The sequence below is a fragment of the Pistacia vera genome, unplaced genomic scaffold (assembly GCF_008641045.1).
Source record: "Pistacia vera cultivar Batoury unplaced genomic scaffold, PisVer_v2 Contig40, whole genome shotgun sequence".
NCBI classification, from domain to species: Eukaryota; Viridiplantae; Streptophyta; class Magnoliopsida; order Sapindales; family Anacardiaceae; genus Pistacia; species Pistacia vera.
In genome coordinates this window covers 2667411-2811589 of record NW_022196224.1, presented here as the reverse complement: position 1 = coordinate 2811589, position 144179 = coordinate 2667411, and the positions used below count along the sequence as shown (strand labels likewise).

Genomic DNA, 144179 nt, shown 5'->3' with positions numbered 1-144179 from the left:
TAGTGGACATGCCCACACTTGATCATAAAACTATATCAATCCATGTTCAACAACATAATAGAATATAATAAATCAAATTCATCACAAATTCAAAACTTTGAAGAACAAATAACAACAAAATCATAAAATTTCAACACTCATAATTTCAGCTCAATTAAACTCTAAAACCTTGACTTCAATGTGCAAGTCAAAATCAAGCAAATGGTTTATTGATAGAGACAACAGATGAAGAAAATAGGCGAAATAGTAATAAGGAACAGGGGACTACTGCTCAAAATATTATATTATCTGTAATAGAGTATAAGCATTAATTATAGGGACAAGTAATGGTTACATTGATAATGCTTGTGATATGGAAGACAAGTATCTAGTTAATTGCTTTTTGTTTGGGCTCTACTGCTTTCTCTTGTCAATTATTGCGGTTTCAATCACATGATTCATTATAGGCCCACAAAGCCTGAGGAATTGGGTGCTGCAGAAAGCAAATTACTTAGTGGGTATCAGCAAGGACTTGGTGCGTTAATTATGCATTAATGCTCTTTTTCTTCTTATTTTATGTATTCCCTGATAGAATTTCTTCGACGGCCTCCTATTGACAAAACATCTAAACCGATTGAGAATACTGTTAAAGGCTTAAAGCAGACAGAAACCCAGACAGTTTAACGTGCAACTCAAAATCAAGCAAATAAGTCATATCAAATCACTTCAAAAATCACACAAGGGAACAGAGACAGAAATATATTAAATTAAACAAAAAGCTCTAAACCCTAAATTCCACCATTAAACTAGAAAATTACAAGAACAATTAAGGTATTTACCTTGATGAAGAGAGAGCAGTGAACCCTAAANATTACTTATAGAGACAACAGATGAAGAAAATAGGCGAAATAGTAATAAGGAACAGGGGACTACTACTCTTTCTTGTCAACTATTGCGGCTTTAATCACATGATTCAATGACTGTACCATTATAGGCCCAAAAAGCTTGAGGAATTGGGTGCTGCAGGAAGCAAATTACTTAATGGGTATCAGCAAGGACTTGGTGCGTTCATTATACATTAATACTCTTTTTCTTCTTATTTTATGTATTCCGTGATAGAATTTCTTCGACGACCTCCTATTGACGAAACATCTAAGCTGAGAATACTGTTAAAGGCTTAAAGCTAATGAAACCCATAGAGTTCAACGTCCAACTCAAAATCAAGCAAATAGGTCATATCCAACTCAAAATCAAGCAAATAGGTCATATCAAACCACAGCAAAAATCACACAAGGGAACAAAGACAGCAATATATTAAATTAAACAAAAAGCTCTAAACCCTAAATTCCACCATTAAACTAGAAAATTGCAAGAACAAAATCTCAAATTTAAAAAAAAAAAAAAAATTATTTAACTTGATGAAGAGAGAGCAGTGAACCCTAAACCCTTTGTGGAAGGAGATTTTTGCTTCACAGAATACAAACAGATAGTAATATGACCTATTTCAAATATAAAAACAAGGGTATACTATAGAATTTTAAAATTAAACAAGGATAAGATGGTAATATACTTGGTCAAACTAGCTTATAAGCAGAGTGCTTATAAGCCAAAAAAAAAAAGTACCTCCCCCCCAACTTATTTTTTTTGGCTTATAAGCTCGACTTATAAGCTCAAAAAAGTTATAAACAAACGGGTCAGCTAAAATTTAGAGCTTATAAGCAAGTTTGACCAGCTTATAAGCTTAGACAAACACCCCCTTAATCTACATTTAACTACAAGATTATACAATATTTAATAATCCAAGAAATGCCTTAATTAACTGCAAGCAATTTAGCAAATCTCGGTGAGATTCATTCTGGGACTGGACCACAACAATCAACGTCCATATACAAATTAATGCTCTGCAATTGTATAATAATGAAATTACAGATCCACAAATATAACACAAGTTTAAATTCATCCAAAAATTTATCATTTTTTTTATTGTCTAAGAACAAATTTTCACATAAAACTATCTCTCCTTGTCCATAAATTGCTTGGCCTTCTTATACACTTGTTTAAAATATTCTCCAAATCTAACCAAATCAAAATTGACGTTCTGTTCCTTCAAATATATGTTCATAATATCCTCTGACCAATTCTTCCCTCGAAATGCAACTGGGTCCTTTATCAGTAAATCATTCTTATTATACTTTTCTACCAAGCTACTCTCTTCTGCTTTGATCTTATATTCCATATACTCCAATCTCATAGCCCTAGCTGACTTCGCAAAACACACCTGCGCCACCCAGTCGAGCCCTAGTGGCACCACCTGCACGAACACCGACCCCGGCCGGAGAAACAATGAATGTGTAAGTGCTGCACCATGTACCCCAACCATCGCGTGACTTGAATTTATAATCGCATAAGCTTCGTTCAATGGAGTGCCGGGATTTGGCTCAAACACAATCACATCAAAACCTATTTTTTCCAAGACAAGTTTAGCTTTAGCCTCATTATTTATGACACGTCCAAGGCTATCTCTACGACTCACCAACACGAGCCGTGGTCGAACCAACGGAGAATTGTTCTTGGAGGGATGGATTTGACCATGGGAACCATAGGCTTTTTCTAAGAAAGCACGGAAATGAATGAACGTTCTTGAATTTGGAATTAATGCAGGGTCTATATTCATAAATCCATGTGAAATAAGGCCTAAAGTGGCAGAAGTAAAACAATGAGCGACGGTGTCATTATCAAGATTTATTATAGGGTGCTTACTAAAAGCTTGTAACAACTCTGCATACTTGTTAACCCACCAATGACGAGCTTTGCTGATAACAAGAACAAAATCTTGATCAGGAAAGACTGAACTGACGGTGATAAAGAGGGGAATAAACCCGTCATTGAATTCATGCCAAAAGTTTCCGGTATACCCACCTGCGCTGAATACTAGAGCTGGAACATTGTGTTGAATTTCACATTTTGGCCTTTGTGGGGCTGAGGTTATGGTCAGCTCCTTGATTCCCTTCATTACAAAATTCTCAAATTTCCGAGGGTATGGCCTAATCTTTTCCTTAAACATTGATGGGAAGGTCATGGTAGAGGGACCCTGAAGGAAGAAAGTAGAGGTTGCAGGGTCGAGAACGGTAGGACCGTTGATTGAGCATAAATCATAATATTGATGAGATCGGTCGCAAGTAATTAGCCTTCCTCGCGGGGAGTGTAAAGGTGGTGGAGAATGGTGATCCAACACCCAGTTCTTTGTTGATTTAGATACCAAATCCTTTTTACCTGAAATCACAGGAATATTTTATAAGCGCTCGGTAATATTATACATCAACCTGATAATCATGGTAGGATTTAGAATCTCAAGTAAAATAAACTGTAATATTTTAAATCCAAATAAATTATTTGCCGGTGCAATTAGCCAATTGAATTCAAACACTATATTATAACAATTAATTATTAATCCTGACATGTACACAAATTACTAGAAGCTTTAATAAAATATTATTCCAAAAAGTGTTGAATTGTAGCGATCTACATATTATATTCATCCTTGAAATCGCAGTTGATATTTAAGATTCATCAGATTGATCTCAAACCACTAAAATATTCAGGTAATTCTAAATTCTCAAACACGAAGTAATCACTACAGGGAAGCACGTTTACTAATTAATAAAGCCATGTTCATGTTCAATAAAGAACAAAAGATTTTATAACGTAAGGAGTGAGAAACTGATCAAGTACTTCTTGGGTTGTGAGAAATTAACAACGTGGGGAATGGAGACAGCACATGTAATTCGATAAACACGGAAAAGATAAGTTTGTAACGCATACCTTGATCGATTATCGTTGAGCGTGACACCTTTGAATTCGATACGAGAGAAACGTACTTGCTCTGGAACATGAAGAAGAACACAAAAAAGACGAAGCATATACTCACTGTCGTCAAATTTTGCTTCTTCATCGGATTCTACTGTATAAATTTATAATGATGAATCTTCACTTCACAGGTCATGCGTCTTCCACGAACATGAAATCCAGCGTTTGGCAGACAGTTTCAAACTTTCTTACTGATTAGAGAGTTAATCTTCCTATAAAGAAGAAGAAAATTAAACTGAGATAAAAAAATAAAAATAAAAAATAAAAAAAACAAGTATTCATATATTATAGAAGGGGAGTACCTCTTCTATAATGAAAATTGATAGATGAATAGACAGCCTTTAAAATTTATCGATCTGGGCAAAGCTGTAGATGAATGAAGACATATTGAAAGAGAGAGTTGTGACAAGTGTTGGTCAGCTCTGATGGCTTGCAAGAAGAAATGGAGATGATTGAAACCCTTAACCATTCGGTCAAACATTTACAGCTTTTAAAAACTATCAGAGACACGCCAACTGTTAGTCTCCATGAATGAGGTATTTGCTATTTGTAAACTATATTTTATACGCCCGTTTTGTTAGATCCAAACGCCACTAAATTTTATAAGTGAATTTTGTAATCAACTTTCAAGTTTCAACAATTTTTTTATTATATTTTATATTTAATTAAACAATAAACCATATATTGATGTTGTTTTAAAAATTAAGAAAATATTTTAAAGTAAAAAATCAAACTTTTTTAGATTCTAATAATTAATTTACTAAAAAATAGGAGTTGAAAAGTAGGTTTTTAGGTGTAGATAGCCGGTTCATACAATTTATTGACGGTTTCTAATTATATTATTTATTATATCCTTAATATCTGTCATAACATGTTATATGCCGTAGAACATATGTTATGATTGGAAAATTTGAAAATTTTAATCTTGGAATAAATTATTTTTTGGTTGTATTATAGATAAGATCTACAGCTTTTTTTTTTTTTTTTTTTTTTTTTTTTTGTGTAAGCTTAAAATATAAGATATAAAAAATAGCAACAGTTTCATAATTGTTGATACGAAAATTCATACCAACCAGAAAGATCCGATTAACCTTGGTGAAACCGGAACGGATGTGGACGTGATTACGAATAATCAGCGATGGATGAATGATGAATGCAATAAAGTAAAAGACAATAAAATTTTTAAAGTGGTTCAACAAGGGAACCTCTAATGCCTACGTCCACTGTTCTTGTATTTACTATGAGAGCTTATAATAAGTATTATGTGGAAAATTTCTAACCCTTTTTTCATCATTCGAGAGGGTTTATATATAAGATTTGTATAAAGGAAAAAGCGAAAATAAAGGAATTACAATTGATATGAACTGTAATTCCAATATTCTCGCGATTGGACACTGTGATTGCTTAAAGATTGTTGTTAATATGGTCATTCTTGTAATATCTAGAATCTGAAGTTATTTGGGAATTGATTGAATGATCATTAAGGTTGTTCGCAACTAGCTTATGCTGGGTCGAGCTATATGTCAATGAGCTTATGCTGGGTCAAATAATCGATAGAGGCGGACAGATTCTAGGTCGATCTAATACCTCACAACTCACCAAGCTCGATGGAAAAATCACACAACAATAATATTTTTTGTAGGATAACATTCTTTAATTTTTGTGTAATTTGTAAAATCTCTGTACTCGCATTTTTGGAATCAGAGGAAGTTTCTCAATAATAATAAAATTTTTCATTCAAAACATAAATCTTAACTCTTAACACTCTTTACTGAAAATGTTGTTATAATTAATGCCTTGGCATGTAATTTTGGAAGTCCTCGTGATTCATTAATTCAGAGATAGACCCGCAAGGCCCACAATCAAGGATATTATATTCCCACCCAAGGTTTGCCTTAATGATCTTTTCCACACAAAAAATTTTAAAATACCACTTTCCCACCCAAAATCTATATTCTTTTAATACTGAAAATACACTTCACTTTCTCAGCCGATGTTCTACGAGTTATCAGGAGCCAGGGTAAAAGGGGTTTTTTAGAGTGACGGCCAATAAATCGAATAATGATGACCGATTGAATATTCGCCATTTAAATCAATTGAAAATAAGCTAATAATAGGAAACCATAGTTTTGCGATCGCCAGTAATCGGTAAGAAATTAGGTGTCAAAGTAAGAGTAGTTTTGTAGAAAGGAGACCAATGATTCAAATAGTGATGAGAATGAACATTTTTGCGTTCAGAATTAACTTTGGATAGTAACGGAATATTAACTTTAGGTAAAAAAGTGGTATTTTAAAACTTTTTTGACATAAAAGTATCATTAAGGCCAGCCTTGGGTGAGAAAAAGTCGTTTACTCTAAAAAAAAAGAAATCATAAAGTCTCTCTAAATAATTCACTGGAAAGTGCTTTGACAAATATAATTTGATAGATGAAGTAGAAAAAGATAACAATTACAATATCATTATTACAAGAATCGCTATAATTTTGATTGATTTTTATCCCTCCTTGTCCATGAATCGCTTCGCCTTCTTATACACTTGCTTTAAATATTCCTTAAATCTAAACAATTCAAATTTAACGTTTTGTTCCTTCAAATATATGGTCATAATAGCGTCAGACCAATTCTTCCCTCGAAAAGCAGTTGGATCCCTTATCAACAACTCATTCTTATCATACTTTTCCACCAAGCTACTCTCCTCTGCATTGATCTTATATTCCATGTACTCTAACCCCATAGCCCTAGCCGATTTCCCGAAGCACATCTCCCCCAACCCTTCAAGCCCCAACGGCACCACCTGCACCAACACTGAACCTGGCCGGAGAAATAATGAATGTGTAAGCGCTGCACCGTGTACCCCAACCATTACATGGCTTGAATTTACAACTGCGTAAGCTTCCTGCAATGGGGTTCTCGGAGTTGGCTTAAATACAATTACATCAAACCCTACTTCTTCCGCTACACGTTTTACTTCTGCCTGATTCAAAATAACACGTCCAAGACTACCCTTGCGACTCGCCAACACCAACCGTGGCCGAGCCGCCGGAGATTTGTGCTTGGAGGGGTAGTTTCGTTGGCCGAGGCCATAGGCTTTGTCCAGGAAAGCACGAAAATGGGTGAAAGTTTTTGAAGTTGGCATCAACGCAGGGTTTATGGACATAAATCCATGTGATATTAGGCCCAAAGCGGCAGAAGTAAAACAATGAGTGGCGTTGTCATTATTCAGGTTTATGATACGGTGTTTACTAAACGTTTGTAATAAATCAGCGTACTTGGTAACCCACGTATCACGAGCTTCCGTGATGACAAGAACAAAATCTTGATCTGGAAAGACTGAGTTGACGGTGATAAAGAGAGGAATTAACCCGTCATTGAAATCATGCCAAAAGTTTCCGTTGTACCCACCTGCACTGAATACTAAAGCCGGAACATTATGTTGTACTTCACATCTTGGGGTTTGTGGAGTCGAGGTTATGGTCAACTCCTTGATTTTCTTCATCGTGAAATTCTCCCATTTTCGAGGGTAAGGTCTAATTTTTTCCGCAAAGGAAGGCGGGGATGAGGTGGAGGGATCCACAAGGAAGAAAGTAGAGGTTATGGGGTGGAGAATAGTAGGACCGTTGATTGCGCATAAATCATAGGAGTGATGAGAGCGATCGCAGCTAATTTGTCTCTCTTTGGGGGATTGCAAAGGTGTCCAATTGCTTGTTGATTTAAGTTCCAAATCCTTTTTATCTGCAACCGTAGAAGTTTAATACCATAATAAATATGATGAAAGGTTGCTGAAAAAATGTAACATATGGGACCTTATATTATAGTTCTTGGGTAGATTTAGAAGTTCAATACTCTGTAGATTGATTTAGAATCTCGAAAAATATATAAAGACATGTTAAGATTTTTAATTTAATGGCTATTTAGTGGTCCGGTTAGTCAGATCCTTTAATATATATTAAAAGAGTAGTATTAGATCCACAATCCAATCTCGTAACCTTTCACGAAGTAGTTCGTGATTAATCAGCTTGCAAAATAGTTTCACTCGCTTGTATAGATCATACTTGCCCCTTTGTGAGCTAACCAATGACAACTACTTGAGACTATGAGAGAAAGTTATTAATCTAACATTATTGTATTAAAGACAAAAACGTGGTGCAATGTAGGGATATGTGATCGACATGTTAAATATACCAAATGTGGTGAGATGTAGAAATCTGTGGTCGGTGTGCCAGCTGCATGTCTCAATGCATAGAAACGTGTATACATAAGTAAATCTATAATAAAAGTACTCTTGCATCATACATATATGTTATTAATCCTTGAGAACCAATGGGACACTTAACTACTAAAATATTCAGACATTTCTCGGACACCAAGTAATGCCAACTGGGAAACGAATTTTCCGGCAAGATATGAATATTTGACCTAAATTTTCCGGCATTGACAATTTGTAAATAACTGCATAGCATGATCATATCCAATAAACAAGAACACGCATTAAAACACATACCTTGATCAACTCTGGCTGAATGCAATGCTTTTAAATTTAATATGGTTGAAAGACAACTCTGGTACATGAAGAGGAACGCAAAAAAGACGAGGAATGCAGTCACTTTCGACAAACATTGCTTCTTCATCGATAATACTTATGTACATAAACACTAGCGTTTGACACTCAGTTTGAAGCGTAATTAACCACTTTCTTGCTGATTTGAGGATTTCCTGGAAGAAGAAGGAAAAGAGATATGAGAAACTTTCAAAAACAATATTCATTAATTCTTTTGAAATAATAAGTATAGATCTATGTATGGGAGAAAGAATGTATACCTCTTGTATGAAGGAATATTGAGAGAAGAATTTAAAAGTAACTCCTCAGAGCAGACAGCATTAAATCCCTAAGATTTATTGCAGACAGAGAAAGGTTTGAGTTGGGATTAGCCGAAGTCAGTTCTGACAGCCCTGAAAAGAAAAGGGCATATATATATATATATGTGGATACCGTCAACGATCTGGTGCTAAAGTAGGCAACATTCACAGTTTTTAAATTAAGCTATTCCAGACAACCAATTGTAAGAGTCCATCTGCATAAATTTTTTGTTGACTAATGTGCGCTCCTAATTGGTTATCAATGTATTTTTGTAAATGAGGAATATCACAAACCATTTTGTCTTTTGGGCCAGTATAGTTTTTGTTAGCCCACTGGGTTCTGTATTCTCTTCTTGTTTTTGAGTGTTAGGTAGAAATAATGGAATATGGATAGTTGAAGGAATAAATAGTCTCCAAAAGAATAAATTACAGATGATACTTTGACAGATGGACGGTTGAGATTTGTAAACGAGAAACATGCAGGTAGCATGGACAACCTAGACGAATATGATATATCATTTATCATCTATGGTGATTGTGATTGTGATTGTGATTGATGAACAAGAAGCAGGCATGTGATTTGCTAATCCTCGTTCAAAGTAGTCAAAAGGACATATATATATATATATAATTCCTCCCTTGAACTTCATAGAAATACCACTAGTTCCCAGAGGTATATTGAAAGCAGCAACAACAACCTCTATTGACAATAACAGTGATAAAACAAGTTAGCAGGTCGCTTTTTTATTGTTTTAGTTGGGAAAAAAAAATGGCTTGCAAGTCAACCTAACACGATTTATTTAATGTTAATATTCAAAAGTTGACACAACTTATTTAAATAAGGAGTTAACGACATGTTCCCACCCAAAAAATAGCCCATTAACAAATTCATACCCACCCACATTTTAAATACCATTTCAGTATCCAAACATAATTTTATTAGTAATTTTTGTTGTCAAGAAGGACAAAATGGTCAAAAGTTCATTATTAATAAGGGCAAAAAGGTCACCAAACAGTGGCAGTTGGAGAAGAACGATGCACGTTAGCAGCATCAGAGTTGGCAGGTTTTTGCCATTTTTCGGCCGATCTCGAAAATCAAAATCACTTCTGACAGCACGCACAGAATCTCCATCACCTCCTCTACAAAGCCCAAGCCTCCAATTGTTGTCATCACTCACCATTTCCCACCACCACCTTCATTCGCATGGCCGACTCTTCAAGTCAAAGTTCCAGTCGATTTCTTTGCCAAAAATTCACCTGGACACCACCATCACACTCTCTACAACCCACTCTACAAAACCCTTACCTCCATCACTGTCCATTGCTTACCAATCGCCAATTGCCAACCGTGAACTGCGCGACCTTTCAACTTCCAAGCCGATTTTTGATCGTTTCTGGTGTTGGAAATCGTCCTTGCCACCACCAATCAACTCCCTGAATCTTCCTCTCCAAAAGTCTCAACATTCCCAATCCTGTTTGCTCACCAATCATCGATGATTGAAGCTTCCCCACCTTATGGTTTTTTTAGTTTTAATTTGGTTTGATTCGTACCATTTTTGTGTTTGTTGGGTTGAAATACAATTGAAGAATGTTTGTTTGTTAATTTTCTAGTCGCCGACACTCTCTAATACTGACGGCAATTATAAGCAATGAAAGAGGCTAAGAAGAGAAGAAAGAAAAGAGTGGTTTTTTTAGTAAATCACTTTGTTTCCCACCCAAATCAGAGGATAACCTAATGATTGGACAGTAAAAGGGTGTTTCAAAATTTTGAGGGTGGGAAAATGTTAATTTGTCGTTACCTCTTTAAATAAGGGCAGACAACATCTTTAATAAACAAGTAAGTGGGTAAGAATATTTATAAAAGACTCTTTATATAACTCAAACTCTTTATTATAAATAGTTTATCCATAAAAACAAGAGTCTAATAGACTCCTTATCTTTAAATATAAATTAAAGAGTGAGTTTGACTCTCCATATCTTAAAAATAAATTTCACTCTCTATCCTAATTTTAATTAATAAACTACAAGTTTCTATGCATTTTATTTATTAATTCTCTATTCTATTAAGTTTCTTTCTTAAAAATAAACAGTATCTTCATTAAATTTAAAGAGTCTATTAGATTTAAATAAAAATATTTATTTTTATATTTATAAATTGATGAAGATGCTCTTTATTTATATGAAAGATACTCTTTAAAATTGGAGATGCTTTAACGTCATATCAAATGACACAATATAATCGATTTAACCCATTTAATTTGTCCCACCGACTCAAAACCCATCAATAATTTAACAAATTTACATAATTTTAATCAATTATAGCAATAAATAATTACTAATGTAATTATTTTTAATACATTTTAATTTTACTTATATAAAACAAAAGTAGGATTATATAAGCACTTTTCATTGGTGATACAAAAATTCTTCAAAACGTTTGTTGATAGAACTGGATCCAACTGTTACTTCCCCAAAGAACTGGACCCAAACCAAGGAACAAAAGAATTTTGCCTTCTATTTTTTAATTTTTGTTATCTTCTTTCTTTAAACTCATTAAGACGAATTGAGGGTAGTTCAGTTTTTACTACTAAATATAGGTTTAAGAGCGAAATGGCTACAAAGATATTAATAATAGGGTAAAATGTTAATTAAAAATTCTAATAAATCTTTATGCGCATGCACTTATGTCAAACCAGGGGGAAAATGTCTTTTAACTCGTAAAAGGAAATATTAATTACAATATCATTCCAAGAATCATTTTAACTAATTTCCTTTGTAATGTTTAAGAAGAGAATTCCACATTCACACACACACACACACACACAAATGACAGAACTACCCTTCCCTGTCCATAAATTGTTTGGCCTTCTTATACATTTCCTTCGTATATTCTCTAAACCTAACCAAATCAAAATTAACATTTTGCTCCTTCAAATATATGTTCATAATAGCTTGGGACCAATTATTTCCTCGAAAAGCACCTGGATCCTTTATCAATAACTCATTCCTGTCATACTTTTCCACCAAGCTACTCTCCTCTGCATTGATCTTATATTCCATGTAATTTAACCCCATAACCCTAGCTGATTTCGCGAAACACACCTCCGCCACCCATTCAAGCCCTAACGGCACCACCTGCACGAACACCGATCACGGCCGAAGAAACAATGAATGCGTTAGAGCTGCACCGTGTACCCCAACCATAGCATGACTTGAATTTATAAGAGCATAAGCTTCGCGCAATGAGGTCTTCGCAGTTGGTGAAAATACAATAACATCAAAACCTACGTCCTCCGCAACACGTTTTACTTCATCTTGATTTAAGATAGCACGTCCGAGGCTACCTTTGCGACTCGGCAAAACAAGCCGCGGCCTAGCCACCGGAGAATTGCGCTTTAGTATTGGGTGGATTCGACCATTTCCATAAGCTTTGTCGAGGAAGGCGCGAAAATGGGTGAAGGTTTCTGAATTTGGCATCAAAGCAGGATCTATAGTCATGAATCCATGTGAGATAAGACCCAAAGTGGCAGAAGGAAAACAATGAGTGGTGTTATCATCTTCCAGTTTTACGATAGGATACTTGCTGAATGTTTGTAATAAATCTGCATACTTGTTAACCCACCAATCACGAGCTTTACTGATAACAAGAACAAAATCTTGATCAGGGAAGATTGAGTTGACGGTGATAAAGAGGGGAATGAACCCGTCGTTAAATTCGTGCCAGAAGTTTCCGGTGTACCCGCCTACACTAAATACTAAAGCTGGAACATGGTGCTGCACTTCACATTTTGGACTTTCAGGGCTCGATGTTATGGTGAGTTCTTTGATTCTGTTCATCATAAACTTCTCCCGTTTTCGAGGGTAAGGCCTAATTTTTTCAACAACTGAAGGCGGCGTTGAGGTGGAACAGTCAACAAGGAACAAAGTAGATGTTGTGGAGTCAAGAACTGTAGAACCGGTGATTGCGCATAAATCATAATTATGGTGAGATCTGTCGCAGCTGATTTGTGGGGATTGAGAAGGTGGCCGAGGAAGTTGGTCCAACTTGCTTGTTGATTTCAGTTCTAAGTCCTTTTTGTCTGCAACCATAGAAATACTATATTAATTTCAGTAATTATTCCTGACTCTTGACATCATTTCACATGTTTCAGTTCATTTTTATTTACTTTTCCAATTTTTCGGTTAACTCATTTTTTTAATATTAACTTATAGAGTTCTTATGAGACCTTATATATTTATTGACAAGCAATCGTAACATGTACAAGTTTCAATATAATATTAATTCTGAAGAGTATCATAGGGTAGAAAAATAAAAAAGGTGTTGAAATGTAGCGATCTATATTTGGTAGATATCTTGTCTTGATTTACATATTATAATATGTAAATCAAGAAAAGATATCTAACCGCTAAAATATTATGCATTTCTCACGCACTAAGCAATGCCTACTTGTTCACAGTTAAGTTTACTATGAGAGATGTTGATGAACACTTGAACTTAAGCCTTTATGAATTTTTCTTGGCATTCACAATTTATAAAACTGCATATATAGCCATTTCTGGGGAAAATATTTGAAGTATGAAGATTATACCTCTGGCTGCTGAGTAAATAAAATCAAAATTTTATCTAAATATATAGAGAATTTGAGTGACAAACATAAATGGCGACAAACAACTTGATGACAGGGCATGTCATATTAATAAACAAGTAAAAAAAGATTTTGTAATTCATACCTTGATGAATTCTGGTTGAATGTGATGGGTTTAATTTCGATATGATAGAGAGGTTGCACTGTAACATGAAGAAGAGCACAAAGAAGACCAAACAGGCAGTCACCGACTTTTGTTTCTTCATTGATACTAACTTTATAAATGATATCGTTAATAATTGATCTCCACAGAGAGTATGCACCCAGCAGTTTCAAGCTTCCTTATTCAACATCAATGCGATCCGGGTATCGCCGTATCAGGTTGAAAGTAGAAATTAGAAAGCCACTTTCTTCATGATTTTAGAGTTACAAAATCCTCCTGGAGAAGAAGAAAAACTTAAGACAAAAAACTTTTGAAAATAATCATACATATATATTGGAGAAAGAGAGTACCTCTTCTGGGAATGGAGTAGATTGAGAAATTAGTTAATATCTGAAAGCCATAGATAGAGAAGGGTTTAGTGTCAAGCGGCGATTCCTCAGTGTTGAGACGTTGAAAGAAATTTGGTAACGAGGAGGTTTACTTTTTATGAATAAATGGAATATATGATAGATTAACGTATTAATTGTCAAATCAATATTAGGAATTATATGATATAATAAATCAGTATACATATGGTAAAGACTAAAGAGGGTATAATGTAAAACTTACGGTACTTATATGTAGTAGTAGATCCAGAAATTTCTGTTAGGGTAGACCAAAGTAAAAATTAATTATACATTAATATTTTTGTCCATTAATATTTTTGTTAGAGTGGTCAAAATATATAAATTATACATATTAATATTTAAAAAATAAAAATTAAGGGTGGGCCAAAAGTGGCTGGATCCACCCCTGCTTATATGTAACGTAGATAATTGATTTTTATTAAATATAAATCAGTTTTAAAGATTAATGGTCTACGTTTGTTGCTTCAGTTTTTCAAACATTTTTTGTTTAACCATTGATTAGGATTTATGACAACCATTAAACAATGTCATTAAGAGCTTGATGGAAGCTTGGTTATATATAATATTTTGGTCCCTAAACTCAAGTACTTAATTAAAACAAAATACACCATCAACATTAGAGTGTCTTGATTGAGAGCGATCTTAGCTAATTTGTCTCTCTTTGCGGGATTGCAAAAGTGCCCAATTGCTTGTTGATTTAAGTTCCAAATCCTTTTTATCTGCAGCCATAGAAGTTTAATTCCATAATAAATATGATGAATGGTTGCTGAAAATATGTAACATATGGCACCTTATATTATGGTTCCCGGGTAGATTTAGAATTTTAGTACTCTGTAGACGGATTTAGAATCTCGAAAAATATATAGAGACATATTAAGGCTTTTAATTTAACAATTATTCAGTGGTACAGTTAATCAAACCTTTTAATATAAACTAAAAGAGTAATATTAGATTCGCAATCTAATCTTATAACTTTTTATGTGGCAGTTCGTTATTGATCAATTCGTAAAATGGTTCCACTCTCTTGTATAAATCATGTTTGCCCATTTACTAGCTATCCGATGACAACTACTCGGGGTTGTGAGAGAAAGTTATTAAACTAGTAATATCGGGGTTGTGAGAGAAAGTTATTAAACTAGTATTATCGTACTAAAGACAAAAACGTGTTGCACTGTAGGGGTATGTGATCGACATGTTAAATATACCAAATGTGGTAAGATGTAGAAATCTGTGGTCGGTGTGCCAGCTGTCTCAATGCATAGAAACGTGTATACATAAGTAATTCTATAATAAAAGTACTCTTGCATTATACATATATGTAATTAATCCTTGAGAACCAATGGGACACTTAACTACTAAAATATTCAGACATTTCTCAGACACCAAGTAATGCCAACTGGGAAACGAATTTTCCGGCAAGATATGCATATTTGACCTGAATTTTCCGGCATTGACAATTTGTAAATAACTGCATAGCATGATCATGTCCAATAAACAAGAACACGCTTTAAAACACGTACCTTGATCAACTCTGGCTGAATTCAATGCTTTTAAATTTAATATCGTTGAAAGACTACTCTGGTACATGAAGAGGAACGTAAAAGAGGCGAGGAATGCAGTCACTTTCGACAAACATTGCTTCTTCATCGATAATACTTATATATATATAAATTTAATTAATATGACCTACTGGTTTTCAGCTGTGTTATTTCTGAAAAAGTAGGACTGACGCAGAGCCCTGTCAGCATAAGCGGTCAGAGCTTAGGTAAGTCCTACAACCGTTCAGACGAAGTCACGTCGTACGCTGACGTAAGCGGCATGCTTCTGCCAGTACAGTGGGTGTGCGCTAGGCTGGTGAAAGGCTGGAGACGATTCACATGTCCAATCCCTGCAAACGTCGAGTAAATCACTAGAGTAGGTGAGTAATGAGACGCAAGGAAGAATTTGCACGGTAATATGACCCGCTTCTTGATTTATTAATCACTACCTTAACTTATCCCACTATAAATAGGGGATTCCTCTCCCATTTATGAGATTAGCTAATTTCTCTCTGAAATAGCATATAGACATACTCTCTCTTGTAATCTCTCGTAAGTCAGCTCGCTGAATGCGACCTAACCTCATATGTTAATACGATACTAGTGGACGTATGATTCGCTTACTTAAGCATTCGAACCACTTTAAACACTGTTCTTCATCTTCTATTCAATTCAATACCCTCGTATACGTGTGTCTTCTAAATCAGCTCAATATTTCCCATGTGTGGATAGTTGGTATCAAAATCACACATCAATAAGCTGGTAATGCAGCTTCCACATATATGCATAAACACTAGCGTTTGACACTCAGTTTGAAGCGTAATTAACCACTTTCTTGCTGATTTGAGGATTTCCTGGAAGAAGAAGGAAAAGAGATATGAGAAACTTTCAAAAACAATATTCATTAATTCTTTTGAAATAATAAGTATAGATCTATGTATGGGAGAAAGAATGTATACCTCTTGTACGAAGGAATATTGAGAGAAGAATTTAAAAGTAACTCCTCAGAGCAGACAGCATTAAATCCCTAAGATTTATTGCAGACAGAGAAAGGTTTGAGTTGGGATCAGCCGAAGTCAGTTCTCACAGCCCTGAAAAGAAAAGGGAATATGTGTGGATACCTTCAACGATCTGGTGCTAAAGTAGGCAACATTCACAGTTTTTAAATTAAGCTATTCCAGACAACCAATTGTAAGAGTCCATCTGCATAAATTTTCTGTTGACTAATTGGTAATCAATGTATTTTTGTAATCTTGTAAATGAAAAATATCACAAACCATTTTGTCTTTCTGGGCCAATATAGTTTTTGTTAGCCCACTGGGTTCTGTATTCTCTTCTTGTTTCTGAGTGTTAGTTGAATGGAATACGGATAGTTGAAAGAATAAATAGTCTCCATCTCTTACTTTCAAAAGAATAAATTAAAGATGATACTTTGACAGATGGAGGGTTGGGATTTGTAAAAGAAAAACATGCAGGTAGCGTGGACAACCTAGACGAATATGATATGGTGATTGTGATTGATGAAGAAACAATAACCTCCCCTAGTCTTTTCTAAACTAATAATAACAACCTCTATTGGGTCTTGTCAATTAACAATATCAGTGATAAAACAAGTTAGCAGGTCGTGTTTGTATTAATTGGAAAAGAAAAGGCTTGTAGTCAACCTAACACGATTTATTTAATGTTAATATTCAAAACTTATTTAAATAAACAAGTCAGTGGGTAACGTCATATTAAATGACACAATTTAATCAATTATTTAACAAAGTTACATAACTTTAATCAATTATAGCAATAAATAATTACTAATGTAATTATTTCTAATAATGACTATACAAAAATATAATTTTGTTGAACTTTTTAATACATTTTAATTTTGCTCATATAAAACAAAAGTAGGATTATTTTAACACTTTTCATTGGTGATACAAATTACAAAATTCTTCAAAACGTTTGTTGATAGAACTGGATCCAACTGTTACTTCCCCAAAGAACTGGACCCAACCCAAGGAACAAAAGAATTTTGCCTTCTATTTTTTAATTTTTGTTATCTTCTTTCTTTAAACCCATTAAGACGAATTGAGGGTAGTTCAGTTTTTACTACTAAATATAGGTTTAAGAGCGAAATGGCTACAAAGATATTAATAATAGGGTAAAATGTTAATTAAAAATTCTAATAAATCTTTATGCGCATGCACTTATGTCAAACCAGGGGGAAAATATCTTTTAACTCGTAAAAGGAAATATTAATTACAATATCATTCCAAGAATCATTTTAACTAATTTCCTTTGTAATGTTTAAGAAGAGAATTCCACATTCACACACACACACACACACACAAATGACAGAACTACCCTTCCCTGTCCATAAATTGTTTGGCCTTCTTATACATTTCCTTCGTATATTCTCTAAACCTAACCAAATCAAAATTAACATTTTGCTCCTTCAAATATATGTTCATAATAGCTTGGGACCAATTATTTCCTCGAAGAGCACCTGGATCCTTTATCAATAACTCATTCCTGTCATACTTTTCCACCAAGCTACTCTCCTCTGCATTGATCTTATATTCCATGTAATTTAACCCCATAACCCTAGCTGATTTCGCGAAACACACCTCCGCCACCCATTCAAGCCCTAACGGCACCACCTGCACGAACACCGATCCCGGCCGAAGAAACAATGAATGCGTTAGAGCTGCACCGTGTACCCCAACCATAGCATGACTTGAATTTATAAGAGCATAAGCTTCGCGCAATGAGGTCTTCGCAGTTGGTGAAAATACAATAACATCAAAACCTACGTCCTCCGCAACACGTTTTACTTCATCTTGATTTAAGATAGCACGTCCGAGGCTACCTTTGCGACTCGGCAAAACAAGCCGCGGCCTAGCCACCGGAGAATTGCGCTTTAGTATTGGGTGGATTCGACCATTTCCATAAGCTTTGTCGAGGAAGGCGCGAAAATGGGTGAAGGTTTCTGAATTTGGCATCAATGCAGGGTCTATAGTCATGAATCCATGTGAGATAAGACCCAAAGTGGCAGAAGGAAAACAATGAGTGGTGTTATCATCGTCCAGTTTTACGATAGGATACTTGCTGAATGTTTGTAATAAATCTGCATACTTGTTAACCCACCAATCACGAGCTTTACTGATAACAAGAACAAAATCTTGATCAGGGAAGATTGAGTTGACGGTGATAAAGAGGGGAATGAACCCGTCGTTAAATTCGTGCCAGAAGTTTCCAGTGTACCCGCCTACACTAAATACTAAAGCTGGAACATGGTGCTGCACTTCACATTTTGGACTTTCTGGGCTTGATGTTATGGTGAGTTCTTTGATTCTGTTCATCGTAAACTTCTCCCATTTTCGAGGGTAAGGCCTAATTTTTTCAACAATTGAAGGCGGCGTTGAGGTGGAAGAGTCGACAAGGAACAAAGTAGATGTTGTGGAGTCAAGAACTGTAGGACCGGTGATTGCGCATAAATCATAATCATGGTGAGATCTGTCGCAGCTGATTTGTGGGGATTGAGAAGGTGGCCGAGGAAGTTGGTCCACCTTGCTTGTTGATTTCTGTTCCAAGTCCTTTTTGTCTGCAACCATAGAAATACTATATCAATTTTGGACGAAAGTAACATTTTATTCTTCATATCAGTAATTATTCCTGACTCTTAACATCATTTCACATGTTTCAGTTCATTTTTATTTACTTTTCCAATTTTTCGGTTAACTCATTTTTTTAACAATAACTTATAGAGTTCTTATGAGACCTTATATATTTATTGACAAGCAATCTTAACATGTACAAGTTTCAATATAATATTAATTCTGAAGGGTAGAAAGATACAAAAGGTGTTGAAATGTAACGATCTATATTTGGTAGATATCTTGTCTTGATTTACATATTATAATATATCAATCCCTAAGAATAAGATTGGGCACTAACCGCTAAAATATTATGCATTTCTCGCGCACTAAGTAATGCCTACTTGTTCACAATTAAGTTTACTATGAGAGATGTTGATGAACACTTGAACTTAAGCCTTTATGAATTTTTCTTAGCATTGACAATTTATAAAACTGCATATATAGCCATTTCTGGGGAAAATATTTGAAGAATGAAGATTATACCTCTGGCTGCCGAGTAAATAAAATCAAAATTTTATCTAAATATATATGTCAAGAGAATTTGAGTGACAAACATAAATGGCGACAAACAACTTGGTGACAGCGCATGTCATATTAATAAACAAGTAAAAAAAGATTTTGTAATTCATACCTTGATGAATTCTGGTTGAATATGATAGGTTTAATTTCGATATGATAGAGAGGTTGCACTGGAACATGAAGAAGAACACAAAGAAGACCAAACAGGCAGTCACCGAATTTTGTTTCTTCATCGATACTAACTTTATAAATGATATCGTTAGTAATTGATCTCCACAGAGAGTATGCACCCAGCAGTTTCAAGCTTCCTTATTCAACATCAATGCGATCGCCGTATCAGGTTGAAAGTAGAAATTAGAAAACCACTTTCTTCATGATTTTAGAGTTATAAAAACCTCCTGGAGAAGAAGAAAAACTTAAGACAAAAAACTATTGCATATAATCATAAATATATATTGGAGAAAGAGAGTACCTCTTCTGGGAATGAAGTAGATTGAGAAAATAGTTAATATCTGAGAGCCATAGATAGAGAAGGGTTTAGTGTCAAGCGGCGATTCCTCAGCGTTGAGACGTTGAAAGAAATTTGGTAACGAGGAGGTTACTTTTTATGAATATATATATATATATATACATATATGATATGATTAACTAAAATAGATTAATGTATTAATTGTCAAATCAATACTAGGAATTATATGATATAATAAATCAATATATATATATATATATATATGGTATAAAGAGGGTATAAATCATTCCACTGGCGCAATGCAATTATGGTGATGTATATGATATGATGAACACACCTACCAAATGAAAGAGATGATCAAATGATTGAAGTCAATAGTGGAAGGAAGCAAAAGAAGCTGATTTCAAGGAAACAAAATATGTGTCAGGTCAACAGTGGATTCACATGAAAGAGTGTATCCGAGTTGAATCGTATAAATCCACAGCCAATAGTAAAACACCACACGTAATGTGAGCTTGGTGCCCGTTACAAAGTTAGTTCATAATCGTCACAGTTTTCAATGATGCTGTTGCCGCCTTTATAAATTGTTGAGTTGTCATTTTTCGCATTAACAAACATGCATGCATGTCGCACCTGCACAAATGCCGAATTATGTGTAATTGTATAGTTGGACAAATAATGTTTTTAATTGAGTTAACCATTTATTTCCTTATCATTATTTAATAACTTTTTTTTATATTACGTATTTTTAAAATATTATTTGATTATTTAAATTTATATTTTAACAACAAAAAGAGAATAAATTTAATCCAAATTATTAATACTTTTAAAGAGAAGAGATTGATAAATCTTTTAATAATAAAATATTAGATTTTAGCGATTAAAAACTTGAGAGGAATGATTGTATAAACCTTAATCGTTCGATTGTCAGCGATTGACGAGGACAACAAGAATAGGATTTGAAAGATTTTAGTAAGTGATGATTGAGGAAGAGAATGATAATAATATGGGATTATAACGATATAAAAATCAGAAATGAAATATAAATTTGGATGATAAAATGATATTTTAAAATATGTAAATAGAGTAAAGTTGGGATGTTAAATTGGTGGTCTAAAAGTTGGGATGTTAAATTGATGGTCCAAATGAAAGGGCAAAGTGGTAAAACGTCACCGAGGAGATCTGGTCCATATTGTTATGGTGGGAGCCTGGGAGGGGATGCAGGAGATTTATCTGACAAAAACAACATGAGTGAATAGTAAGCTAAGGGTACATACTAGATTGGGTGGATCCCACTCACACATCATCATACCACCATCATCTAACTTCTGCTGTACTCCTTCCTTTCCCCCTCTTAATTCCTTTTCCAGATTACGTCATAAATAATTTTAACTTCTTTTTCCTTTTTCACATTTTATTTACAATAATATAAACCCAAATCTGATCGCTCTTTTTTAATGACAAGTTATATTTGTTTGAAATATGATTTTTATTAGTAAATTTTTTTTTTTAATCAAAGGTGTCCAAGTAGCTTACGCACATCTCGACTAATCTCTCAAGACTCTCAAGTTAACGATTGGATAAATTTCTAGTGGTCACCTCTATCAGTAATAAAAAAAAATTAAACTTAAAACATTTTGAGTAATACACCCAAAAGCCTTTCTTATCCCATCCAAATTCCAATCATCCAGGAGTGATTATTAGAGAGCGTAGTTAAGAATAAGGTTTAATTGTGAATTTTTTTCTGTTCAACATTTTTTATTAATGGGATTTTAGCTTCCAGTAAAAACTCAAAACGAAAACTTCCAAAGCAGATATTTTTTTAAAATCTGAATTATTTTATGGTATTAAATAACTAAAATCAGATTTTAAAAGATATGTTCAACTTATTTTGGGCCGCCTTGGGCTTTTATGGACGGAAGGTCTGGGCTCATTAAATAAAACGGACAACCCGGGCCAAAACAATCCTCTGTATAACGACTCTGTTCAACGAACAGTCCACACATTAGTTGTTTCAGCCAAATCTTGCCTGTAGTGTTTTGTTAACCGATCATAATCACCACAAGAATAAATGAGGGGCCATCTTGTCCAAGTCTTCCTAAATATTTATTCTTCATAAAAAATATATAATAATGAATTGATAGTATTATATTATAATAAAATGGTGATTTGTTGGTTAAATTAAATGTAGAAATGGGGCCACAAGAAAAGAATATGAAGTATAGAAATGGGATGTGATGATGTGTTAGTTGTAATACCTTAAAATGACCACACAAGAGAATAAAATAGTATACCTTTTTTTTAATGCAAAGTGAAGTGAAGTGAATGATATATCATCAAATTTACATAATTGACATCACCATTCAAACTTTAATGTTATAGTGACCAGCATCACTTGTGGACCCTATTTCACTACACATACATCCTTTTCTTCCTACACCCACCCATTTTATTATTTATCTATTCAAATTATTTAACCATTCACATTTGAAATAACTTAAAAAATGTGAGCTCTTTTCAACCTAACCCTTGTATAAACAGATATAACTTAAAAAATCAATTAAATAATTAGTAAAATATAATTAAATATTTGAAATAATTTAAAAATAAAGCAGTAAAAGGTGACGGGTGAATGAGATTTGAGAAAAGACAAATGACATTGAAAAGACAAAAATTGGTAAAAAAAAATTAAAAGTAAAAGGGGGCAGAAATAGAAATAGAAACAGAAGGGTTTGGGAAGACAGACACACACAGTTACTTTCTCGAGAAAGCCGGGGAAAAAGAACTTTGGGAGTCGTGACTCAGTGACGCAATGTCAAATAAAAAGTGTGGTCTACCTTTCAAGGGGGGGTGATTTCGTCATATAAATTTTAAAGGGCTGTTTCGTTATTTACAGAGAAAACGAAGGGTATCAGTTGTGTGAAGGATGATGTTTAGAAGCCCAAGATTCAAGGACTGTTTAGAAGCCCAAGATTCAAGGACGAAAGATCCACATAGGGATTTGAGTGAGTGAGTGAGTGAATTGCATTTCGTATTTCAGAATTTTCGTAATTTATTTAATAATAAATATATACATGTACGGACAATCTTTGAATCTCTCACTATGACTATGCTTTTTACTTATTTTTAATCCTTGATTTTCTAAACATAGACTATGATTTATATATATATATATATATATATATTTTAAAAGGCCATCTTTATTTTAAAACATTGGTTAATTAATTATATCTGTGTGACTAAATTGTTTCATAGAGACTCTTGAGTGTATTACTCAAGAGGTTCTGAGTTTAAATTTTTCCTCAAGTACTAACAGTAATAGGGGTAATTACTGAAACTCTAAAGTTCTTATTTAGTCATTAGTTTAAGGGTTTCGGATAATTAATTAATATATACGTAAATTAGTCTTGACACTATCATTCAAAAAAAGAAGGAAACCAAAACATTGACTAATTTAATTAAATAGATAGATATATGGTTTCTTATATTGGGAAGTTGGCACTAGATATAAAATAATTATCTCACAAAATTGGTTTTGTAAATTGTTATACCTAATTGATCTTAACTTGAAGAGTTTTAGTATGAACATAATACTAAATATAAACCCTAACAAAAACCAATTTAAAATGTTACCATAATCACTAGGCGAATTGTTGGTGGCATGCAGCATGTGAAGACCACAATGATATCTACTTAAATTAATTAATTGCAATTATTAATATTAATACGCCCACCTGACTTGTGGAATGCGAAACCCCACCTAATTGTTTATTTTTCTATGTATATTATTCCTAAATTATCTATTTATATTAAGAAAAAATTAGGGATCATTTTATTTGTCGGTAAAGGCGTATCATTCTGTTTCACATCTTTTTTCTGCAAAAATCTCACATGATATTGATACCTATCAAAATTATCTAATTAATGTAACAGCTTCCGAATTTTTGTTCTTTTCTCCGAATTCTAAGCGAAAGCAACCAAAACAAATTATTTGCCTAATTTCAAATGAGGAAACTTATTGAATGACCCAGATGCCTATTTATTATACATTTTAACCCATTTTATTTTGAATTTATATTATTTTATAGACTTTATGGGTCAAAGATGCATACAATTGATCGCCATCAAGTATGTATATTATATATATATGATGTTACTATCATACTTTTGTTGTTTGTTGATTTATGTTAAAACACAAATCAACTTCGTAATTTCATCTCTTATTATATTTAACCAGAAACAATGACTTAAAATTTTTAATTGATTTTACTGCTAGTTTGACTAATTAATTACAAAATGGATAATACTACATCTACAATCCAATATCGCAATCTTAATGTGACAGTTCGTAATAGATCACGCCGGTTTAACAACGGATCCCACCTGGGTAGACGCAAGGTATTTAACTTTTCTAATTTACATCACTGGATAGCTATTTTCTCTTATCTGTAAAGTAACGATATATTATTTATCTTCCTTTATAGTCAAATCACTATTTGATATTCCTCTTCCATGTATATTCAAATTTCAAATATATATAAACTTAAATAATCAACTTATAAAAGCCCATTTATTCATTCTAAATATTAATTCAGCAAATGTAATTTTTTTTTTTTTTTTTTTTTTTTTTTTTGACCAGTTATATCATAAGTATTAATAGACTGTAATGTGCATTTGTAATAGGCCTTGTTGTTTTCACATCTCTTTCAGAGAGAAGGGTGACATGACAATAAGACAATTGAACCCATAGATGGCACTTTCCAGGACAAGACAGTGAAAAAAAAAAAAAAAAAATGAAACGGTTTCTTGTTTGGAAAATTTACAGTAAAATTAAATTAGTTTTTATAAAACTCTAATTTAGAAATCATATGACGATTTGATACTTCTAGTTTAAATGGGGATTTAACAACTTACAGGGGGTTAACGTTCCGTTAAGGTAACATCATTCTTGAAGGTTTGTAACGGTTAAGTTGTATTGGATAATTGAGATCCATAATAATTAGGTCTTTATCATTGCAGCTATATATAGTTGCTTTATGACAAGATTTTCTTTTCTCTTCGATTAATGACATGCCAAACTTTTTTATCACCCCAACTCATCACTCCAGTTAATGGTTGCCACGTAACCTCAAATTTACCCATACTAATAAGTGACTGGCCCCACCTTTTTAAGTCAACCAAAATTTGGATGTATTGGTTTCCGCTCCGCTTATTGCTTTCCATTCATTATAATAATAAAAATTAATGATCGAATCGTATATCTTACAACCATCTTAATATAATGATTTAAAGATTTTAATTTAGAGAATTGCTACCTTACAAGAACAAATCACAATGGATTACACAGATAATTATCACCCTTGATCTTCATTATTTCTTTTTTTTTTTTTTCTTTGTTTTTTTCTCTCTCACCCTACTTTTAACCCTCTTTTGTATAGATTTTTTAAGGATAATATTTTTTCTTTAATTTATGGGCAGATTGTTAGATTTTGGAGGAAAATGAGATCATATAATCATGATTACCAATTTCAGATGTGTTTTAGAAAGAAAAAAAAGGAATAAATGTGATAGAGAAAAAGGGAAATGTAACCTTAAAATAACCTAGAGTAAAGAATGTTTGCTTCGTTTATTGAATTCTTTGGTTTAAAGTTTAAACTACTTTATGGCACTTATCATATTTGTGGTTTACCTAAAACATTAAGCTTGTGAGGTATTTTAAGTCTCAAGGATTAGTTAGGTACGCACAAGATTACAAAACACTTTGGTTTAAAAAAAAAAAAAAAAAAGTGAATGATTATAACCACGACTGAGTGGCCAAATAATCAATTATGATTTTTAAATATTACTGAAGAGGTTTTGAGTTTGATTTACTTCAACCCCTAATATGGATGGCCACTAGAGACTTATTCGATTGTTAAATTCAATGATCCGAAAGATAATTAACGTGTGTACAAATGAGCTCATACCTTGGTCAACCAAAAAAATATATAAAATGAAATGATTGTAATATAAGCAAGCAAAGAATGAAACCATAACAAGACTTTCAAGTCAATGAATATTAATTTTGTATGAGTTGGTGGGACATGGGGGAGGGGACCCTTTGCATCTACTTACCCAAATCTTCCACTAGTTGGAACTTGATAAAAGTAAAAACATTCACACATTTTCCATGACAACGACCATTTCTATTTTAATTTAATTAATTAAGTTTCACAAATCAAAACATCTTATCTTAATATTCTCATTATTCAATTTTTAAATAATAAAAAAAAACTTAATTATGTGATGATGACATAGGCCACATTTTATCATATACTCCCTGTTGTTAAATAAATGGACGGACCATTCAATCCATTTTTCTTTTTATTTTTTTGTCAGGATTGGGCTGCCTTTCATTCCTTCATCTTGTGGTCCGGATCGATTTGAGTTGCCCATTAGTCATATTTTGTTTGTTTATTTATTACTATATAGTAATAATAAATAAAAAAACAATACCAAATGGAATGCATTATTTGTGACAGTCAGGTATAAGTACATGTAAATCTGATAATAAATTCTCATGTACCAAAATCTGCCCTCCTAGTCTTAACACCTATTCAACTGCCCACTCCTTTTGTTGTTTTATAAACTTTAAATCAACCATAAAATTATTAATTTTAAAATCTGGACACCCTTTTTTTTGTTTCAATAAATTGTGGAGCAGCTAGCATTTAAGTCAAATAGTTATCCAATAATCAATTAAAAGGGGGAAACGTTTTCCTATGCCATAGAATTTTCTCTCTAATTAAACATTAATAGCGGATTATAATAACCTTATGATTAATCCATAATGACAATAATTCCCATATTTTAAGTAAACTTTAGTTACTTTTATCACTAAATATTGTACACTTTCTTAGAAATTTATGTATAAATATAACTTAAACTTAACCCCAAAAAGATAAAAAAAAAAAAATATATAATATAAAATTAAAAATATAAAATTAAAAATTAAAAATAAAAATAAAATAGTAATAAAAATAAATATAAAAATTTAAAAAAAAAAAAAAAAAAAAAAAAAATAAAAAAAAGTAAAAATAAAAAAAAAAAGAAAAAAAAAAACCAAAAAAAAAAAAAAAAAAAAAAAATACTTAAACTTGAAGGGAGTTTTTTGTAATTAACTTAGAGTAGATATAGTATATTAGCCCTTTAATTTGTGACAACTCAGACATGTCAAATTTTTATTATGAGTGACAGGACTACCCAGATTTTATGCACCGCTCTGAACAAACTTCATTAAATTATTATTCCAAATATATATGGATTTATGTTTGTAATAAAGTATTCTTATATTAATTTAAATAAGTTTAATTAAAAAAATGAAAAAGAAAAGATTTTTCATGTAATAATTATATTTGAAATTAGGAAATGAAGTACTTAAACATTCTAATTGACGTGTGGGGTAGTGTAAGAGTAACGGTAACAGTAAGATTAGGGGGATCTGGATATGCAGCAAAAAGAAGCCACGTGTTGGTCACATAATAATGATATTTTATTAAGGAAAAAACGTACAGTCCTAACAATTAGACTTTTATTTTTTCTGTGTGTTTAAGAACACAGAGGATCAGCCAATCAAAATCAACCAGAAGTATCAATTCCTAATCTCGTAAATATCTCCAACTTTTGATGTCATTTATTATCTCCTTAACCTCATCCTTTCCACAGTTTCATTTGGGTCCCACTGTTGTCTGCTCTGTTGGATTAACCAATTAATCACTACTTGATTAGGAATTTCTACAATCTTTTTTTAACACTAAATTAATTACTCTTCATTAACACTAACAAACTCCTTTTACATTTTTTCTAATTTCGAATAAAATATATTTATATTTCTAGATATTCGAATATTTAATTTTAGTAGATTAATAATATCTATACCAAAAGCAAGAAAGGTGGAGAGAATCAAGAAATTCCCATTTCTAAATAAAATCTCAAAAACCAAGAAAAAAAATATGTATATATAAATGGAAAAAAAGAGAAGAGAGAAGTGAAGAAAAAGCAGAGAATAAAAAGAGACCGGATGTTGACAAATTTCATGTCACTGTTCTTAGAAGGTCGTTTGTTTGTGTGAAGATTTCTTATCTGGGATCTCTCTCTTTCTCTCTAAAAAACAAACACAGAACTCACTCTCTCTCTACAAATTTTAATTAAAAATAATTTTAACTCTTTTTGTGTTAAGAGAGAAAGAGAGAGAGAGAGAGAGAGTGGCCCAGCAGATCAAAATCTCCTCCTAGATGACGATCTAAGCTTTTTCAATGGTGTTGAGAAAATACCCACTTTCTTGTTTATTGTATAATTATTGTTTTTTCAGCTTTATCTTGGGTTGATAGTGTTCACTTTGGACTCAATTTGTTTTACATCATGTTGAGTTTCTCCTCAATTCATTGAATCTATGGTGGATTCTTCAAGGAGGGGTGATTAGAGGATGTGGGTCTGAGGTAAATTTTATTTTTATTTTTATTTTTTATTCTTATTTTACTTTATACTTCAATTAATTTAACACTATATATAACTTACTATTTATTATTATTTTTTTTTTCTGATGATTTGGGTTTATGCATTTATCTATCACTGCAGCTTAATACACTTACCTTATTGTTATTTTAATCTTATATAATTGGTTAATTCTATTATTTTTGGTTTCTGGATTGGTTTGATGATAATTCGATTTGATGGGTGATTTTAGTTTTTAGTAAGGTAAAGTTTGGTTGTTTATATTTGCTATCATGTCATTGGTTTAGATTGCAGTTGCATAGGATCCGTTCTATTAACATTTGTTAACAATTTAACATCTTTTTTTTGTTTTTTTTTTTTGTTTTGTCTTGATAGAGTCGTTTTTTTGGGGTAATTGTCTTGATATAGTCGTTGATAAAGTAGAATTGATCTTTTTGATAATTGGGTTTCTTAATTTTCCAGTTTGTTTGCAATTCTGTGAAATACAGTCTCTAATGTGGATTTCTAGACATGTAAAGATATATGCGGATATAATGGTGTTCTAGGTTATAGTTTACAAGTAGTTCCCAATTGTATGTGTGTGATTCTGATAGCAGTGGTCAAGATGTTCCTACACCAATTCTTGTGTTCATTTTAGCTTCAAAGGAAGTGAAGAGATTGCTGATGTGTGAATTCCTTGGTCTAATAGCGATATATAATAGAATATAATTTGGTCTTGTTGGGCACACTTGCTGGCCATACCCTTCTAAGCAAATGAAAGTTATATTATGGTTTTTCTGACTCCTTTTATATGATTTGATTTATGTCTTGTCATCAAACCATACACCCAACAACATAAGGTTCTTGAAATCATTGTGCCTGTCGTGCCACTTCAGAATAGTTGCTTGGATTGCTGGTGACTTCCCTGGTCAACAGGAAAATGAATGCTAGTTCTCTGACTTGCATTTCATTGAATTTGTTTTTAATGAAGTTATAATAATTTTTCCATGTCAGCTAAATTATATCATTTCATATTTAATAAGTATAATTTTTCATACTTTCAAGGGTGCCGAGCAGATCTAGTTGTGTTCCTGATGAACTAGATGAAATGAAAGTAAGCCTTGCCATTCATGGCCTGATTGAGTTTTTAATGGTGGGGAATTCATAAGTGTGGGCCATTAGTTAATGCAAGTATCTAACATTATCTTACAACAGACTAGGTATGTTGGATGTGTGTGTGCACACAATGCATGATTAGGAATAACTAAAATCCTTTAAGGAAACTTGCTATTTCCCACAAGTTCTTGATTATTCTCCATAAAACAAGTCACGTGGAGATTAGAATGAGCAGTTTTACTAATTAAATTCTTTTGGAGAAGCTAATTATTTTATAGCCTACTAATTTTAAGCACTTCTTTTATTGATTTGTGTTATATTTGACATGTTAATACTTCTTAACTGATTGCAGGAATGGGAACAAAAGTCCAGTGTAAAAGCTATTTGCCAGGATATTACCCAATGAGGGATCTTAATCAGGAATCTAACAGTTGTAGCTGGCCATCTTATTATGGAGATAAAACGTTGACAAATGGGCAGTATTACAGTGGTTTCTTGCCTAGGGCTGCTGCAGAGGCATATTCTGGGTATGAAAAAAATTTAGTTAGGCAGACAATGCTTCAGCACGAGGCCGTTTTCAAGAAACAGGTATGTCTATTCCCACTATTTTTCCCTGATCATATGATTTTTATTACGACTATAGGATGCATGGTGTGATTTTAATGTATAATGGTCTTGCCCTGATAGGGTTTAATCAAAGTCAGTTTGACCCTTTTTCTGATTATGTATTTGCTTTACTTTCTTGACATATGCATGTATTTGAATTCTCTGTCATCATCCAGGTGTTTGAACTTCATCGGTTATACCAAATACAAAGGGACTTGATGGATGAAGTAAAAAGGAAAGAACAACATAAGCATCGGATACCTGTCGAGACATCATATTCGGCGAGCCCCTTGACCTCGCAAATTACATCTGAAGATGCTCGGAAATGGCATATCCCCAGCTTCCCTTTAGCGAACTCTGTTGTTGCAAGACCATCAATTTCAGGTGTTGAAGACATTCATTCTCCTTTAAGTTCCATGAAAGGAAGCTGTACACAAGCTGTTCCCTTACCTTTCCAAAATGGTGGTAGTTCAAAGGATGTTGAGCTTCTGGAGTCCAGACCCACGAAGGTCAGGAGAAAGATGATTGATCTTCAACTTCCAGCTGATGAATACATCGACACTGAAGATGGGGAACAGTTCAGGGATGAAACAATATCTGGCTCTTCGAGTTATCTTCCCAATGGAAATCATAAAATCACATCTAATAGTGGTGTCAAGCTGTTTGCTGGTGATGGGGAGAAGTCTGGTTGCCAGCAAAATGCTTCAAGATCTGATTCATATTTAAGAAGCACAAACAGTTTAGCTGACTTAAATGAGCCTATTCCAGTTGAAGAGACAAATACTTCTGCTTATTTTGATCTTCTGAGCCATGCCTCCTGTAATGGGGAAATTAAAGGTCATGAACTGTCTACTAAAACAATGCCACAGCTTCAAGGTTTGCCTAAGGATTTTTCTCTGAACTCCCATCATGTAAGCAATAATGGGACCCCAAACAACAGATATATAGAGATTGAAAATGGTAGAAGCTGGTTTTCTAATGTGATAGAAACAGGTACCCCCCCCCCCCTCTTTTTTCCTTGAAGTTCCAACAATTTTTTTGGTCATCATTCAGATTTAGCATCATCCCAACTTTTTTTTTGCTTTGGACATAAAATGCATACCCAGATTGCTATTTGATATTTTGTTCCATGGGAGTGGAAGACAATCATATATAAATTTATAGTTGGCAAAAAGAAAAAAAAATTCTGTTTTGTTCTTTTCTTTCGCTTACAGACAAGCTCATATGCGCTGTCATGCCATGTAATAAGTGCATTAGAAGGCTGTCGTGGCTTTCATTTATCTGGAAAAATATCTACTGAGATCTTTGTCTGTCTTGAGTTTTCTGCATTTATATCCTTTAAGATTGTTCAGTTTAGTTCTGATGTCTTTATGTGGTTGCTGTTCTCAGGGCCCACTAAAAGTAACCTGATGTCTGTTTCTCAAGGTCTTCAATATGAGAAGTCATCTATATCTTCCCAGTCAACACAGGGTCTACTTAACAAAGCTCATGAACCTCCTGTTTTTTTGCTAACTGATCAAACCAAGGTGGATCCATGGAGAGAGAGGACAATTCGTGGTTTTGAAATTTCTGAAAGAAACCATTCCAACAATAACCATCCCGAATCTGGTGTAGCTTCTAATATACCCAGTTCCTATTCAGTTGCTTCATCTTCTGATTTGTTCAACTCTTGGCCTCACTCAGTTTCAGCTTGGGAAAAGCCTTGTGGTAGCTTAAACCAGAAGTCAATGTCAGTCCAGACACACCCATATTTGAATTCATCTGGTACCTTGAGTAGGAGTCCTCAGACTGCTGCTCAGACATATGGGATTTTTGGAGACAGGTGGAATCTTAACAGCAATCCAAGACCAAACTCAAGTGTTGAAGGTGAATTGCCTAACCGGAATGGTTTTTACTATGGGTCCTCATCAGGATCCAAGGAACATATGGTTCTAGCCCCTTCAGTCAGTTATAATCATCTGAACTATGGCCATGAAAATAATGTTGCCTCTGAGCGTGTCATCAACCATGGTTCTGCAAAGTTCTACAAAGGTTCAAGTAGCGTGGATATGAAGTCTGCACAAGATGGTAACTTGAATGTGGTGCTTTCTAACAGCTCACAAGAGGCAGTTCCCCGCCAAAGCCTTGAATTGAAAGATGGAGGAAGGAAGAATGAGGACTATCTTGCCGTGCTGCCTTGGTTAAGAGCTAAGTCCTCTTGTAAGCATGAGGCGACCGGTTCTGAGAGGGATTTGAATGTTGGGGACTTGAGTTTTTTGCGGCCTTCTTTGAATCAGTCAGTGAATAAAAATGAACCTGGAAATAACCAAATATTTACTCAGAATTTGAAGTCAGGTTCAGATTCCAATAATATTGAGGCCAGTAGGGTTGAAAGAAGTGAATTCTTGAGTGATAGGAAAATTCTTGGGTTTCCCCTTTTTGAAAAGTCTCATACTTCTAAGAATGATTCTTCATCTCTCACCTCCCCTTCTGTGTGCATCCCTCCTCCATCTGTAGTTGAAGTGGAAAATAATAGGAAAAATAGAGTGCTTGATATTAACTTGCCTTGTGATACTGCTGTTGCTGACTTGAGCCAAGAGATTGCTGATGATGAACTGGTCATAGAGAAGAAACCAGAAGCGAAGGTTGCCAGTTTCAGACATCACATTGATCTGAACTCATGTGTGAGTGAGGATGAAGCTTCATTGATGCCAACTGTTCTGAGCACTGCTGTGAAGACTGGAGGGATTGATTTGGAAGCCCCAATAGATCTTGAGACTGAGGACGATGTCATGCATGGAGCAGAAAATCCACAAAAGTCACAGGAAGCACCTGTAGAATTTCTGCAACCAAAAACTGAACTGTTGCAGGATGAACTTGTCAGAGGAGCGGCTGAGGCAATAGTTTCCATCTCATCATCTGGTCCTTATGATCATTTGGATGATGCCACTTGTAATTCATCTGAAGCTTCTGTGAAGGACCCTCTTAATTGGTTTGTGGAGATACTTGAGATAGTTTCATCTTGTGTAGATGATCTTGAAAGCAAGTTGGATGCTGTTTGGAGAGGCAGAGATGGCGAGACTAATGAGGAATCGTTATCGGAAGAAATTGATTACTTTGAGTCCATGACATTGAAATTGACAGAGACAAAGGAAGAAGATTACATGCCCAAGCCCCTGGTTCCAGAAGACTTCAAAGTGGAAGAAGCAGGAACCACCTTATTACCAAATCGGACTCGAAAGGGCCAGGCAAGAAGAGGGAGGCAGCGGAGGGACTTCCAAAGGGACATCCTTCCAGGCCTTGCTTCTTTATCAAGGCATGAGGTGACAGAAGACCTTCAGACATTTGGAGGACTGATGAGAGCAACTGGTCACACGTGGCACTCAGGATTGACAAGAAGGAACTCCACTAGAAGTGGGTGTGCAAGGGGGAGGCGGCGGTCTGTAGTAAGTCCCTCTCCTGTTGTGATAGCTGGCACTTGCACTCCATTGATGCCACAACTTACTAATATTGAAGTGGGACTGGACGATAGAAGCCTAACAGGGTGGGGGAAAACAACTAGACGACCTCGCCGGCAAAGATGCCCTGCAGGTAATCTGCCTCTCCCGATGGCGTAATATGGGAAGTTGGCTTTTGTTTTAGTAGTTGAGCATTTTATAGAGGGAAGTAGGGAGTTGTTTCTATGGGTTTTGGGGAGTGAGGTTATTGTGAGGCATGGGGATTGTCTTTGTACATTTCATAGCCCATAATTTGGGTTCCCTTAATTATCTTGTCTTTGGATGGTTACCAACTTTGTATTATTCATAAATAATGTTGCATGATTTCTTCAGGGATATATACCAACTTTGTTTTTTTAGGAATGATCTCTGATTTAGAAGTAATTTGTTCATAGTATTAGCTGTTTCTGGTCGACCACTTGGTCCAAGGCCAAGGGGACCCTGTTAATATATAAAAGACAGAGATTGAGTACCAATTTGAATGTATAATAGCACCATACCTCTAACGTTAATTAATGTGAAGGAGGTGAAATTTGAAGCTTATGGAAACATTAATCTTCTTCTTCTTCAAAATATGCAATTGATGTGAACGTTCTCCAATCCAAACAAAGTAGCATATATTAACAGATGTTATCCAATCTTTTGATTACTAATAAATTCAAATGTTAGATTTACCAGGGATGAATGACAAAGTACTACTGCAGATGATTTTCCTAGTAATAAATGATCAAGCGGCTGAAACCTGAAAACCTATAATTTGCGTGGGTCCAAGTGTGTACATAACACAGGCAAAAGAGGGCACATGTAATGTAAGCATAATTATGTTGTTTGTTCGTTTTAGTGTTAAGAAATATGGCAAACTCTTTGTCCCACCTGTCCTTTCCTTTCTTTAATTACACTGACAATCCTAATATTCACTTTCAATGAAAAGTTGAAACAATAAAAACAAGGAATCTGAAAGGCACTCTAATAATGAGAAAAAAAATAAAATAAAAGAATTATAAATCAGATTTAGCTTTCATTTAACTTGCTTTAATAAAGTATAACATTTGAATTTTAAAAAGAAGCATATATTGAGATTATAGTACTGTATCATGAATTAATATCACATTTTCAGATAATAATTTTAAATAAACTGATATAATTTTACTTTATATATATATATATATAATACTTGTTGAAATTTCTTACTAATTTTACTAGTATGAGATAATGTGACATAGTGAGAGAGAAAAATAAGAAGGGAAGTGGAACACGCGCAGGAAGGAGCGTGGGTGGGAACAGAAAAAGAAGAAGAAGATCTAAGTTTTGTAATTTAGAGAAGCAGAAGTGTGTCGGTGAATGAAGGTCTGGTCCTACTCATTACCAAATAGATTCAGATACTGATTCAACTACCCAATCAAATTTTAAACAAAATACCCTTCTTGTCCTTTTTTTCTTTATTTCCACTTTTCTCCCTCCCTCCCTCCCTCCTTTATTTATGCATATCTACTTTCCACTTAAAATATTATACACCTTTTTATTTTTATTTTTTCTTTATTCTTCTGGGAACCATTTCCAAATGGATGCTGATACCACCACCACTCTATTACTAATCAACCAATTAACTACATTTTTCAAATAATTTAATTAATCTCTTCATCTAATTACTTAGACTGTATTTTAATTATCACACACTATCATTTATTTAATATTTACTAAAATTATATTTGTTGAATACTATAAATTATTATAACATTTTTAATTAGAGTAGATGCAGTGCAAATGTTGGGTGATATCTTTTCTTTATTATTATGGTTGTGTTTGTTTTATTATTTATATCTTATCGTATTCAAAATATATGTTTGTTTCATTACTTTCAAAATCTAATTCAATTCTATTCAACTTAGAATATTTAGATTTTTTTAACCCCTTAAGTTTGTTAACTTAACTAAACACCCCAAACAATGAAAGTTTATAAATTGATAAAAATAACCCTACCTATCCACATATTCCCGACAGCTAGTGGTCGACTGCCAGCAATTAATGGGTGGGTGGAGATGTTTTTGTTAATTTTAAAACTTTTATTGTAGAGGGTGTTTAACTAAATTAACAAATATAGGGGATTAAAAAATAATTTTTCCAAACACATTTTCAAATTCAAATCTTATTCTCGTAATAACAACACAACTCAATTTCTTTCAAAAATATTACTCAAAATAATAAAACAATACTATCTTGAATTTGATTAGTACATGACTAGTGGAAACTTGTTAACATTTATAATTATAACCTTTAATTTATCTTCTCTCATCAATTCTTAGAGAAAACGTAAAAGAAAATAAAACTAATGTAGTAATCAAAATAAACATCTCATAACCCCAAGGCTTGACTTAGCGGTCAATAAAGTTTGCTTCCTTTATTGAGTTCTTGGGTTCAAACTTTGGGGCCACCCATCACATTGTGATTGGGCTTATGAGGTGTTCAATGGATCTCGATAATTAGTTGAGGTACGCGCAAATTGGCCTAAATAACCCGGTTACCAAAATAAATAAATAAATAAATAAACAACTTAGTGAACATGGATATATATATCAAATTGAAGGTAACATGACATCTTCATGTCATGGTCCAACTGGTTTTATTCAACTTGGACCTATACTATTCTCCATGCCATGATTCTTATAAATTCATAAAATTTATACTCCATAATACAGATTTATGAAAATTGCTTAGTTGGTATTGAAAATTAACTAACTCTGTTGATGCTTGATTTTTACACCAACTATTCACACGTGCAAAGTGCTAAGCTGACTTAGAAATTACATGTGAATAAAAAATGCAATGAAGTAAATGGAAGATTATTTTTAAAGTGGTTCAGATGCTTAAAGAGAATCTACATCCACTGTTATTTTATTATTCTCTGACTTTTTTTCTGATATTGCTTGTAAAGCATACAAAAATAGAGAAAATGCTTTGTTTACAGAGAAAAAAATAATAAAGCTCAAATGTTTGCCTAGCTCTCATATACCCAACCAACCCATTTTTTCATGAAGAGAAGTGCACATTTATACATCTTTGAGGTCAATGTAATGAGTGCTTTTGCAAGTTGTTATAATACGTGGGGACCACTCCTTAATCCTTGTCTTAAAATGGGATAGGGTTGATATAAAAATATATCTTGGAGGCGGTTTGGGATGATGATAGCTAACACCACCTTATCTTTAAGTGCTTGTTGAACTCTGATTGGTGGTGCTAACATCAGTGTGTATTTTTGGCGCAACAGAACTCCCCAAGTTTTATTATGTACTCCAAAAACTCATGTCTTAGATCTAAATGGCTGTGGCATTATAGGCTACAATCTTGAACTGAAGAGCTCGAACTATGCCTGGCATAATCGGGTGCTGAGAGCTAGGACTGCGATCTGAGCGCCTGGGGCGATCCGAAGCTGAGCGCGATCTGATAATTGACATAAAATTTCTAGAAGATGAATTCCTGAAGAGAGCCGATGCCAGAAGCCCAAACACACGACTTAGAGGCCTTAAACGGACAAGCCAACTTAAAACAACCATAACTTTTGATCCGGGAGGAATTTTGGAGCTCGTAAGATATCCATGAAAATCTTGTTTTGAGCTCTACATCGTGGTAGTAAGGGAACCTGGTTGGGACCATTTTCGGGGCCAAAATCCATCATTTTGGCATATTTCGGGGCTGTTTTCAGTTTTCTACGCGTTTTTTCTAATGTTGGTAGCTGGTCGCGATCTGATAACTGAGAACTGATAGCAATTTGAGAACTAAGAATACGACCTGAGGCTGTTCGCAATCTCAGAGCTGATCGCGATTTGAGAGCTAAGAGCTAAGAGCTGATCGTGATTTGAGAGCTAAGAGCTGATCGTGATTTGAGAACTAAGAACTAATCGCGATCTGAGAGCTGAGAACATGATCTGAGGCTGTTCGCAATCTTAGAGCTAAGAGCTGATAACGATTTGATAGGGGCTTAACCTGAGAGCTTGAGGCATGCGATCTGAATGATCCGTAACGTGCGATCTCAAGCAAATGAGCGAGTTTATAAGCTCAATCATAAAACATAAGAAGCTCGATCTAAGAGCATAAAGAGCTTGATCTGAGATCATATGGAGCTCGATCTCAGAATTCGAGACTTTTTGTGATCTAAGAGTTTAAGGAGTTTAATAAGAAAATAGAAAGAGTTCGATCAGAGAGCGTGAAGCTTGATATGAGAACATAAGAAGTTCGATCAGAAAGCGCAAAGGTTGATCTGAGAACAGAAGAAGTTTGATCAAAAAGCGCGAAACACTTGATCTGAGAACAGAAGAAGTTCGATCAGAAAGCGCGAAGCTTGATCTATCAGCACTCGGCAGCATGATCTAGATGATCTGAACGCGTGATCTCAACGATCTTGAACGCGCGATTTGGATGATCTGAGCGTGCGATCTGGCCACTCGATCTGAGAGCTCTGACACGTGCGATTTGCGATCTGGCCACGCGATCTGAAGCTAAAGATCAACGATTTGAAGCTGAAGATCAGAGCGATCTGAGTGTGCGATCTTCAATCTGATCTAAGAGCTCTGACGTGTGTGATTTGCGATCTGGCCATGCGATCTGAAGCTGAAGATTAGAGCGATTTGAAGCTGAAGATCATAGTGATCTTCGATCTGACCACGTGATTTGAAGCTGAAGATCAGAGCGATTTGAGCGTGTAATCTTAGATCTAACCACGCGATTTGAAGCTAAAAATCAACAATCTGAAGCTGAAGATTTGAGCGATCTGAGTGTGTGATCTTTGATCTGACCACACGATTTAAAGCTAAAGATCAGTGATTTGAAGTTGAAGATCAGAGCGATCTAAAGCTGAAGATTAGAGTGATTTGAGCATGCGATCTGCAATCTAAACGCGTGACTAGAGAGCTCTAATGCGTGCGATCTGCAATCTTACATGCGATCCGAGAGCTCTAATCTAGAACATGCTTCAGTATTTTGACGAAAACTTGAGTTTTAAACCTCGTAGTAAGATGATTCTTAGACCATTGAAAAGCTAACTCGAAGGGCTACAACTCTTGTGTTTATCACATCGCTAGATTCATCCTTTATCTTGCTCAGGTCTCCACATTAGATGATGTGAAGATTTTGAGGCTTGTTGGAAAAACATGGAGAGTTGATGTGAATCATGCACTTCTTCTAGCGCCAAACCGTTGATGCTTGATTTTGACAGCAGCGATTCACACGTGCAAAGTGTTAAGATGGCTTAGAAATTACACATGAATGAAAAATACAATGAAGTAAATGGAAGATGATTTTTAAAGTGGTTTGGATGCTTAAAGCGAATCCTACGTCCATTAGAGAAAATGTTTTGTTTACAGAGAATCAATGTTTGCCTAGCTCTCATATGCCCAACCAGTCTCTTTTTCATGAAGAGAGGTGCAAGTTGTCATGACATGTGAGGATCACTCCTTAATCATTTTCTTAAAGTGGGATAGGGTTTATATAAAATATTTCTTAGAGATGGTTTGGGTTGATGACAGTTAATACCGCTTTATCTTTAAGTGCTTGCTGAATTCTGTTTGGTGGTGCTGATATCAGTGTGTATTTTTGATACAACAAACCCTAACTATGAATTTGTGTTAAAATAGATTAAACCAATTCTAAATATCAATTTTCCCTTTAGGATCCGAAATAAAACTCTTATCATAAACAAATTTTACACTCAATTCCTTAAATTAATGAGTAATGCTACAGTTACCGACGGGTGTGCACCGAATGACGTGGCAAAATCCTGACCGTTGATTCATTATAAGTTAATATTAATCAACGGTCAGGATTTTACCACGTCATTCGGTGCACAATTTCGGTATACACTTTTCGGTAACTCTATCATTTTCCTAAATTAATTACGGAAACCTGATAAAATGCCAACAGCATCGGAAGGGAGAAAATTGTAATGAACTCTTTGTTAATACAACATTCTTGGTCAAAGGAAAACAATTGACATGGTATGGACCATATGGTATGGTTGGGCTTCCATATAAAAGTGACACTGACGCTGACTCAGAAAATATAGAACGAAATTGATCTTTTTGTTTCTCAGTATCAGTTTGCCTGCCAACATGCGGAGGGAGTGAGAGTGCAACTCTTCAACGACACATAAAACAACTCCAACAAGAAATGATGAAACTCGTCTCTTTCCTACATCGCTCCAGAAAACCCTTTCTTCAACTCAAATTTCTATCTTACTCAACTCCACGTCTAGACCCACATCAAACCGTTGCTTCAATTCCCCTTTTTTCTCTTCTGGGCATCTGCAAAAACATCTTTTCTCTGAAAAGAATGCATGCTCTGCTTATTGTAGACGGCTTAGCTGATGACGTTAAATGTAACACTAAACTGGTTAGCATGTATGGTTCTTTCGGCCATGTCAAGTATGCTCGTCTGGTGTTTGATCGAATGCGAGACCCAGATCTTTATTCTTTTAAAGTGATGATGAGATGGTACTTTTTGAATGATTTGTACAAAGAGATTGTGGAGTTTTATAATAGTATGAGAAAATGCGTCAAAGAGCATGATAATGTTGTGTTTTCGATAGTGTTAAAGGCGTGTAGTGAATTGCGAGATATTGATCAAGGGAGGAAGGTGCATTGTGAAGTTGTTAAGGCAGGAAGTCCTGATGATTTTGTGTTGACGGGTCTTGTCGACATGTACGCTAAGTGTGGAGAAATTGATTTTTCTCGTCAAGTGTTTGATGAAACAGTCGATAAAAATGTGGTTTCATGGACTTCAATGATTGTGGGGTATGTACAGAATGACCGTGCACGGGAAGGATTGATTTTGTTTAATCAGATGAGGGAAGTATTTATTGAAGGCAATCAATTTACATTAGGGAGCTTAGTTACCGCGTGCACAAAGTTAGGGTTTTTGCATCAGGGGAAGTGGATTCATGGGCATGTGATCAAGATTGGTGTTGAACTTAATTCTATCTTGGTGACGGCTCTTTTAGATATGTATGTGAAGTGTGGGGACATTAGAGATGCTAGATCGGTTTTTGATGGACTTTCCACTATTGATTTTGTATCGTGGACAGCAATGATTGTTGGATATACTCAAAGAGGCTATCCTGACGAGGCTTTAAAAGTGTTTACAGATGCGAAATGGGTTGGAGTTTTTCCCAATTGTGTTACCATTACAAGTTTACTTTCAGCATGTGCACAGCTGGGGAATTTGAATCTGGGAAAGACATTACATGGTCTTGGGATTAAACTTGGATTTGAGGATCCAACAGTGTTCAATGCTCTAATAGACATGTATGCCAAGTGCCACATGATTGAAGATGCTCGTTACATATTTGAGACAGTTTCGGACAAGAATGTAATTGCCTGGAATTCAATCATATCTGGGTATTCCCAAAATGGGTATTCATATGAACCACTTGAATTGTTGCATAGAATGAGATCAGATTCTATCACACCTGATGCAGTCACATTGGTGGTCATCTTCTCAGCTTGTGCTTCACTTGGTACTTTCCAAGTTGGTTCTTCTCTTCATGCATTCACCATAAAAGAGGGCCTACTATCATCAAATGTCTATGTTGGCACTGCCTTATTGAACTTCTATGCCAAATGTGGAGATGCTGAATCTGCTCGTATGGTTTTTGATGACATGGGAGAGAAAAACACTGTAACATGGAGTGCAATGATTGGTGGCTATGGAATGCAAGGGGATGGTAGTGGGTCCCTTGCACTTTTCAGTGATATGTTGAAGGATGAAGTGCAGCCTAACGAAGTAATCTTCACAACAATTTTGTCTGCCTGTAGTCATACAGGGATGGTTGGGGAGGGCTGGCAGTATTTCTATTCAATGTGCCAGGACTTCAACTTTGTGCCTTCCATGAAGCATTATACGTGTATGGTTGATCTATTGGCTCGTGCTGGCAGGCTGGAAGAGGCCTTGGACTTTATAGAGAATATGCCTGTTCAACCTGATGTTAGTTTGTTTGGAGCATTCCTACATGGATGTGGAATGTATTCAAGGTTTGATCTTGGGGAGGTGGTGATTAGGAGAATGCTACAGTTGCATCCTGATAAAGCTTGTTATTATGTGCTCATGTCTAACCTGTATGCTTCTGATGGAAGATGGAGTCAAGTTAATCAAGTGAGAGAGTTGATGAGGCTGAGAGGTTTGAGCAAGTCCCCTGGGTGTAGCCAAGTGGATTTGGATGTTGCTGATGATTTGTCATGTTCTAGGGTGGCATCTGTTGCTTAGTTGGGTTCAATAGATCTTACTCACCAAGCTGGAGTTAATTAGGTGTAGCTATTGTTGGAGTTGGGCCTAACTCCTCACCCAAAAGACCTTATTGAGTGGGAGGATTGCCCACTCTTATAAACCCATTAGCTTGAGCGTGCCTAGTCGATGTGGGATCTCCAACACTCCCCCTCACGGTCCAGCCCATATGGTCCATTTGCTTATGAATGGAGATAGTTTGGTAGCTCACCGCTGGTGAATCACTTAGCTCAAATGGCGCTGACTCTGATACCAGTTGTTAGAGTTGGGCCCAACTCCTCACCCAAAAGGCCTTATTAAGTGGGAGGATTGTCCACTCTTATAAACTCATTGGCTTGAGTGTGCATAGTCGATGTGGGATCTCCAACAGCTATTAAAGCGATTCAAAGCTGTAAAGCTTACAGTCACTAACACTATAGAAGATTATTGAAGGGAATTTGTTATGGAATGTTTCAACTTTCAACAAGTTTGTTCTGCTATGAACTTTCATTGGACCAATGCTGGCGTTCTCGACGAATGTGCCTGTGACTGTGTAAAGATAACGGATTCATGCACACCAGCATCTGTGGTATGCACAACAACAACTGATAATCATCCTAAACCAAACTAACCATTAAAGTTTTAATTATGCTTGCCATCAAATTGTGCTCCTTCAACTTACAATAGAAGGGATCTCTCTTTTCTGTGGTATGAACGGAATAATCGTGTATTCCATCAACATTGCAGCTTTCGTAGAGAGATTGTGTTGGTTATATGTGATTTAGTACAAGCCAAAGTTTAGGGTTTAACGCCCAAGTATGAAATCTCAATTCAGTTTCGTTTGATATGATATTTACCTGACTAAATTTTTGAGAGGAACTTGTGTGCTCTTTTTGTGTCATTTGCGGTTTTTGTGAATGTTTTCCATATTTTGATTGAGATTTTTTGTCTTCTTTTGAGATATGCTCTTGTATCTTTGTGCATTGATTTGGTCGCATTTATTTAATTCTTAACTTTATATATATATCTTTGATTAGAGTTCACTGTTTTTCTTTCAATAGGAACACAAAGCATGAATGATACATGGGGTACGTCAGTGACAGTTTTGTCAATTAATTAGGAATCAGAAATCACGGACTTCTCAGTACGTTTTGCTTGTCTCGAGTGGGAAGCAACAGCATAAAACTCTTTCCAGCAGCAGAGAAATGCTACACATCCAGCTACTCTATCCTTGCACGTAATTTTCACTTACAAATGTCAGAATATATTTAGTCATCCCTGTCTAGGTCTATGTAAATACCATAGTACAAATGAAAGTACTGTACATCAGAATAAGACCGACCTAATCTGTCTTCTGTCATCGTTGCTTTGATGGAGACTTGGGAGTAACCAGGGGTGCTTCCATAACCTCAACATACCATTCATAAAATGATGAAACCGAGTCAAAACTCTCTGTGACAACCACTCTACCTATGATTTTGGACGATTCCTGGGAAAGAATGACTAATCAGAAGAAAGAAGAAAGAAGAAAGGGGAGAGATTACTGCTATTGGTCTTTCCCAAAGCAATCGCCAGCTTGCAGCTGTAAGTGACTGTTTCTTTCTGTGGGAGATACACTATTGTCAGCCACCAAACCTTTTCTTTTGGTGTATTAAAATTTTCAAGTTGCCAAAATTCTGTACATTTCCTTGGTCTCTGAAATAAATTACCACCTCTAAACCAATGAATTCTCAGTATCAAGCTCAATCCTACTGTATCCAGGGACCTTCCGTAGATCATAACCATCCATAACTGATCTCACCTTCCCAAATTTATTCCAGTTTCCTTCTTCGGCATATATATTAGATAATATAGTATAGTATCCAGGATCGCTTGTACTAATATCTGAAAGGTCTTTTTCAATGATGTTAATCATATCTGTTCTTTTGTGGATTCTGCACCCGTTAAGAAGAGCACTCCAAATGCTAGCGTCAGCAGGGAATGGCATCGAGTGGATCATTTGATATGCTTCGTCGATATAACCAGTGCGGCTTAGAAGGTCAACCATGCAATCATAGTGTTCTGAATCTGGCTCAACTCCAAAATCCCTCATTGCGTTAAAATATACCTTCCCTTCTTCCACAGAACCTGAATGACTGCAAGCCCATAAAATGTTCATGAAGGTAACTTCATTGGGTTTTATTCCGGATTCTAGCATTTGCTTGAAGAGTGAGATGGCCGCCCTTAGCTGACCATGCATTCCATAACCCGCGATCATGGCACTCCAGGATACCACATTCCTCTCCGACATGCTATTGAAGACTCTTTGAGCCGTTTGAAGGTCTCCAGACTTTGCATACATGTCAGTTAGTGCTGTATCAATATAAATATCCTTCCTTATGCCATAGCAAATGAGCATCTGATGAACCCATTTTCCCTTTTTAAGATGACCCAAATTGGAGCAAGCTTGAAGTACACCTAAGAAGGTCACTTCATCCATCTGAAGACTGTTCAAGTACATTTGACGAAAAAGATTGATTGCTTCAACTGAAAAGCCATTTTGGGAGAATCCACAAATCATAGAATTCCACGTTACAACGCTTTTCTGTTGGATCCCATAAAATACTGTGCATGCTAAATTCACAAGACCACATTTGGAGTACATATCAATCAGTGAATTCTGGACAAATTCATCTGAAAATTCTCTTTTAATGATGAAACCATGTATCTGAAGCCCAAGCTGCAAAAAACCCACATTTCCACAAGCGGACAGAGAACTTGCCAAACTAAATGAGTCTGGCATTAGACCCTGTGCCTGCATCTGGGCAAAGACTGCTAATGCTTCCTTCAACAATCTTTTATGAGCATATTCTGACATGAGCTTATTCCACGATATGATATTCCCTTCTCCAAGTATACGAAGAACCTTCTCACATTTTATCAATTCACCACATGCAGCATAAAAGTCAATCAATGCTGGCCCCAAACAATCAGACTCGGATTCCATATCTTTTCTAATAATATGACAATGAACCGACTTCCCTTCTCTAAGCCAGGCTAACCCTGCACATGAACCTAAGATAGATAACAAGGTTACTGAATTGGGTTCCGCTCTAACCTCAAGCATCCTAACAAAAACATCTAAAGCTTTTCGAAAATAACCACTTCTGTTGTAGCAAGAAATCATTGCTGTCCATGAAGTAGTACACCTTTTCTTCAACGTGAAAAAAACCTTCTCAGCACTTGACAAATCATTACATTTACTATACATTACAATAAGAGAATTACCCAATGGTCCATCAATCTTAATCTTCCTCCGCAATACGTGACCATGAACAGAACTCGCTAGTCTCAGAAAACACAATTCGCCACAGGCCTCAGCCACACTAAGCATCGTCACATAATCCGGCTGAAGACCTTCAATGATCATTAGACGAAGTATCTCGAGTCCTTCATCAACCTTCCCATTATTAACACAACACTTAATAATGGAACTCCACGAAACCACATCTTTCACAGACATTTTATCAAACACTTTCCTTGCATCGTCTAAACAGCCTATTTCACCGTACAAACAAACAAGTGAAGTCTCAACAACATCATCATTATCAAATCCACACTTGATTATCCTTCCATGAACCTTTCCACCAATAACCAGATCACCAGAACCAGAACAAGCTCTCAAAACCGATGGATATATGAAGTTACTAATAGGGCCGTGGTTGCATATCATTTTATGGTAGAGTGAAATGGCTTCTTCAAAGAGATTGTTCCACACATAACACTTGATGAGTACAGCCCACATGAAAGAATCAGGTTTTGTGAAGGTTTCAAAGACAAGTCTTGAAGATTGAAGGGTACCCATTCGGGCATAGGACTCAATAAGCCTACTGGAGGCAGGTGGGTCACTGTGAAGGCCAGTGACCAAAAGGTGGGCATGGAGTTGAGTTAGAGTTCTTAAGGTAGTGCATGACCTGAACAAGGGCAAGTAAAGGGTCATTAGTTTTGTTTGTGGTCACCAAAGTCGGTATTCGGAGCCTGTTTAGAGAAGACAAAGCTTTGAAGATTTCAGAATGATATTATTTATGATCGAACTTTGAAACTGGCTTCTATTACAGACTTCGAATTGGCAATGCCGATTTACAAAATTCAGATCCGTTAACCGAAATATTGTTGTTTTGTTGTTCTGTTTTTATTTATATATTTGAAAAACATTCTATTGGCTCCTTAAAATTCTGGCCAGGACTCTAGATTTCATAAAAATGATTTGCTGCATTACAAAATAAATTATAGATTTCGGCGAGCAAATTTCAGGCACTTCATCCTCATTATAATAAATGAACTTTTCCTACTTGGTTTTACCCATCTCAAGTTTACAAGAGGCTCCATCCTCCCCAAGAAAAAAATAAAAATAGAGAGGAAGATATAGGATATACAAGAATCAGTATCATATACAAACCAAAAGGTACTGTGAATGACTACTCCGAATGAAAATTGAAAACAATACTTAGAATCGTGTGCTTTTGCGCTCTGGTCCTTTAAAGCTCACAAGCATCGTTCACTTAGGCTCCTCATCTTCTGGATCCACGGGCACTTCACGACGAGGCCTGTTGTACTTCTCACGCAGCTGCTTGGTTGGGATTAGGACTGGCAGCGGACCGTGCCATGCGAAGGCCTGCAAAAATTTGTGCCCTGTCGGTCCACCAAATTTGAAGGCTTACAGTACAACCTATTATATATCCTGCCATATCTTGGGCCGTAGTATGTATCGCCTCCCATGTTTTGTAAAAATATTTTTTATATTATATTTAGTGATATTTTATATTTATATTAATTAAAAAAAATATAATTATTACTAAATATAATAAAATAATAAAACATGAAAATATTAATTAAATTTTAACATTTTTATTACTTATAATTATAAATTACAAATATAAACTTAAAAATTAAAATTAAGAATTATTAAACATATTTATTTTTATTAATTTCTAAATTCTTAAAATATATTTAACTGTAAACATAGATTAGTATTTTATTTAAATTTTTTTTTTTTTTTTTGTGCCGTGCCAGTTCATGTGCTTTTTTCAAGCTTCCACAGCACAACCTGTATAATCGTAAACCCGACACGACTCATTGTCAACTCTAATTGGGATGAAATGTAGAGTTGTATGCCTGCATCCATCCAATAAAATAAAAAGGAAACATATGGATGATCGAACCTTCCCGTATATGGATAAGTATTAAGTACAGCCCGCGTTTAATCAAGAAAAAACCTCTGGGAACATGTTTCATGATTTTCAACAATAATTCTACTAACCGTGTCTGGTTGTTCAGGGGCTAACAAATTATCCTCAGGAACTAAAACTCTTTGCAGCAGCAGAAAAACGCTACAAGTCTAGGTACTCTATCCTTTTGCACGTGGTTTTTACTTGTCACAGAATATATTTACTCATCCCTGTTTTAGGTCCATGTAAATACCATAGTACAAATGAAAGTACATCAGAATAAGACCGACCTTTGATGGAGACTTGAGTAACAAGGGGTACTTCCATTCCATAACCTCAACACACCATTCATAAAATGATGTGTTATGCCTGGGAAAGCAAGGACTGACGTGGGAGGGTCACGTGGAGGATGACCTGCTCCCCTCAGAACATCAAACACACGTCAGGCCTACCAAACGATATGAAGCTCCCACGCGTCCATTTCCCTGCTATAAACCGTGCGAAGTCAGTTTAGGAAGAAGGTGATGGGACATAAAGCCGGATTATATCCTGACAATCACACCAACCCAAGATTTAATGATGATTACACGCTTCAGCTTGATATAAGAAGAAGAAGACCCCTTCATTAAGGGGATTCGACCATTTTTTACAAAAACTCTCTCTCTCTCTCTCCTGTAAACAACTCATTTATTTTTTTCTAAACCTCTTGTAAGTCAGTCCGCTGTTGCGACCTGACCCACACTCACTATCAATACAAATCAGTAGACGTAGGGCTTGCTACCTTAGCATCCGAACCACTTTAAAAGTTCTGATAGCATTCATTTCTCTTTACATATTCATTTTTACGTGTGCTTTTTGATCAATCAACGTTGCACACGTATTGATTAGTTGGTGCCCAAAATCTCGCATCAACATGATGAAACCGAGTCAAAACTCTGTGTAACAACCACTCTACCTATGATTTTGGACAATTCCGGGGAAAGAAAGACCAATCAGAAGAAAGGGAAGAGATTACTGGTATTGGTCTTTCCCAGAGCAATCGCCAGCTTGCAGCTGTAAGTGACTATTTCTTTCTATGGGAAATACACTACTGTCAGTCATCAAACTCTTTCTTTTGGTGTATTTAAATTTTCAAGTGCAAATTTGAAAATTTGCTAAAATTCTGTAAATTTCCTCACTCTTTGAAATATATTACCAACTCTAAACCAATGAATTCTCAGTATCAAGCTCAATCCTACTGTATCCAGGGACCTTCCGTAGATCAGAACCATCCATAACTGCTCTCACCTTCCCAAACTTATTCCAGTTTCCTTCTTCGGCATATATATTAGATAACATAGTATAGCATCCAGTATCGCTTGTACGAATATCTGAAAGGTCGTTTTCAATGATGTTAATCATATCTGTTCTTTGGTGGATTCTGCACCCGTTAAGAAGAGTACTCCAAATGCTAGCATCAGCACGGAATGGCATCGAGTGGATCATTTGATATGCGTCAGCGATATGACCAGTGCGGCTTAGAAGGTCAACCATGCAAGCATAGTGTTCTGAGTTTGGCTCAACTCCGAAATCCCTCATTGCGTTAAAATAAACCTTCCCTTCTTCCACAGAACCTGAATGACTGCAAGCCCATAAAATGTTCATGAAGGTAACTTCATTGGGTTTTATTCCGGATTCTAGCATTTGCTTGAAGAGTGAGATGGCCGTCCTTAGCTGACCATGCATTCCATAACCCGCGATCATGGCACTCCAGGATACCACATTCCTTTCCGACATGCTACTGAAGACTCTTTGAGCCGTTTGAAGGTCTCCACACTTAGCATACATGTCAGTTAGTGCTGTGTCAATATAAATATCCTTCCTTATACCATAGCAAATGAGCATCTGATGAACCCTTTTTCCCTTTTTAAGATGACCCAAATTGGAGCAAGCTTGAAGTACACCTAAGAAGGTCACTTCATCCATCTGAAGACTGTTCAAGTACATTTGACGAAAAAGATTGATTGCTTCAACTGAAAAGCCATTTTGGGAGAATCCACAAATCATAGAATTCCACGTTACAACACTTTTCTGTTGGATCCCATAAAATACTGTGCATGCTAAATTCACAAGACCACATTTGGAGTACATATCAATTAGTGAATTCTGGACAACTTCATTTGAAAATTCTCTTTTAATGATGTAACCATGTATCTGAAGCCCAAGCTGCAAAAAACCCATATTTCCACAAGCTGACAGAGAACTTGGCAAACTAAATGAGCTTGGCATTAGACCCTGTGCCTGCATCTGTACAAAGACTGCCAATGCCTCCTTCAACAATCCTTTCTGAGCATATTGTGATATGAGCATATTCCATGATATGATATTCCCCTCTCCAAGTGTATGAAGAACCTTCTTACATTTGCTAAATTCACCACATGCAGCATAAAATTCAATCAATGCTGGCCCCAAATAACCAGACTTGGATTCCATATCTTTTATAATAATATGCCAATGAACCGACTTCCCTCCTCTAAGCCAAGCTAATCCTGCACATGAACCTAAGATAGTTGACCTTGTTACTGAATTGGGTTTCGCTCTAACCTCAAGCATCCTAACAAAAACATCTAAAGCTTTTCGAAAACAACCACTTCTGTTGTAGCAAGAAATCATAGCTGTCCATGAAGTAGTACATCTTTTCTTCAACGTGACAAAAACCTTCTCAGCACTTGACAAATCATTACATTTACTATACATTACAATAAGAGAATTACCCAATGGTCCATCAATCTCAATCTTCTTCCGCAATGCGTGACCATGAACAGAACTCGCTAGTCTCAGAAAACACAATTCGCCACAAGCCTTAGCCACACTAAGCATCGTCACATAATCCGGTTGAACACCTTCAATAATCATCAGACGAAATATCTCGAGCCCTTCATCAACCTTCCCATTATTAACACAACACTTAATAATGGAACTCCACGAAACCACATCTTTCACTGACATTTTATCAAACACTTTCCTAGCATCGTCTAAACAGCCTATTTCACCGTACATACCTGCAAGTGAAGTCTCAACAACATCATAATTATCAAATCCACACTTGATTATCCTTCCATGAACTTTTCCACCAATAACCAGATTACCAGAACCAGAACAAGCTCTCAAAACCGATGGATATATAAAGTTACTAATAAGGCCGTGGTTGTATATCATTTTATGGTAGAGTGAAATGGTTTCTTCAAAGAGATTGTTCCACACATAACACTTGATGAGTACAGCCCACATGAAAGAATCAGGTTTTGTGAAGGTTTCAAAGACAAGTCTTGAAGATTGAAGGGTACCCATTCGGGCATAGGACTCAATAAGCCTACTGGAGGCAGGTGGGTCACTGTGAAGGCCAGTGACCAAAAGGTGGGCATGGAGTTGAGTTAGAGTTCTTAAGGTAGTGCATGACCGGAACAAGGGCATGTAAAGGGTCATTATTTTTGTTTGTGTGCACCAGAGTCAGGATTCTGTTTAAAAACTGAGGTTAAGTTAGAGCAGTGCCTAGAGAAGACAAAGCTCGGAAGATTTCAGAATGATATTAGTCATGATCGGACTTTGAAACTGGCTTTCTATTACAGAATTCGAATTGGCAATGCCGATTTACAAAATTCATATCCTTGTACCGAAATATTGTTGTCTTCTTGTAATTTTTGTTCTCTTTTTATTTATAGAGTAAACGATATGTTTGCACCCAAGGTTTGGCAAAATTCAATTTCCACCCCTGGTTTCATATATTGCAAATTCCCACCCATAAACCAGTACCAATGGTAATTTTTAGGTTCCTAAAAAGGTTGTAATCTTTCACTAGGTAAGCATTCATTGAGTATCCTATAGAGAGAATCCAGAGAATTGCTAGCTTAAAAAGGGTGTTCGTCTAAATTTTTTATTCTTAATCCAACTATAAAATACTATTACACAATGACTATTTCTCATATATATAAAAATAATAAGAATCATTTTCTAATGAACCGAAAAGCGTGAAGATGTTCTCTAAATATTATTACTACCAAAAATACATATATAAATCCACATTAATTCCTTCATTGAGATAATATGTGCAACCCTCTCGCCAGCTTGACGTCTCCCGACCGCTACAATCTAATACCTACAAAAATAAAGAAAGCAACGGGGTGAGCTATAAATGTTTAGTAAGTAAATCAAATTTAACTATGCTCTTACTCTGCTGTCCTCGTTTTTGCTGTATTGCTTCTAAATTTCTGCTTGCTTTCTCTCTTTATTCTCAGGCGTACTACTTAGCAGTCTTCTATTTTTCTCAAATCTTTCTAAATCTTTCTAGTGTTGTGATATTCTTTATCATTTTATTTCTCTTCTCTGCTAGATTATATCTTTCTGTTTCTTTCTCTACTCAACAAGTCACTAAGTTTCTTTGCTATTTGTCATATTTCTAATTTCTATTCTTTTCTAGCATATATCTAATTTCTGTTCCTTTCTTGTATATCTCTAATTTTTTTTCTATTCTTGTAGGCTTCTATTTTCTTTTCTTCTCTATTTTTATGGGCTTCTATTTTCTTTTCTTGGCTAGTAAGACACGCAATAATAAAATAAACTCTTTAATCTATGCATAAATGCATAAAATGCAATGTACATAAAATGTCTGATGCATATGCAAATGATCATGTTTGTATTCTTTCTGAAAATTCTTTTCTAATTCTTTATGAAATTTTTTTCCTTTCTTTCTGAAATTCGTTCTGTTTTCTATTTCTTATTCTATTTTTCTTTCTTTTTCTTTTTCTGTATTCTGTTCTGGTTTGCTGATCAGACTAGGTTGAGGCATGGATTTGGAACCATGGCCGTGTGAGTGTATTCTGAAATTCTTTCTGGGTATAGTGCTCATCCACATGCATTTTTAACGGCTTGTACAAATTTTGTTTTCTATTCTGAGGCCGCTCACTGATGGCAGCGTGCATGTGGGAAACTTCTGCATCTCTGTCGCCACTAACTAACACAGCGAATGCTCACAGGTTGCCCATTGCAACAGCCCTCTGAAAACATGCTCTGTAAATCTGAAAAATAACTAGCTAGACATTTTCCAATAATTTTAAAATTTCTGAAATACATGTTATGCTATGTCATGTATTTATATGCTGTCTATGCATGATCCCAAAATACGTGTCTGACTCTAGCATGTATTCTATTAATTCTAAGGCTTTTATTTCTATATTTTTCTGGAAAGCCCAAAGTTCTATTCTAGTAACATGCTTAACTTAAACATTTTCTATTTTATTCTTTATTTCTGAATTCTATGCATCATGTGTACATACGCGATTCTATAATTTCTACATAATTCTGTAATTCTTCAATTCTATCATGCTATGTAAAATGTACACGTACACAATTACATTATCTCTCACAAATTCTACTCTTCTATAATTTTATTAGTGAGGTATTAAAACGGCACAATTCAACCAGGGAATGAATTCTACATTTTGGGCAATCTAATTTCTTCTATAAAAATCTATGCCACAAATAGTATTGTGTAAGTCTACTAACTTGCCTAATATATATATATATATCAAATAACCATGTCATCAAACTACTCTCTAAATTTCTAATGTTACAAACATGCTTGTACCACTTTCTAAATACAAATTTTAATGCCATAAATTTACATTCTAATATGGCCATCAACATGTTATACATGCCCTTCTTTCTTCTTTCTTTTGGCTACATTCTATACATTAATCTATATTGCCATATAATCATTGTAAATACAATCTAACATATGCACAAAATATACTTTGGCTAAATTCTAATTTCTTTCTAACATTCTTAACTAAACTTTTGGCCAATACAACATATTTCAAAATCTTCTAGTATAATTTATAGCTTGTATATATAATAAGGCATGATAACTTACTCATACCAATCAATTTCTAAAATGTCATGTATTTAATTCATAAACCAAACTTTTATTTCTTTGATGTTTCTTTTGATATCTAAATTGGGAAAACTTTCTATTCTTTATACAATAAAATCACATTTCATATTGTTTATAACAATCCAAAACAAGAAACAACAATTCCTATTGGCCAAGCCATTCTTTGAATGATCCTTCTAATTTCAAGTATACAGCTTGACAATTTATTGTGGCATATTGTAATATATATATAATCAACAATTTTACTATCATCAATACTACACTATTGCAACAATTTAATATGCAATTTGCCATCACTTTTCTAAAGTCATAAGTTTCAAAACCATAATTCAATGATAAATACAATCTGCATTCAAACTAATGCTAAAAGTTCAAGCAACTTGAACCATACACAAAGGCCATTCTTTATTGAACTACATAACCAAGTGTTATTCTAAATTTTGGCATAACAAAATGCACTCTTAAACACTTAAACTTATACTTCGTCAAGTCTAATACACATTTAACATCAATTCTTTCATATCAACAATATCTTATACAATATTGATAAATTCATGAGAATTTCTTTTTGAATTTCATCAAACACTTTACATGCACATATAAATACATGGCTGGCGACACCTCCACATCTCTCCAAATACCTTAAAGTTGGAAGGAAATTCAACAAAAACTCAGCCCCTATTTTGGCCGAATAACACTTCCAAATTCCAACATCAACTCTTCAAATTTCATCCAAGGTTCAACCAAACATCACATCTACATAACTACTCATCTTGGCTGAACTTCTACACATTATTTTCCATCAAACAAGCATCTAACAGCCAATACTTCTTATCATACATCATACACAAACATCAAGAATCAACTTACACATATACTACTCAAATTAAAGCTTAGATTGGGTTTACTTACTTGAAATTTGTACAACACTAATGATTCAACTCCTTTGCTAAATTTTTTTCCTCTTGGACTAAATCATGTAAAAACATAAAATTCAAAACTTAAAGCTTAAATACACACTTTTGTGCTAGAATCTTACCTTTAGATGCTTTAGGATGAAAATCTACAAAAATTAAGCTAAACCCTATGAATTCTCTTTGAATTTGATGAAGAAGCTTGAGAGAAAATGGATGAAGGTGGCGTGCTCAACAGATGAGAATGGCTAGGTTTTGTCAATTGAAGCCTATAACTAATAAAATAATATATATATATATATATATAATATAATATAAATTTATATATATATATTATATATATATATTAATATATATACATATACATATATATATATATGTATGTATATGTAAATTGAACTGAAAAGGATTCCTGTCCAGTTAAGGACCAAATACCTTATTCCCCTCCCCCCACGACCCAGCTGGTACGCCCAGTCTGAATTTATGCATGGGGTTGACAGCCACGGTACTCGAACCCAAGCACTGGAGATGGAAGTCTGGCTCTGATACCATATAAAGCAGGATCTTTAAAACGATCTTTAAAACACAAAGTAATTGAATGAAGATAATAAAATGAATGAAGTAAATGCAAAATATTTGAAAGAAAAGTCAAGTCAAGTCAAATATTAAAGTAAAAACAATATAAATGAATGAATGTAAATTGAGTCAAAATAAATTGAATGTAATGAAGAAACTTACAGTCTTTATTGCTTTGATGATTTGTACACGAGAGGAAACTTTCTCTCTCAAAGTGTTTGAAAACTTAAAACTAAAACTTTTTGTGACTTCTAAAAACTTTCTCTAAAACTTGTTCTAAAAAACTTCTAAAACTTGACGCTTACAACTGAAGTGATCTCTATTATACTACAACAGACCGGATTTCAAAAACATTTGAATCCGTTACATTAATGCAAAACAGGAAAAAGATAAAGTTGTTGATAAGTGATGAGCTGTCTTGGATACGTGTCTTGATTATTGATCTGCTCTGGAATGCAGACAAACTGATAAGGTTCATAAAAGTTATCTTGAAAAGTCTTGCTTGTTGTCAGGGGAGCTTGACAAAGTGTGTCTTGAAATTGTTGAAAATCTTTGCAAAAGCCACGTGAAAGGATTGCTTTGAAGAAGTCTTGAAGTCTTTAAATGTTTGCAAAAAATCTTGACAACTTGTCTTCTGGGCAAGAGATAAAGTCAACTTGGAGAAGAATCTTGTCAGCGCCGAAATTTTGAAATTTGAGACTTGAAATTATTGCAGAAGTTGAGTCGTCAACCTTTATTGAATTCATAATTGATCTGGTTTGGAACATGACAAATAGTTCATCCTCATCTTGATCGCTTGGTGATTTGGTGCTATCCGAGTCTGCTTTTTGGATGTTGAAGATCCAATAGCCATAATAATTTGTCCATATCTTGAGGGTTTTGACATTGAGCCAACTCAGCAAGGAGTCTGGATTTTTGAGTCAAAAATGTTGATTGTTGTTGAGGCTGACATAACTGTAGGTGTTGAGAGAGCCACACTTGCACAGCTGGTGGACTAAGATTTGGATGGAAAACTAGGCCACCATTAAAGAAATTTTCTTTGTAATTCTCGGAATTTGGAGGAGGAGAGTATGATGTGAAATTGCCAACTCCATTATCCAAGCAATTAAGAAGTTGCTGGAAAAGGCTAGCAAAGGGTCTTCACTGTTGTTGAAATTTTTGTAAACAATAGATATCCTTCCAAAACTGAGGGGAAAGATTTTTTCATTTAAACCAAAAAAATTAAACCATTGTTGAAACCATTTTGGAAATGTTTTTGGAAGTTTTGTCAAAAATAAAAAACAGGAGTGTGTTGTGAGTTAAACAGAAAGTATGAAACCAAGCTTTTTGATAATCTTTATAAGAAAATTCTTGGGGAATGAAGGATTGAGAAAATGGGCGTCTTTGATAAATTCCAGTTCGCCAGTCTTGAGGTCTTAAAACCTTTAATTTTGCATTTTGAAAAGAAATTCTATTGGGATCATTTCTATCAGGATTATGGTAATTTCTATTGAATCAGTATCAACTAGAATAAATTCATAAAATGTTCTGTTTTTATAAATAATCAGGAATAAATAAAAAATCTGGAGGGAAAATTTTGATAAAGTTTCTTGCATAGTTTGTCCCCAATATTCGGGTTCAACAATGCAAATTGATTGAGTTATATCTTTTTCAATGTATTGAAAAGTGGGATTAATGTCAACAGGTTTTGATGGGGAAGGTGTATAGGTTGGTGGTATGGTAAGGGCTTGTTGGTAGTTTCTTGGTGGAGATGAAGAAACAGATTCTTCATCAAGAAGAGTATACGGTTTGGTTGGGTGATAATATTTTTCTGTTGGGTTTTGATCTTGATTGTGAAGGTTTTGTTTGTGGGTAATAGGTTGTTGAGGTGGTAGCATCGCATACGATGCCTTTGATTTTGGATCGTTTTTAGGTTTGATGGGAGTGCCCATCTTTTCCTCACTCTCACTCTTTCCTAATAAATTTGTGTCCTGAAAGTTTTTGTGATGAGAGAGACAATTAGAAAAACTTTTTGATTTTTGCATTTTATCGAAAATATAATTTTGAAACTTTTGAAATCTTAATGCAAAAAGTTGAAACAAGTTTTTGTAATGCAAGCATCCAAAATTTTGTGATAATCGAGCCATTCTTTGGTAGGGACAATTTCTAGACTCTTTAATTGGTATAGTGTTTATCTTAGATATTGAAATATTTTTAATTTCTAATATCCTTTATTAATGGTGGATTGCAAATTCAAATGTTACTTCTTGTCCTAAATATTGGTTGTAATTCCTTTATTGGTTACACTAAAAGGGTAAATTTGAGAGATAAAGGTGTACCTAATATAACGTCTTGATCTAAATCTTTTGCTAAAATAAAAGTACTTTTAATACAAAAATTTTGTATACAAATATGAGCATTAGATCATTTAATAATGTTTAATTGTTGACCATTTGCTCCATATAATCTTTCTTTTGTCTTTTCATATATTTGTTGGAATTAATCCTTCTCTTATACAGTTTTGATCTGCTCCAGTGTCTACAAAGCTTGTGTAATAATATCTAATTCATGATAATATTGATTAATGTAAACATGCATTTTGAAATTGAATTCTTGAGATTTCATTAATGAATGCTTCTTCGGTTTCTTTTATTCTACTTTTGAGGTGATGGTTGTCCTATAGTTTCTTTTGAGGCTTTTAAACATAATAAATCTGTTTTGATTTCAATATTATCGTTTTGTAATTCTTTAACTTGATGTTTCAGAATATTGATTTCTTCTTGTAAATCACTTAAAGTAACTTGTGTGGGTTTGTCAAATCTTTTTAAATATCTTTTAAGTTATAAGAGTCTACATCTTTTTGTTTTTCTTCGGATAAAATTAATTCTTTGAGTTTTAATAAATATTCTCTTTTAATGTCTTCATCCTGTATTTTGTCAATATATCTAATAAAAATTCTTTTGATTTGGTGATAACATTTATTGACTTAGGTCTAGATGTTGATATCATATTTATTGATTTCATTGCACAGTAGCATGGCCCCATGCAATCACAATCATCAGAGTCTGTGCCGACTCACTCATGATTCAGAAGAATTTTCTTGATTTGATAGTGATGAGCTGTCTTGGATACGTGTCTTGAATTATTGATGATCTGCTCTGGAAATGGCAGACAAACTGATAAGGTTCATAAAAGTTATCTTGAAAAGTCTTGCTTGTTGTCAGGGGAGCTTGACAAAGTGTGTCTTGAAATTGTTGAAAATCTTTGCAAAAGCCAGTGAAAGGATTGCTTTGAAGAAGTCTTGAAGTCTTAATGTTTGCAAAAAATCTTGACAACTTTGCTTCGGGCAAGAGATAAAGTCAACTTGGAGAAGAATCTGTAGGCCGAAATTTTTGAAATTTGAGACTTGAAATTATTGCAGAAGTTGAGTCGTCAACCTTTATTGAATTCATAATTGATCTGGTTTTGGAACATGACAAAATAGTCATCCTCATTGATCGCTTGGTGATTTGTTGCTATCCGTCTGCTTTTTGAGATGTTGAAGATCCAATAGCCATAATAATTTTGTCCATCTTTGAGGTTTGACATTGAGCCAACTCAGCAAGGAGTCTGGATTTTTTGAGTCAAAAATGTTGATTGTTGTTGAGGCTGACATAACTGTAGGTGTGAGAGAGCCACACTTGCACAGCTGGTGGACTAAGATTTTGGATGGAAAAAAAAAGGCCACCATTAAAGAAATTTTCTTTGTAATTCTCGGAATTTTGGAGGAGGAGGAGTATGATGTGAAATTGCCAACTCATTATCCAAGCAATTAAGAAGTTCTAAAAAGGCTAGCAAAGGGTCTTCACTGTTGTTGAAATTTTGAAACAATAGATATCCTTCCAAAACTGAAGGGGGAAAGATTTTTCATTTAAACCAAAAAAATTAAACCATTGTTGAAACCATTTTGGAAATGTTTTTGGACAAGTTTTGTCAAAAATAAAAAACCAGGAGGTGTTGTTGGTTAAACAGAAGTATGAAACAAGCTTTTTGATAATCTTTATAAGAAAATTCTTGGGGAATGAAGGATTGAGAAAATGGGCGTCTTTGATAAATTCCAGTTCGCCAGTCTTGAGGTCTTAAAACCTTTTTAATTTTGCATTTTGAAAAAGCAATCATTGGGATCATTTCTATCAGGATTATGAGTAATTTCTAGAATCAGTATCAACTAGAATAAATTCATAAAATTCTTGTTTTAATAATCATCAGGAATAAAATAAAAATCTGAGGGAAAATTTTTGAAAAGTTTCTTGCATAGTTTGTCCCCAATATTCGGGTTCAACAATGCAAATTGATTGAGTTATATCTTTTTCAATGTATTGAAAAGTGGATTAATGTCAACAGGTTTTGATGGGGAAGGTGTATAGGTGGTGTGGATGGTAAGGGCTGGGGTTTTTGGTGGAGATGAAGAAACAGATTCTCATCAAGAAGAGTATACCGGGGTTGGGTGATAATATTTTTCTGTTTATAGGGTTGATCTTGTTGTGAAGGTTTTGTTTGTGGGTAATAGGTTGTTGTAGGTGGTAGCATCGCATACGATGCCTTGATTTTGGATCGTTTTTAGGTTGATGGAGTGCCATTTTTCCTCACTCTCACTCTTCCTAAAAATTGTGTCCTGAAAGTTTTGTGATGAGAGAGACAATTAGAAAAACTTTTTGATTTTTGCATTTTATCGAAAATTAATTTGAAACTTTTGAAATCTTAATGCAAAAAGTTGAAAACAAGTTTTTGTAATGCAAGCATCCAAAATTTTGTGATAATCGAGCCATTCTTTGTAGGGACAATTTCTAGACTCTTAATTTGGTAATAGTGTTTATCTTAATATTGAAATATTTTTAATTTAATATCCTTTATTATGTTGGATTGACAAATCAAATGTTACTTCTTGTCCTAAAATATTGGTTGTAATTCCTTTATTGGTTACACTAAAAGGGTAAATTTGAGAGATAAAAGGTGTACCTAATATAACGTCTTGATCTAAATCTTTTGCTAAAATAAAAGTACTTTTAATACAAAAATTTGTATACAAATAAGAGCATTAGATCATTTATATAATGTTTAATTGTTGACCATTTGCTCCATATAATCTTTCTTTGTCTTTTCATAATATTTGTTTGGAATTAATCCTTCTCATACAGTTTTGATTGCTCCAGTGTCTAAAGCTTGTGTATAATATCTAATTCATGATAATATTGATCTTAATGTAAACATGCCATTTTTGAAATTGAATTCTTGAGATTCATTAATGAAGCTTCTCGGTTTCTTAATTCTACTTGGTTGATGGTTGTCCTATAGTTTCTTTTGAGGCTTTAAACATATAAATCTGTTTGATTTCAATATTATCGTTTTGTAATTCTTTAACTTGATGTTTCAGAATATGATTTCTTCTTGTAAACACTTAAAGTAACTTGTGTGGGTTGTCAAATCTTTTAATATACTTTTAAGTATAAGAGTCTACATTTTTTGTTTTTCGGATAAAATTATTCTTGAGTTTTAATAAATATCTCTTTTAATGTCTTCATCCTGTATTTTTGTCATAATATCTAATAAAATTCTTTTGATTTGGTGATAAACTTTATTGACTTAGGTCTAGATGTTGATATCATATTATTGATTTCATTGCACAGTAGCAGGCCCCATGCAATCACAATCATCAGAGGCTTGTGCCGACTCACTCATTGATTCAGAAGAATTTTCTTGAATTGATAGTGATGAGCTGTCTTGGATACGGTCTTGAATTATTGATGATCTGCTGGAAATCAGACAAACTGATAAGGTTCATAAAAGTTATCTTGAAAAGTCTTGCTGTGTGCAGGGGAGCTTGACAAAGTGTGTCTTGAAATTGTTGAAAATCTTTGCAAAAGCCACGTGAAAGGATTGCTTTGAAAGTCTTGAAGTCTTTAAATGTTTGCAAAAAATCTTGACAACTTTGTTCTGGGCAAGAGATAAAGTCAACTTGGAGAAGAATCTTGTCAGCGCCGAAATTTTTGAAATTTGAGACTGAATTATGCAGAGTTGAGTCGTCAACCTTTATTGAATTCTAATTGATCTGGTTTGGAACATGACAAAATAGTCATCCTCATCTTGATCGCTTGGTGATTTGGTGCTATCCGAGTCTGCTTTTGAGATGTTGAAGATCCAATAGCATAATAATTTGTCCTATCTTGAGGGTTTGACATTGAGCCAACTCAGCAAGGAGTCTGGATTTTTGAGTCAAAAATGTTGAGTTGTTGAGGCTGACATAACTGTAGGTGTTGAGAGAGCCACACTTGCACAGCTGGTGGACTAAGATTTTGGATGGAAAAACTAGGCCACCATTTAATAAGAAATTTTCTTTGTAATTCTCGGAATTTTGGAGGAGGAGGAGTAGTGATGTGAAATTGCCAACCATTATCCAAGCAATTAAGAAGTTGCTGGAAAAGGCTGCAAAGGGTCTTCACTGTTGTTGAAATTTTTTGTAACAATAGATATCCTTCCAAAACTGAAGGGGGAAAGATTTTTTCATTTAAACCAAAAAATTAAACCATTGTGAACCATTTTGGAAATGTTTTGGACAAGTTTTGTCAAAAATAAAAAACCAGGAGTGTGTTGTATGAGTTAAACAGAAAGTATGAAACCAAGCTTTTTGATAATCTTTATAAGAAAATTCTGGGGAATGAAGGATGAGAAAATGGGCGTCTTGATAAATTCCAGTTCGCCAGTCTGAGGTCTTAAACCTTTTTAATTTTGCATTTTGAAAAAGCAATTCTATTGGATCATTTCTATCAGGATTATGAGTAATTTCTATGAATCAGTATCAACTGATAAATTCATAAAATGTTCTTGTTTTAATAAATCATCAGGAATAAAATAAAATCTGGAGGGAAAATTTTTGATAAAGTTTCTTGCATAGTGTCCCAATATTCGGGTTCAACAATGCAAATTGATTGAGTTATATCTTTTTCATGTATTGAAAAGTGGGATTAATGTCAACAGGTTTGATGGGGAAGGTGTATAGGTTGGTGGTATGGTAAGGGCTGTTGGTAGTTTCTGGTGGAGATGAAGAAACAGATTCTTCATCAAGAAGAGTATACCGGTTTGGTTGGGTGATAATATTTTTCTGTTTATAGGGTTTTGATCTTGATTGTGAGGTTTTGTTGTGGGGTAATAGGTTGTTGAGGGTGTAGCATCGCATACGATGCCTTTGATTTTGGTATTTTTTAGGTTTGATGGGAGTGCCCATCTTTTCCTCACTCTCACTCTTTCCTAATAAATTTGTGTCCTGAAAGTTTTTGTGATGAGAGAGACAATTAGAAAACTTTTTGATTTTTGCATTTATCGAAAATAATTTTGAAACTTTTGAAATCTTAATGCAAAAAGTGAAAACAAGTTTTTGTAATGCAAGCATCCAAAATTTTGTGATAATCGAGCCATTCTTTGGTAGGGACAATTTCTAGACTCTTAATTTGGTAATAGTGTTATCTTAGATATGAAATTTTTAATTTACTAATCTTTATTAATGGTGGATTGACAAATTCAAATGTTACTTCTTGTCCAAAATATTGGTTGTAATTCCTTTATTGGTTACACTAAAAGGTAAATTGAGAGATAAAAGGTGTACCCATATAACGTCTTGATCTAATCTTTGCTAAAATAAAGTACTTTAATACAAAATTTTGATACAATATGGCATTAGATAATTATAATTATGTTTAATTGTTGACCATTTGCTCCATATAATCTCTCTTTTGTTTTTTCATAATTTTTGTTGGAATTAATCCTTCTCTTATACAGTTTTGATCTGCTCCAGTGTCAACTAGGGCTTGTGTAATGATATCTAATTCATGATATTGATATCCTGTAAACATGCCATTTTTGAAATTGAATTCTAGAAATTTCATTAATAAATGCTTCTTCAGTTTCTTTAATCTGTAATCCTGATTTGAAGTTGATGATTGTCCTATGTTTCTTGGAGGCTTTTAAACATAAAAAATGTTTTGATTTCAATATTATCATTTTGTAATTCTTAACTTGATTTTTCAAAATATTGATTTTCTTGTAAATCACTTAAAGTAACTGTGTTGGTTTGTCAAATCTTTTTAATATGTCTTTTAAGTTATAGAATCTACATCTTTTTGTTTCTTCGGATAAAATTAATTCTTGGTTTTATAAATATTCTCTTAATATCTTTTTCCTGTATTGTCAATAATATCTAATAAAAATTTTTGATTTGGTAATAACTTATTGACTAGGTCTAGATGTTGATATCATATTTATTGATTTCATTGGATACTATTATTGCAATTTTGTAAAGACCGACTCTTAATATCTAGAGGATTTGAAAGATTTACGGAAGTTTGTGTCAAAGTCTTTGTCAGAATTGTCTTGACTTAGGCTTTATAATGAGGGGTAAAATGTTGTTTTAATTCTGAATCTATTTCTAATTTTTTGATTTGATTTTTCATAGGACACTTAGTTGCGTAATGACCTTGTTGTTTACACTTCCAACATGTGATAGGGTTTTTAGATATTTTCTTATTAGAAGTCTTTTCTTTTATAAGGTTTGTCATAAGATTTTTGTTGTATTTGTAATCTTTTTTGTAATAAGTTTTTCTATATGTTTTGTTTTTATCTTTTTTGTATTAATAGAGGGAGGTAATATTTCATAACGTATTGACTACAAAATCCACTTAATTCTGTTTCTTATGTTTTAATTCATTTTTATTTAGCTTTAATTTAAATCAGTGCAAATTATTAAAGCTTCGTTGTAATAAAACTAATTAAATCTCCGTAGGTTAAGTCTTCATAAGGTATATTGCCATCATGTTTTTTGTATAATGCATTCTTGACAGTTTGACTAAATAATCTAGGTAGACCATCTAGGAACTCTTTCTTCCAATAGGGTTTCCTACAGTCTGTTGTGAATATTTTTGTAAAAACATATCCTTGTACCATCTAAATCTGCCATGGTTGGACATCTTAAGTTAGCTAATATTTCTTGTGATTTTTTCTGAAAGTTGTGGGTCTCCTACAAAGTTTTTGGTTATGCATAAATTAATGTGGTACAGCATTCCTCTTTCATGTTCATATTCTACTTGCCTAGTACCTTCTATTTTGATTTCCTAGTCTTTTTTGTTGCGTGTATATGATGTTATGTGATTTGTTCTGGTAAATCATTATCCCACCAATTTTTAACATTCCTGTAAATCCTGAGACTAATATTTTTGCGATTGATTGATGTCAGTGTTGTCATGTGATTATGAGCTAATGCGCCATAGATTTCTTGTAAAATATTTATATTTGATGTTCAGCTAATCGTCTATATTCCATTCATATTCCTGTCCAGTGTAGGAAGATCTGCTAGTTGTGATATATCTTCATATTGCATATCTGGCAAAGAAGTCTTGGGTAATAGTTTCGAGTTTTGGGATATCTCATATTATTCTCATTTATTAATAGATAGGTTTTGAAAATTTTGATTTAATTCTTCTATTGGGTCGGATTCGGTAAGGACATAATGTTTGATTGGAAGATAATTCGCTAAGTTTTTTACTAATATTTTCTAAAATAGTATTGTGATTATTGAGTTTAATAATTATTCTCTTGGAATATCAAAGGGTTCAAAAAATGGTTTAACATATTTTTGTGAATAAAGGGGTGTTGAAGTTGATATTAAAGTTGATGTAGAATTTCCAAAGTTGGTGAATTTGTTGAAATCTCTGTATCTCCTTCCGGGGGTTTTTGAAATTTTTGTAATTATGTGGGTAGTATTATCTTCTATTCTATTTATTTGTTGACTAATGGTGTGGAGAATTTGATTAGAGTAATTGTTTTGATGTTGAATATTTTATGTCTCTAAAGTTGGTTGCTTTTGATCATCATCAATTCTATTAATTCTTAAATGGTGATGCTATATTTTCTGCTTGTTGATGTCTTATTTAATTTCTTCTAAAGGTGGATGGACAGATGTAATAGTTTTATTAGTTGTTGTTTGCCCAATTTTTGTCGCTTAGTGGTAACAATATAGTTTTCTTTTCACTTAAATTTTGATAACTTTCTATTTTCTAACCAATTAAAGAAATAAATATTTGTTTTAATTTTTCTGTGTGTATGTACCATTCAGATCAAGGGTATTTGTTCTTCTGACTAAATTTTGTAAAGAATATTGTCGTTTTTCTTTATAAATTGTAAGAATTCTTGTTTAATAATTCTTTGTTTATTTCAAAAGGTTGTTATTGTGTTGATGACTATAGTTTCCTAATATTCTGATTGTGTGGTGAACTAGGTGGACTGATGTGTTTTCGTATGCAGGTTTTGGTACAGGAGGGGAATAATTTACTCCTAAATTACTTGTTGAAGTTGTTGAGAAAGGCTAGGTGTTGTAATTTCTTCATCTCGGGTTGTTATGATTTTTGTTAGTAATTATGGGTTGATTTGTTTCTAAAGATGTTTCTTTAAATTTTAATTTATTGTATCGTCTGGTTCTTGTATTATTGTTGTACTCAGAACATTTTGATCATATAAAGATTTTGGAGGGCATAATTTTTCTAATTTCCAATCTGTTTGTTTGATAATTTCATCCCAAGCTAATCTTTTTGGTGTAAAGGTTTTATGTTTTGTTTTATCGGCTTCCATTATAACTGTATGTCCTGGTGGGGACATCCTAATGGCTTTGGACTTATTGTGGTATTCATAACTTTTTAAAAATCCTATATATTAATGCTACTGGTGGGCTTTATCTGATAAGTAAGATTAGAAGCTTTTAAATAATAGTTAATGCAGACATATGTGGGATCATGTAATCCTACTGTAAAGTTTGGATAACAGTCAAATAAACGGGAGCACTTTCTAAATTGGAATTTAATACTGCTATAAGAGTTATTGAAGTTTAAATTTCTTGCGTCTCTTAATATTACTAATATTGGAATATTTTGTCCTAATCGAAATAATTGTTACTGACTATACTGCTACTTTACTAAAAAAATTTATAGTTGTTTTGTCTATGTCTGTGTATTGCTTCTTCAGAAAGAAGTTGAATTTCTTCAACCTTTTCTTCGGTTATCATTATTGTATCTTCTGTTGTTTTAATAGAGTAATCTGACATAAATTCAAAACTACCTATTTGATATATTGTGTCTTTTTTAACTGGTGGTATGTTCCAGTTATGTAAGTGTTGATCTATTTTTGCCATATTTATCTCTTGAGTATTAATAGATTTCATTAATTCTTGATTATTAGTGTTTTGTTGTTGATTATTAATTCTAATAGCGTTACTGCTACTACTACTACTATCATCTCGCTTACTGCTACTTCCTAATCTCCTTAAGAAATTAGACATCTCTAAAATAATTATAACCCAAAAGTTCTAGTTTCTTTCCTAGATCACGGGACCACCAAGGTACGGGACCACCACCGGGACCACCTAACACGGCTAACCAACGGTTAACAGGCTGACCAACGCACCCTCCAGGCTGACCAAGCGTAACCTAGAATCAATTCTAGAATTTTTCTAGATTAAAACTCTTTAGATTTATCTAACCCTTAATTCAATTAAGCTGTGAACAGTGCACGGATGAACAGTAGTCTACAGTTGACTGCTACAGTGCATGTACAGTAATAGTGAACAGTGATGAACAGTACTATCCTGTGAACAGTAATCTGCTACAGTAAACACGTTATGGGTGTTGTTTTGTGCGGTTTTTAATTCCTAAGCATAACTTCTATATATTTATTTATATTCCCATTTTGCCCTTACACTTTCTAAGAAATTTCATCTATGTCCTTTAGTCATTTACCTAATTACCCTAATTTGTATCATCTTCTTCACATTATTTTGCTTCCTTACACTCACCATTTTTTCATCTAGTTGTGAGTGAAAAGACCATTTTACCTTTATTCTTTAATTTCTTCCTATTAGTTTACAAACACGTATTTATCTCGGCATCACATCACGTGTATTTTCCATAATCTTTCTACCACTCTATTCTCATGGCTAGCACACTTAATGCATTATATTTATCATACTCACTTTTCACTTGAACATGTGATTCTATGTGAAATTATCATTTTGCCCCTATTGAAACTTTTATGGAATTCCTCTATAAAACTAGTTAAATATATTTACTATGACAAAAAAAAAAATATCGCTACCACATTTCTGAATGTGGGTATTACATAGGTGTTGGCTATTACCATAATGCCCTTGAAAAATAAATTAAAAATTTACTCGTTAACCCCCAACTTTTGGCCAAATTATGCTGGTTCCAGCAACCCAAAACACCATGAGCGACGGCCTGTTTCGGTGTCATCTAAACCTCCTGACTCCACCACTTTACTCCTCTCAACCTACCAGTCAAAAACCTTATAACCCCCCACCTTATTGAGCCTCCAATTGCCAACCACCGCCTTATTTTGGTCTGCGGGCTTCCAAGTCTTTTCCGGTCGATCCCAATGTCAAAAACTGGCGCTGACCCCACTTTGCTCTCCATTGGCACCTTCTCTCATAAACCCCCAACACCTTGAACCTGAATTGCTTGTCGATCGCCGGAATCATGATGTCCGCCACCTCCCTTAGGATTTTGCGAATTTGTTATTTTTGGGTTAGATTGAAGTTTGATTTTGATGATTTGAGGGGAGATTGATGATTAGAGGTCTATTGAATTTGTTTTTGAAGTGTTTGTTTGTTGATTTTTCTGGGTTTTTGAATCAATTCCAGCATTGAAGATCGAAATTATTGAATCGGCACTCCCCATGTTTGATAAAAGGCCCAAGACTAGGGGTGAGCGGTTCTGGGTGCCCTGCATTTTTCGAGGGAACCGGAATCGAAACCGCACAGTGCAGGTTCCCAAAAAAGGAACCAAAACAGGAACTGCACAGTGCAGGTTCTCAAATTCAAGGAACCGAAACCTAAAATGCAGGTTCAGGTTCCTTTCCCCGGTACCCTATAAAAAATCAAGTACCCCCCTTTTAGTTTAAAAAATGACAAAAATATCTTAAAAGTTTACAAATTCACGCCTAACAAATTTTGATTACTCATTCATTTGTGTCCAATGTGACTCATAAATCATCTAATTTCTAGACAACACTTGAATTCAATCAATTCATCACAATTCACATAAAATTCCTCAATCAAATCAAAACACAAACAATTAATTAAATTAATTAAACAATCACACTATAAATCTATAATTTAATATTATAATTAATTAAATTTCTAATCGTTTAATTAAGTATTGTACTAATGTTTATAATTGAATATTATAATTAATTAAGTAATCATATTATAAATCTATAATGTAATGTTATAATTAATTAAATTTTTAATCATTTAATTAAGTAATGTTAAATTACTAATGTTTATAATGTAATATTATAAATTTGCAATTAATTAAATAATCATTTAACTATGTAATGTTATAATTAATTAAGTGATTATAATATAATATAATATTATAATTAATTAAGTAATTATTTAATTATAATGAAAAGTTTTAATTGATTAAATTTCTAATCATTTAATTGAGTATTGTATTAATGTTTATAATATGATATTATAATTAATTAAGTAATCATTTGTTTATAACGTAATGTTATAATTAATTAAGTAATCATACTATAAATTTATAATGTAATGTTATAATTAATTAAATTTCTAATCATTTAATTAAGTATTGTGCTAATGTAGAAAATTACTAATGTTTATAATATAATGTCATAATTAATTAAGTAATCATTTAATTATGCAATGTTATAATTAATTATGTGATCATACTACAATATAATATTATAATAAATTAAGTAATCATACTATAAATCTTTAAGGTAATATTATAATTAATTAAATTTCTAATTATTTAATTAAGTATTGTACAAATGTTTATAATGGAATGTTATAATTAATTAAGTAATCATACTATAAATTTATAATGTAATGTTATAATTAATTAAATTTCTAATCATTTAATTAAATATTATATTAATGTAGTAAATTACTAATGTTTATAATATAATGTCATAATTAATTAAGTAATCATTTATTTATGTAATGTTATAATTAATTATGTAATCACACTATAATGTAATGTTATAATGAATTAAGTAATGATACTATAAATCTTTAATGTAATATTATAATTAATTAAATTTCTAATCATTTAATTAAGTATTGTACTAATGTTTATAATGAAATTTTATAATTAATTAAATAATTATTTAATTAAGTAATCATTTATTTATAATGTAATGTTATAATTAATTAAGTAATCATTTAATTATAATGTAATGTTATAATTGATTAAGTAATCATTTAACTAGTAATGTATTAATGTTTATCAATTTATCATATATAATTAATTAATTACTAATTTACTGTATATATACGTACTTAGAACTTGATAATTGAAGTAAATAACTAAATATTATATTATTATTCAATCAAATATACTATTTTATTCAAAAATAATTATTTTAATTGGTCCTAATTCCAATTATACACTTAATTAATCAAAACTTTAATATTGATATATTATAATATATTAAAGTTTTTTATATGGAGTAGTTTATATGAAATAAGTATAATTGTATATTTATTTAGTTAGGTTATTGTAAAAATTTAACTTTTTCCATTTTAAAATTTTTTATATGTAAAACTACAATAGACCCTCTATTTTTCACAAATATTTCATTTCAACCTAGGTTCCAAAACAGGGTACCCGTTGCAGGTTCCAAGCCGGGTACTCGCTGTAGGTTCTTTTTTCTAGGTTCTGGTTCCTCCACATGTAGGAACAGGAACTAGAACTGCACAGTGTCGGTTCCAAAAAAATGGAACTGAAACCTACCTGCACAATGCCAGTTTCGATTCTGGTTTTACCCGCAAATTTCGGTTCTACTCGCTACCCGTGCTCACCCCTACCCAAGACAATTTGGCCAACGCCTTCCCTTAGAGTCTAATAGCACGGACAATGTCGAAATTAGGCTAGATTGAGTGCTTGTTAGAGAAATTTTCAATATGAAGGGTTATTTTGAAATTTTCATTTTTATTTCTGATTGAATACAATACAAATGACCACTTTACCCTTTAACCGTTACATTAAATGATTTGCTATTAATTTAACGGTGGGAATCTGAAATTTATGAAACCTAGGGTGGAAACTTGCCATTTTGCCAAACCTTGGGTGGGAACATGTCTTTTACTCTTATTTATATATTTGAAGAGGTTAGCACTACACTTACAACCTAATATCACAAATTTTCTCTCACTATTCCGACATGATAACTCACAATTGATCAACTCACAAATAGGTCTTGCTTGCTCGCTATGGGTCTTTGACATGCTATTCTCAAGTGTACGAAATTGCGCAAGTAGAAAAGTTCGAGTAAACGAGTGTCAAATCTCAAGAGAACTACCTACCAAGTACCAAACTAGTTTATTTTATTGCTATTCGATGAAACCGAATTTTAAGAATGAATTAATGAAAAATAAAACAAACTAAAAAGTAAACAAAAGCAGAATTGTATTAATACTTTAGTAAAAAGATCAATAAGACTAAACCTAGGGCACAAATTTCACACTAATTTATTCCTATGCATTGACAATTATTGCTAACGTAATTAAGCTTATTCTAAAGGCCAAACTCCCTAATATTTCTCTAACTTTCTCTCGAACAATTAGCGAATTAACCCTTAAGCAACAACCCAAAATATCTCTAATGTGGATTTAGAAGCTAAGAGATCATTAAGTTCTATGAAATTTACCATAACCTCATAAATCGCGGTAACTTATCTCTAGTGTTCGCTCAATCTATAGATTTATTACCTTACACTAATCAGGTTTCATCTCTCGATCTCAACCCAACCCATAAAATCATTCAACTCTCGGGCCCTTAAGAATTGAAAGCATTACACACAATAATAAAACTTACAACTAATGCTCAATTAAAATTAATAACAATAAAATCAACACATATACATAAATTGGGCTACATCTTTAGCCCTAGAAAATAATTTTAGTTCATAATTGCAGTAATAAAAACAACCATTGTATTAACAAACATGAGTTCAAGAAAGAAAATAGAAAAACTTCTTTAATTGGTGAACGAAAACTGCAATAATTCTGATCTCCAAAATAGTAGCCGCTCTTTCTCCTTCACTAACCTCCCTAAAAACTAATTAAAGACCCTTATTTATAGTGCTAGGGTTTGGAGGTTAATTAGGAAAGAATTAAATGCCTTAAACCATTCAGATTCAGACTAGGAAAATAAAATAACCTAAACAGACCCGCAATCCATCACTACGGCAACAGAAATGGTCGATACAGCGATCGTTCTTTCTATCCCACGAGTCTATAATCTTCAGAATTTGGAAAAGTCATCAATACAAGCTTTGTATCTCTCTGAATAAGCTTTCCAATGCAACAAGAATCATCAAATTCTGATTTCTACAACTCAAGTTATGTTGAAAACATTGAAGCATGCTCATCTCGAAGAATTTCCAGGTTTTAAGTCTCATCTTCAACGCATCATAGCTTCCTCATTTCAAATCCAATTCTTGCACCGTTTGTTCCTACTCGTCACAAATTCCATCAACCTCATTCTTCTTCATTCAAAGATCGTTTATAACCTACAAATACTCAAAAGACACCTATGATCATATAAAAGATATTTATGAAATAATTAACTCAAATTTCACAATAAAAACACATTTTCCACAAATAATCCAATTGAATCACTAACAAAACATGTATTTTCAAGCTCTTATTAGTCTCACCTCTCAAATTGTGAGTTGACCTCTTACGAGCTATTACGTCGAGGTTTTGAGAGAAAGTTTGTAAGATTAGATTGTAAATCAATCTTTATTTATTTAAAAAGCATTCTATTGGCTCCTTCAAAATCTGGACAGGACTCTGATTTCATGAAAATGATTTGCTGCAGTACAAAATAAATTATAAATTTCGGCGAGCAAATTTCGATCACTTCATCCTTATTATAATAACTAGAAATGGGGTCCGCGTGTTGCGCGGGTATATTTATTCAATGTTTTTGAAATAAATTGTAAACAAATTTATTCTAACAAAATAAACTAATTAGATTAAGAAATAATAAGTGTTAAATTATACAAATTTTAAAGTAAATATAAATTGTATATATATACAAAGTTGTGTTAAGATAAAATTAATAATTATACCTGTATAATTATTAATATCAATTATAGGTAGATGTTATTAAATCATTCATCCAACTTGAGAAGATCACCTGAATATTATATGGTCTAATTATATTTTCAGAATCATCACCTTGTACAAGTGATATTACTTTTGCAGACATGTCTTTTATATTTGATGTCAGTATTTAATAGTGAATCGTGTATGATATTTAATATCATATGAATAGTATCAAGATCAACTATTTAAACTCAAAATTTATATTGACCTTCTGCAATTTCTGTAACTTATATTCATTTTCAAGTTGCGTTGCGCATGTATGTTTATTATATATATATTTTTTACATTATTGTTGGTTTTTTTTGTGTTTTAAATATATATTTTCTATATTGAAGTTCATTTTATATTGAATTGATAATTAAAAAATCAATAAATAAAATATCAACAAATTGAACTCAGTTTATATCATCATGGTTCTTCTCAAATATGTTACCATTTGACATTTGCTACCAAAGTTTAAATCTTTGTCAAGAAAAGCAAAAGATTTGCAGGATAACCCACTGGATATTATTGATAAGTCTATAAATTAATCAAAGAAAGAGAAACTTTGTTGAAAAATGTGAACTTTTAAGCAAGAGACTTGTAGAGCCAAAGGAAAAAATTGATTTTGATTGTTGAGAAGAGAAAATGAAATATTTTTATTATTATTATTTTAGAAATAAAAAAAATTAAGAATGTTGAGAAGAGAAGTCAAATAGAAAGCAACAACAACTCCAACAGTATAATCCGAAGACAACTTAATTGAAGTATTGAAGAAGCCATGAAGATAAAGGTCATGTGAAATAAATTCATTTGCTTCAATTAGAATTGACCATCACCTATATCAAAAAAAGCATTTGATGATAACATCCTAAAGAAAGACGATAATTGTAAAACCCACAAATCAACAACAAAATCAATCCAAAAATCAACAAAAAGAGATAGAAAAAATATAATTAAAACTATATATCAATATTTGCTTTCCTTTGTCATCACTAAAATTGAATTTGTTTTATGTGCGTGATAATAAAATGAATGGTTTGACAGCAGGTCTATAGTTATCCTAATTCATCATATAATATATCAAATTAAAGCCCTGTCTTTCTAGTTTCCAAAGATTCAAACCGCTCATCAATTAGATTTTTATTGAGCAAGTTATGACTAATTTACTATTGACTGTTCAGTGAAAATTGAGAAACATGAGAAACCAAAATGTGTGTGATAATAAAAGAAATGGTTTGACAGTGGGTCTACAGTTACCAAATTAAGCATATAATATAACAAATTAAAGCTCTGTTTGTCTAGTTTCTAAAGGTTCAAACCTCTCATCAATTGGATTTTTATTGAGCAAGTTATGGTCAATTTACTACTGACTGTTCAATGGAAACTAAAATGTGTGTGATGATAAAAAGAATGGTTTGGTAGTGGAGCTAAAGTTATCCAAATTAAATTTATAATATATCAAATTAAGCCCTATATGTCTAGTTTCTAAATATTCAAACCTCTCATCAATTGGATTTTTATTGAGAAAGTTGTGGTCAATTTACTACTGACTGTTCAATGGAAACCGAAATGTGTGTGATGATAAAATGAATTGTTTGATAGTGGGGCTACAATTATCCAAATTAAGCGTATAATATATCAAATTAAAGCTCTATTTGTCTAGTTTCTAAAGATTCAAACCTCTCATCAATTAGACTTTTATTGAGCAAGTTATGGTCAATTTACTAGTAATTGTTCAGTGAAAACCTAAATGTGTATGATGATAAAATGAATGGTTTACTAAAGCTACACGGTTTAGCATCAAACATCAGTTGATATTTGTTATTTAAATGAAATTAGTTATATTCAACAACAAACTCTTTTCATGATATATGTATGTAACATAAAAGATATCATCAAAAAGAGATAGAACAATTACAATTAAAACTACATATCAATATTTGTTTTCCTTTAAGGATAATAATAATGGTTTGACATATTATAAATGGTTTACTAAAGCTACATGGTTCGGCAACAAACATCAGATGATATTTATGATACAAATAAAATTTATTATATTCAGCAACAACCTATTTCCGATAGATGTATGTAACATAAAAAAATATCAACAAAAAGAGATAGAGCAAATACAATTAAAATTACATATCAATATTTGTTTTCCTTTGTCATCACTAAAATTCAATTGGTTTTATGTGTGTAATGATAAAATGAATGGTTCAGCCGCAGGTCTATAGTTATCCAAATTCTTTGTATAATATATCAAATTAAAGCTCTATCTTTCTAGTTTCCAAATATTCAAACCGCTCATCAATTGAATTTTTATTGAGTAAGTTATGACCAATTTACTACTGATTGATCAGTAAAAATCGAGAAACAGGGGAAAGCAAAATGTGTGTGATGATACAAGGAATGGTTCGAAAGTGGGGCTAAATTTATCCAAATTAAGTGTATAATATATCAAATTAAATCCATATTTGTCTAGTTTCTAAAGATTCAAACCTTTGATCAATTGGAGTTTTATTGGGCAAGTTATGGTCAACTTACTACTGACTGTTTAGTGAAAACAGAAATGTGTAATGATAAAAGGAATGGTTCGGTAGTGGGGTTACAATTATCCAAATTAAGCGTGTAATATACCAAATTAAAGGGCTATATGTATGGTTTCTAAATATTTAAACCTCTCATCAATTGGATTTCTATTGAGCAAGTTATGGTCAGTTTACTACTAACCAGTCAGTGAAAACTGAAATGTGTGTGATGATAAAAGGAATGGTTTGGAAGTACAGCTATAGTTATCTAAATTAAGCATATAATATATAAAATTAAACTACTGTCTGTCTAGTTTCTAAAGGTTCAAACCTCTCATCAATTGGATTTTTATTGAGCAAGTTATGGTCAATTTACGACTGAATGTTAAGTGGAAACCGAAATATATGTGATGATAAAATGAATTGTTTGACAGTAGGGCTACAATTATCCAAATTAAGCGTATAATATATCAAATTAAAGCCCTGTTTGTCTAGTTTCTAAAGATTCAAACCTCTCATCAATTAGATTTTTATTGAGCAAGTTATAGTCAATTTACTAGTAATTGTTCAGTCGAAACCTAAATGTGTATGATGATAAAATGAATGGTTTACTAAAGCTACGTGGTTTAGCATCAAACATTAGTTGATATTTGTTAAAAAATAATTATATTCAGCAACAAACTCTTTTCATGATATATTTATGTAACATAAAAGATATCATCAAAAAGAGATAGAACAATTACAATTAAAACTACATATCAATATTTGTTTTCGTTTAAGGATAATAATAATGGTTCGACATATTATAAATAGTTTACTAAAACTATATGGTTCGACAACAAACATCAGATGATATATGTGATACAAATAAAATTTGTTATATTCAGCAACAACCTGTTTCCGATATATGTATGTAACATAAAAAAATATCAACAAAAAGAGATAGAACAAATACAATTAAAACTACATATCAATATTTGTTTTCCTTTGTCATCACTAAAATTCAATTGGTTTTACGTGTGTGATGATAAAATAAATGGTTCGGCCGCAGGTTTAGAGTTATCCAAATTCTTCGTATAATATATCAAATTAAAGCTCTATCTTTCTAGTTTCCAAAGGTTCAAATATGCTTTTACTACCAATACAATGCCCTTATGTAATCCAATCTTTATGCCTATTTATTTAGACTTTGGAATACCAATGCAACAATTAATATTGTCCACATCATCACCAATAAAATTCACCACATGGCAATCACAAATCCAATGTGTCTTTATGGTTAGACCTTTAAAATGCCAATGCAATCATGGTTGTTAGTATCCTACGATACCCGATATGTATTATACGATACGATTCGATATAGGTCGCCAACAGTACGTATCAGATCTAAACCTTTCGATACATTGATATGTATTCTACGATATGATACGCATCCGTTCGTATCCTTAAAAATATCGATACGACTTTATTAATTTGGGCCAAAGGTCCAAACAAATTTTCGGGTCGAAACTGGGTCACCCAACCCGATTCACTAAAACCTGTCCAAATTTACCCATTTTGCATGGAGAAAGTGAAGAGGAATATGTATTGCCCATTTTACATGATAATAATAATATAAGTGGAGATATAGATATTGATATTGATCTTGGAATTTTGTGATTAATTTTGATTATGTAATACCGTAATTTAAAGTCAATAATACCACAAAATTCTTTAATTAATCTTGGGGATGATATTAATTTTTAGAAAATTTTGATTATTTTATTAATTTTTTTGAAAAAGGTGTATCTTACGAAACGATACGCGATACACGATTCAAAAAATTAGGTTTTCGATACACGATACGATACACGATTTGATAACTATGAATGCAATGCATCTATATAATTAGTATTATTATTAATTATTAATACAACAATGCAATATATCTATGTAATCCAATTTTTATATCTATTTATTTAGACTTTGGAATACCAATGCAACAATTTATATTGTCTATATCATTACCAATAAAATTCAACCACATAATAATCACAAATATAAGATGTCAATATAGTTAGACTTTTAGAATGCCAACGCAATGCACTTATAAAATTAGAATTATTCTTTTTTTTAATTAATTAATAATTATAGATGAAATAATAAATACCAATCCAATGTATCAAGATAGAGTAATTTGATTGGCTTGTCAATCCAATGTGTCAAAATGGAGTAATTCTAGAGCTTCCGAAATATGCCACATGACGAACAATCCACATGAGTATTCATGGCAAACAACCAACACGAGTATTCATGAATCTTAGAGCTAAAAATATCTCATTAAACCACACATTCAACGTGACAAGAGAAAACAATTCTAGAGCTCCAAAATAAAACAATTTTAGAGCCAAAAAAAAAAAAAAAAGTGTCATAACGTATCACTCAAATAAGTATGCTTTTACCTTTGAATTTGGAATACCAATTTAACAATTAATATATCTCTACAACATCACCAATAAAATTCAATCATATAGCAACCACAAATCCTATGTGTCAAAATATGACAATTCTATGAATTCTAAAATATGCCACATGATGAACACCTAGCATGAGTATTCAGTTTTATATATATATATATATATATATATATATATATTATTTATTCTTTCACCTAAAGGCACCGATAAATACATGAACTTTTCCTGAATGGTTTTCCATCTCAAGTTTACAAGAGGCTCCATCCTCCCCAAGAATAAAAAAAAATAGAGGAAAATATAGGATATACAAGATAACAAGAATCATTATCATAACAAGCTACAAGGTACGAGCCCATCTCGTTATGAACTATTGTGAATGACTACTCCGAATGAAAATTGCCTTATAAAGCTCACAAGCATCGTTCACTTAGGCTCCTCATCTTCTGGATCGATGGGCGCTTCATGACGAGGCCTGTTGTACTTCTCAAGCAGCTGCTTGATTGGGATGAAATCTCCAGCTGTATCCATCCCATAAAATAAAAAGGAAACATATGGATGATCGAACCTTCCCTGTACATGGATAAGTATTAAGTACAGCCCACGTTTAATCAAGAAAAAAACCTCTGGGAACATGTTTCATGATTTTCAACAATAATTCTACTTACCGTGTCTGGTTGTTCAGGGGCTAACAAATTATCCTCAGGAACTGCAGCACACGAAAATCATTCACAATTTCAACAGAGCATTCCCAAAGATGACTAGCAATGACTTCAAAAATAATCCAGGATATCACAAACCCAAGAAAATATACAATTACGCCAGCACAGGGTATATAGCAAATCCAAGAACATATACAATTATGTTCTCATGTCAGCTTACTATTCGGGTTCAACTCTGTGAGGCCTATAAGTTGAGTTGAATAATGATAAACATGCCTTCTGAGACAGAAAAAAGGTAGATTATATTGGTGAGAAGATGAACAAAACAGCTACAATTACCATATGCCACTAGTAGATTGGGGTCTGCATGCACGTCAACCAAGACCTAAGAAGAAACAGATAAACTTCATCAGATTTTTCTTTTTCATGGGACATATGCAACAGCAGCACACATCTAATTGAGGAAAAGGAAAAGAAAATGTCATGCTATTTCATGAGGCAATTGATCCAGTAATTAAAATATAATACCGTATCATATAATATCGTAAACTGAACTAAAATCATCTACATTCTCATGGGAAAAAAAAAGGGAGAAAAGATCAACCCAGTAATAAGGCTAGCTGCACCTGATAAAATGGCTGATTAGAACCTCGAGGCAATTTTTCAACTTGTGCAGTGTCCATCCATGAACTAGATTCACAACACACTGGATCCATTCCGCAAATTACAGCACGATAGCCTAGAGCCAGAGAACGAGTTTTCAGCAAAATAAACAAGCCGGGAAAAGGAAACAAGAGAGAAGGCAAATAAAAGACAAAATTCTCTCATCCAATTGAGTCCCAGGCATCTAGAAGATGCATCAAAGGCCCCTAACATTCCATTTTCTTTCTTTATTATTTATTTATTTATTTTGTGGTGGGTGAGGGGGTGGGGGGGAAGAGGGTGTTGAAGAGGGGGGAGAGGAAAGGCACTCCACCAGTGACCCAGATATATTTTCAAAAGACAGCACTAGAATAAGGTCAGCACAAGGTAGAGTTTATATTAACTAATTAATGAACCCATGCACAAACACCAACAACTTAAACAAGAGGTTCAAGCATGAATCATTGCACCATCAGAAAGGAAGCAGCCAACTCTAGTTTTCATTTATGGCATTCAATTCTTTTGGGCTTCAACTGTTCATCATTGTATGAGGCATTTGACATCCATCTCACAATAAATGATTACGATTAGGAAGGATTTATCCATTTAGTACGAGGTCACGTTTGTACTGAAGTAAAAGTTAAGAGCATAAATAAGTGAAGGAAAAGTTAAATTAATGCAGTGCAATGAATACTAATTATATACCAAAAATTTTATGCTTCACTTTCTGCCCTAAACGAAATGCATATTGTGCAGTTTCAAACACCAGAGCTTTTGCTGATGCAGCCAGAGACTCTGCCTCTAGTTTGGAAATTTGATCCCGGAGTTCAGCTGCTAAAGCATAACTCTCACTCTCAATTGCACTCTGCAAATCTGCACTGCACGGAAAGGACAGTCCAGTAAAATTTTCATGCTGAATCAATTAGTCACAACATTAAAAATGATCCCTAAAAAGGAAAAATGGCAACATGATCTATGACTCACCGCAAACGTAAGATACTTATAGCCTTATCTTGAGCTTCATTCTTTGAGGATAATCCCCTTTTTGCCTCCTTTTGCCTGGTTATTTCTGCCTCAACCTTTCAAGAAGAACAATTATTAAGCATAGTATAAACTCCATTTACTAGGAAGCTATTTCAAATGCACATGGACATGTGTTAAGGCAGGCAAGCATACACAAATTTAAGATGTTGACATTGAAACTCTATAAGGTTAAAGAACAACAGTCCTCAGCACTGGATGCATTTGCCCAAAGGATATATTAAAGTTGAAGTAAACACAGAAACACATACACATTGCTTTGAAGGAAAATAAAAGTCCTAGAAAGCTAGTAAGATACTTCTTACAAGTCCTTTAGTCGAGTAATCTGCAGAAATGATCTCCTAATAAGTGTGTTCTTACATAAACAGGATGAGAGATCTGACCTCAGTAAGCTTGTTTCTCAACTGTTGTGCAATATCATACTGCTCCATGTTTAAAGCGCACTGCAATTTCATGATACTCACCACCAAAGCTTGTAAGCAGAATCCATGAATTGGGAGAAATTTAAAACCACTTCACTATGTATGAACATGAAATCAAGAGAAACAGCGTGTCAAACCTGTACTCGAGTTGCCAAGTCTAACTGAAAAAAGAAAATCAGTATATCCTCATTAGCTGTCTCACTGCGCTCTGAGCTTGAATCGAACCCTTCGTCACCCCCTTTAAAGAGCCATCCAGCTTCAACCCTCAAATTTCTTTGTCTTAGTCTATTGGGTTTACCCCACATGTGTAAGTTTTGAACACACTGCTGCCAAAGACATTGCCTATCAATCCCTATATGGGTTGTCTTCACTAGTTTGAAATGTCTTCTCCATGAAGAAGTTGACGAATGAAACCCGCCATTTCCAGACGTTGTTAGTGTGCTTAATGAAAGCCCTTGTACCATTTTTGTACCAGGGAATAAAACTTCAATTACAGAACAGAGTAGAAACTAGGCGTGTAACAGTCTTTGCATCTGTATTAACACAAAATCATCTTCAATTCAAGGGAGTTATAGCCGAATATAACCAAAATTATTATTATTATTTAAATTGTTTTCATTCTCTTTAACAAAACAAGATTATAACCATCTTCTGATAAACTACTAAAACATCATACGGTTCTCTAACAATTAACACCCACCCCCCCCAAAAAAAAAAAAAAAAACAAAGACGATATGAAAGAGAAGAAAGTGACACTTACTACTAACTTAGTATAAACAAATAAAATTAAGCATATTGGAGAGAAATAACTTACAAAAATTAATTAAAAGATTGTCATTCCATTTATTAAATAACAGATAAAGTGGGTACAACATGTGAAGTGATTTAGATGTTAAATTAGGGTAGCAAAATAGACTCAAATATAAGTGAAACTAGGGAGAGGAGAGTGTGTATCAAAACCTAACCAGAAAGCTGTTGCTGCGAAACTAGATTCAAGAGAGAAGCCACTGTTTCGTCCTCAAAAATTACAAATTTGTTTTGTTGGCTGAAAATAGAAAGAGGGGGAATCCTATCTAGGATTATACCATGGATTATGTTATCACGCGGATTTGCTGACACATCCCCCTCCAGTTTATAATCTAATTTAAATTACCCGAAAAATAAAACCTTTTTACTTTAAGCACCAAAATGCCATCGCCCCTCTCACACAAATCTCTTTTCGCCTCTCGCTTGTCCGTACTTAACTTGCGTGTAACTCAAAGATTATAGAAAACCTTACGAACTTAATGTTATAACGAAAGTCACAAAATATGATAAATAACTTTAAAAAGTTAATAAAGAGAGTCGATCTTTTTACTTAATTTTTTTGAGGTGTAAAACAGAAAAAAAAAAAAAAAAAAACCTTTTGTTGTATGTCTGTCTAAATAAATAATTATATTTCAGTAAAATACAATTACACAGAATATCCTAAATGTATAGAAAACACCTTAAAAATAAATAAATAAATTGAAATTCCGTTCCAACTCTATTTGGGTTGATTATTTCTTTTTAATTTTAAAAATATAGCACTATGCAGCAATTTTTTTTATTCAATTAAGATATTTTATATTCATCTTACAATTAAATTTAAAATAAAAAGAAAAAAAGCGTTTGAAGGCGGCAACTGGAACATTTTTACCCAATTATTAATGTCTTCGAATAGAGGCAGTAAACAAACAAAAATGGAGAAATATAAACTATGTAGCTATTAACAAAAGCTCAAATTTAAAATTTTATTGAGAATCATCCAATCCAACATGATACAAAATGAACAAGCTTATTTTCACCATCAGAAACAAACAGATGATTGCTGAACAAATAAAATATTAAAAATCAGGCGCTATTTTTACATGATTAACAACCAACCCTGCCAAACACATGAAAAAAAAAAAAAGAATTGACAGATTACAGCTTTAATCACCATGCGGGACAGCTATTTGTTGCCTAAGGCCGCTGATATACATATTTTGTTCTAGGGTCCACAATAAGACCCTTCCCTCCATTCACTTCTAAATCATGCCTGCATCAATCACATAAATACAACATTATAATCCTATTTCCACTGTAAACAAGGAATAATGCAACGTTATGCAAGATGCAACATTTGGAGTAAATGCAAAACTATGCGGAAAGGAGTTGCCCAGAGGCCAATATGTTAGAACCAGTGACTCATGAACCTAGTAAAATTCGGAAGCACCCCTAAACATGGTCAGAATTAGTGGTAGCAGATGCAATGAAAACAATAGTACTATGAAACAGTGAATGGGATTTCCTCCTTAAAGATGAAAACTGCTGAGTAGCCAAATAACTTGCGAATGTATTTATTAAAATTTAGGACTTTTTATTTATCAAGGGCAAAAGAGTGCTCATTCTTGGGTAAATGGAAACAAAAGTGAACGTCCGAAAAGAAAAGAGCCAGAAGACTCACTGAAACACGAAATCAGGGATGGTCAACTGCTCACGAGGAACATATCTAAACAACTGCAGAAGCCGATCAACATATACCACTTTCTTCCACACCTAACGAATAGCCATTAGTTACCAAAACATTCAGAAGCAATAAACTTCAAAAGTTCATGTTTCAACTACAATTCAATGAGAAACAATTTCAGACATACCACACTATCCACAAACAATTGCATTGCAAAAATGGCAGCCTTCAAGTGTAAGGTAGGGTGAAGAACATAAATTGCCTACATAGAGCAGATATTGCAATCAGAACTAAGATCAGCTTTGTTTTCTAGAAAAAGGGAATTATTAGTTGCATACATGCAGGTTACGTTGATGCTTCCGACTGAGTATTTGCTGTAATCTTCTCATCCATCCAAAGTCTGGTTGGCTGTTTATTACAGAAACAGAAACAAGGTAATAGGACTGTAATTATTAAAGGAATGTCACCGCCACATACAGCTCCACAGTAGCCCATTTGAATCGTTGTTATGAAGAGCTTTATTTATTAACATACAAAATTTTGAAATCTCAAAATCTAAATGCCCAAGGCCACAGGGAGATATAATTCATAATGCTAGCAAGGAAACTCACAAAGAATGAGGTTCTTCAGGAAACTGGAAACCTAGTCAATTAAACACAAACTTTAATAGAAATATTTTATTCCCACTGTTTTACCAAAATCTGAATGCATGTTAAGTTTAACTTCCTGACAGTTTCCCAACTATGCTCGGTCTTAAAGATTGTCTGCTTAACACCTGATTTATTTCTGTTCTAAAGGAATGGACTCAGGGAGTTCTTAGAACAAACAAGGAGATGATGATGAAAAAGACATTATTAGGAAAGAATGAAAATCAAAAGCTTAAAATATTTGAGAAGTACAACACAACCATTTAATAATTAAAACAGACCATTAAATGACATGAAAATGGTTTTGCAGATTGTTTCAGTTCCCAATATTATCAATGATAACAAAAAAAAAAAAAAAAAAAAAAAACCATTTCTCCTTTGTACTAATATTTTGTCAAAAAGAACAAGCATCAAAATTCACTGAAAGTTATACTTTCCACGATTTATATGGCCTGATTTAATATATAATAGCAGAACAAGTAAGAAGCAAAATAATCATAGAAATCAGATTACCCTTAATATAATTAACACTTAAAGGAACTGTTAAATTGGAAAGGAATCTCAATCAACACGAACAATTCTCAGTAAATAACTAGGCGTTTCAACTGGCAAAGGCACAAAATATTGCAAGCCAAACTTGGTATGCATGTTTTGCAAGTTCACCAAAAAATACTTACAGCTGTAAAGATGCAGCAGAATGAAAGTACACAATAGTATAAGGCTTCTGAATCAAGGGCTCAAATTCCTGAAATAAAAATTCAAAATACTTAGATCCAACATCCAGTTTTCAACAAGGATTAAGAAGTCAGTAAGGAAAAGAAATCAGAATGAGAGCATTTTCTAACACCAAGAAATACTAAATGTTCATAGATGCTGACAAATGTCAAACTGAAGCACACTGTAAATAAATTACCTTCACTACGTGAAGTATGAAACGCTCAAGATCAAGACAACGGAGCAAAAAATGCGCTCCCACAACAACCATTACAGGGCGTCCCTCACTGTCTACCCCTCCACGGTAACTGAAACAGAAACAACAGAGTTAACTCAATATTATATGTGCCAGAAAACCATCAAGCCTAAATGCAAACCAAAATTCATATAAAGTTCACAAGGCCATCCAATTGAAATGGATCATTATTTGAAATTTTCACAACCACCATTGTATCTAGCTTAGTAAACTTTAAAATGGAGAACCAAATCAAGTGATTTTTTTAAATTATTAATATACATCTTTTCCGTTTCCTATCTCAAAATCATGCAATAAAAAAGCAGAAAATATGAAAATATGTAAACCAAAAGAAAATGTCTGAATGCTTACACAATCTTCATCTCTGAAATTTCAGAAAGATTAAGAGAATTCGCTTTAGAAAGGTATCTTGAATGAAGTGAGTATTCTTCAGAAGCAGACAATGGAGGTCCACCAAGGTCACCAAATCCAAGCATTTTAGCACAATTCCACCCACGTTGTGCTTGAGCAGTTTTTTCCCATTGTTCCTTGCGTCTCAGATCTGGATCTTTAATTAAGGACATAAAGGCAGGATCCAAATACGAATCTAAATATGACGAGTTCCTGAGAAAACAATATCCATCCACTGAATCATCTGGCTATTATTTTATCATTATCATTATTTTATTTTACTAAAAACAGTAAAAGATTGTATTGTATTAATATAGGAAAAAGAGAAATACAACAGTGGATCAGGTACTGAAGAAGCCAGTTCAACCAAAGAGAAGGGTGTGGGGAAGCAAAAATTATACAAAGAATTAAAAAAAAAAAGGGCAAAGATAAAAGAAAAGTAACTAAAGTGGAGCTATAAAGAGAAAAAAAGCAAAAACCATGATTAAAACATCCCAAATCCCATTACAATTAAAGATTAAAACATGAAAGAGCAAGTAGTCCAACAGCATCATGAAGGCAACAATCAGTTTATTAAAACAAGGAAAATAAAAACCATATGCAAGTGCAAATTTCTGAAAAATTTGATTTATGCAAACATATAGACTCCTGGAGTGAATATCTTATATAGCCATTGGATCAACACACTTTAAATGATTGAGATTAAATGCAACTTAGAAAACTGATGTACTTTGGAAATGACACAAAGTAAATACAGTATCAACAATGCAGATGCATTAATAGAAGGGTTCAAAAGTTGTTATAAATATGGAGCTGCTGGAGCTTCCTCTATGTGTATTTTGAACAGCCCACTGTCTCATTAAAAGAGCGCAATTGTACTAAAGGCAGAAAAAGCTGCAAGACATTTCACTTGACAGATATAAAACCAGCCTACATACTGCGTGGCTTCATGAACAAGAACACAAAAGCAAAATGAAGTTAGGACTAAGGAGTAAATTACTCATGACACCTATAAAAAATAGTACATTATATATTACTAAACTATGAAATATAATTGTAAGAGAAAAGACAGAAGTATATTAATATAGCATAGCAAAGCATGATACACACAAATCTCAAAAATCATCCAACTATTAAATATCTATCACTAAAAAATTAAAACTGACCTTCGTATCAAGCCAACATCACTGACTGGAAGTTCAACTGGTGCTTGGGGAGGCTTTGGAGGAGTCTTTTTGGGTAACGTCTTTATTCTAATTTTACGTTCATCTATAATTGTCTCACCATTCTCATCCCCAACATCAGCAGGAAGCTTTGAAATGGCCACCTCCTCCTCAAGCTTATCTCGAGGAAAATAAAGAGGAAGCAATCTACAATGTGAATGTAATACTACTATGAGAAATACCTTCAGCGTACAGAAATATTAAATATATCAAGTACAGAAATAACAGCAAGTGCCACAAGACATATAAGGCATTATGACAATTCATTTATAGAAGGGGCATATTTTGCATCTGTGAAGTAATTAAAAATAAAATTATAATATGACTATACCTTTTATATATTTCTGTATCAGATGTTGTAGTAGTGCAAAAAACAACAGCAGTAATTTTATCTTTCTGTTTCTCAAGAAACCGCCGTACAGTTCCTGAAGATACAGCAAACAAAAGATGAATTGGAGATAATGAATAGCAAAAAAAAAAAAAAAAAAAAAATTCACCAATCACTACTGGATGCACATGACCTACATGTTGTTTGACAGCAGTTATTTTGTCACTCATGAAAAGCAATGGCTCCATGTTTTTTTTATATAATGATAGCATTAGACATTACAAATCTATAAGTCCTAAAAGAAAACTGGAGCAATTAATACAACCAACGCAGTTGTAAAACTTCATCAAATGACATCATTTTTTAAAACAGTATTTTTCCTCTACTCTAGATAAGAAAAAAATAATAATAAAAATTCTGCTAATTAGTAATTATGGTCACAATTTCTACAATAGCAGCATTTGCAATGATTAATTTATATATAAATTTACTAATATAACAGAATACATGATTTAGTTTTGGCAATTCCCAAATATTCACCATGATTTTTAACATCAACAGAGCTGTACACAAAGGAAAATTTCTTACTTATAGCCACATGTGCAGCTGGTTCACGTGGATAGTTTTTAGCCTCTGTGTATATACAACCCATAGCAATGCTGCATTCATGCGTATAAAACAGGAGTTTCAAATTTACACAACTATAAAAGCAAAATAGATCAAAAGATTGCAAGAAAGAAAACAATGTAAAATTTGCTACCAAACAACCTCTTGAGCCCATTTTCAATAAGAAGTTCCAGGCAAGACCGATAGCAGTGACTAAGAGCATTCTCTGCAGCAGTATGATATTTAACAGCATACTTGGGACCAACAGTATGGATAACTCTCCTAAATATCATTAAAAGGAAAAGAATCAATCTTCCAGCACTACAGAAATTCATGAATCTGGAACTTTAAGCATAAATAGTGAAATATGGAACTTTGAAATGAAGTGCGTCAGATATCACTATAAAATCAAAGATGCTAAAGCCCAACATTCAGCGGTACAATATAACAGACTGCTATGGCATGAGATACCAAACATGCCCATGGTAGAGTTTAAGAAAAATTAACTAATTGCAAGCTAAAATCTAGGGACATATTAGTGAAATGTTCTAAAAATGAAGACTCCCCCATCTACTATAAGTTCATAAGCATCTCAATTGACTCATTTATAATAGACGAACACTTTATAACAATAACAATGTGATGCTATGTGTGAAGGGCAACAGATTACAAGAATGAGCTTCTAAACAGATGAATATGTAATCTCTTAGTCTAGTCTGCAGATATTAAAAAACAGACCAATATACCCACCTAGCGGGAAGATCATATGCATTAGTTACTTTAGCCATCCCTGTTCGGCATCCACCCTGTCAAGAAATAGAAAGTACATGTCAATTCCACTCCTCACTTTCTATCTTCTGATACTGTTCCATAACAATAAGATACAACAGAAAGCTTCAAATGACTCTTGCTTCCTTTCTAAATATACACTTGCAAACCACAAAAGACCTAATAGTCTAACATTTTAAAGTTACATGTAGTTATTGGGTAGCACGTAATCAAGGGCATCCGTGACTAAAGCCATATGACCATGTTCTAGACATTATACTGAAGTGAAAATTTTTGGATAGAATCCAGAGAAATAAATATTACAGTTAACATACCAGTGTAGCACATTCTTCTGCAAGACCGGGCCCAGCAGCTGCATGCAAACCAGGGCTGCTGTGTGCTTCATCCAAGTTCTGTCGACAATCCACAAAAGAATTGAATAAGATCAACTATTTAACTAGCTAATTTCACCTTATTAGTATCCCATTTACCAATAATTCATGCTTGTCCAGACACTAAAACAAGTGGCACGTAGCAATGGAACTTAAACCAACTTCCACAAATTTGAATTTCCCAGTTAAGTAAAATATATCAAGTTGTAAGGACTTGCACAACATCATCTACCATGAAGTTACTTGGAACAAAGACTGGCTAAAGATGTACCACGTGTGATGAATCAGCTAGAACTTCCTGGAAAATTTTCTGGAGAGTCAAGAAGCTTATATAACCTTTTCTTATGAAAGAAACTTCTGAGAGATGGTTTAGCAAACCCACAGTATAACTATTAAAATTACAAACTCAAGTCAAGTGTATGAATCCAATTCTGAACATTGCCAACAAAAAGATTGTATTGTATTAATATAGGAAAAAGAGAAATACAACAGTGGATCAGGTACTGAAGAAGCCAGTTCAACCCAAGAGAAGGGTGTGGGGAAGCAAAAATTATACAAAGAATTAAAAAAAAAAAGGGGCAAAGATAAAAGAAAAGTAACTAAAGTGGAGCTATAAAGAGAAAAAAAGCAAAAACCATGATTAAAACATCCCAAATCCCATTACAATTAAAGATTAAAACATGAAAGAGCAAGTAGTCCAACAGCATCATGAAGGCAACAATCAGTTTATTAAAACAAGGAAAATAAAAACCATATGCAAGTGCAAATTTCTGAAAAATTTGATTTATGCAAACATATAGACTCCTGGAGTGAATATCTTATATAGCCATTGGATCAACACACTTTAAATGATTGAGATTAAATGCAACTTAGAAAACTGATGTACTTTGGAAATGACACAAAGTAAATACAGTATCAACTATGCAGATGCATTAATAGAAGGGTTCAAAAGTTGTTATAAATATGGAGCTGCTGGAGCTTCCTCTATGTGTATTTTGAACAGCCCACTGTCTCATTAAAAGAGCGCAATTGTACTAAAGGCAGAAAAAGCTGCAAGACATTTCACTTGACAGATATAAAACCAGCCTACATACTGCGTGGCTTCATGAACAAGAACACAAAAGCAAAATGAAGTTAGGACTAAGGAGTAAATTACTCATGACACCTATAAAAAATAGTACATTATATATTACTAAACTATGAAATATAATTGTAAGAGAAAAGACAGAAGTATATTAATATAGCATAGCAAAGCATGATACACACAAATCTCAAAAATCATCCAACTATTAAATATCTATCACTAAAAAATTAAAACTGACCTTCGTATCAAGCCAACATCACTGACTGGAAGTTCAACTGGTGCTTGGGGAGGCTTTGGAGGAGTCTTTTTGGGTAACGTCTTTATTCTAATTTTACGTTCATCTATAATTGTCTCACCATTCTCATCCCCAACATCAGCAGGAAGCTTTGAAATGGCCACCTCCTCCTCAAGCTTATCTCGAGGAAAATAAAGAGGAAGCAATCTACAATGTGAATGTAATACTACTATGAGAAATACCTTCAGCGTACAGAAATATTAAATATATCAAGTACAGAAATAACAGCAAGTGCCACAAGACAAATAAGGCATTATGGCAATTCATTTATAGAAGGGGCATATTTTGCATCTGTGAAGTAATTAAAAATAAAATTATAATATGACTATACCTTTTATATATTTCTGTATCAGATGTTGTAGTAGTGCAAAATACAACAGCAGTAATTTTATCTTTCTGTTTCTCAAGAAACCGCCGTACAGTTCCTGAAGATACAGCAAACAAAAGATGAATTGGAGATAATGAATAGCAAAAAAAAAAAAAAAAAAAAAATTCACCAATCACTACTGGATGCACATGACCTACATGGTGTTTGACAGCAGTTATTTTGTCACTCATGAAAAGCAATGGCTCCATGTTTTTTTTATATAATGATAGCATTAGACATTACAAATCTATAAGTCCTAAAAGAAAACTGGAGCAATTAATACAACCAACGCAGTTGTAAAACTTCATCAAATGACATCATTTTTCAAAACAGTATTTTTCCTCTACTCTAGATAAGAAAAAAATAATAATAAAAATTCTGCTAATTAGTAATTATGGTCACAATTTCTACAATAGCAGCATTTGCAATGATTAATTTATATATAAATTTACTAATATAACAGAATACATGATTTAGTTTTGGCAATTCCCAAATATTCACCATGATTTTTAACATCAACATAATCAACAGAGCTGTACACAAAGGAAAATTTCTTACTTATAGCCACATGTGCAGCTGGTTCACGTGGATAGTTTTTAGCCTCTGTGTATATACAACCCATAGCAATGCTGCATTCATGCGTATAAAACAGGAGTTTCAAATTTACACAACTATAAAAGCAAAATAGATCAAAAGATTGCAAGAAAGAAAACAATGTAAAATTTGCTACCAAACAACCTCTTGAGCCCATTTTCAATAAGAAGTTCCAGGCAAGACCGATAGCAGTGACTAAGAGCATTCTCTGCAGCAGTATGATATTTAACAGCATACTTGGGACCAACAGTATGGATAACTCTCCTAAATATCATTAAAAGGAAAAGAATCAATCAGTTTCCAGCACTACAGAAATTCATGAATCTGGAACTTTAAGCATAAATAGTGAAATATGGAACTTTGAAATGAAGTGCGTCAGATATCACTATAAAATCAAAGATGCTAAAGCCCAACATTCAGCGGTACAATATAACAGACTGCTATGGCATGAGTTACAAAACATGCCCATGGTAGAGTTTAAGAAAAATTAACTAATTGCAAGCTAAAATCTAGGGACATATTAGTGAAATGTTCTAAAAATGAAGACTCCCCCATCTACTATAAGTTCATAAGCATCTCAATTGACTCATTTATAATAGACGAACACTTTATAACAATAACAATGTGATGCTATGTGTGAAGGGCAACAGATTACAAGAATGAGCTTCTAAACAGATGAATATGTAATCTCTTAGTCTAGTCTGCAGATATTAAAAAAATGACCAATATACCCACCTAGCGGGAAGATCATATGCATTAGTTACTTTAGCCATCCCTGTTCGGCATCCACCCTGTCAAGAAATAGAAAGTACATGTCAATTCCACTCCTCACTTTCTATCTTCTGATACTGTTCCATAACAATAAGATACAACAGAAAGCTTCAAATGACTCTTGCTTCCTTTCTAAATATACACTTGCAAACCACAAAAGACCTAATAGTCTAACATTTTAAAGTTACATGTAGTTATTGGGTAGCACGTAATCAAGGGCATCCGTGACTAAAGCCATATGACCATGTTCTAGACATTATACTGAAGTGAAAATTTTTGGATAGAATCCAGAGAAATAAATATTACAGTTAACATACCAGTGTAGCACATTCTTCTGCAAGACCGGGCCCAGCAGCTGCATGCAAACCAGGGCTGCTGTGTGCTTCATCCAAGTTCTGTCGACAATCCACAAAAGAATTGAATAAGATCAACTATTTAACTAGCTAATTTCACCTTATTAGTATCCCATTTACCAATAATTCATGCTTGTCCAGACACTAAAACAAGTGGCACGTAGCAATGGAACTTAAACCAACTTCCACAAATTTGAATTTCCCAGTTAAGTAAAATATATCAAGTTGTAAGGACTTGCACAACATCATCTACCATGAAGTTACTTGGAACAAAGACTGGCTAAAGATGTACCACGTGTGATGAATCAGCTAGAACTTCCTGGAAAATTTTCTGGAGAGTCAAGAAGCTTATATAACCTTTTCTTATGAAAGAAACTTCTGAGAGATGGTTTAGCAAACCCACAGTATAACTATTAAAATTACAAACTCAAGTCAAGTGTATGAATCCAATTCTGAACATTGCCAACATGAATCTACATCATTTCCATATGGATCATGATTCATAAAAAAAAAAAAAAATAAAAAAAAAATTTCATAAACAAGTGTCTACAGGAGCTCAACTAACACAAACAAAGAATAAATACTCAGATTCTGGCAATTATCATTAAACTTATGTTTCTGTACCAAGTAATTGTTCACCAACTCAACCCTCCCATCACACTTAAGTACAAATTCAGAAGTTACAGTCTTTCTGAAAACACAACAAGTGTCACAAGAAGATGAAAGTAAAAAGAGCAACATAGTCTAAAAGTCATCATCATAGATACAAATCAAACAAGAGTACATAAGTATTTACTGCTCACCTCATTTGTCGAATTTACAACAGCATCCACTTCAAGATTCCAAGGGTTTCCCCTCCACAAATATATTTTCAAGTTAATCTCATGATCCACAGGAAACCTAGAAACCATCCCATTGTTACTACTTTCTGCCCCGGACGAAGACGTTAAGGGATCAGGGAAATACGAATTAGAAAACGAAGGATCTTCATTCTCATACACCAAAGAAGACCTGTGCTCAGCATCACTCCACCGTGGAACTTGATCCAAAGTCACAACAGAATCCCCACTATCACTCGGTAACCCACCCCGTGGCGTGGCTGTGGCCACAGTCCTGTACATTTTTTACCCAGCCAATGAAAATGTCACTTTCCCTAACTTCTAAGTTCCTTCTCAGAGTTTCAACTTTCAACCATCCACATATATTTCAAAATGCGAAACAAATCTAATCGCACAAGTTACCCTGAAAACAACAAAGATAGAATCTATATCAAAATCGAAATCATCATGTACGAACATAGGATAACGATTTCTTTAAAAAACATAAAAATTAAACAAAATCAAAGGCTTCTCATTCCCAACTACAAATTAAGGAGAAAAAATAAGTCAATTCTAATCAATACAGCAAAAACTTGACTTAACTGCACTAATCAAACCCTAAAATGAAATTTGTCATTGGAATTGAAAATTTGAACATCAGAAAGAAATTAAAACCCTGAATATGAGAATTGAGAGAGCGTACCAGGGATTGAGAATCTGGATATCCGTAAAAGAGTTTTTTAATTTTTAATTTATTTTTAATTTACAACTATTATTGCTGGTCGATGAGCTTGCAGAGGCAAAAGCTCATAATGATTTCTCGAGCTAAAATGGGAATTTGTCTTTTGTGTCGTTTGACTCAGAATTTCAAAACCACCCCACTATTTTTCTATGAATTTCAATCCAAACCCCTTTTGCTTTACCAAATAAATTATTGTTCATCTGCTAATGATTGGTGTTCAATAAATCAGTTCTTTAATATATGCTATTTCAAAGTTAAAATAATAAACCTATTAAAGTATTATTTATTTATTCAAAAATAATTATTTAAAAGTCATAACATGTCTATTTCCATTAACAATTTAGTATTTATACTCAAAATCTTCACAAATTCTAAACCAGACTTGTTAATGAATCTATTTTCAAATAAATAAATTTAAGAAATTTTTGTTAAAACTTGGAGCAAAAAAGAGAAAGCTTTGCCTTGCACGACTTGCGCTTAACTGGAATTTGTAGTGCAAGTCATGTTGCCCACCAATTTATTGTTGGTACGTAATCAGTAATTTTAATCACACATTGTCGTCAATGAACAACGATGTTTTTAGAATAAATGATGTCGTTCAGTTATTTTGCAAGCGCAGGAGTTGTCGTCCAAAAAAATTCCAAGTCAACTACATCATCATTTTCAAGTGAAAGCACATAAACATGGCAACAAAAGCTGTGCTGTTCTCAGTTTTCCTTCTAAACGGGGATTACATCCTTTCTGAACTTAATAACTATTACTTGAAGTGAAAACCAAGTTGTGCTTTAGATCACTTATGTATTATACAAGAAAAAAGAAATACATCTTCTAATATAAAGTTCTCCTACACCATTGTCACCAACTAAGTAGAAGAACATTGATCTGAAAGTTGCCTCATCAAAAGATGCACCCAAAAAATAAAACTATACTCCAACCACATATACGGTCAAGTGATGAGCTTAATAAGTTGATGAAGAGCTGAACTCAACAGCTTACTTGCTATCAGAGACTAATGTCAATACATATCATCTCTTTCATAGTACATAAACGATTAGTAAAAAATGACCACCATTCAACCATATATCTAATTTAAAAACTATATGAAACGTGGTACTCTGGGGGGAGGTTTGTCTCTACTGCTAATCCAGTAAATCATTACGTAGAAAGGGTTCATTCATTTACTCCAGCCTTTTGCTTCAGCATTTCAATGAATTTATCTCTCTCCTCCACCGACATCCCCTCCGCTGAACAATCACCAACTCCCCACTCTGCCCCACGCAAGCAGTACTTGTTTTCAATTTGTAGTCGGTTCCTGAAATTTTCCATAATATAGTAACATTATCATTTAGTATTTCATATGATATTTATATGCATAATTACTATAAAAATGGGCTCATCTAATTTGATAATAGGATGCCACCAACATAATTAGCCTCGTACGGTGAGTGTTGTAACTTGCTGCATGCAAAACTGAGTTTGAAGTAGATTCATTTGAAAGTTGAACATAAAATAGAGCATAAGTTACATAGCCAATAATTTACTTCTCTTTATTCAACTTGGATTTCTCTAGCAGCTTCTTGAGCAGGGGTGATTCTTTAAATCTTGCATCATTTTCTGCGTACTTCTTCTGGTTTTCCTCTGCAAAAGGAGTCTCAACTCTCAACCCAGTTTATCATATCAAATAAGAACAGAATGTACAAGTAATTGGTAATCACACAAACAAGTTGGGAGATCTAACCGTTGAAGCGATTAAGAAAGTCAATTTGAGGCAACTCAGGACCAGGAACTGACTCAATTCCAGGTAATCCAGACAAAAATCCAGCTTCAGCTGAAAAAAACTCAGATGATCAGTTATATTTACAAATATCATAAATACATTAGTCTCCATAGACAATAAAGTCCCCAGAGGCTGAAGGAGCAATAATATAGAGATGATAACTTCGAACATCCATAACATGATGCAACAACTATCTTTTTTATTGGTATTGGCTTTGTGACAGAGGATGGTAGCATTATTACCTATAGAAGAATCACCCATTTCAGGTCTTGTAAAATTGATTCATTTGTAATTACCATGACGTGTATCTAGACAGTAGCTTCAAAATCAAAGTGAACCCCTAACCACACTTCTATAATTCTGGTAAGGATAGATTGTGCCACAGGTGCACACCATTTCACTTTTTTTGTAAAAATAACGAATAAAAAGTAGAAAATGAATATTAATTCAATTTATCTAAGTTTATTTGCTGTTTTTTCAGTAAATTATGAAATCACTGAAATGCTTTTCTATCCCTTCTCCAGAATGAGCGATATCTACTTTATACCTTCCATGCCAAACTGTAAAAGAGGATGATATCCCATTAAAAGTGTAAATACTCGTCTTACTTGTTACATAATCAACATTTCTACTTTTAAGTAATGCTACTGGTAAGCAAGGAAAACAAAATGTTAAATAATTTCAGAATTTTGTCTAAAGTAAAGTTGTTATCATAACAATGAAGTCCCAACTTGCATTAATTAATACAAAACTTGTAAAATCAGACATGCTTGTCATCAACACCAGAATATAAAGTCAAAACCTAACACTAATCGAATTGCTTACCAATATTTTATTCAACCTGGAATGAAATAAACCTAACACGAATCGAATTGCTTACCAATATTTTATTCAACCTGGAATGAAATAAACCTAACACGAATCGAATTGCTTGCCAATATTTTATTCAACCTGGAATGAAATAAACCTAACACTAACCCTTGTCAGTAGAGAGACCTATGGAATGGTTGGTTCCTCTTCCATCATTCGAGAAAAAAATATTTATATAAAAACAAGAATTCAATAAGATATATTACAGCTGAAAACACCAATAATAATAAAATATCCAACAGTTTACCTGGATTTGAAGAAAGAAGAATGGCAGCTGAAGCTGCCAGAGGAATAATGGAGTAGCGTAGCACGTGAAATGGTGAGGAAGACGGTGACGAACAAGAAGAAGTGGAACAACTTGGGAGTTTTTTATCGCACCCACATGGGATCTTGTTACGAAGATTATTGGGTTTAGCGCAGAGTGTCAAGTTGGGGAATGAGAGAGGCGATAGTGTGGAGAAAACCATGGCTGGACCCTCTCTCAGTCTCTCTTGGCGAGGGAGAGAAAGATAATAAGGAGCGAAAACTAACGGTTGATATTAACCAACCCAAATTCGATAGAATGCACTTGCGGCATCCTGTTATTGGGCTCCACTTACTTCAGATAATTTAGTAGTATTACGTGTTTAAAATAACAAATGACTTTCATCATCTAAATAAAACCCAATTTGCAGACATGTTAACATCTAATTATGATTATCCGGTCCGCAAGGATTTGCTTTACCAGAACAACAAAACCGTTTATTGCATATCAAACCAAAATTCTAGGTTGCGCGCCTTCAATTAAACTAGAAGAACAACAAATTAAACAGAAAGCTGGGTGCTGGGTGCTGGTCAAAATGTGAAAACATGCAGCCTTGAATTAACCATCAAACTGTGCTACTGTTCTTCTTCCAATCCTCTATGAACTCCTTCAAGATCCTCTCAGAACTCCCACCAACTGCAATATCTTTTTTTGCCCCTTCTCTAAAAATTTTGGCTTGCACTCTCAACGGGTCGTTTCCCATCAAATCCTTAATTCTCTCTACGATCTCCTCTCCTTTCACCAGGACCTGTGTACCCCAGCCCCAGCTCTTGACCCACATTCCCAACCCACTTCTTTCAATTACTTCTGCATTGATCTTCTGATCCCCAAACTGTGGCCATACTAACATTGGCACTCCATGCCAGAAAGCCTCCACCAATGAGTTCCACCCACCATGAGTAACAAACCCACCAACAGCTCTGTGACCCAATATCTCTTGTTGATTAACCCAATTCTTAATAACAAATCCATGCTTTTTTATTTTCTCGAAAAGCTCTTGACCAAGCAACTCATCCAAACTTTCTTCATCCTCCTTGTCGACTTTCTTACATTTCACCACCCAAAGAAATCTACACCCACTCCTTACTAACCCATCTCCAAGCTCCTTTATTTGTTCACTTGACAAGGCGGACCTACTGCCAAAACTAACATACACGACCGACCCCTCTGGTTGGTCATCAAGCCAGTTCACAGGCGCACTGCACTCTATTTTCTCAAACTCGCATGGCAAAAGTGGTCCAATGCTATAGAAGGGTGGAAGCCCATCTGCAGCTCTTTTGCCATTAATCCCATGTAGCATGTCGGCTTCTAGTGCTTCAAATGTGTTAATTAAAATCCCATTTGATTTTATGAAGCTCTGACTGTTTTGTATGAGCATAGTAGTAAAGAGATGATTTAAATTTAGAAGTACTGGAGGGATTGAAGAAACGGGTATTGGAGAAAGGCCTGGGATTTCAATAACTTCGTCCAACTGAACAGAATCAGAACTGGTTTTGGATGCAACAAAAGGTGGGAAAGACTCGAAGAGAGAATACATTCTGGCTGATGAGGTGAAGAAAATATAGTTTGGTAGACCCAAGTTTACAGTAACTGGAACAACAGAGGAAGTCAAACTAACATCTGTGACAAAAGCAGAGAGAGCAGGAGACAGAGAAGAGAGGAGAGGAGTGAGAAGGTGAGCTGAACGACGAATAGCTTCCCACTGGAGGAAAAAAGGGTCAACAGAATTGGCTGAAGAAGGATCAAAAGGAAGGAGATGAAACTGTTTTTCCGTGATCTGAGGAAAAGTAGAAAAGAGACTAGAGATAGCTCGAGATTCTGCAACTGAGACAGTAGGACAAGGGGAGATTAAAGTGACACGGCAATGATTTTGAACAAGTGTTGCAGCTAGTCGAAGAAAGGGCATTAGATGTCCCATACCAGAGCTTGGGAGGAGAGCAACATGTGGATAGGAGTCGAGTTCATCAGAAGTTGACATTTTTTCGGGTGAGAGAAATTAGGGAAGAAGGAGCTCTGTCTCCCTCTGATCTACATACGAATATATAATATGAAAATAAAAGTGGTACTAGCTAAATATAAAACTTACATGACAACTGGCAGAATTTTTTTTAAATCAATTGGACAATTTTATTAATCCCACTTCCTCTCTCTCGTCTCTATTACATTGCTTTCTCTACTTTGTTTTAGAGTAAATAACATTTTCATCCCTAAGGTTTGAAGAAAGTATCACTTTGATCTAGTAAAATCTTAAAAAGCCACTATAGTCCCTGTTAGATAGACCTGGCAAAATGGGTTAGGACCCGCAGGTCGACCCCATATCCAAATAAATTATATAAGATATAAGTCTGTATTATTAAACCCGTTTTTTAAAATTCGTACCCGACCTTACCCGTTTTATAAACGGATAAGACTGGATACATACGCGCGTACCCGTGGGTGTCCGTTTTTAATTTAAAGAAAAAAAGTTTTTCTCTTTCGTAGCATGTGAGCAGACGCCTACAAGCTACAATACCTTTTGTTTGCCTTCTCTGTCTCTCCAAACTTAACTTCTCTTCTATCCCATCAAACTTTTTGGCCTATCCCATCAAACTTTTTGCCAGGTAGAGTTGGCTAAATGTATTCACAAACTTCTTTTCTCTGGTTCATTCGTAGTCCGCCTCTTTCCTATCAAAATCATTCACAATCTCCGTTCACCTAGCCCTTCTCACTTCTGGTTCATCAAGATAGGTTGTAGAGCAGCACATTTCCATTTCTTCAAATTGTTTTCTCTTCGTATTTCTCAAGATTTCGAAGCTTTTAAGAATTTTTCTTTTTTGGATTTGTTTTGTGTGGTTGAGTTACGAGAAAGAATGAAAAATATTGTGTAATTTTGGAAACAAGTTTTCTTTTCTTTTTGTTTTTTCAAGGATTTGAAAATTTTGAGATTATTCTTTTTTGGGTATTTGCTTTTGGGTTTGGGTTTGGTTTGAAGAATGGTGATAAAGATGATGAGGTGGCAGCCATGGCCGCCTCTTGTGAGTTGTGACGAAGAAGTACGAGGTGAAAATGGTGGTATAGAGGATGGAGGGGTGGGATCTGGCGCATGAGATTGTAGAGAAGAAGGAAGAAAAAAGAACAAAGATTTGCTGTTGAGATTCGTTGGAAGGGTCCTAAAGCACTTTGAGAAGAAGGGTCAAGAGGAACTTCACCAGAAACGGGCACCCGCGGGTCCATCCCTACCCGTGTAGGGTAGGATACGGGCCTAAAGTATTGAACCTGTTTAAGACTCGTATCTGTTTAGACCCGCACTGTATCCGGTCCATCCACCCGTTTTGTCAAGTTTACTGTTAGATAGAGGTGGGCATTTGGGACTGGGTCTAAAAACCCAGCCCAAAAACCTGGTCTTTTAGGACCAAGCCTACAGAGGAGGGCCTGGTCCCTCTACTGGGCCTTCTTCCAAGGCTCGGGCCTGGGCCCAAATTCTTTTACACTTTTTCCTTTTAGTCCTTTGTATAATTATTGAAATCCCCTATAAATTTTGAAATAAACATAAATTTTAGGGGTTAAATTTTTTTTTACAAATTTAAAAAATTATAGGGTTTTTTTTTTTTCATTCCCCCCTGTCCCCCTTGAAATTATTAAAACCCCTATAAATTTTGAAATAAACATAAATTATAGGGGTTAAAATTTTTAAAATTTTTTTTTACAAATTTAAAAAATTATAGAGGTTTTTTTTTTCATTCCCCCCTGTCCCCCCTTGAAATTATTAAAATCCCTATAAATTTTGAAATAAACATAAATTATAGAGGTTAAAATTAAATTTTACAAATTTAAAAAAATTATAGGGAAATTATAGGGGCTTTTTTTTCATCCAAACACCCGCCCACCCCCCCCCACCCCCCCCCCCCCCCCCCCCCCCCCCCCCCCCAACACTATAAATAACTCTAAAATCTTTTATTTTTTTCACACCACTCAATCTCTCATTCTCTCTATCTCTTTACTCCAAATCTTCAATCAAATTCTCATTCAGTTTATATTTATATTTATAATTTATTCATATAATTTATTTATTTATATTATTCAATTTTTTCTATTTTTCAATATCATCTCTTATTCATATTATTATTTAATTTAATTTAATTATAATTATTTATTATTTTATCATAAATTCATAATGGATTCCCGAAATGATGCATTCGGAGGATCATCCCTAAATGAATTTCATGTTTCATCCGCTGAAGAAATGGAATTGTTCAATCCATTTTCACCTTTTCCTCCAGATGCAACAGCTGCAATTCCACAACCACATTCAATCGAGACGAGGTGTAGTCAAACACATGCGAGCTGCCAGTCAACGGGTACGGGCATAGCCCAACCCTCCCGACCATCAAAGAGGTTCGTGTCCGATGTATGACGACGCTTCACCAAATCACCAAATTAAATATTTAGAAACTCACTAATCTACCCTTGAAAAATACTAAAAACCTCCTACAAAATTTCATTTCGCCCCTAAAATATAAAAAAAGATCAGGGGGGAAAAGAAATTTTCCAGGCTCCTAGGACCGGTCTTGGGCCCATAGGACTAGTCCTAGGGACCGGTTCGGGTCCTAATATTGCTCATGGGCCTGGGACCGATCCCAGGCCCATAAGCGACTGGTCCCATTTGGGACCAGTCCTAAACGGGCCCAAGCCCGAGCCTGCTTGGGACTGGTCCTTGACCAGCTCTAGGTTTGGGTACCAGCCCAAATCCCATGGAACTGGAACTGCCTAGTTCCTGGGATTTGGAACCGAAACCTGTCAAATACCTGAAAAAATTACAATTACCTCTATTATTCACAAAAATGACAAATATATCTCTAAAAATTACAAATAGTTTACAAAGATATAGTTCAGTCTTGGTTCATACCCGAGTACTTGAGTCTCGATTCCAGTTCCTACAATGGTGGAACCAAAATGGAAACTACACAGTACCAGTTCCGATTTTTTAGAACCAAAACCGAACCTGTGAGGGCCGGTTCTGAATAGGAATAGGAATTGGAACCCTAGGTACCTACTGGTTTCGGTTTTACCTTATTTTTTGCCCACCCCTACTATTAGACTTCTGTAGTTAGAAAAATTTTAACACTATAAAAGTATTCTTGTCATCTTACACTTTTTAAGAATAATTAAATGAAATTAAAAAAAAAAAACTTTTAATTTAAAAAATTAAGGACCATTAATTATAAAATAAAGTTTTATATGAGATTTTTTTTTTTTTTTTTTTAGTTTTGGTTTTGAAGGTAGGGATTTATATTTTAAATATTTAATTTTGGTTGTGAAAAGGTTTTTTAATTTTTTTATAAATTTTATTCATTTTTTATTATATTATATTAATTTGCAAAGTCCAAAATTTTTATTCTATAGAGGTATAGACATTTCAATTTCAAAGCATTAATACAATAGTCTGACAAGGACTATAATGATTTTTTTTTATATTTTAGTAGGTCAAAATAATATTTTCTTCAAACCTCATAGATGAAAATGTCATCAACTCATTAGTTTTACGTCTTTAATTATTTTTTTTAATTCGCTGTTCATTAGTTCTACGTTGTTGCCCGGTAGTTCTCCCTCAATTTGCGAATTCCGACGGCCTTATCCAAAATTTAAGGCTCGTAAACTCCATTTATCTTCTTCAGTTATTTATTTATCTATTTAATTATTTGTTGAATATTACTGGTGTGTTTGGGCTTTTATAGTTTTGCAAGATTGATTTTATTTTATGTTTTTTTTTTTTATCAAGTGAGACTATAGGTATGTAGTCTTTATTTATTTATTTGTTTGTAAGTGTTTGTTTTGTCGTAATTTGGTTGTGAGTACCTTTCTATTGTGTTTTTGTTTTGATAATGTTGATAGCATGGCCTGAAATCAAGTGTTGAAGAAAGGGGAAGCTTTATTTAGTTTTATCTTATTGTTTTGAGTTATTAAACTGTTTTTATATTATATTGTGGAGATATATATGATTGTGAACTTATTAATTTCAAAATATTAATCTCTATATATCCCTTATAGTCAGGATCAAGCTTTTCCGTGATTAAAGTTGGAATGCTGCAGCGTTATCTTTAAGATTTGAGTTTAACATATAACATAGAAACAAAAGTCTCCATTTTTAACACAAACCACACTCAAAATTTTCAAACTTTCCAATACTCTGTACGGTACCTTCAATGTAGTCTAAAATTTAATCAACAAAGCTGATCTTTTTCTTGGCAGAGCATCGAAAAACAAGCCTTTTTTCAATGTTTAACACGAAAGGTGAACTGGGGTTACATGGATTTCTGTGAGAAGGAGAAGAAATGAGTGAAGTTTTGAAGAAGGGAGTTGAAAAAGGAGCAGTTGATAACAGCTTTTCAGCTTCACTACCCGTCTGCTAGCATTGCATTGTATCAGCCAACCGTTGGGTTTTCATTCCCGCTAAAGTGGATAATTCTATGGATAAACAAACATGTGCAATTCCTTATACACCCCTATGTAGTGTAGGATGATGAAAGCTGATGGGCTGGTTGCAATGAGCACGGTTGCAGGGTATATTTTCTCGTAGTTTAACGATCCACAATCCATATCATTGATGATGAGAAGATCTAATGGGTCATCATCAAACATTAGCCCTATCTTTTCTGGACTCTTTTGATTTATTTTACAGTTGTCGTTGACTTTTAACTGTTGTTCACCATCAAGAAACTTTCAGAATCCCTCACCCTACCTCCATTTATTCTCAATTCTTCTGCTTTTTTCTCAGCAGATCGTTTCTCCGTTCCAAGATGGCTACTCCTGCTCCGGCTTTGAAGTCAAGGTGAGAATCTCTTTTAGTCTTTATGCAAATATGTCTTGATAATATGCTCAATTAAAGTAAATCCAAACGATGAACTACTGAGCAAGCTTTAATTTAAACACTTCTTTTAAACATCTGCAATATCTATGATACAATACATGGTTAAAGCCTACAATTTCCATGATCAATTAAGCAGGTTCTTTAGAGGGCACCGAGCAGCATATGGTGGTGCTGTAAATATTGCCGTAGATAGGGACGAAAGGAGAGAACATGGATTAGGAACAAAATCCGGACCTCTTCTGTCTACAGCTGCTTACTGTGTTTCTTCCTGCAGCATGATTCTTCTAAAGAAAGTTGTTCTGTCAAGTTATAATTTCAAAGTTGGAATATCATTGATGTTTTATCAAGTATGTTACTTGTCTCAATCCGAATGTCGCATGTTGAGTGATCAGTTTTCTTCGCTGCAAGGTTACAAATTTATTCAACAATGAACTTTGTTTTGGTTTTGAACTGCACATAAATCATCAAATTTTTACTTAAAAAAAAAAAAAAAAAATTACCTTTGCGAATATGGTCTCTGCTTTCCATCATGTTAACTGTTGGGTTTGAGAACAAACAGGTGCATTTATGAAAAAAAAATTAAAATTAAAATGACGTTACTCATTTATCCCATCACATCAAGAAATTCCTCACTCTCTCTGGGTCACACACACATGCACACACATAAACACATATTGTATATGCATTAAATGCGACAAAGTAAGAGAAAGTTGTGTAATTCTTGGAAGCTAATATATTGTGCAGTAGTTAAAACATATCATATCCAATTTGATGGAAATCTATAGATAGGACCATACCATAATGTTGTGTATCATAATCATTCTATAACTTCACATCATTACAATATTATGTATTTCTAGCCATGACGTTCATTGTAGCTAAAAGTATAAATTTGCGTAACTAAATGGTTTAGCTACAAATAAAATATTTTGTAATTTATCGTAGTTAGAAGTGACGCAGCTAAAAGTTAGCTATGTAATTTTTTGCTTACGTAGTTAACAGTTTATATTTTTTGCTATGAATAAGATTAATATGTAACTAAAAACTTAAATATTTTTGCTACAACAATAATAAGCTTGTATCTTTGCGTTTATAGCCACGGAGAATAGTCTATATAGTTATGTTTGCATTTTAGTTACACAAATATAAATTTATAATTAAATCTTGAAAATTCCTACTACAAAAATAATATCTATAACAAATATATTAACCTTTTGGCTATGTAACCACTAAAATCATAACTAAATAAAAAGATCATTTGCCACATATATAGTAAATTCATAGCTAAATATTAATTTTTTTGCTACAGACATATAAAAGTCATAACTATATATGAAAAGATATTATTATGGACATAGTGTGTTATTAAAATTAATTACTTGCTATGTATATTTTTTATTTGTAGCTAAATTTTATAATTATTTGCAATGGAACAAATAATTTATATCACAAATTTATAATTTATTGCTTTGATTAAAATTAACTATAACAAATATTGCTATAATTAACAAATTTAATAATAATTACAAATTTATAGCAATATTTTTATATTAAATTAGATAATATGGTGTCATAAGAAAAATTCTAATATAAAAAATAAAACATTAATAAAATCATTTTCCACCAAATAATTGTTTGCTCATAAAATCCTTTATCCTAGTAATTTAAAATGTTATCAACTATTTTTTTTACAAAATATGAATGCTTCAATGTCATTACTACCACTTGAGCATCCCTCTACTCTTAAGTTCATTCCAATGCCGCCCTTTCTTGGAAGGTTCCAATAAGACGTTTTCAGGAATCTCAACAGGTGATGATGAGAGTCTACTGTAAAGTAGTAGTTCATGAATGACTTCCTCAAGTTCCATGGTGTACTTTTCATCTAGTGAAGACATATTCATCTTGAGCTCTTCTTCAATCCTGCTATTACTCAAGTGTGTGATTGTGTGTATGTGAGAGAGTAATAAGATAAATGTACTTCATATCAATACAAACTGGGATAAGTATTCAGTATTTGTCTGCCCAAACCAAGCATTTTGTGGTGTTGTTTTAATTTACATACAAAATGGTAATATTAATTAATAATTATTTAAATTAATAATAAAAATGAATATTCAAATTGACTGTTTAGCTGAGTGCAGAGAATAAAAGTGGAATGCAAATTGCATAATAATTATGTTTAATGACACATCATCTAAGACTAACAAGAAGCCATACTTCTTGCGAAGCTTCACAAGTTCAACCATTGGTGCAATGTCTCCATCCATATTAAACAAGCTGTAGAAAGAAGGGAATTAAGCACATCATCAGAAAATATGCCAGAAGTTAAAAAATTAGGATTTTCAGTAGTAAAAACAGTAAAAAATAAATAAATAACACAACAGATAAACATAGAAAGACCAACAATCTATCAAACATATGGTATATTACCAACACACCTAGCAAATATTTCCAAAAGACTAACTGTGAACCATAGAGTAGTAAGGTTTCATAGACAAGATACAAAATATCCAAGGTATAACACATTCATAAAAGGTGTCAGCCATGTATCCAAAGTTTACAATCTTATTAGAAGATTTAACTCAATATGAAATTATAGCATGAAAATTTGAAATAAAAATGAAGATGCAGGTCCAAACAGACTCTGCATCACACAAAGCAAGATTCACAATTACCGGGCTTGTTACTTCCACCTTCAAACTAAGAGAACCCTAAGTCAAGACAGGGAACTAAACGGAGTTATTTTAACTCAACTCATGCTTAAACCTTGTGGCTGCTTGAGGCTCACACCTTAATATTTTGGAGATCCAAATGTTCATCTTACACTTTTCAGCAAGATCACTAAATAAGCTAAAGTCCAATATACCATCCCTCCAAGTTTCCTTTAACTCTCCCTCAAAATGGTCCTGCAAATATCTAACACATATTTTTAAGCAATCTAGTAGTTGGATTAAATGGGTGACCCTTTGAAATTAATTATGTCTGTTCCAACAATAAATCTGATTGGTTATTAGCTGCCTAGTATATGGAGAAAAAGTAAAAGTAAAGGAAAAAAAAAGAATGATATCCTAGAACAAGCATCAGACTCTGAATATTTGTGACCAATAACTATATCTATTTCTTAAGTTATCTAACCAAAAGGAAGACAAAAGCTATAGTATTAAAGGAAGGAATTAAGAAAACATGACTACTTGTCAGTCACAACAACTTTTTTCTTCATTGTGCAACTTGGTCTGTCATAACACAAATCCATTACAGTGACAAGAACAATGGAAATAACAGATGGAACAAAAACTAATACATGGAATACTTAAAGAGAGAAGTGAAATGCTTACAACAGTGCCTTGAGATGGGACATGTCACAGTGTTTATATATAAAAGGTTCTGCACTTTTTTGTTCTCTCAATAAGACGAATACCATCAATTATAGACACATGGTTTAGTGCATTAGAAAATATGGCAATTTTTTCATTTTTCAAAGGTTTATCACCAACAGAGCCAGGAGTGAGGCAATGCTTCCAATTGCTACCATCATAGCCATAATGGCTGCAAATCCTGTAGGACAAAGAAGACAATCCTATAGCATAAATTGGGACAAGAATGCGTCTGTTTTTAGATTATTGTAGTAAACATCTTAGCAGCCAAAAGAAAACTAATATCAACGATTGAAATCATAATTAGAAAAATTAATCAGAATTAAACAATAAAAGAGAGAGATATAAGAAATATGAATGTTAGAATGAAAGGGGGGAGGGAGAGGAAAAGAAGAAGGCCTGAATTTCCCTTGAGGAGGTCGTTGATGGGAGAGTAGAGAACGGTGACGGAGGAGACCAAAGTGGTGAACACCCCCTGAGATTACCACATCAAGGTGACAGGATTCACCCGATCGATGAACACTTGAACCGAACTCGCCCATCCTTTTGGGCAGAGTGACGCGAGAACCAATCCAAGTAATCAACCCCTTTTTTACAAAAATCTGCCTCCTACACTATACGGCTTTTTGCCTTCTTTTTTCACTTGAATTTCCAAAGGGAGAATCGCAGTTTTCCAATGCTCCTCTACAACTACCTTTCGCCTAACATGATCACAAACAAAGACAGAGAATTGCGTAGATAGGAGGAGGAGACGAAGCAACCCATTTGTCTTGATTGGAACTATTGAAGAAAGAAAGAGAACGGTGGCCCCTTTCGCCTAGGGGACAATCGTCGGAGAACAATGTCGAGGACAGGGTGAGAACCTTCCCTTTCGTTGGTTACGCCTTTCCTCGATATGGAATAATGGTTTTCAGGAAGGGCAGCTATGGGAAAATTTTTAGGATTTGAATTATAGGGTTAGGAAAAAAATTCTTTATTTTTGGGAAGTGAGGTGGCACATAAGTGACGTGGTCATTACACATACTTTTTGGTCATTATTTATTTAGCATTATTTTTGGGAATTATAGGGTTAGGAAAAAAATTATGCATCTTAGAAAGAATATATACTTTTTGGTCATTCCACATATAATGCTAATATTAAAATCTAATTTACCAAACACATATGCAGTATATAGCTTTTGAAACTGACCACAATTTCAAAAATTAAATTTACCAAACACATTTCTATTATTTTTAAAGTTTGGTATAAACTAATTAAACTTATAGCTACAATAATCCCAAACCAGCCCTTAAAATGATACATTTTACTCATTAAAATATATGTATAATCATAAAATATATTTTAGTATATATTTAATAAATATTACAAAACATACTAAAATAATTTATCTTAATTAAAATTTATTAAATCAAATATTTAAAAAAAAAAAAAGGGTTGGCTGGCAACCAACTGTCACAATTCGACAATAAACTGTCGAAATCAAGCAATCACTGCCAAGACACGTTGATGTCACAGCTAGTTCTATAAGGACCAACATGAGCTGATGTGTCGAAATCTGGTGGTTTCATCGGATTCTGACAAGCCATTTGACCACAAAAGGCTACTGAATATTTTGCAGTCTTTTGTGGCCAAATAGCTTGTTGTGGTCACAATAAACTGTCGAACTCAAGCAATCGCTGCCAAGACACGTCGGTGTTATAACTAGTCCTATAAGGACCAACATGAGCTGATCTGTCGGAATCCGATGGTTTCACTGGATTCTGACAAGCCATTTGACCACAAAAGGCGATCGAATGTTTTGCAGCCTTTTGTGGCCAAATAGCTTGTTGTAATCCTTTTATAAATCGGCTTATTTCATAATCATCTTCAAACTTGATCATCTTCAAAAGTTGTTTACGAAATACTTTTATTGTTGTAGCTTAAAACTTAATTGATTATTTTTAAGCTACAACAATCTCTAACACACTCTTACTTTTCTCAACTTAATTACAATTTTATCATCTTCAAAAATTACTAAATAGGATATATATATATATAATTTGTAGCTAAATATTATAATTATTTGCAATAGAACAAATAATTTATATCAAGAATTTATAATTTATTGCTTTGATTAAAATTAAGTTTAACAAATATTGCTATAATTAACAAATTTAATAATAATTGCAAATTTATAGCAACATTTTTATATTAAATAGATAAAACGACGTTATAAAGAAAAATCTAATATAAAAAAAAAAACATTAATAAAGTCATTTTCAACCAAGTAATTGTCTACTCATAAAATCCTCCATCCTATTAATTTAAAATGTTATCAACTAATTTTTTTACAAAATATGAATGCTTCAATGTCATTACTACCAGCCTCAATTTAAATAGGTATTTAATAAGCTATCGATGTTCGTTGTTGCTATTGCCATCTTCGATAGTTGACATTTGTGACTCCACCATTCTTAATCTCTTCTTCTTACTTTATTTTTTTTTACAATAGTCTTGTACCATTGTATGAAAATTTTTATGAAAGCATTAAACCAAACACATAAACAATGAAAAAGTTTTTAAGAAGGTAATTTTGCAGTATTTTATATGATTTAATTTGTATCATATCTTCTATAATTTTAACCGTATTTTATATGATTTAATTTGTTTTTTCTATTTTCTTGAATTTTCTATGTATAATTAACAATAAACAAATTATGTCATACTCAAATATTAATAATATTATTAACGTTATCATCATCATCATCTAAAACATACATACAAGTCCATATATACAAATATTTAACATTACCAATTCTTATAATATCTCATATTTCATACCTAAAATCATCTATATTTCATAAAGTATTAGTTTTAAATCACTATAGAAAAGACAAAAACCTTAGAGATCCTCTAAAATTTTATTTTATTTTACAAAAGCTCATACTTTTAGCTTGTTGAAGAGTTCTTTTAAGTTAGCTATTGGTTGAAGGTTCCAATTTACTATTGACCTTAGCAGCGTGATTAACACTATGTTTGACTTTAAGTATTTAATTCATAAGTAATAGAAATATAATTACTTATAAGATAAAAATATAATTAATTCATAGTATCTATAGCTGCATACTCTAATGATTGTAGCAAATTAATTTTCACATTCTTTATTTGCTATAATCCTTATAATTTATAGCTAATACACACATACTAGCTATATATTTAAACTGGTAGCTAATAATGATACTAAAATATTGTTACTACCATGAAAATAAAATCTGTATAGCTAGATACCTTAATTAGATACAGATTTCAATAATTTATAGTTAATGCATAAATAATAGTTATATAGTTAAACTCGTAATTAATAATGATACTATATGTCATGTAAATAAAATGTTTATAGTTAAATACATTAATTAGCTATAATGTTTTACCATAGCTAATACATTGTAGCTAAATGACTAGTTATTGCCACGATTTTAATAAGTTAAAGTAAGAATTGAATATTAGCTTTAAGGAGGAAATCTTATCACTAAAATTATTTCAATTAGCTATAAATATTGACTTTTGTAGTTGTAAATATGTATTTGTTACAGTTTTTCCTTTGTGTAGCTAATTTTCGTGTGTATATATATATATATATATATATATATATAATATATGAAAGAAATAATACCAAACACTGATGGAGTTAGAATGCCATCACCAATAACCATGCTGGTTCCAAGAAGCACGACCAGTAGCAATCGAAGTTACTCACTCCTCAATTGATCATACATTTCATCTAATTTTTTAGTACAACTCTTGTGTTATACAAAGGGCTGCAATCTCACAATACAAACATAATAAGCTTATGCCTTAATTTAACATATCATAAGAAAATAATGAGAAGGAAACAGAAAAGAAACAAAACCTGTTAGAATCATTCACAATGGCTTCAAAAACAACCTCATCAGCCTACAAGAAATCAACTCCACCACCATTAAAAATCAATTAAAGAAAGAAGGAAAATATTGAAAAAAAAAAAAAAAAAAAAAAACCCCAAAATCTATCATATCTACCCGATTAGGTGAGCTCCTTAGCTGTGTGCTATGGTGGCTATGATGGGTCCGAATCTGTAGGGCGTGGAGCGTGGCCGCAACAGGGAGCTGATCATTAGAAAGCAACGAAAACAATGCACACTCTTCTGGTTCCTTAATTTCCCCAAAATAAGATAATCAAATCATCAAAAGTTACCAAATTTATGAAACAAACAAAAAAATAAATTCATTTATCATTATACTTGATGAATAAAGCATAAACCTCAAGGAATGAAGCAATCTTGAGGGCAATATCGTGAGGGAGTCAACTTTGAATAACACACTGCGATTGCTTCATGGTTGCCTAAGATTTTTTTGTTGAAGTGAATGTTTCTGAGCTAGTCTTCTCTTCTTCTTCAGTTTGGGATGAAAATGAAACGTAATGAAATGATTCCATATATGCATTTTATAGATGAAGATGAAACTTTAAGAAGCTAAAAGCTTTTTATGAAGTGTTTGGATTTTAGGAGCTGAATGTGAAGGGATTAAACCGTTGGGATACCCAAAAAATATAACCATTAATTTATTATCAAACCATTCATATTCACGAACCTTTTAAATTCACATCATATTCTCATAAATATCTCTAACCATTTATATTAAACAGCAATATATAACAAATACAATATAAAAAAATAAAAACACATCATATTCTGTTAAATATCTCTAACCATATATATTAAACAGCAACATATAACAAATACAATATAACAAAATAAAAACTTATCAAACCATTCATATTCACAAACCCCTTAAATTCAAATAAATGTATTGTGAATGACATACAATGTATTTCACATAAATTTATTTGTTTGTAAATGACAATATTTACTGTCAATGTGAAACATATAACAATCAATAAAATTATTAATATCTGTCATTAATAACAAACAATATCAAACACCAATTATATTAAGCCACATATACCATCAAATCCAACTCATCAATTTATTCCAAATCATCATCAATAATATCTATCCAAATGTAAACAATGCACATAATCACCAATCAAACACATCCATGTGTCGGGCAATTTGCAGACGTGTCAAAATAAAAGAATTTTGCCTTTTCAAAATAGTCATCATATAGCCTATATATATCCAAGCTTTTTATTATAAAGAGTTTATCCATAAAAAGCAAGAGTCCAACTGATTCTTTATTCTTTAAATATAAATTAAAGAGTGAATTTGACTCTCCACAATTAAAGAGTCAAATTTCAGTCTCTTCCTAATTTTAAATAAATAAATTATAAATTTCTATGCATTTTATTTATTATTTATCTCTCTTATTAAGTTTTTTTTCTTGAAAAAACATATTTTCTCTCCTAAAATTTAAAGAGTCTATTGGATTTGAATAAAAATTTATTCTTTATATTTAAAAATCAATGAAGAAACTCTTTATTTATATGAAAGATACTCTTTAAAATAAAGAGCACCATTGGAGATGCTCTAAGACTTTTAAAATATCACTTTAATACTTAGAGCACAATTTTGTTTGTAAAGTTCATTCTGAAGAAGGACAAGATGATCAAAAGTCTATTTTAAATAAGGGCAAGATGGTCATAGGAGTGATTTTAGTCATCGGAATTGGCCAGAATATGGCTTGAACATAGAGAGGTACATGTTAGCAAGGGGCGGTGCACGTTAGCAATGTCGCAATCGACTGTTTTTGCCTCTTTTTGACTAATTCCGACATCCAAAATCACTTCCAAAACCACCTATAATTCCTCACAATCTCCTCTACAAAACCCTCCATCTCCTTTTCCCTCCACATCTCCCTTTTTTCATCGGTTTTTGCACCTTTTTTCTTCCCTTAATCGCCACTTCCAAACCAATTCCAACCAACTCTGACCATCAAAATCCAATCTACCGCCTTTAAAAGGCTCAACAATCTCTCTACTACAAAAGCCCTAATAAGTTGGACTATGCTTACTCACCAATTGCCACGGGCCAACCCTAGGGTTTCTTGTAGTTTGTTTTATGTTTGGGTTGCAATTGGAGTTTTTTTGGAGTAGTTTTGGTGAAATTGGAGATCTTTTTGGAGTGTTAGAGGTGTTTGGTGTTTTGTTGAGAGTTTTCCCAAACGTTTTCACCTTTTCTCGAGGTTATTCCAACTTTTTTAGCTTGGTGCGTGCCAAGTGTTTGAGAAATTGCCCCAACCATCCCAATACACGCCCTAGGCCAGAGCACAGGCCGCTAGAAAGAGAAACGAAGGAAGAGTAAAGCGTTTTTTCATCTTTACAATAAATATCACTGTTTTTAACAGAAACTATTAACGGAATGTGATGTTTGGGTGTTAAAGTGGTATTTTAAAAGTATGAAGGTAAGAAAGTGTTATTATGCCATTTTTCGGGTGGGAAAAAGTCGTTTACTCAAGTACAGGGGATAAATTTGTTTTTTGCCCTTTAATATAAGTACTGTAAATTGCAGCAGAGGGAGAATAGGATAGATTTGTAGCAAATAGCAATTAGGGGGTGTTTAGTTGGGGGTTATGTGGGATTACTAAGGTAATGTCATCTTATATTACTTAATTACCATGTTTGGTTGTCAAAGTAAAATAAGATTTTGGTAATCCTCAAATACCAATAGTAGTTACTATTGGTAATATATGAGGTAATCTGATTACCTCCATTTTCTTAGGTTTTCTAAGATTACCAAGGTAATCTTTTTTTGTTACAATTTTATCCCTTATTAATAAAATTATAGGACAATAATGCCCTTGTTATTTAAACAATTTACAAAAAAGTTATAGACATTTTTAACCTTACACACAAAAATTTAAACCCGTTTATACCCTCCAACTTCAACAAAATTAAAAATTCCCAATTTATTACTGGATGAAATCCCCTAAACCTAACTCCTTTACTCATCATCTACTGAATTAAATCTTCATCTATCAAATTAATTACCCACTTTTTTCATTAAAAATTATCAATTCATTACTGTGTGAAATGCCCAAAACCTAACTCCTTTACTCATCATCTACCGAATTAAATCTTCATCTACCAAATTAATTACCCACTTTTTCCACAGTTGAACACAAACGATTTGCATTTAACTTTGAGCTTCCTTTCATGTTCAGATCAAGTGGAGTGCGTTTGCTGCAAATTTCTCGTCTTCACTTCCAGCAAGTCGTCAAGNTGTAACTCGTGCTCTATTTGTTTGTGTTACTAATTGTTGCCACTTGCTACTTGTAGGTTGGACAATTAAGAGAGGTGTCAAATAAAACACACAATGCAGAATTGAAGTTGTTCTTGGAAATAGAGTTTGGGCTGGTAATGTGGTCCTAACAGTACCTTAATGCATTAATAGTTGTTCTTGCAATAATGTTCAAGCAAAAAAATTCAATTTTTAATATAAGCCTTTACTGTTCATGTTTAAGGATTTACGACCTATTCCTCCACCTGACAAATCTAAAGAAGACATTCTGCTTTTCTTCAAGCTTTATGATCCTGAGAAAGGGGAACTCCGGTATGTAGTCGTTTTGGTTATTTTATTCTCATCCTATGGTCTTGTTTCGTGGTTTCTAATTTTTTAATTTCTTCCATATATCTAGATATGTTGGTAGGCTCTTCGTCAAGAGTTCCACTAAGCCAATGGAAATTTTAGGGAAGCTGAATAAAATGGCTGGTTTTAATCCAGATGAAGAAATAGAACTGTATGAGGTTTGTATTCAATTAACCTGTTTTCTTTTCTTTTTTATTTATTATTATTGTTATTATTATTATTATTATTATTATTATTATTATTTTTTTTTTTTTTTTTTGAGTATACTATTGTACTCAATGCAATAGTGTTAATCATATATACTCTGTTATGCACTATTCAGGAAATTAAATTTGATCCTTGTGTTATGTGTGAACACCTTGATAAGAGGACATCTTTCCGGTTAAGTCAGGTATGTACTGTTTTATTCTGTGCTAGATTTTCTGTCGGATGGAATTTGATACAGGAATACTATTGTTGATTTGTTGCAGATTGAAGATGGGGATATCATTTGCTTCCAAAAATCTCCTCCCCTTGAAAGTGAAGGAGAATGTCGATATCCAGATGTGCCTTCATTTTTGGAATATGTGCATAATCGGCAGGTGGTAAATATGTTGAAACTTGTGATTCATTATAACTATTAATATTTGCAATTTTTATTGTTTGTTTGTTTGTTTGTTGTAGTCTATATAATAAATGATACAAGAGATTTATGGCAAAGTTGGCATTTATTCTGTCATCATTCTACAGTGTCCAGATTTTTTGTGCGTTATTTATGATGTAAATGGTGTGATGGAGAGGGAGAAGAATAAACAGATAGATAATCAAGAATCAAATAGATAGAGAAAAAGAAATAGATAGATAGAGAAGAAATTAGATAGAAAATAGAGAGTTATAGATAGACAGAGAAGAAATAAGATAGAAAATAGAGAGTTTAGATAGAAAGTCAAAGAAATAGGTCAAGATAGACCAGAATTAAGATAGAAATAGGGAGGAGGAGAAAATAGATAGGGATAGATGGGGAAGACAGCAAGAAAGGGGATGAAACCATAAGAATATAGGGTAGAAAGAAGCAACCAGTTGGGGAGAATCAAATCTTATTCCATAATCATTTAATCAAGTGTTAAAAAATATCCTAAACAACTTAAAAATTCTAAAAGTTCTAATCCTAAACATAATGACAAATGAAATTCTAATCCTAATTAAATAATGACACAATGAAATAAGAGAGAAATAAATTAATTAGAACTCTAAAAATAATTATCCTAAAAACTTATCTTAGTTCTCCTACATCAGGGTGTTTAGGTAATTACTAATTTAGTATTTGTGATGACATAAAACTGCTTCATTTGTATTTAAATCGTGCACATGAGTTTCAGGGCTTTTAGTGCATTCTTTCACTTTGTATGTTAAGATCTAATTGTAATTTTCTTTGCTTCAGTAAATCTGTTTTGACTTTTGATAAAACTATGGTAAGGTGGACTCCTTTCATCTTAACCAAGAGTAACGATAATCGTCTCATTTCCAAAAATTTCCTAGCATCTCATATAGGCAGACATATAAGAAATTCTAGTAAGAGTAGTTTTCTGTGTATCTATATGCTTTTTCAACTTCAAACCCTTCTATGTCATGTGGTAATCTGATATAATTAATATCTTAATAGTGGAAAACATTTAAGAGTGATATCTTAATAGAACAACATTGCCAATTTTTCTTAGATATTAGTTGTGTAATGTTTTATTTGACTTGTTAAATTCAAACTTAATTCCTTGTGATTTGATGCTTTATAGATTGTTCGTTTTCGATCGCTGGATAGGCCCAAAGAGGATGATTTTTGTCTAGAGTNAAGGCTGTGTAAATAGAATATGATTGCTCGTTTTAGTTTTTTGAGTTAAGATTTTAGAATCAAATCACTTCGTATTATTATTATTATGAAATTTTAATCCGTTGGGGATTGTCAATGTCAAGTCCATGTCCAAGGAGATTGTCCTTTCAGGCTTTCACCACTAAAGTGAGAAATGTGAAAGTAAATAAGAATATCATTGAAGAAACTTTCCTCGTACTCTTTTCAAAATTTGGAATTTTCGTGCAAACGGGTGTACGCTTTAACTACTTTTCAAGGATTGGCCCGCTAGTAGTTGAAAATTGAAAATACTGGGTTTCTCATTATCAACAGCAACAGAAAATGAAAAGAAAAATTTTCCAGATCCAGTTGTCAGTAAATCATGAATATATAAAGGGTAAGTTGCATATTCAGAGATGCCCACAATTGATCCGATATTAAACAACATAAAACTTATGAAACTTTAACATATATATCACTTCACTTATTGTTAGTGTAGACACCCCACACCAACAAACCAACCCACCCCCACCAAAAAAAAAAAAAAAAAAAAAAAAATTAAAGTAAAAGGTATCCTTATCCTTAATGTGATTTGGCTGTGCTGTTGCGCTCCTCGATATGTTGGTTAACATCGGAATGCCAATTGTTGCCAGATTGGCGTGCATATCTGATCTCACAGGCTTGCGAGGTTTGAGCTTGTCTTTAACATGGGTTAAAACCGGTATGTTGGCGTTGGGCATTTCATCGATTAGGAGGACCATCCCTTTTGTGATTATTGTCTTCATTTTCTCTCATGAGTTGCTTGCCCAGTCGCCTCTTGGGGTTAACTTGCCCTCAGGATTCACACTCGTGAGCGGAAGATGCCTTGCGATGTCGGGGGTGACAGTCGCTCTTGGGTGTCGACGAACCAGATTGGTCGCTAGCAGAGCTATTTCGCCCGGTTGGTGTAACCTCTGTGAAGCGTGGTTGATCGAGGTTCTGGTTGGCATGCTGCTCGTTTCTTAACTCAGCCATGTTTTGTTGTACCACCTATACAACCATCGTCCTTATCATATTTATCAATTGGCCATTCTCAGGATTAGAAGTCTTACCCTTGCTAATTTGCGACCTGTTGTGCTAGTGGTACTAGCGGTCAACCTGGAGCAGCAATTTGATGCACCTCCTAGTGGATGGCTTCCAATTGTCATGGTTTTTGGTGGTTGTTTTGGATCTTGTATGAACCATTAGAAATTTCAGGTGATCGGTTGTTCACTGAAATTGCTTGTTTCTTGCTGAAAATAGAGAAAATAGGTAGAGGAACTCCTTCAGAGCCAAATGTTGATACGAAAATTTGCACCAACCAGAGTGATCTGATTTACCCTGACAGAACCAAAACAGATGTGTGTGTGATTTAATAAAAAGCAGCAATGATAGTAAGAAAATGCATTATAATGTAAAAGACACAAAGGAATTTTTAAAGTGATTCGGCAAGTTAGAACTTGAGCTTACGTCCACTGTTGTTTTATTGTTGTGAGAGCTTACAATGTATATCAATTGTTAAGCAAAAATTACTAACCCCTTTGGGGATATTTATACTAGTTTGAGATAAAGGAAAGAGAGAAATTATCAGGATTGCAATCAAATTCAAATTACAACTCCAATATTCTCGTGATTGAACGATAATATTATGCTGTTATTGCTGATAATCTTATCTCTTCCGAAATATTTGGTATTTAAGCTTATCCCTAGTTTGTCGAATAATTGCCAGAGTTGGTCACGACTGGGTCTAGCTATCTCTCAACGAGCTTATGTTGGGTCGGACTAATGCTGAGTCAAATTTATTATGGGTCGAACTATATCCTCGCAGGTTTTTGATTTCTTTGAGCTGAATGGAAAAATCACACACAACACTCATAATTCATGAATTTATTTTTTTCCCTGGTTTGTCGAACAATTGCCAGAGCTGGTCATGACTAGCTTGTGTTGGGTCGAGTTATCTCTTGACGAGCTTATGCTGGGTCGGACTAATGCTGAGTCAAATTGATTCTGGGTCAATCTATATCCTCGCGGGCTTCTAATTTCTCCAAGCTAAATGGAAAAATCACACACAACACTCATAATTCACGAATTTATTTTTTTCTTATTCACTTAAGAATGGAACATGATTTCAAACTCATGATACCATTGGATAACTTGTTTGTAATTAAAATCGTAACTGAAATAAGTAATTTGTTTATAATTAAGCTCGGATACCTCTGGATATAGCAGAAATGAAGTTAAGTTTTTTGTTCATGACTTTGTAATTGAGGATTTAGCTAAGCTATACCCTTCAGTTAAAGTTGCAAAGATTGATGAAATTAATTCAGATATGGAAAAATGATGTTGAATTCATTTTGAATTAAAAAACAGAGTTACAGTAGTGTATGCTTTATATAGAGCAATCCTACAACAAACCTAACAAACATTAACTAACTCAACTAATTAACTAACTTTATAACAAACTAATAACTACTTGAAACTAACTTCTTAACAGCTAACTAACTCAGCTTAACAGCTAACTAACTTCTTCTTTATTCCTCAATATCACCCCGCAAGCTGGAGAATGGGTGCTAAGCATTCCCATCTTGGATAAATTGGTATGGAATTGAGCAGGTGGCAGAGCTTTCATGAACAAGTCAGCTAACTAATATGAAGAAGAGCATCGCATGAGATGAATCAAACCGTCTTGAACTTTCTGCTTTACAATATGGTAGTCAATTTCAATGTATTTGGTACGTTCATGGAAGGTGGGATTGGCAGCAATCTAAAGAGCTGATTTGTTGTCACAAAAAAGGAGAGCTGATCCTGAGTGAGTAACGTGAAGATCTTGTAGCAAGTAATGAAGCCATTGAATTTCACATGTTGTGGATGCAACGGCACGATATTCAACCTCAGATGAAGAACAAGAGATAGTGGATTGCTTCTTGGCATGCCAACTGATCAAGGAAGAGCCAAGGAAAACACAGGAACCTGTGATGGATTTCCGTGTATCAGAACATCCAGCCCAGTTGGAATCATTGAAAACTTTGAGGGAAAGAGATGATTCAGCTAGAAAAAATAAACCATAAGCAGGACAACTCTTTATATATCAAAGAACATGATGGCAGCTTTGTTGGTGAACCGATGTAGGCTTATCAAAGAATTGACTAAGTTATTGAACGGCAAAAGACAAATCTGGCCGTGTAGAAGTCAAATATAATAGTCTACCAACCAATCTTCTATAAGAGAAGGGATCAGATAAGGGATCACCAATAGCTTGAGTGAGTTTACAAGTGTAGTCCATTGGAGTTTTGGCAGGCTTACAAGCCAAATATCCAGCATCAGAAAGAATGTCAAGAGCATATTTTCTTTGGCATAATGCAATACCAGACTGGGAATGAGCCACCTCTAAGCCAAGAAAATATTTTAAGTCACCAAGATCCTTATTCCGAAAAGCATCATCTAAATAAGCTTTGACAGCATCAATCTCTGCTAAATTATTACCTGCTAATATAACATCATCTACATATACTAGCAACACTGTTATAGAAGAAGCAGAATATTTAACAAAGAGAGAATAATCTAATGAAGATTGTGTGTAACCCAAAGAAACTAAGGCAGAAGTAAGCTTGGAGAACCATTGTCTGTTGGCCTGTTTAAGTCCATAAAGGGAATTTTGGAGCTTGCAAACTTTGCTAGGATTTGAAGAATTAAAATTAGGAGGTAATACCATATATACTTCTTCAAGTAAATCACCATGGAAAAAAGAGTTATTGACATCAAATTGCTTAAGATGCCAATGAGAAGCAGCAGCCAAAGCAAGAGGCAATCTGACAATTGTAATTTTGGCCACCGGTGAGAATGTATCAAAATAGTCTATACCCTCAGTTTGGGTATAGCCTTTGGCTACTAACCGAGCCTTGTAAAGCTATACTGAACCATCTGCTTTATGCTTAACACGGAACACCCATTTGCAACCAATTGGGGACTTGCCAGGAGGGAGATCTGTGAGTGTCCAAGTGTGATTATGCTCAAGGGCAGTAATTTCTGCTTGCATGGCTTGTCTCCAACAATCATGTTTAATGGCTTGTGCATAAGTCTTAGGTTCAAGTGTAGTTGAAACAGCTAATGTAAAATGAAGCTGATTTGGTGAAAGTTTGGAATAAGAAAGAATAGAAAATAAGGGATAAGTAGTACCTAACTAAGGGAACGAAGGTTCAGGTGCAGTGACCATATTGCAATGATAATCTTTTAAGTATGAAGGAGGCTTTCTCATCTTTTAGAGTTACGGTCAAGTGGTATAACAGGAAAAGGGATAGGAGAATCAGTAGAGAAAAAGTTATCAGGTGGTAATGACGATGATGTAGATAAGGAGGTGTCTTTAGGAGGACAAGGATCTAAGTAAAAAACGGTTGAATTTTGAGGTAAGGGTACTGAATGATTTGCAGGTTTTGAAAAAGGGGAAATGTATTCGTAAAAGAAGACATTTTGAGAGAGAAAAATATCTCTAGAATGCAAGTCTAATACAACAAATCCTTTAGTACCAAATGAGAATCCTAAGAAGAGACACTTCCTAGCTCTAAAATAAAACTTGTTTTTGTGAGCTTGTAAAGTGGAAGCAAAACACAAGCAACCAAATATTTTTAATGAATCATAATGAGGAGATTTTTGATATAGAAGTTCAAATGGTGATCTGTTTTGCAAGATAGGAGAAGGAATTCTGTTGATGAGGTGAATAGCATGAAGTACTGCATAGGTCCAATATTCTTTGGGCAAGATCTAGCAACATTTAGAATGTGCTGGTGTTTACGTTCCACCACACCATTTTGTTGGGGTGTCTCAACACATGTTGTCTGATGATAGGCTCCCTTTGAGGCATAGAAATGAGGCATTATAAATTCAGCACCATTATCAGTGCGAATGGTCTTTATTTTAACTGAAAATTGAGTTTCTATGAGAGCAAAAAATTACTGAACAAGCTGCCTAACTTTTGATTTTTGTTTGATCAGATAAATCCATGTAAATCTAGAATAGTCATCCACAATAGTTAAGAAGAATCGATGACCATGAATAGAACATATTGAATAAGGACCCCAAATATCAACATGAATCATATCAAAGCATTTAGAAGTTTTGGAATGACTCATAGGAAAGGGTAACCTTGGTTGTTTAGCCAAATGACAAATGGTACAAGCTCTATTGTCATGATATTTAAGGCTAGGAATACAAGAAGCTAAGTATTTTATTCTAGAATCAGATATGTGGCCAAGTCTATAATGCCAAATATCAAACAATGCAGCACTTGATGCTAAAGAGACAAACGGAGATTGTACAGGGCTGATTGCAGAAACAGAAGATTTTGTCATTGCATATAGGCCATCATGCACTTTAGCTGAACCAATTGTTTTCCACAAAGTCAGATCATGGATTAAACAATAAGAATGTTGGAAAATCAGGCAACAATTTAGTGAGGAGGTTAATTTTGTAGCAGATATCAGATTAAAGGAAAATTCAGGAATATAAAGTACATTTGTAAGAACCAATTTTTTAGTGAGACTTACAACCCCAGAATATTGAGCAGTGATTTTAGAACCATTCGGTAATGTGACTAAGATTGGTTTGATTTGCTTATAGCTATCAAAGGAAGACAAAGAATGGGCAATGTGATCTGTTGCACCTGTATCTACAATCCATAATGAAGATTTAGCACAGGTTAAAGCAAAATGGTTACCTGGAACTGAAGAAAAATGAGATGTAAGGGTTGACTGAGGTTGAGAAACAACAACTTGGTTTGTCACATGAGATGGTTGCTCAGAATTGGATGATTGGAGCAAAGCAAGCAATTGATGGTATTGATCTTGAGTCAAAGAAACACCAGAACCTTCTTGACTATTGACAGTAGCATCGGGCTGCATAGGAAGATCTGTGCCATTTTCTTCTACAGTTACATTATGAGCAGTGGGATTGTGACTTTTGGACTTATAACCAGGTGGGAAACTATGCTTTTTATAGCAAGTTTCAACAGTATGTCTTGGTTTGCCACAGAATGTGCAAAACCGATTATCTCCATTGTGCTGTGAATTTGCTGGATTGAATCGCCGAGTGTTCTGTGATTTATTAGCTTGAGAATTTTCTTGAATAGCTTTATTAACAAACACTTTAGCAACTCCAAAACTCATATGTCTTTCTTGTTGCAAAACTAAAGAAAAAACTTTGTTGATTGGAGGAAGTGGATCCATGAGCATGATTTGAGTTCTGACAACAGCAAATTGATCACTAAGACCTTTAAGAAACTGAATGATATAATTACTATTCTGATACTTCTTGAAAGTTGTCAATACCCCACAAGAACAAGGTATTGCACAGGTACATGTAGGAAGTGGCCTTAAGTTTCTCAACTCATCCCAAAGAATTTTTAATTCGGTAAAGTAATTAGTAACACTTCGATCCCTTTGTTTAAAACCATAAATCTCTTCTTGTAAATCTGAAATTCTAAAAATATCTCATCCCATACATCATAAGCTTTATCTATTTATAAGATGCTACTAGTAATGGATAATGAAAGAGAATGAGTAAGCCAAGAAAGTACCATAGTATTGCATCTTTCCCAGACAGAGAACAAAAAATCAGTGGGTGGAGGGGCTTTAATGGAGCCATCAACAAACTTCAACTTATTTTTGGATAGCAATGCCATCTTCATAGCTCATGCCCAGGTATGATAATTGGGACCATCAAGGACGGGAGAAACAAGTACAATAGCAGGATTTTCATTAGGATGAAGGTAATAGGGATTGGAAATGTCTTGTGTTGAATTGGAGGTTAAGGCCGCCATTGATAGAGTGCAGAAAGTAGCAAAAAATTTTTGGAAGGAAAAGATAAGTTTGTGTTTAGAGGAAGCAAAAATGCTCTGATACCATGATGAAATTAACTTAGATATGGAAAAATGATGTTGAATTCATTTTGAATTAAAAAACAGAGTTACAGCAGTGTATGCTTTATATAGAGCAATCCTACAACAAACTTAACAAACATTAACTAACTCAACTAATTAACTAACTTTATAACAAACTAATAACTACTTGAAACTAACTTTTTAACAGCTAACTAACTCAGCTAACTAACTTCTTCTTTATTCTTCAACAAAGATCACACTCCTTGAAGGTGATGACCATATTTTGAACATGTAAGGCTGATAATATTTGTTACAACCTAGTTTTCCATCATTGTTATAAGGGATAACGACATATTCCCACCCAAGGTTTGGCGAAACAACACTTTCCCACACTTCAAGTTTTAAAATGACACTTTCCCACCATTCGTTAGGTTTTGTTATATTTTACATTAATATTTTATTGAAAAAACGAAAATACCCTTAAATATTTGACTTTATAAATTTTTTATTATTTTTTAATTAGCCAAAAAGTCAAATATTAAAAAGTCAAAAAAGAAAAAATAGTTAACCCCACTGAAAAAATTACGAATAATGTTATGAAATTGTTTAAAGTTAAATGATCTTAGTATTTATTTATTTATAATGTCATTAATATCTCATCACTATTATTTAATAATCTATTAAATTTATAATTTTTTCATAATATAATATTTTTATTTTTACTAATTAACATAGAAAATCAATATTCCTAATTAATTAAATAAACAAAGAAAAAAAGGCATCTTTACACTTAAAGTAATAAATAATGGAGTAAAAACTTTAACTTAACTAAATTCAAATTTATAATAAACTAATTAAGAAATAAGCTATTTAAGTGTATTTTTGTCAGTCAAATAGTAACAAAAAACACTAACAGAACTTGAAAAATGGTGGAAAAGTGTCGTTTTGCCAAACCTTGGTAGGACAATGTTGTTCTCCCTTGTTATAATGACATTGATGTGTCTCCGGCCAATGTCCCTTCCCCACTTATGACTTTTGCAGAGCTGAGAAGTGAGATCAAAGTATGTATAGCTTCTTTTTCTATGTCGTTCATCTATGTTATTGTTATTCCCTTTATGTTACTTTTGTTCTGGCTTTTATTGGTGTTTTTTTTCCTATGGTCAGCTTACCTCTCTAATTTTAAAATTACTTCACTGTGGTAATTTGTTGCAAGTGATTCTTTTATGGGACACTTATGATATTGGATTCATGTATGTTGGATAATGTTTCTTCTTCTCTTCTTTATATAACAATATTTTCGATGGTCAGATCTGGCACCGTAGATCTAATCGTTTCCAAACAGATCCATGGTGGATCTTGTCGGAAAGGCTAGATTAGCACACGATCGGTTAGATTTAGCTAATCGTGTATCATTCCGGCGACTTCGGCCACTATCAGACAGTGGTGGCTGACTGCCAACAATAGTTGGATGGGGTGTGTTTTTGTTAATTTATAAATTTTTATTGAAAAAGGTAATTGTTAAATTTTTTGAGTTTAAATAGAATATGATTGGATTTTGAATTGAATAGTCAATATTAAAACAAATATGTATTTTAATGGATTGGATTGGATAGTAGGATATGATAGAGTTTAAAAAGTTAAACAAAGGGGGGCGAGCTTTTGGGTTTGTAATTGTAACTATAGGATTGGCCGAACTAGGTCTTGACTGGGAAATTGTTCGGGGTGTGTGTGTGTTTTGTGTACTTTCATCACTAAAGTGAAAAATGTAAAAGTAAATAAGAATATCATTAAGGGGTCGTTTGGATCGGGGGTATATAAGATAATGAGGGTAATCTTCGTTTATTTTGCAAAATTCATGTGTTTGATTTGCAAATAATAAAATATTAGGCCGAACGATTTGTGCATACCCAAGGTTTGCCGTAACGACAAATTGATACCTAAAAGGTTTGGAAACGACAAACAGGTATCTTCCGTCATGTGTTGTTAGTGATTTTTGTTTGTTAATAGTGAAAAGACTAAAATGCCCTTGAAAGTTTGATATTTTAGTTTTTTTTATAAATTTAAAAATTTCTAAAAAACCCCCTAGGTTTGCTAATTTACTAAACACCCCCATATATAAAAAGTTTGTTAAATGAAAAAAACACCTCCACCACCCGCAGTGCTAGATTCCAGCCACCATCACCGGAATTTGGCCGGAAAATTGCGTTACGACACAAACCCATCGGATCTGTGTCGTAACATGTCGATCTGGCCTTTTCCAGTCAGATCTGTGGCTGATCTGGCCAAAAAAGGCCAGATCTACGGCTAGATCTGGCCGTCGAGGCCGCAAAACTCTATCTGCGGCGTTGACGGCTAGATCTGGCTATAGATTTGGCCTTTTCCGGCCAGATCAGCCACGGATCTGGCCGGAAAAGGCCATATTGACGCATTACGACACAGATCCGACGGGTCTGTATTGTAACACAATTTTTGGCCGGATTCTGGCGGTGATGGCCGGAATCTAGCAGTGCAAGTGGTGGGGGTGTTTTTGTCATTTAACAAACTTTTTATATATAGGGGTGTTTAGTTAAATTAGCAAACCTAGGGGGTTTTTTAGAATTTTTTAAATTTATAAAAAACTAAAATATCAAACTTTCAAGGGTATTTTAGTCTTTTCACTATTAACAAACAGAAATCACTAACAGCACATGACGGAAGGTACCTATTTGTCGTTTCGAAACCTTTTAGGTATCACTTTGTCATTACGGCAAACCTTGGGTATACGCAAGTCGTTTGGCCTAAAATATTATGATAATCTTTTATTGCAAATAATGTTTATTATTGGTAATGTGGAGGGTAATCTTATTATCTTGTTAAGGGGTGTTATTAAAACATTATCAGGGTAATCTGATTTTTCTACCCATTTTGCCCTTAATTAAAAATCATTTTGGACACAATTGCCCTCAAATGTCTACCAAATAACAATTACCCAACCCTTATACATTTGAGAAATTAGCTAAAACACTCCAACCACAAAAAAGTTTAAAAGTTAACAAAATACCCCTAGCTATCCAAGACTACCGCTGGCCGTGACTCACCACCGCCGGCCACCAGCTTTAGTCGTCGTGATGGTGCACCATAGACGAGATCTGGCTGGTCGTCTCCAATAAGGCATTTTCCAACATGGTCCAAAACAGCGAGATCTAGCGTTTCTATGGTCGTTTCATGGCCATAGATCTAATCGTGAAAAGGCCAAATCTTTGGCCATGAAATGGCACGACCGCATATCTGGCCGTGAAATGGCCATAGATCTGGCCATTTTCTCATTTCCGACTTTGCTGGCTATATGGCTAGTCGTGTGCCATTTTGTCAACAACGGCTGGTGGTGGCGGCTAACTGCTAGCAGTGGTTTGGGATAGGTGGAGATGATTTTGTTATAAATTAAAGTTTTATATGACTGTGGTGCTTTAACAAAATTTCAAAACGTAAGGGATTAAAAGAATTATTTAAAAAATACTATTATATTAATTTTTACAATCTTCAAAACATCAATCTAAGGGGGTGTTTGGTTGAGGGTTATGTGGGATTACTGGGGTAATGTCATCTTATATTACCTGATTACCACGTTTGGTTGGCAAAGTAATATAAGATTCCGGTAATCCTCAAATACTAATAGTAGTTACTATTGCTAATATATGAGGTAATCTGATTACTTCCATTTTCTTAGGTTTTCTAAGATTACCAGGGTAATCTTTTTTTTTTACAATTCTATCCCTTATTAATAAAATTATAAGACAATAATACCCTTGTTATTTAAACAATTTACAAAAAAGTTATGGACATCTTTAACCTTACACACAAAAGTTTAAACCCGTTTATACCCTTCAACAAAATTAAAAATTCCCAATTCATTACTATCTGAAATCCCTAAAACCTAACTCCTTTACTCATCATCTACCGAATTAAATCTTTATCTATCAAATTAATTATCCACTTTTTCCATTAAAAATTCCCAGTTCATTACCGTGTGAAATGCCTAAAACCTAACTCATTTACTCATCATCTACCGAATTAAATATTCATCTACCAAATTAATTACCCACTTTTTACACAGTTGAACACAAACCCATTTGCATTTAACTTTGAGCTTCCTTTCATATTCAGATCAAGTGAAGTGCATCTACTGCAAATATCTCGTCTTCACTTCCAGCAAGTCGTCCACTGTTCCTTGAATCTGTGTCGTCGTCTCCCGCCGAATCGAGGTAATCATCCAGTTTTCAACTTCAGATCCGCAACTGTGTTAGTGAAAATGCAGATTGAGCTGTAAATCGTTCGTTTTGGTTGGGTGTATTATTATTTATTTGAGTCGGTCAATGTCAAATCTGTTTATTCCTTCTTCGAAGTGAGCCTTTTCTTATACACACAGTAGTCAACTTCAACCACCTTATTCCTTTTTGTTAAGTAGCTGAAATCTTGATGATGAGCTTTTCAGACGTTATCCCCTTGTTGCACATGTCTGATCTTTATCTTAGCTGCTGAGAATGACCAAGCAGCTGACAGAACCGACGAGTGGTGTGTCATTTCTTTTGGTTGTGAGTATCAGATTCAACCAGGATAATGTGTTCTAGACAGCTTTATGCATCAGCTAACTTATGCTATGTGAGCCTTTTCTTATACACACAGTAGCCAACCTCAACCATCTTAGCATTCATTTTTCTTAAGTAGCTGAAATCTTGATGTATCAGATTCAACGAGGACAAGTTTAGCCTTAGACCATGGCAAAGTTTGACGTTTGTTTTGTGTAATTTACTCTTTCCGAGCACACATTTGCATCTTCAAATTTTGGTCGTGCAGCACTTAGTGTTAAGTGCATCTTTTTTGGCCCTACAAATGGGCAAAGTTTGACGTCTGTTGGTTGTTTTGTGCATGTCGTTGGTTTTGTTTTAGTGTTATTCATTTGAATTAAAGTTTGCATTTCACTTGCACTAGTTAGTCTCAAAGTAGGATTGCATATCTTTTTTGGGTTAACATCTTAAGTTTTCATAATTTTATATCTCCAAAAGGATAGGCTTATTGGTTAGATCTGTTGCTAGAAGGTAATTTAATTTGAGTTTGTGTATGAGGAAAATTGGCGTGCATATATATATATATATATATATATATATTATCCACCTAATCCTGGAAGTTATGCACAAGGTTTAGGTACAATTGTAGCCAAACAAAAACCAAACCCAACTGTAGCAGGGAGTTTGGATTGGATACGAAGTTAATAAACTGCTGCTATACAGAATATAGACCTAAACAAATGAAACCGTGAAAGAAAAATTAATTGCCAAGCTTACAAGAATAAGGTATCTGAATTAACTTCAGAATTTTGAATACTTATATATTCATAGAAAGCTGTGACTTCATGGCCTATTCATAAGAAGAACAGAGGCTTGATGTTTGTGTAGGAAACTGTAGTAAATTCTCGGGAATTATGTGAGAAGCTTGTTCANACATATATCAATACATATTGCAATAATAATGATTTACGCGATATAGAATAAAATGCCTTTTATTGATTAATGAACATTATTACAAAGAGTCAATTCTACAATAATTGATTGGCTCTAGGGCATCTACTCTAACACAAACCACTTACAACTACTAATGCCATCAATACCCCTGGTCTGAAAGCACCATTAACATCTCATAGCAGTTGAAGACGATCTTCTTCAATCCCTCAGGTCTTCGTTTCCCAGTACGCAATGATAATTAATTCATCTCAGCATATGCTTGTGAGAATCAAAACATTTCAACAAGATCATTCATTTAATGCGTCTAACAATTTAAAAAAAAAATTTTTAGTTACATTATGGACTTAAAAGAAGCCATTCCAATTTTTTTAGAGGTGGTAAACCGAAAATGAAAAAATGTTGTACGAATAACAATACATATTGTTCTCGAATGATCTCCCAAATTCCATGACTATATGCTACAACACAGAAGAGATCTAAAGGTCAAGCAACCTAGTTATTAGAGTTTATTTTATTGCTCATGCTGATTTTTGGCACAGATCATCGACTAGCAATGGTAAGTGTTAATTCTGTTATGAAATGATAAGATTTCCAGGTTTTCAAAGATATGGAAATTTGGTTATGGTTTCGTAAATGTTAGAAGGTTAAATTCCAATAATTAGGGAAGCTTCTAGGACAAATAAAGTCTATATAAACACTTAAATATATGCTTCAAGATGAATGACTTACAACAGGCATATCCACATAGTAGTTCACATGGTTAAATACAAGTGAATGGGGTTGGAAAGGCAAAACCATTCCTCTTTTAGAGTCAGCAAGGTTAACCATTTTTGATGAACTTCTCATTGCCAAGTTAATACCTACAATTGTTTGTCAAAGTCAACGTATTTAGATAGATATAATATTAATGGACTTTACACAGTACATGAATATGAGATTTTCCTTGGGAGCATGACATAACAATCTGAAAGATAAGTACTATTCCATACATGCCTTGGAACATAACTATTTATATGTTCATCATATCAGCATATTTTTCTATTGAAATCTTAACGAGGTGGACGAAGGCTTGTGGAAAAAAGCTAGAATATGATTCTTGATTGGTACTGGTAAATAACATAATTCTCCAAGATACATACTTCTGCTAAAATTATTAGCCCTACTTAATGCAATTTTCAGTTCATGTTCATGCATTTGATAGACCAGCTTTAATTTTTGTACAAATAAAACTTGACTTTGGTAAACTGAAGGAGAAAAAGTTGGAAGGAATCAGTTGAGAGGCAAACAGATGAGAATGTAAGACAAAGTTCTTACATCATCTAATAGCAAACAATTTGAGTGTAGAAAACTCCTAAAATCTCCAAGCAAGGCTAGCATCTCTATAGGAAAAAAGAAAAATACAGCTAAAAAGTTTATACCTACAGTGTTGGTACATAAATATAATATCTAATTGAAAAACAAATAAATTGCTGGCCATTCTATAATCCACATTTTAACAGGATTAACAAGGTTTGCAAAGAAAAATAGAAAAAAGCAAAAACATAAACCTTTTACTCCATGTTCCTCAGAGGCTTGCTTATTCTTCTTGTCTCCATTATCCTTTATGACAGTTGCTTTCGACTCACCAAAAGCTGAAAACAATTTCCAATACGAGAAGAGATGTTAATTAACCACTGAAACTTGAACTCTGTGCAAGATATCCGGAGATGAAATTAGGTACAATAACTTACGACACAAATAAGTCAATGCGCCAATGAATAAAATGTTGAAGAGAAGAGAAAATCCAAAAAGTGCTACAATGCAAATCCAAAACCAATACTTATCGGTGAAGAAGCCTCTAGCCTTAAGAAATGCTTCCCCAACTGTAGGTACATCAATGCTGGTGTCATTGTTGGGTTGCATGAGATTGTAACTTATAAGATCTTTTTGATGAATTAAGGACAGGAAAACTAGATACACCATAGTTTAGCTAAGTGAAAGTTGCAATGTGAAGAAAAAAAAAGATGATCAAAGCATAATAGAACTTACTGTGTCCCATCTTTTATCAAGAAACTCATTCATAACTAGTGCATTCTGTCCATACATCATAGGAGACATATAGTAGCCCCACGTCATCCATGGCTCAAGGTCATCTTCAAGAAAAAAAGCGAAAGATTTTTAAAATGAATCACTGTTTAAGGAAAAAGTGTCTATAGCAATGAACCTAATTATTTAGTAATATTTACCATCCAATACTAGGCATAATAAATTGGATTATAAACAGGTTTTGCTTAAAAGCTAAATTAAAATGGCAAAAAGGGTTAAATTCTAACTTTTGGAAATAATAAATCATCCAAGCAGAAAAACCATTAGCAAGGTGAAGGTACCCAGCAACTTTGATACAACTTCTGTTCTTCCAAGAGTAGCAATGAATTGAAAGAGTGACAAAGCCATCTGATGTACACCAAGTAATGCCAAGAATTGTCGGAAAAACCTACAGAAGATAAAATTAAAGGATTATTAGCAAAAGAACTCTAGTAGCTGATCTAGTTCTAATTACAGGTATGACAAAAGCCAAAACATGGAAACAATAGTTACAAGATATAGCATCAATAGTTTTTAGCAGGTGATTATTATGGACTGAATGGAACTAGATGAAGTGCTTTACCTCCTAGGAGAGGAGCAAAACGAATTGTGAAGTATGTCAGAACGATCCATATAGCTGACTCCATAAACGATAAAGGGATCCTAAGAATCCATATAGGTAAGGCAAAAGTCCATGCAGGATAGAATAAGTTATCCCTTTGTTTATAGAAGACAGGAAGCTTCATAATAGTCATTGCAAGTTCTGCCATCCCATTAAACCTCACATTAACTAAACTGAAAAACAATGCTCCAAAATACTTAGTTCCACCAAAGAAATTGCCAGGTTCCATTTCTGATCTAAAGAACACGGACATGGCTATTAATGACATAATTGTTATCTGGGTAGTCTTGAATATATAAACAAAAGAATTACGCTTCATTAGTAGCCACTCCCTTGCAAAACATACCTTGAACAATTCCCAATTTGGAATACCATACTTTTCAGTCACCAATGCAGCAGGGTGGGCTTTGGATTTGTCAAAAGGGACCCTAAGATCTAAGTCAATCTGTTGGCCAATGTGGAAAGAATTGAAAACCTAAACAAAATCAGAAATTGAAACAAATCAGTATGGTTGGTTCTTCCTAAATAAATATTGTTCCTGGTCCTTCTTGGAAGTTACTTCTTGCAGAAAGTCAGTAACTCCTTTTCTGTCTAGGCATTTGAAACCCATGTATTAAAAGAATTGAAGCACATTCTTTCGTGGACCTTGATAGACAATTTGACCTTCTGAAAGTAGGACAACTTGGATGTATGCTTTGGTTTACCTTGGGCTCATCTTTTACTTCTACGTTGCCAGACTGGCAATGTAATTTGGCATAGTCTTCACTACATTTTTTATTAGGATATTGAGCACCCAGAGCACAGCAAAGAGTGCTCTTTATAGTCACACACTGAACTGATTTAGACGGCACATGGTTTAGTGTGTGAATCACAGTCTCCAGGGCATAGCCCCAGAATGCTGCAGGTAGATAACCCAAACTCATCATCAAACGAACCATATCAAGTAGCGTTCGATTCCTCCTTTTCAATACACTATTGTGCTGTGGCGTGTAAAGAGGTGTGAGTTGTGATACTATCCCACATTCCTTAGGGTATCCAGCAAACTGCAAGCTCAAGTATTCACCACCTCGGTCCGACCGAAAGGCTTTAATACTCTTTCTAAGCTTATTATGTACTTCATTCCTAAACTCTTTGAACTTGTCAAATGATTCAAATTTATGTCTCATCAAATAAATATAACCATATATACTGAAGTCATCAGTAAATGTGATGAAGTAAGAATACCCTCCTCCTGCCTGAACTGTCATTAGACCACATACATCACTATGGATGATCCCTAACAGTTTTGTAGATCTTTCACTGTTTCCAGTGAAAGGCGACTTGGTCATCTTGCCTAGAAGGCATGACTCGCATACCTCATATGAGTGAAAATCAAATAGGTCCAAGACTCCGTCCCTATGGAGTTTTGCTATGTGAGTTTGATTGACTTGACCCAGCTTAATGTGCCAGAGGAATGTTTGGTTAAGATTGCCAGTCCTGGCTTTCTTAGTTTCAAGATTGAATATCTCTTTATCCATATCTAGAACATATAAACCATTATGTAACCTAGCATTTCCATAATGAATACCATTCAAACGAAAAGACAACAATCCATTAAATATTCCAAAATGATATCTAAAACTGTCCAAAGCGGACAATGAAATAATATTCTTAGAAATGGAAGGTACATAATAACAATCCATAAGTTCTAAGATAAGGCCCGAAGGCAAAGATAACTGATAAACACCTATAGTTAGAGCAGCAACTCTGGCCCCATTCACAACGCGCAGGTCTACCTCCCCTCGGCTAAGCAATCTACTTTGCCGCAGTCCCTGCACATTAGTTCAAATGTGAGATGCACATCCTTTGTCAATGACCCAAGATGTGTTAGGAGATAAGTTTATTTCAATCATGAACATACCTTTAGAAGAAGATGCAGCGACAATATTTTTCTTGTTCATCAAGAAGGCCTTGTAGTGTTTCCTCTAGTGGCTGGGATGGCCACAATGAGGACAAACTCTATTCCTTTCCATGATGTGTCCTCCCATTGGCTCATGAGCTAAACCAACATCAAACTCAGCACCAACTTTGTCCTTGTCATCGCTAGAGTTGGCATCAACTGATGTCAAAGCATTATCCATGTCTCGTTCCATGGCCTCCAATATCCTTAGAAGTTTAGCTAGGGTTTTCTTCTCATTGTTCTCAATAAAGTCTTGAACATGTCGAGAAAAAGTATCTAGAAGGGATTGCAAGATTAGGTCCATCGCTAAACCATCATCAATAGGACATCCCATTACATCCAGTGCTTCAATGTACGCTAACATCTTGAGTACACGAGGCCTTACTCTGGCACCCTTAACCATCTTGCAACTGAATAAATTGCATGACACCTTAAATCTCTCAGTTTGACGGAGATATTAGTAAGTCAATGATCCATACAAGGATTAGATTATACCAGCGATTGGAGGCTCCGTCAGTGGCTCTAAATGTGATTCGCTATTGATTCGAGAATGGAATCGAACTCACATCATCCACATGAAGAAGTACGTCAATGACAAAGAATTAATTTTTCTAGAATTAATTCTTGGTTTTAAGGATTGTGTTTTGGAAGATTGAGCGTAGAGAAGAAGAGAGAAATTTTTCTCTTCAAAGAAAGCTCTCCACAGCTCAAATGATACTTAGGTCAATAATACCTAATTTTGCTTTCTTTAAATAATGGAGCGAATTTCCATTCCACCCCCAAAGTTTGCAACAACCCAACTTTGGTGAAATTGCATATTAGCCCTCATTTAATTATTTAGTTAAATATTAATATAAATATTAATATTAACTCTAATAATTAAATTTATAATTTTGCAAAATTACTCCAATAGAAAAATTGGACATAGGCTACAACCTCAGTAAATTTAATTATATAGCAAAATTACCAATATGCCCATTCGTCTAAAAGAAGAATATACCCTTCAAAAATTTACCGTCTTTAAACTGTCTTCTAAGTGTGTGACCCATAGGCTTCTTATCATATCGGCAGTGATTATTATCGTGATTGACACCAATCAATCGTCTCAATACATACAGACCAAGATTGGCCCCTAGTAGGGCATTGTGGCCACCCGATAGATTCAGATTTAGCAAAACAACTACTCATCAATGATATGGTTACCATGCAATCAAATCCTTTCATCATTTGTTATCTCATTGAGGCTGAGGTACAAAAATAGTGTCAACCTTAGTTATTCTTGTTGTCTTTGCATTCAATTACTGGACCAATGATCGGAATAATAAATTGGATTGAGCAACAACTCAATCCCATTGTGGCCACAACTTTAGTGTCATTGTCATTCACTGAATTGCGTCATGAGATAACTTCTCCCATACTTGGGAGTGATGAATCCTTTGTCGATCCACCATAGTCTTGATACACTCCTCAATGTAGCCAATCACTATCGTATTGATAGCTCTAAATAGAACTACATTGGGCTAGTGTCAAACTACACCAATCGGTGCACAAGGCACTCTGGTGATCTCAAGTCTAAGGATCACATGCACTACCATTCGTTAGAGGATTTATTCCATAGACATTGGGGTTATCATCTATATGGAATCCTCTGGTGGGTCAGTCTATGTTAGGAAACGGTCCATATACGCAACGGAAAACAAAAACACATAATACAAGGATCATTCCCATTGAGCCAAGATCAAAGGTATAATTTTATAATTTTATCATAATAAGAATCTGCAGAAATATTAATCATGAGTATAGAAAAACATACGCACGTTTGGAGGCTCTTCCAAATTTGTCAATGAACGTTTTTGCTACCGACCCAAGTGTAGGATCGAACTTATGAAGTCCACACGAAGACAATCACAAAGAACTAAGGAGGGATTTGCTAGATCCTCCTTAGCTTTAAGATTAAAGAAGAAAATCAAATGAATTGATTTTGGGCAAAAATGGATCCTGCCATGGGAGTGTAAATGGGGCTGTGTGTTTTTTTGCTTTTCAAAGAGAAATTGAACTAATGAAAAACTCACTCTTGTTTTACAAATATTTTTTTTCTTTTATAGTAAAATTTTAATGCCCTATTCCCATATGGAATAGGCTTGGGCTCCAACCCAAACACCCCATGTTACCAAACACTCCCACTTAGATTTTTTATTTTTTTATTTCATCATTATCTCAATTAAACTCAATTAATATATATTTAATCTATATATTAAAATTTAACAATAATGATGATTTAATTAAATATATACGAACACATATTTAAACGTAATTTCACTTATTTAATTTTTTTCTAATAAATTAAAAAAGGCTACGACCTCAGCAAATTTAATTGCACTGTGAAATTACCAAAATACCCTTTCGCCTAAAAAGACGAAAACGCCCTTCTTTCTTCCTAAGTCCTAAATTATCTTCTATGTGTGTGACCCATAGGCTCCTCATCATACCGGCAGTGTATAGTATCGCGATTAACACCAATTAATCGTCTCACTAATACACAGACCAAGATTGGCCCCCAACAAGGCATCATGGCCACCCGATAGATTTGGATTCAGCAAAGTAGCTACCTGTCAATGATATGGTTACCGTACAATTCGATCCTTTCATCATATGTTATCTCGATGAGATAAAGGCATAGAAATAGTGTCAACCTTCGGTTACTCTCGATATTATGTATTCAGTTTCTGGACCAATGACCTGTATTATAATTCGGATAGAGCAACAACTCAATCCCACTGTGGCCACAGTTTTAGTGTCATTGCCATATATTGAATTGCGCCGTGAGATAACTTCTCCCGTACCCGGGAGTGATAAATCCTCTGTCAATCCACCCTAGTCTTGATACACTCCTTGATGCAGCCAATCACCACCGTATTGACAGCTTTGAAAAGAACTGCTTTAGGCTAGTGTCAAACTGCACCAATCGGTGCACAAGGCGCTCTGGTGATCTCAAGTCTAAGGATCACATGCACCACCATTCGTTAGAGGATTTTTTCCATAGACACTAGGGTTACCATCCATATGGAATCCTCTGGTGGGTCAGTCCAGTGAACTTGCTGCGGTGTATTCGCCTACAGCAACCACCCATGTGTTGCACCAGGTTGTCACCAAACAACCTTGACAAGTGAGATCAGTCACTGCCTTTCGACAGGGTCGTTCAACACTATGATAGCCTTACCGTATTATTTGTGCCCTTACTTCAGAATAATACTGGGGCTACAGACGTTTCTAGAATGGACACCATATGTGCTCATAGGGTTCTCACTATCAAGATTTGAAACTCTTGATACCTTCGTCATGGTTCTACCATTCTTAGGACATATATCAATACATATTGCAATAATAATTATTTACGCTGTATAGTATAAAATGCCTTTTTATTGATTAATGAATATTATTACAAAGAGTCAATTCCACAATAATTGATTGGCTCTAGGGCACCTACTTCAACAATCTCCCACTTGCACTATAGCCAATCATTCATGCACTCAACATTGAATGACCTAAGTGCTTGCACTATAGCCAGTCATTCATGCACTCAACATTGAATGACCCAAGTGCTCATCATGCTTCTGCTACAACAGAAACTTCAATAGTGGGTTAGTAGGTATTCTGCAATTCTGCGCGTTTCCTTTCTTATCAATCCTTCATATCAGATTGAATCAACTAAGTAAGTCTTTGGATTACTGGTGAGACCGTGATTCCTCAGCCACAACAATGGCTCCATTGTTATCACAGTACAACTATACTGGATTAGCAATGCTTGGAATCATGTCAAGTTCAGTAATGAACTTCTTGATCCAAACCGCCTACACGGCAACATTAAAAATGTGATACACTTAGCATCAATTGTAGAATTCGCTGCAATACATTGATTCGAGCTCTTCCAGCTCACTGTAGTCACATTGAGACAAAATTGTGTAATCCCAAATTGCGAACTATAATCATCCTTTTCCTGTTAGGAAATAGCGTCACTGTATCCCCTTACAGTGAGCTCATCTTTCCCTCCATAATCCAAGAATATATATTGTTAAGCCTTTTTCAAGTACTTAAGAATGTCTATTGACACTCATTCAGTGTCATTCACTTTGATTTAGTTGATATCTTCTACTAGTGTTGAATGCACATAAGACATCAATCTAAGTACATAACATATTGCTCACTTGAGCCTGATTGATATCCACCACAAGTGCTGAATGCACATTAGATATCAATCTGAGCATACAAGATGGATCCACTTGCTGAAGCATGTGGGATCCTCTTCATTCTATCTCTCTCATTATGTGGTTAAGGACACATATCCTTACAGAGATAGACACCATATGCCATCAGAAGAAATCCCTTCTTGGATTTTTCTATACTGAATGTGTTCAGTACCTTGTCTATGTACTCGGACTTAGTTTGAGCAACCTACACGATCTATCACGATAGATCTTTATTCCAAGGATGTAGGCTGCTTCCTCTAAGTCCTTCATGGAGAAGCACTTGGATAACCAAGTCTTTACCGACTGTAAGTTCGGTATATCATTCCCAATCAGAAGTATGTCATCGACATACAACACTAGGAATGCTACTGCGCTCCCACTCACTTTCTTGTAAACACAGGGCTCATCTTCGTTCTTGATAAAACGAAATTCTTTTACGGCTTCATCAAAACGAATGTTCCAGCTCCTTGAAGCTTGCTTGAGTCCATAAATGGATCTTTGCAACTTGCATACCTTATTAGCTTGGCTATCAAGAACGAAACCATCAGCTTGTGTCATATACACATCCTACTCAAGGTTTCCATTCAGGAAAGCAGTTTTGACATCCATTTGCCAAATCTCATAGTCATGATATTCAGCAATTGCAAGCATAATCTGGATGGATTTAATCATGGCAACCAGCGAAAAGGTTCCTTCATAGTCAATGCCATGAATTTGTTTGAAACCTTTGGCAACCAGTCGTGCTTTATAAGTATGCACGTTGCCATCCATGTCAGTCTTCTTCTCCGGTAAGATGAGGTCGTGACATTCAAGTGAGAAAGAATAAAGAGAGAATGAGTAGAGTCACAAAGAGCGGGTTGGTGCTTTATGAACTCCACCTGATCGTGCCTCCGGTAAGATGAGGCCGTGACTTACAATAGAAAATTAATAAAAGAGAGCTGTTGGCTTGATAAAAAGTAATTGTTACATCATATGTTGTTCTAGTATTCTGTCAGTTTTAAGCCCGATGTTTTGGTGTTGAATTGAAGTCTAGTTGATGGGGTTGTAAATATGTTTGAAATTTATGTATGTTATGTCCTTTTCCCTCAAATATTATGTTATGTCTTCTTCCCTCATATATGACAATAATCCAATGTTCCTCTATGGACAGTAATGGCTCGTTTAACTAAAAGGTAGAAGCATTTGGTGTCAGTTATGATGATGTATTTTCATATGATGGACACCCTAAACATCATACTAGTTTTTACGACGATTGCTTTGCTACTGAAGAATAGGAATAGACATAGACGGGGCATATCATATGCGGGTAACTTTTGCAGTAACCATACCATTAGGACCCTCAATTTACGAAAAATGATTTTTCAAGATGATAACCAATGTGTAGTGAACTGTAGAATGAATATAACAACTTTTGAAAAATTATGTGCGTTACTTCAACGTGAAGGGGGGTTAAAATCAAATAGAAATACATCCGTAGAGGAAATGGTTTGTAGTTTTCTTCACATTTGTGCACACCATATCAAGAACAAAGTCTTAAACCGCCAGCTAGCTAGGTCCGGTGAGACAGTTAGTAGAAATTTTCATGCAGTGTTGAACGCTGTTTTAAGAATGCATACAATTTTACTGAAAGAACCTGAGCCTATCACGGAGGACTCAACAGATGAACACTGGAAATGGTTCAAGGTACATAATGAAGAACCTAAACAATATATTATGGTAGTTTTTATGTAGGTTCCTTTTTAGTACAACACTAATTTATTAAATTTGTGTTATCCTTTTGGTAGAATTGTTTGGGTGCATTAGATGGAACACATATTAGGGTTCAAGTTCCCGCTCATGATAAACCTAGGTATCGCACTCGGAAAAATGAAATTGCGATGAATGTTCTTGCTGTTTGCACACCAAAAATGCAATTCATTTATATTCTCCCTGGGTGGGAAGGTTCAGCTGCTGATGGTAGAGTCCTTAGAGATGCAATTAGTAGGAGAAATGGATTAAAGGTCCCTCAAGGTATAGTTTCTATACAATTTTCCAAGTTCATTACAATAACGGTGAATGATTAGATGAGTATCTGTAATTGACATTTTTATTATCATGCTAGGTTTTTACTATTTATGTGATGCGGGTTACACCAATGGGAATGGGTTTTTGGCACCTTATAGAGGGCAGAGATACCATTTGAATGAGTGGAGAGATGGTTACCAACCAACGACACCTCAAGAATTTTTCAACATGAAACACTCCCGAGCAAGAAATTGCATTGAGAGATGTTTCGGCCTCTTGAAAGCCCGTTGGAAGATTCTAAGTGAGAAATCTTTCTACCCTATCAAAACGCAGTGCAGAATAATATCCGCTTGTTGCCTGTTACATAACTACATTAGGTCTGAGATGGCCATTGACCCTATGGAAAGTGAGGTTGGTGAGATGAACAATACCCCACCGGAAGCCGATCCCGAACCTGAATTTATAAGCCATGTGGAGCCAAGTGATGCATGGATTGCATGGAGGGATAATCTAGCACACCAGATGTTTGAAAGTTGGCAACAATCTTAGGCTATTGTAATTAGTTTAGGGTGTTATTTCTTTGGCTGACAATAGTTATGGTGTTTTGTACTTTGTATATATATTGCATGGCATAATGACATTTGACGTTTGAATGTAAATTATTGGTCTTGGAATATATGTTTTTTGTTTTTAAATATTATATTGTATAAATATATTCTACTAGTTTTTGCTATTTTGTTCTTATTATAGCTGTTGTTTTCTGGTTCTGGTTAATTTCTTCTACTGTTGGTCTATGGCTGTTGCTGGAACCGACTTGGTGTACTGTTGTAGTTCTGTTTATATATGAATTGATATAATTCAGTATTTGCTTGTTCTTGGATTAATCTGGGGTGTTTTGGAGTTCTGTGTTGTTTGACTCTGTGTGTGTGGTTGTGGAAGTGGTTCTGGGTTGTTGTTGTTGTGAGTGATATTTGCAGGTGAATAATAATTTTTTCTTCATATTCAAAATTGCATGGGGTGGACTATTTTAGACTTGGGAAGATTTTCCAGTTGGACCAAATTTTGACTCTGTATTATTGACATCAATTTGTCTTAGATTATATATTTTTCTTTATGGATCTTCTACTGTATAAATATATTCCTGAATTTTATTATTTAGTAAGGGGTAGTATGATTCAAGATTTAATTATTTGCCTAATAAATGTTTAATTTCTTTTTCTTAATAGTTCATTCAACAATGGATAAGTCGGCAACAGCTAGTGGAAGTCAGGATATGCCTTTGGCAATGTATGACCCAAGCAATAGTAATAAAGGGAAGAAAAAAGCTGGTGGAACTGGAAGGAAAAGACAATGTACAAAAGAGGAGGATGCCATTTTAGCTAATTGTCTGCTTACTTTGAAGGAATGCCGTCATTGGGGTGCTGACAATGGTACTTTCAAAACTAGGTTTCTTGTCCAACTAGAAAAAATGATGGCAGAAAGAATTCCATCTTCTGGGTTTAAGGCAACACCACATATTGAATCACGATACAAGCTATGGAAAAGGCAGTATGTTGCCATTTCAGATATGTTAAATCACGGCAGTGGCTTTGGGTGGAATGATGAAGATAAATGCATAACTGCAACCAATGATGTGTTTGAGGAATGGGTGAAGGTAGGGTTTTTCTATCTTGAATGCATCAGTAAATTTTATTTGTATATTAATTCTAAATGTCATCTATCATTTTTTTCTTTAATAGAGCCATCCAACTGCACAAGGATTAAGGAACAAACCTTTCCCCCACTACGACACATTAGCCATTGTTTTTCGGTAGGGACCGGGCAAGTGGAGCTAGAGCGGAGACCCCAGCTGATGCGGTTGAAGATCTTGATTCAGAAATTCTCGATAACAACAATGAATCAATGGATGTTGATGTTGATGCTGATAAAGGGAGTAACGTTCCAGACAAGGATGATGTGGCTGCCTCTGGAGCTAGTGGAACTCGTAGGACATCTAGTAGCAACAAAAGAAAAAGAAATGATGATGGAATCTCTGAAATGGTGGACCAAATGAAGAAGTGGAGGGATACGTATGAGGTTGCTTCCCGAGGGATGGAAAAGGTTGCCGCAACTTTTGACAAATCGGAGGATAGAAGTCAGCGTTTGTTTGCAAAAATTGAAGAATTGGGACTTTTAACCCCAACAGAGACGATAGATGTTTTGGAGGTAATGTGCAAAGATCAGCACAAGATAGATGTTTTCATGGGGTTGCCGGAGTCACTTAAGAGGACATATGTCTTGCGCATACTGAACGAAAGTAATGTCTACTGCCCACCTTTTAGCCCCTAAGACAGTCAAGTTGACGGGGTTGTAAATATTTTTGACTTGTAATTAAGTCTATGCTGTCTTGTCTAAGGACATATAAATCCTTAGATGTTTTTGATGTGTTTGTTACTGAAATAGTGATGGGTTTAGGTTCCCACATGGGCAGTAGATGTATATTTTGTCGATCACCCGCCAGTAAAAGGAAAGCAACGTCAAGGAGGGCTTTTGTAATTGAACACGAAGGAAAGAAGTCCAAGGTCAGTAACCAGAGCATTTGAAATGTCCATTGAAGACAGCGAAAGTGTTAAGACATCTTTTGTCATGGTGAGTAATTCTTAAAGGCATGATTTTTGTTGTTGCAACGTCTTATTGGATTATCTTTATTTGCAGGGAAAAGGAAAGAATAGAGGCATGATTGACCACAGTTTGATCCACTCACTATAGAGCTCCAACTAAACTGAAATCGAAACTTCAAGCACTCCGCTTTTCCGTTCTGTTCTTGTAAAAATCTGTACTAAGTTTAATGTTTATGAGTTATTGCTTCTAGATTGCTTTCGGTTGGGTGTAATATATATGTTGGTTGTGTTAGATGCTACAATCTTGTTCTAAATATTTTCATTTGTTGTTACATTGCTTCAGATAAATGCATGACAAACTGTAATGGTGGTAATGAAATGGAACAGATAATCAAGTGATAAACTGATTATTTATACAAGAACAGCAAAAAAAACCAATAAGCAAAATAGCCAACCGTTAAGAACAGCTAAAAAGCCACACAGGCTGCTGCAAGATAGGCAACCCTTATACAAGACCAGCAAAAAAAACCCAATAAGCAAAATAGCTGCTGCCCACAAACACTGCAAAAACAACAGTTGCTGGCTAAAAAAAAACTGCAGTTTTCGGCTAAAAAAAAAATCTCTCTGCAGGTGTACACTATATTTTTTCATCAATTCTCATTTTCATGTTGTCAATCTTAAATAAATTCTTGTGCATATGATAAGCAAAATTAGTTCTCTACTAAATTCATATAAAGAATAAGCAATAAAATTTGCAACACCCTAATAGAGGACAACTGGATTGTTCATCAAAGACAATCCTCTAAATAAAAAAAAATGACAACAATAAATAATCCCAGAAAGAAAATTTAAAAATCATTGCGAAAACATATTTATTTGGTTTAATTGTGTGCACTCAAACGCTATTTTAAAACATAAAAAAGGAAATCAAAGTTCTAATGGACGACAAACTACAACTCAAATTTTGTCAAAACCTTGATCCTCTGTCTATTCCTTCTTCTTGTCCTTCAATGCACCCTTGGGATTTTACTCAAACTTTCCTCAAAACCTTTTCATCGAACACAGCGTATTGCTTCTTGATCTCAATTAGTGCCTCTCAGCAAATGGTCAATCTTGTCCTCGTATTTCTCATAATCATAGGCACGGTGTGGAGCAAAACAAAGGCTGTTTCCAACAATCAAATTCAAAATCCAAAGAATAGGCAAAAATAGCATCTTCTTTTATAAAAGAGGAAAAATAATAAACGGATCACTTACATATGTAGAACAAGGTCAGGAAGTTGCACCAACTACCCACGATTGACAGAACCCACAACCAGCAATGACCTAATTAACAAAAGAACAGAAATATGTCAATTGCAAAAAAACAGTGCAGTAGTTATCAATTTACCATATACTTAGGGTGGACTATGGAGATAAATAGTAAAGTTCATTGCCAAGTATGCTTTGTGTCCACTGGACTTTGGTGTTAATCCAATAAAACTCAAGCAACAAATCAAGCACTTGCACCATAAAGTTAATGTCAAAACAGTAGAGCTTTAAAAGCAACATACACCAAGAAATTTCTTCAACTCTCTCCCAGATGCAATATCTCGTAGGACACCAAGCCTCGGTTAATTTCATATGTCAGCGAGAAGCAATATCCACGACATGCTTTTCATGGATTTTAACATCTGGAATCTGAGGAGGTGACCTATTTCAAAGAAAGGAGAAATTAAGGCTTAATAGAATTCAAAGACATTTAATGATAGGGCAAATACCCAAGACCTTACTTGTTGATAAACTTGGATGCACTGGACCACAAGAAAGGACAGCAAGAGCAGTATCATATATGCAGACCAGTGTAAGTAAGTGGTATTCAAGTAATTCAAAGAGAATCCACATAGCAGTGGCACCACCAAGCACACCTGCAGAGATTTTCTTGTTCCTCCATAGAAAAACATCAGCAGCTGTAACAAAAGATTGACCACATGAAAATGAGAATTGATGAAAATATAGTGTACAATTGCATGGGTACATCAGTAAATATGAAATATACACATCAATGAATTGGCATTCCTAGTTCTAAATGCACTAATTGGAGCAGGATAACAGAAGTCATCCACCATGAACCTGTGAAGCAAGGAAAAATAATTAAGCGGCCATGTCTTGTGGCACCTGAGCATGTTCAGGCCATTGAATAAACTAGTTTTTATGCAGCATACAGTTTTTAGCACACCAATTTCCAGGTTACTTTTGACTTCAAATGGAATAAAAAATAAGATAAACATCAACCTTCCATCCATCCTTCTCGCATTGAATGCTCCACAATGATACGGAGAGTTGTGTATTAGGTCCTCTATATCTCCCATGCTTGGTGAGCCAGAGTGTTCGCTGCACTTATCTATCAGAACAAGTCATGCAGTTATTTATGACAAGAAGTTGGCATGTACATGGAAACTTTATCCAATAAGATAATATGCTTGTAGCTATTACTAAGCCCACCAATTTTCTTATCCTAACTAAGCATTACCTTTGTCTCCATATGCAACAAAAAGTCATTTACTTAAAGAAAACATCTTGACATAAAGAGACTGAAGTTGGCTCGATTACCTCTAGTTAGAGATAAGAATCTCCAAAATCCACTCAGGCCATTCCTCCATGTTAATCAGAATACTTCTATTTTCTGGATGACTGCAAGCCAAAAACAGAAGATCCTGAAATCATATAGAAAGGAACGCTCAGGAAACACCATGAATACCCTGAATCAGTAGAAGTGATAATGTGAAAAGAAAAATCATTCCCTTCTTTTCTGACCAACAAAAGACAAATTTTACCTTCTGTTTTTTTACCTGCAACGAGCAAGAACAGAGACGAAACAAATCACCGACCATGAATGCAGGATCTTTATCTTCAGGCAAATACTCATTAAAGAATCTAAGTTGAGCACAGAATTTTGCACAAGGTCCTTTAATTCTCCTGAATCCTCTCCCAAGATAAATGTAAAACAAAATAAATGAATCATCAACGAAGAATATAGTGTTTGATATCAAATTAGGAGTAGTAGTGAAAGCTGCTCGGCCAATATCTATGGCTCTACTGGCATTGCAACTTTCTTGAACATAAGAAATGAGCTGTAGCACTTTCTTGCGCCGGAGGTGTTGATTAGCATCAGTTTTTGAGTAGTGAAAAATTCGAGTTGCTGATTTTCCTGAGAGTTCTCCACTCAGTGGAGGCTGGTAGCCAGCCATGCTGAAGTCATCATGCCGGTGGGCGAGGAGGCGTCGGATGGAACAACCCTTTGAGTTCCTTAGAACAGCAGAGTATAAATTAGAAAGCAAATAATCAGGAGCATCAGGACCGTTAAATCCATCATAATCCCACCAAAACCGCAACTGGCTGTCCATGCAACGTTACGTTACTGGATTCTAGCCGCCGACG

At 34.0% G+C, this 144179-nt stretch overlaps 15 protein-coding genes across 20 annotated transcripts; 5 read left to right on the top strand and 10 right to left on the bottom strand.

The window, feature by feature from the left end:
* Positions 1-1934: 1934 nt before the first annotated feature.
* Positions 1935-4321, bottom strand: LOC116141736 (beta-1,2-xylosyltransferease XAX1-like). 2 transcript variants are annotated; one of them, XM_031427223.1, is made up of 5 exons: positions 4149-4321; positions 3802-4058; positions 2899-3252; positions 2766-2792; positions 1935-2673 (listed from the first exon to the last, which is right to left on the bottom strand). In XM_031427223.1, the coding sequence occupies exons 2-5, from the start codon at positions 3929-3931 to the stop codon at positions 1991-1993; spliced, it is 1194 nt and encodes a 397-aa protein (XP_031283083.1). In that variant the 5' UTR covers positions 3932-4058; positions 4149-4321; the 3' UTR covers positions 1935-1990. The 2 variants fall into 2 exon arrangements, with proteins under 2 accessions (XP_031283083.1, XP_031283082.1); XM_031427222.1 differs by having other exon boundaries at positions 1935-3252.
* A 1966-nt stretch (positions 4322-6287) lies between these two features.
* LOC116141770 (alpha-1,3-arabinosyltransferase XAT2-like) lies at positions 6288-8427 on the bottom strand. Its single transcript, XM_031427248.1, has 2 exons — positions 8348-8427; positions 6288-7578 (listed from the first exon to the last, which is right to left on the bottom strand). Exons 1-2 carry the CDS (start codon positions 8412-8414, stop codon positions 6341-6343), a joined length of 1305 nt encoding a protein of 434 aa, XP_031283108.1. The 5' UTR covers positions 8415-8427; the 3' UTR covers positions 6288-6340.
* Positions 8428-11538: 3111 nt separating this feature from the next.
* Positions 11539-13555, bottom strand: LOC116141668 (alpha-1,3-arabinosyltransferase XAT3-like). Its single transcript, XM_031427149.1, is given in 2 exon segments — positions 11539-12782; positions 13435-13555. Coding segments are annotated over 2 exon segments (1365 nt in total).
* Positions 13556-17748: 4193 nt separating this feature from the next.
* LOC116141516 (alpha-1,3-arabinosyltransferase XAT3-like) lies at positions 17749-19827 on the bottom strand. Its single transcript, XM_031427021.1, has 3 exons — positions 19679-19827; positions 18025-18992; positions 17749-17793 (listed from the first exon to the last, which is right to left on the bottom strand). The coding sequence occupies exons 1-3, from the start codon at positions 19797-19799 to the stop codon at positions 17749-17751; spliced, it is 1134 nt and encodes a 377-aa protein (XP_031282881.1). The 5' UTR covers positions 19800-19827.
* An 8316-nt stretch (positions 19828-28143) lies between these two features.
* LOC116141638 lies at positions 28144-34099 on the top strand. Its single transcript, XM_031427121.1, has 4 exons — positions 28144-28512; positions 29976-30211; positions 30406-31222; positions 31619-34099. The coding sequence occupies exons 2-4, from the start codon at positions 29978-29980 to the stop codon at positions 33823-33825; spliced, it is 3258 nt and encodes a 1085-aa protein (XP_031282981.1). The 5' UTR covers positions 28144-28512; positions 29976-29977; the 3' UTR covers positions 33826-34099.
* A 5765-nt stretch (positions 34100-39864) lies between these two features.
* On the top strand, positions 39865-41955 carry LOC116141667 (pentatricopeptide repeat-containing protein At2g03380, mitochondrial). The gene has a single exon (XM_031427148.1). It carries the CDS (start codon positions 39865-39867, stop codon positions 41953-41955), a length of 2091 nt encoding a protein of 696 aa, XP_031283008.1.
* Positions 41956-43587: 1632 nt separating this feature from the next.
* LOC116141720 (putative pentatricopeptide repeat-containing protein At1g69350, mitochondrial) lies at positions 43588-46020 on the bottom strand. Its single transcript, XM_031427203.1, has one exon. The coding sequence runs from the start codon at positions 45929-45931 to the stop codon at positions 43667-43669; it is 2265 nt and encodes a 754-aa protein (XP_031283063.1). The 5' UTR covers positions 45932-46020; the 3' UTR covers positions 43588-43666.
* Positions 46021-48078: 2058 nt separating this feature from the next.
* Positions 48079-50790, bottom strand: LOC116141715 (putative pentatricopeptide repeat-containing protein At1g69350, mitochondrial). The gene has a single exon (XM_031427199.1). It carries the CDS (start codon positions 50622-50624, stop codon positions 48360-48362), a length of 2265 nt encoding a protein of 754 aa, XP_031283059.1. The 5' UTR covers positions 50625-50790; the 3' UTR covers positions 48079-48359.
* A 26144-nt stretch (positions 50791-76934) lies between these two features.
* Positions 76935-80749, bottom strand: LOC116141651 (clp protease adapter protein ClpF, chloroplastic). Of its 3 annotated transcripts, none has more exons than XM_031427137.1 (9): positions 80484-80743; positions 79661-80056; positions 79485-79544; positions 79045-79139; positions 78766-78938; positions 78045-78157; positions 77758-77803; positions 77425-77465; positions 76935-77329 (listed from the first exon to the last, which is right to left on the bottom strand). In XM_031427137.1, exons 2-9 carry the CDS (start codon positions 79985-79987, stop codon positions 77183-77185), a joined length of 1002 nt encoding a protein of 333 aa, XP_031282997.1. In that variant the 5' UTR covers positions 79988-80056; positions 80484-80743; the 3' UTR covers positions 76935-77182. The 3 variants fall into 3 exon arrangements, 2 of the variants coding, with proteins under 2 accessions (XP_031282997.1, XP_031282996.1); XM_031427136.1 differs by having other exon boundaries at positions 80489-80741; XR_004129849.1 differs by having other exon boundaries at positions 77230-77329; positions 77639-77803; positions 80489-80749.
* Positions 80750-81270: 521 nt separating this feature from the next.
* LOC116141650 (protein GDAP2 homolog) lies at positions 81271-92461 on the bottom strand. Of its 3 annotated transcripts, none has more exons than XM_031427133.1 (15): positions 92303-92461; positions 91585-92023; positions 90746-90823; positions 90393-90448; positions 89802-89921; positions 89622-89692; positions 89028-89121; positions 88640-88843; positions 83962-84213; positions 83554-83662; positions 83318-83385; positions 82332-82401; positions 82181-82255; positions 81991-82082; positions 81271-81582 (listed from the first exon to the last, which is right to left on the bottom strand). In XM_031427133.1, exons 2-15 carry the CDS (start codon positions 91900-91902, stop codon positions 81507-81509), a joined length of 1683 nt encoding a protein of 560 aa, XP_031282993.1. In that variant the 5' UTR covers positions 91903-92023; positions 92303-92461; the 3' UTR covers positions 81271-81506. The 3 variants fall into 3 exon arrangements, with proteins under 3 accessions (XP_031282993.1, XP_031282995.1, XP_031282994.1); XM_031427135.1 differs by having other exon boundaries at positions 81991-82073; XM_031427134.1 differs by having other exon boundaries at positions 91585-92141; positions 92303-92415.
* Positions 92462-93108: 647 nt separating this feature from the next.
* Positions 93109-95538, bottom strand: LOC116141748. Its single transcript, XM_031427235.1, has 4 exons — positions 95236-95538; positions 94080-94169; positions 93883-93979; positions 93109-93653 (listed from the first exon to the last, which is right to left on the bottom strand). The coding sequence occupies exons 1-4, from the start codon at positions 95453-95455 to the stop codon at positions 93512-93514; spliced, it is 549 nt and encodes a 182-aa protein (XP_031283095.1). The 5' UTR covers positions 95456-95538; the 3' UTR covers positions 93109-93511.
* Positions 95539-95732: 194 nt separating this feature from the next.
* LOC116141746 (UDP-glycosyltransferase 13-like) lies at positions 95733-97315 on the bottom strand. Its single transcript, XM_031427234.1, has one exon. The coding sequence runs from the start codon at positions 97268-97270 to the stop codon at positions 95858-95860; it is 1413 nt and encodes a 470-aa protein (XP_031283094.1). The 5' UTR covers positions 97271-97315; the 3' UTR covers positions 95733-95857.
* Positions 97316-101791: 4476 nt separating this feature from the next.
* On the top strand, positions 101792-114916 carry LOC116141666 (ubiquitin carboxyl-terminal hydrolase 12-like). The gene is made up of 10 exons (XM_031427147.1): positions 101792-101832; positions 102050-102100; positions 102276-102486; positions 112651-112710; positions 112766-112843; positions 112951-113039; positions 113125-113233; positions 113398-113466; positions 113546-113656; positions 114845-114916. The coding sequence occupies exons 1-10, from the start codon at positions 101792-101794 to the stop codon at positions 114914-114916; spliced, it is 891 nt and encodes a 296-aa protein (XP_031283007.1).
* Positions 114917-137638: 22722 nt separating this feature from the next.
* LOC116141664 (protein ALP1-like) lies at positions 137639-138709 on the top strand. The gene is made up of 3 exons (XM_031427146.1): positions 137639-137839; positions 137941-138166; positions 138258-138709. Exons 1-3 carry the CDS (start codon positions 137639-137641, stop codon positions 138707-138709), a joined length of 879 nt encoding a protein of 292 aa, XP_031283006.1.
* A 688-nt stretch (positions 138710-139397) lies between these two features.
* LOC116141663 lies at positions 139398-139974 on the top strand. The gene is made up of 2 exons (XM_031427145.1): positions 139398-139814; positions 139900-139974. Exons 1-2 carry the CDS (start codon positions 139398-139400, stop codon positions 139972-139974), a joined length of 492 nt encoding a protein of 163 aa, XP_031283005.1.
* Positions 139975-144179: the final 4205 nt, after the last annotated feature.

Coding starts and splice junctions, on each gene's coding strand:
- LOC116141664 (XM_031427146.1), top strand. CDS start 137,639: ATGGTTTGTAGTTTTCTTCACATTTGTGCACACCATATCAAGAACAAA. Junction 137,840..137,940: donor AACACTGGAAATGGTTCAAG/GTACATAATGAA, acceptor TCCTTTTGGTAG/AATTGTTTGGGTGCATTAGA. Junction 138,167..138,257: donor TGGATTAAAGGTCCCTCAAG/GTATAGTTTCTA, acceptor TTATCATGCTAG/GTTTTTACTATTTATGTGAT.
- LOC116141720 (XM_031427203.1), bottom strand. CDS start 45,931: ATGACCCTTTACTTGCCCTTGTTCAGGTCATGCACTACCTTAAGAACT.
- LOC116141736 (XM_031427222.1), bottom strand. CDS start 3,931: ATGAAGAAGCAAAATTTGACGACAGTGAGTATATGCTTCGTCTTTTTT. Junction 3,253..3,801: donor CTCAACGATAATCGATCAAG/GTATGCGTTACA, acceptor CTGTGATTTCAG/GTAAAAAGGATTTGGTATCT.
- LOC116141651 (XM_031427137.1), bottom strand. CDS start 79,987: ATGGTACAAGGGCTTTCATTAAGCACACTAACAACGTCTGGAAATGGC. Junction 78,939..79,044: donor ATAAGTATCTTACGTTTGCG/GTGAGTCATAGA, acceptor CTTTCCGTGCAG/TGCAGATTTGCAGAGTGCAA. Junction 77,466..77,757: donor CAATCTACTAGTGGCATATG/GTAATTGTAGCT, acceptor CGTGTGCTGCAG/TTCCTGAGGATAATTTGTTA.
- LOC116141715 (XM_031427199.1), bottom strand. CDS start 50,624: ATGACCCTTTACATGCCCTTGTTCCGGTCATGCACTACCTTAAGAACT.
- LOC116141650 (XM_031427133.1), bottom strand. CDS start 91,902: ATGTACAGGACTGTGGCCACAGCCACGCCACGGGGTGGGTTACCGAGT. Junction 90,824..91,584: donor TTGTAAATTCGACAAATGAG/GTGAGCAGTAAA, acceptor GATTGTCGACAG/AACTTGGATGAAGCACACAG. Junction 84,214..88,639: donor GATGTTGGCTTGATACGAAG/GTCAGTTTTAAT, acceptor TTGTTTTCTCAG/GAACTCGTCATATTTAGATT.
- LOC116141746 (XM_031427234.1), bottom strand. CDS start 97,270: ATGTCAACTTCTGATGAACTCGACTCCTATCCACATGTTGCTCTCCTC.
- LOC116141663 (XM_031427145.1), top strand. CDS start 139,398: ATGGATAAGTCGGCAACAGCTAGTGGAAGTCAGGATATGCCTTTGGCA. Junction 139,815..139,899: donor TGTTTGAGGAATGGGTGAAG/GTAGGGTTTTTC, acceptor TTTCTTTAATAG/AGCCATCCAACTGCACAAGG.
- LOC116141638 (XM_031427121.1), top strand. CDS start 29,978: ATGGGAACAAAAGTCCAGTGTAAAAGCTATTTGCCAGGATATTACCCA. Junction 30,212..30,405: donor AGGCCGTTTTCAAGAAACAG/GTATGTCTATTC, acceptor GTCATCATCCAG/GTGTTTGAACTTCATCGGTT. Junction 31,223..31,618: donor TTCTAATGTGATAGAAACAG/GTACCCCCCCCC, acceptor TGCTGTTCTCAG/GGCCCACTAAAAGTAACCTG.
- LOC116141516 (XM_031427021.1), bottom strand. CDS start 19,799: ATGAAGAAACAAAATTCGGTGACTGCCTGTTTGGTCTTCTTTGTGTTC. Junction 18,993..19,678: donor TTCAACCAGAATTCATCAAG/GTATGAATTACA, acceptor CTATGGTTGCAG/ACAAAAAGGACTTGGAACAG. Junction 17,794..18,024: donor TGCCGTTAGGGCTTGAATGG/GTGGCGGAGGTG, acceptor GAATATACGAAG/GAAATGTATAAGAAGGCCAA.
- LOC116141748 (XM_031427235.1), bottom strand. CDS start 95,455: ATGGTTTTCTCCACACTATCGCCTCTCTCATTCCCCAACTTGACACTC. Junction 94,170..95,235: donor TCTTCTTTCTTCAAATCCAG/GTAAACTGTTGG, acceptor AGTTTTTTTCAG/CTGAAGCTGGATTTTTGTCT. Junction 93,654..93,882: donor TCCAAGTTGAATAAAGAGAA/GTAAATTATTGG, acceptor GGAAAATTTCAG/GAACCGACTACAAATTGAAA.
- LOC116141770 (XM_031427248.1), bottom strand. CDS start 8,414: ATGTACCAGAGTTGTCTTTCAACCATATTAAATTTAAAAGCATTGCAT. Junction 7,579..8,347: donor TTCAGCCAGAGTTGATCAAG/GTATGTGTTTTA, acceptor CTACGGTTGCAG/ATAAAAAGGATTTGGAACTT.
- LOC116141667 (XM_031427148.1), top strand. CDS start 39,865: ATGATGAAACTCGTCTCTTTCCTACATCGCTCCAGAAAACCCTTTCTT.